We start from the raw sequence: 144,179 nt of genomic DNA, 5'->3' as shown, positions 1-144,179 counted from the left end.
AATGGAGGTGAATGATCAGCCAATACAGAATGGAGGTGATGATGAGAACACGACCAAGGCTTTAAATGCTGAAGTACTACATTCACGATGGTTATTTACTAGAAATTGGTTCATTTTTTATTGAGCTTAAACGCTGGGGGAAACATTTGCTCATTGCTTATGTTTATTTTTTAACGAGCATGAAGTCCGCGTTAAAACTGCTCGATATATCCAGTCGTATAATAAGGATGTCTCATATATAAAAATGACAATTTTTCAAATCTTTGCCCCACATCCTTTCTTTATGCAAGTTAGGAAATGACCAATCCTATGAGTTTAAAGGGTTAGAGGACCTACAAATTTAAAAAAATAAATGGTCGCTCTTCGCTTGCACGCCAAAAGTTTGCATGCCCCCAGGTATAAAATAGAGTTTCAAGGTCACCCTTCAATCTACTGACAAAACATTTGTTTTATCGAGAAAGGTTTACCTCTTTCAGATTACCAAATATTGTTTTATCTGCACTGCAAACAAAACACTTCTTCGACGATGTCTACGGGAATAGACAAAGGCGAGTGGCGTAGACGCCTCCACCCACATAACTTTGACAAGGGAATCTTATTCCAGTCTAACCCCCTTTTCCAATCACAGACGGAAGTGTCAGACTAGTCACATATCTCTCGTGGAAACCTATCCTATACCTGAAGTTTTCCTGCCGAAGCAGACCAGGGTGCATACCCCCTGGGTTTTAGTCATGTCCGCCGAATCACTCGCGCTCAACAGGTGGACGGATTGGGGATTGATGAGACATTCCTTGCGTGAAAATACCATTCAGAGATGGTATATGACTATTTTCTATGCATGAACCGGGGAATGAAAGCTGGTCTCCGAGCTTGACCACTCTTCCTTCACGCGGAAAACACATTACTGTAAAGAGTGAGGAGACAATGGCTCCCATGCAATAAATATAGTCTCGTCCAAGGAGTAGATTATAATCCAGGGGTCCTTGGACTACCATTATGTTCATGTGAACGGTTTTCCCTCTTAATGTTATGGGCACATTGGGAAGGATCCCTAATGGTCGACTGGTTCCTTTGTCAAAGCCTGTTAGATTTCTCATCTCAGGAAAAAGCGATGGCAAACCAAGCGCTTTCCAAGCAGTCGAGGAAAGGATACTCATAGAAGCCCCTTCATCTATGATAGTACCGGCCATAACCATTCTATGTATTTGAGCAATGATTCGGAATGGTACACTAGCCGGTAAACAGGGTCTGGCTTGTTGATTCCAGTCGAAGGAGACAACCAGGTTGCTTGGAGGTGGGAATGAATAGACGACCGCGTACGACTCTGACGAACTTCCTTCCTGCGGTAAAGGAATGGGTAAATTGCCCCCATGTTCATCGGAGTCTGTGTTTATGAAAAGAATTTAGACGGTGTCATCCTTGTTCTCTTCGGTGACTGTATCATTTGAAGATGGAACCTCTGAAGGAAAGATCGGGTCAACTACCGCCTCGACCTTTTGACTTTCGTCTGGTATGGGTTCAGATGGTTTATCTTCAATGATAGACGCTTCGGCCGACCACCTGGGCGAGTCAGCTGGATTCTCAACTAGTGACGGATTCGGCAAGAGTTTCTTATATCCAAGAGGGAGTCGTAACGGTGAAACCGGACGATCGTCCAAAACTCTTTTAGCCTCATCTAAGAAGGGATAACGATGGACGGCATGATCGCCTTCACACAACTTACAAGGAAATTTGCTTTTTCCTTTTTGTCCAGGGGCTTCACTTTCACTAGTCGACGGTGTGTTTTGAACATGATCATCAGAGGTTGACAACATTGGGTTGTGCAAACGAGGAGACCAGTCCCTTAAGATCCGAGGGATGCAAGGACAATCTTTATGAGAGTGGTCTCCTTTGCAAATGACACATGGCGATTTAGGCCTGTTATATACCTAGGGGGGATAATATGGGGTACCAAGGGAGGTACCCAAGGTAATAATGTAATAATGGGATGGGCCATAGTAATAAATAAGGTGGTTAACCCATGTCATGTAAGGGACCATAAGTAGTTAATAATAATGTAATGGGCCCATGGTATTAGTTGATGGTATGAGGGAACCATGGTAATGACCCATGGTATTGTATATATGAGGCCTATATAGAGGCTAGAGACTCCATGTGGAGAGATAGTCAAGGATTATTGTACAAACAGGCATATGGCTTGTGGAGTGTTCTCCTTCCTTGAGTGAATGTATGGTGTTTCCCTATCATAAGGGTTTGATATCAATAGAGAATCATTTCATATTATTTCTGGGTTTCTTTGCATTATCTTATACTTTTATATTAGATCTATAATATTTCCAGGTTAGATCTATAACAATTGGTATCGGAGCACTTTGTTGGGCAAACCGTGGAGATTTTTTTTTTTTTTTTTTTTGCAAGGTTTCAGGGGCGGCGAGTTTGCAGATCAGATCTGTAAGATTTGGTGCAAGATCTGTAAATTCTAATTGCAGATCTGGATTCTATGTGAAAAAATACCCGATTTCAAAAAAAAATCGGTCGAATCGGAGTCCGGATGAAGGAGATATCGGTGATTTAAAATCAGTGGTGTTGTAGACAATTGTTCGGGGCAGCGAATTTGCGGCACAGATCTGGACGTCTTGGTACAAGATCTGCAAAATCTAATTGTAGATTTGGATTATGTGTGAAAAAACACTCAATTTCAAAAAAAAATTAGTTGAATCGGAGTCCGGATGAGGGAGATATCGCTGATTTAAAATCAGCTCTTTTTTGCAGAAATTTTGGTGATGGCGGGAGAGTTGCAGCGCAGATCTGAAATTCTAGTGCCTGTATCAATACTTCTATCACATGGGCAGATGCAGAATGATTGTTCCATTTCTGAAAATAGGTTATAATAGGGATTCTGAGCAATATTGACATAATTGTGACCATTTCAAATTTTCGCCAATTTTTTTGTGATGGCGGGCCTAGATCTGAATTTGAGGGACTTGTATCCATTTGATGGCTCTCATCCAGCCAAATGGCTAGCACAAACGGAGAAATTTTTTATATTGAATTACATCATGGATGATGAGACTCAGCTGAGTGTGGCAACAATGTACTTGGACAATGAAAGATTGCAATGGTGGTAAGGGCATCAACATGGCTATCGAAGGCCCTTGACTTGGGACAAATTCACAAAAGCTCTTATGGAACACTTTAACCGTAAAGCTAATCTTGTGGATAAGCTCACACAGACAGACACACAGCCTAGCAAAGATTTTATTTTTACAGGAAAGAAGGAAACCAAGGAACCTAAAGGGTTATTTCCTACTGGTATATCTTTATTGCAGGTTCATGGATTGATTCAGAAGTAGAAAATTGTTGTGTCTATAAATCCTAGTTGCAAGCAAAATCTTATAAGTATTAATTTGGCAAAAAGATTGCAAGTTCCAGCAAAACACATTGAAACTGCACAGATTGATAATGAGGATGTTCAAGTGTATAAGGATTTGAAGATTTCTATGGATAAGTACGTGTTGCATGGTGATTTTTATGCTTCAGAGACAGATAATATGGATGTTGTTTTGGGATATCCTTAGATGGAATCTGTGGGTACTATCAATATTAATGTGCAGAAGAAATTCCTGAAGCTCTGGTATGAAAAGAAGAAAATTACATTACAGGATATTTCCATCAATAAACAGGTAGAGTCCACAGAGGTTGACACAGAAGATGTTCCAGGGTTTGACATATTAGATGATGAGCCAGTGATGATAGACAATCAAACACAAATAGAGGCTGAAGCAGAAAAGGTTACAGGTGTTGATACATCAGAGGAGGGCTCAGTGGTTGAAGTCATATTGGAAAAGAAGACACCACAACGGGCACCACAGCAGGGTGAATTAAAGAAAAAGACACCGTGGGTTAAAACTTCAACATATCATCACCCACATCACCCCGCAAGACAACAACCAACAAGATGGAAACCAATTAGCCACAAGGACAACAACCCCTGTATGACAGATAGCGAGGAGCGACGATCCACCTACTACACACAAAAGAGCTGCCACGGTCAACTTCCATCTCAAGCGAGCGAGGCACCAGCAAGATCGAGTGTTAACCTTTCTCTTGGATGGCTAGATGCATGTGCATGGTACCAGTGGACTACTCTTTTGAGTAGATCTTATTATTTATGTTCTTCCCATGTTTCGGGGATGAAACATGCTTAAGGGGGTGGAATGTTATATACCTAGGGGGGACAATATGGGGTACCAAGGGAGGTACCCAAGGTAATAATGTAATAATGGGATGGGCCATAGTAATAAATAAGGTGGTTAACCCATGTCATGTAAGGGAACACAAGTAGTTAATAATAATGTAATGGGCCCATGGTATTAATTGATGGTATGAGGGAACCATGGTAATGACCCATGGTATTATATGTATGAGGCCTATATAGAGGCTAGAGACTCCATGTGGAGAGATAGTCAAGGATTATTGTATGAACAGGCATATGGCTTGTGGAGTGTTCTCCTTCTTTAAGGAGTGAATGTATGGTGTTTCCCTACCATAAGGGTTTGATATCAATAGAGAATCATTTCATATTATTTCTGGGTTTCTTTGCATTATCTTATACTTTTATATCAGATCTATAATATTTCCGGGTTAGATCTATAACAAGGCTGGTCGGTGCAGTGTGTGGATTCTTGCTAGACGACGCTTGGTTGCTCTTTTTCACCTTTGGCTCCTTCTTCTTCTTTTCCTTCTTCTTCTCAGGTACTTGATTTTTGGCTTTACCAGCTTCATCAAGTAAAGAGGAAGGAGGAGAGGAAGAATTGGATGAAGTAGAGGGTTGAGGGGTAACTTTGGAATTGTCTAGTTGCTGACTCGATTGTTCGGGAATTGTAGTGTTCTGAACGACAGAGGTTGAGAGAAGCCATACGGGCAAGCCGATTGTCAATCCTGGAAGCGACAATGTGGCCATATGGGGTGCACCAACATCTCCCCAAGAGGAGAAGGGACTAGGATTTCCTCCAAGGGGAACTCCTTGGTTGGTGGACTCCATTTTCTCAACCTAAGACCAACGTAGGAAAGGTGATGATTATTCCATTTAAAATAAATTCTAGACGCTTTGGCACAACTTGTTTTTTCAATTTTTAAGAGTCGAGAAAAAACAAAAGATGACTCTAGTCGCCTTCGATTTTTAATGAGCCTGAAGTGACAAGTGCTTAGATGGACCTTTTCCATTAAGGAGTCTGAAAAGGAATGAAAGGGACTGCTTTGGAAATCTAGACAGAGGGATTACCAAACCAATCGAAAAACTGCAGAATACTTTTTACGGTACGGCAGTCAATCTTCCCGAATGTTGTGTTTAGTGCATTGCGATCGATAGGGAGGCAGAAACGGCTTCCTATGGATAAAGGATTAAGCCTATTGTTGTATCCCAAAATATACTCGATGATACGTGGGAGCACAAGTCCGTACTGGCACTTATCATCTCAAAGTGGAGGAATCACCCAACCAACAGTGAAAACAATAGTTACCAGGCTTTACGACGCCGGAATATGTCTCTAGCCTAGACTTCTAGATGTTGTGCGATAGGTTCCAAAGCGTTGCTAGATTCATTAAATTTATTTTATAGTTGATCTTGCTTAAGAAATTTTCCTTTCAGGTTCACCGCGTGATGTAGATGTACAATTCCTAAAATGCAATCTAAGATGATAAACAGCCGTTTTATCTTCTTTGTGCAATGAAAATCCTAGCTACTAAGGAAAGAGAGACAATATTCCTTCAACAAAGAGCAAAGAGCACACAATATATGCACCATCCTAAATCAAACCAATCAAACAGTCTAAATGCAAATGCACATGCATGTATTTGTTTTCAGCCTTCTTAATATGTGAATGATAAAAGAAAGCTAATGTGCAAATCTAAATTACTTTTCAAAGCGACAATTACTAACAAGTTTCTTTTCAAAATCAAAATGAAGACAATGACAACACTTTGCGATTTGGAAATGAAAACTTGCTTTCGACAATAGAAAAACTACTAATTCAGATCAAATACAATAGTAATAGGGTAATCGACTATCAAGAACAATCAGATTCTCTTCTATGACTGAAAACGACACTTGCGACACTTTCAAATCAAGAAACGACAGTACAATTACGTTACTTCTTTGTAAGGGAGAACTGAAAATGACTCAAAAAATACATAAAAACATTTACAGTTCTTTGCACAATGGAGGCGGAATAACATAAAAGAAAGGGGTTTCAAATAGAGGTGTACTGACTACAGGCAGCAAAACTCTTGAATAGATCTGAAAAGAGTGAACACAGAAACCAAAATTTAGGAACAAGGCCTTGTCTGATCAGCACACTTGTAACACAGTGAATTCGAAATGCATCGCACCTATTACACTCGGGAAGTGCACTGAATTTGAGATTCACAGAACAGACAGTGCGCTGGACTAAGGACGAGACTTTGATTGGGTTCCAGGTCATAGTTTGCAGTTCAGTTCAGGGATTTTGGCCGAGCAAGTGGTAATCAGTAAATCAATCACAGGGGTAGATCTAAGGAGGTTACTAGAGCCACCATAAGGGCAATTAGAGAGTTTGTAAATGAGTTGTTTAATTCATAAACAAAACCCAGAGATTGACTGAAGCGACATTTATCTACTTTGAATTTTCATAGCAAATGAAGTTCGAAGGCTACCTGGTTCAACTTCAGGCTCTGTCTATAAGTTTATAAAGTAAACAAATGTAGATAAACAAACAACCTAGTCGGTCCCCAGCGGAGTCACCATTTTGTTACAGGGAAAGGTGTCTATGCAGAACTACTAATCCCACTAAGGCTGGTAGCTACCTTGGAAACAAACAAAGTAAACCTATTTTTTTTTTCCTTTATGAGAAATAGATGAGAGAAGAATAAAGGAGACCAACCTCTATCTTGCGCTCGGGTTCCTTGCTCGATTCCTCTCTCTTCCGATAGTCCTTTGCTACTTTCTTTCTTATATGCCCAGCTTCACAGAGTACCTGTAGAATCAAAGAAGCATAACACTATACAAGAAAATAGACATATTATCATAAACAATCTAGGATCATATGTAAATTGACCATACCAATGCATAAAACATGAATCACACAAGAGTATGGAGGAAAACTTGAATAGCTTTATTGATAATCAAGAAGGAGCCAAGAGAGTTACAACCAATCGTTCTGACCCAACATCATCCTGTTAACATGTAAGCCCTTCTTCACCTCATGAAAAGCTTAGATCACCCAACACTATGATGTTACCTCAATAAATCAACAGCAATTCCTTCGAAGATGCAAAATTCCAGCCTCCAACCTCCGGATCTCTGGGATGAGAGATCTATATATAGATATTTTCAGAGGTGTGAGTCAGCTCTGGGTTTTTGATTAGTGTCTTCTCTCTGATAGTTCTTGATTCCACTTGGAGATCTCATTGATCTCTTACTCATCCTTGGGCGATTCTGAGAGGCAAGTGTCCCAGGAGAAGTTTCTGGAAGATTCCAAGATCATCCACTTAGCAAACTGCTTCCGCCATTTGTCTACTCTCATCCATCGCACCTCATAGAAGGGATTTTTGAAATGCATCACACTTCCTGTGTGTACAAGGTGAGATGCATCGTACCCTGGCCATGGAGCAAGTGAGATGATCTAGTTTTGACTAGTTCTGAGTAGTTTTTCATGGAGAACTTCTGGGAGATGATGTAATTAGCTGACCTTGTTCCTTTAGGGTATGAAACAACACTTTTAGGGACTTAGGAGCCCTTGGTTTACGGACATGTTTGATTGGCATTGCAGTGCCCAAAAATTTCTATAACACTTATGCCTTGCGATAGTTCACAAGGAACTCACCGCATAGATAGTTTGCCGAGTTGAACTGGACTCCTTCCGCACATTAGGCCGCTAGTGCAACCACAGGCACAGGCACCTCATCTGTGCAGCACTTCCATATCACCTTCCCTACTAGGATTTATGTCACAACCTTGATTGTACAGTTGCTAATGTTGGAGATGGTGTATCCTCACCTCTTCTTCTCCAACTTAAATCCCTTCTTCATTGCTTCCATGAGGGCCAAATCGCCACCTTTTCCTTCGGAAATATTGGCTGGATCCTCCCCTGAGTAAGGAAGCCATGTAATTTGGTGAATCAAATGGTTTATGATGGAAATGGGCTCCTCCAGCCACAAACACCCATCATGCACCAAGAAAAGCAGCTACCTGATTATGAAGACAGTCACTGGGGCACAGTGGTAATGCGACACCTAGAGCAGGTTTAGTAACCCAGCTCTTTCTACACCTTTGAGCCATGTCCGTGGCTCCAATTGAATTGTTCGAGTAGTCACGTCAATCCTCTAGCACATTAGTTTCTCAGTCATTAAATGCAGGAACTTCTCATGGTCTACAAGCTCCCAATCTTCAAACTTCAACACAAGAACTTGATCCAAGTGCGGTCCCTAAAAAAAATGTCATTTGGGAGGAGAAGAGCTTGCGGAGAGTTCCTTCTCTCATCCACATCCTTCGGCACCTTGGCTTTGCTCTTTCATTGAGGAACATATTTAGGTAACTGGGTAATAGGGTCCACACGCTAGATCTCAACTTCCATATCTACATCTTCCTCCTCCACCAGTATTTCTTTAGACTCCTCCTCATCGACCTCCAAATTAATGGCCTTCCACTTTTCCTGCAAGGTGAGCTTGGTCCTCTGTGGATTTCTAGGCGAGACACGTACCAGGATCATGGCCTGCTTATCCTTTCGTGGTGTTCTTGGTGATTTAGGGACCTCAACTATTATTCTAGTGCTCTCTGGGGCTTCCACTACTACAATTTCCTACACGGCTTCTTCAGCTGTCACTACTCTTATGTCCATGGCTTCTATGAGTGCTGACATAGTGTTATTCCATAATTCTTGCAGTGGCTTTGGTAATTGCTCAAACAATGAATTTGCTTTCAGGGTCTTGAATAGGTCTCGGTTCATGTATACTTAAGCGCACAAAAAATCACTTCTCAAAATGGCAAGTGTTGCTCACTAGATAACCACTTGTAATTTATAGGGCCTTCTGAATTTTAATTCGGCCATTCCCCCCCAATCATTCCATTAATGCTAGATTAGCAGCAGATTTCAAGAATCTAGCCCATAAAGTTCACCTTAAATGCCTTCTGCCCCCTCCATTTGGCCTCAAACCAACCATCAAATCGTGAATAGTGACTTTAATAGTCACTTTCCGGCAGACCTGCGTGCTAGCGCAACTTTCTTTGCATTGTCGCAGACCCTGTGACACTTCACTACTTTGCGTAGTCTTGACATCGTGCAGCTCCCGGGAAGTGTAGTTTATAGTCCTACACCTCCTTTCAACTGCCTGGAGTGCTATGACTATGCTTCGATTAGATAGTCAGATGGTCGGACCACCTGTGTATGGATTCAAATGACTACCATTCACTTTTCCTGGGAAGGGATTTCCATTCAACTTAACCAACTAGATCGTGCCACCATCGATAATCTCCTTAATAACATACGGCCCCAACCAATGCATTCTAAGTTTCCCTGGAAATTTATCAAACTTACTGTCATATATAGCACCAAGCCATTCACCTTAAAGGTAAATAGCTTAATATGTTGATCATGCCATGCCTTTTCATGCTGCTTTTGGACCTGCTAGTGAAATCCCACCAAAACCTCTCTTCTTCCAGCTCATCCAACTACTCGAGCCTGTCTTCCAAGGCTCAACGTTCTATCATACCTATGAGCACTACTATGTGTAGGCTAGGCATGATGTATTCCATAGGCATCACTACTTTAACCCCGTATACCAACCTAAAGGGTGTCTGTCCTATTAACTTCTTGCATATTGTTTGAGAAGCCCATAAGACTATAGGTATGCATAGGTCCCAATCACTTCGCTGAGCATTGCATACCTTGTTAAGTGCATTTTCAAGCACTTTGTTAAACGACTCCACTATTATGTTATCCTATAGGTGATAAGGTGTGCTCTTTTGGTGATACACCTGAAATTCCTCGGTTAGTGCGTTGATCGTCTCATTCAAGAAGTGCATACCACAATCACTCATCAAGATCTTTGGATAACCAAATCACATCAGCACATGCTCAAATAGAAACTTCACGACAGTCGCGCCCATGCAATCCTTCACGGGCTACGCTTCTGCCCAACGAGTCAAATACTCTGTTGTAGTGATAATATACCTCGTGCATGTCTTTCCTTGAGGTTGGATGGGTCCTACAAAATCTACTTCCCACTTTTCAAAAGGTTGCAATGTCATTTGTGGATTCAAAGGCATCTCATCCCTCTGCGATGGCCTGCCCATTCTTTGACATACATCGCATGCCTTGCAATATGCTTTTGAATCTTGATCAAGGGTTGGCCACCACAACCCTACGCATAGAATATTCTGTGCAGTTTCTCTTCCTGCATAATTTCCTCCCCCAGTGCCCCCATCAGTGTCCATGAGGATTCTTCTTTGTTAAAATTCAAGTACGTACCTTTGCAGTAGTTCAACATTCCCCATCTTGTATAGATGCCCAACAATGACAGAGAAGTCTTCCACGTGCACCACTAATTCCTTATTTTGCTAGATAGAGTATCCTTCTCGCGTAGTTCCAGTTTTTAGGATGTGTATTATATCATCGAAATGTCCATCCACGATGCACAAAAAAAAGAGTTGTGTGTCAGGTAATCCTTCCTCCAAATTAGAAGGTTCCTCCCCTGTATCAATGCGCGACAGCTGGTCAGGTCCTATGTTTAGCCATCTAGGCTTCACAACAACTTCAAAATCATATTCCTGGAACAATAAGAGCCATCTATAGATGCGCTCCCCCCTGACAGAGGCTTATTGACTAGGTACTTTAGCGCAGAGTATAGGTGCACCTGCCCAGGTTGGGGATTTTCTTCCTAGGCCTACATCCATGTGCGTAGATCATTCTGCCCATCATACTTGTCTGTGAGTTGCATATTAGGCTTCCCAAACTGTGTTCACATCATTTTCCTACATTCACGCCAATCATCAAAACTCCCCTTGTGCGTACCCCACCATCTTGCGAGCATAGCGCACAGTGCTCAGTCCAAGGCCTGAAAGCATTTCTTTTCTTGCACCTCCCTTTCAAATGCATCCAAAAATATATCTACCTCATTCAATCCATCATAAGTAAGCAGACTTCTTACCTCTGACGACACACAGCGTAGCGACTGGGTCATCATGTTGCAATTTAGCGTAGTTACTTTGTGTAACCGATTGTGTCAGTGTTCTATTTCCTTGTCGAAGTCCGAAGTGTAGGAGCTCTCACACTCCCATGTAATCCAGTCATCTGTGGTGGGATTCACCCAGTCTTGGTCTCGTGCTATTATGTTATACATGCAGTCTAGATCATCATCACTCTCATAGTCACGGACTGGTTTCGTATAGTGTGATCCTTCAGCAGGATCATTCGCTTCTTCAGATTGATTACCCCATTCATATTAGTAGCCCAGTCAATTCCCAAGAGCGTGGATTAGGGATTGTTGTCATAAAAAATTTCTATTACTTTAAAATCTACCAACATGCTCACTCCCTCAATATCCACGGTCACTCCTTGTAGCCGCCCCATGGGTATTATTTTCTATTGATTCGCCATCCTTAGCTGAATTGGAGACCATTGTAGTGCAGGTCTCCCCATTTGCTCCCATGTCTATTTCGGTAGAACATTCGCATCTGATCCCAAATCCAAAATGACTTGATCCATTTTGTAGTCTCCAATCTGCACGGTGAGTCTCATTTCATGTCTTGTCCTTGTCTTATGCTTTCCGATCTTATAGACTACATGTGGTTCACCTGGCGTGGTCCCAGCATATCTATTGATAAGTTCCTGTAACCCTTTCATAGCCTTATTGTCACGCAGTAACTTCATACAAGTTTCGAGGAAAGTTGTCAGAATAGAGGGGTCCATCTCTGGCTCTCGTTTATCTTTTCTTCCTAAAGTAGAGGCCTCAACAAAGCTCTTCTTAGCTTCCATGAAGGTTTCTCGAGCGCGCTCCAAATTGAACTCGGCCTCTTTTGTCAAGGCTTTGCAAACCCATGTACTATCTTCTGGTTGTTTTCCCTTGTCATCCCCCATCACAATTCCACTTCGAAGAACTATATTTATGTTCGGATCTTCCTCGTGTGGCTCAGACTTCATCATCTGCAGGTTCTAAGTTGGGGGAGGTGGTAGCACCCCTTTTCACATATCCTAGCTATCAGCGTAAGACAATCTTCTGTTTCATGATCAAACAACGTGCAATACTTGCATGACGAGCCTAGTGCAATAATGGGAATAGTGCCCTAGTGCTCCACAATTGTAGCAAATCAATTGTCTACAACCTCTACCAAGTCCTCCTCTACCTTGGCCTCGTCTGGCCCCTGAAATGCTCTCCATGCCATCCCTGCATTTTGGTCAAGGGGATTCGTTTCAACCTAAACCCTGTAGGTGGGAGTTCTATCCATCATTAATTCATATCTCCTACAACTATGCTTGTCATGTCTTGCCAACCTACAAAAGTTGCAGAACAACTGTTCCAGAGTTTGCGTATACTTCTGTAACAAGCGGCAGTTATCCATGGCATGTTTTCTGGCTATTTGACAGATAGCGCACCACAAATCAGGTGTCGTGCTAGGTCCTGCTTGAGCTTTTGGCCTTAAAGGCAACAATCCTCCTCCTAAAAGGTAATTTGTAAATACTGGGCAGTGTTTTTTGTCATGACCTTGGCTCTTGCATTTCACACACCATACTTCTTCACGTACCTTTGGTCGAACTTTCCTATCCTACTTCAAGATTTGCATCTCAAGGCACAAATTATTCAGTTGTGCATGGATCTGTCGAACTCCTAGATTAGGATCTTGCATCAGAGTCTCATGTAGTCTCATGGAAATCTCCAAGTTATTTGCCTGAGTTGTTATCTTCTGTTGCGATAGTGCACTCCTTAAATGTGGTAGTAGCGAAGCCACAAACCACTTGCGATGTTGTCCATCTGTCAAATTCGTTGGCTTCACAGATCATACATTTTAGCCTCTGATATTGTTACCAAGATGTCTTGCCCAGTAGCATCATGATCTCTTTGAATCCCACAATCGATTGTGCTTCAGATTTAGGCCTGCTAAATTCCCTATTCAATGCTACTTAGATGTCCACTACTCTAGCATTCAGGTTATAGCAAGAGTACTTAATATACTAGGTTAGCGCACGATCTTTCAGAGCACTAACCAGCGTTTCCTTCTTTATGTTATCATTTGTAAGACCTTTAGCTTCCCATACAAGACTCACAACGAACCAGAATTGGTCTAGGTCCTCATTTCCCAAGCCTTTGAACAAAGGCAACTTCACTGTGTTTTCCATACTAAATTGTGGTTGTGGTAGAGGTCGTGTTAGGTTCCTATATCAATAGGAATCATAATTTTGATTCACTAAGATTAAGCCTTGTAATATTGTACATACCTTTTCTTTCTGCAAATGCTTTGCATATTAAAAAAAATAAAAAAAATGTAAAGAGTGTATGTCCTAAAAGAATAATCAAAGGACAAAAAGAATAAAAAGGTCAAAAAAGATGAAAAATATGAACCCCAAGAAAACAAAAAGACCATGAAAGTGAGAAAGTCAAAAGGCCACTCCTATTTAATTTTATGCATAATAGATGATTGTGTGCAGCTTGTAATCCTTGCCACAATCCATGATAGTCAAAATGTTTAAACTTGGCTATTTCATATTTTCAATTTTATGTTTTTAGATAGAGAATTAAGTCTGACCAAACAGTGTAATATTGGTAGATAATTAGGTATGTATATGAAATAAAAGGAGCTCAACTGTTTAATCTGAGCCCTTGGATGATATAAGGTTTGATTTAGATAGTTTTCCATGTAAAGAAAAGAAAATATTGAAAATGGTTTGCTAGCTTAAATGCACCCTAATAAAGTGAAGAAAAAATGGTAGGAGAAGTAGATGGGTAAGTAGAAGGAAGGTTGCAGAAGTATGATGATTGATTAGGCAAAAAGCATATTTATCATCTTTCATCATATGTTCCAAATATGAATGGACAATCAAGCATGCAAATGGATTTCAAAGTCAATTAATTAACTTCCCCCATTCATTTCACCTCTCAACTTAACCAATTTCCCATAATAAAGTTCAAAGTACTTAAAACCTTTAAGTCAAAGAAGCTTAGAGAATTTCTCTGACTTTTGGAGGGACCGAACCCTCGGCTCAATAACTTATGGATATCAGGGACTAGATTCCCCTCATAAAAGTTCATTCCCCTCATTCAATTCATCCATTTTCCTAATAATACTCATTTTCCTAAGGTTAAAACACTTTTTTCTTAGGAAAATAAATTTTCCCCCATATAAAACACTTTTTATACCAAAAATGATCCGGATTTAAACAGGAACACAACAAATTACAGAGATAACCATATACACAAAGATGCAGCAGAAATAATACTTCATTTCATTAATGGAAAATACTGAAATATGCTTACAACCAGAAATGGAAATAAACCAGCTATGGCGATGGTAGCTTATCTCTGAGAAGAGATGTGGTGGCTACATGCCTCTAAACTATGTTACAATGAGGATCAAAGGCCTATTTATTGTTGAGAAACAATGGAAAACCCTTAACATTCCAAAACCTAACCCTAGGAGATGAAACGCCAAATTGTGGGCCCCGTTTGGGTAAATTGGTACCTCAACTTCCCGGGGTCGTAACTTTGGCATACGATCTTCGTTTGACGCGTACAATAGCTCGTTAGAAAGATCTATCTGAGCACTACCACTTTGGGACAGGCAATATCGGTCCATGGACCCATGTTGCCCCCAGATTTCCCAAAAAACGTCGTTTAGGGCCTCAAAACGGCTCCAGAAGTTCAGGACCCGAAAAAATGCTAAAAATAGTAAGTTGTGCTACAATTAAGGAAACTTAAAATGCTGAGAGAAACAATGGTGGGGGTCCAGGTGGACTTGGTAAGTGGCCACCAATATCCACCTGGATCATTCCTCCCCCCTTAGGAAGCAATGGTCCCCATTGCGTTGAGTTCCTCCATGAGATGAGGAAACTTTTGCTGAACTTGTTCCCTGGTGAGCCACTTGCCCTGCTGAAGGAGTTGGCCTACTTTGACAACTCGATACAGTTGGATATTCTGTTGGCGAGTGTTCTTGATCTGTGTGTCCATGATCTGGTCAGTTGCAGCTTGTTCCATGCAATCTGGATTTAATTCTGTGGGTTTAAGCTATTCTGCAATGTCGGATGTGTCTAGCAATGGTGGAAAGTATGGCCGAAGGCGGTCCACATTGAACACTGGGTGCAGGCCAAGGAATGGGGGAATGCTGAGCTCAAATGCATTGTCTCCCATAGCCTTAGTAATGGTGTAAGGACCATATCGGAGTGGTCTCAATTTTCGATAGGCTCCAGTAAGGCGTTCCTTTTGCAAATGCAACCAGACTTTGTCGCCCACCTGAAACTTGTGTGGCACCCGATGTTGATCATGTCGCTGCTTGTACTTGGCATTTGATTTCTCAAGAATTTCATGGACCTGCTGGCGAATATGTTGGATGCGCTCAATGAAGCTGGTGGCCTTATCTGTTTCGGACTGGACATGAGCTGAATTTATGTGAGTAGCTGCAAGTGGCATGGCCACATCAATGGGGCATAGTGGCTGGAATCCCAAACCCACCTGAAAAGGGCTATGGCCAGTGGAGCTGTGAAGAGCTCGGTTGTAGCTATGCTAAACATAGGGGATGCTCTTGTCCCATGTGCGTGGATGCTTTGAGTTATACATGCGCAGAATGTGCACAATCATCCTATTGAAAACCTCTATCTGGCCATCAGTTTGAGGATGGAACGCTGTGGACTTCGTGAGTTTGGTGTCCAACATTGACCAGAGACTGGACCAAAATGTGCTGAGAAACCTACTGTCCCGATCTGAGATGATAGACTGTGGGATCCCAAAGTGCACCCACACTCGTTCAAAGAAGAGTTTAGCAGTGGCTTCTGTTGTGATATTCTTCTTGCAGGCTGCCATAATGGCCATCTTCGAGAACCTGTCGAGGACCACAAAAACACAGTCATTTCCATGCTTAGCGGAAGGAAGGCCTGACATGTAATCCATGGAGATGGATTCCCAAGGTCAACTAGGGGTAGGCAACGGGTATAGAGGCCGTGCTTCTTAATGGTCGGTTTGGCAATGGCACAGGCAGTACATGATCTGATGTACTTCCCAACATCTTGTCGAAGATTCGGCCAATAGAAATAAGTTTGCAGTACTGCCACCGTTTTCTCGACCCCAAAATGCCCAGCAACCCGACTGTAGTGTGCTTCCCAAATCATCTTGGTACGCTCGCTTGAAGGAACACAAAGGTGACCCAGGTGGCATAACAGGGCATCTTGGAGGTGAAAATCTGGAACATGCCGACCCTCCAAGAGTGTCTGGTATGTGTGGCCGAATTCTGGGTCGCTTTTGTAGAGAAGTGGCCAATCAGAAGTCTCGTGCCCACAAGAGTTAAGCACGGTGGTTAACGCCATGATCGGTGGTCATCTGAGGCAATCTACAACATTATTGGTGCTTCCCTTCTTATACTTGATATTCAAGTGGAATTGTTGCAGGTATGTAGACCACTTCTGATGGCGATCATTCTGCAATTTCCCTTGGGTCTGTATGAACTGCAGGGGTCGGTGGTCTGTGTGGATGACCGTTTCGTTCCCCAAAATGTAATGCTTCCATTGTCGGTAGGCCTGTACAATGGAATACATCTCTTTATCATAAGTGGGGTACTTCCAGACTGTGTCTAAAAGTGTTTCAATGTGATATGCCACTGGATGTCCATGTTGAGTAAGGACTGCCCCAATAGCATAGTCAGAGGCATCTGTCTCAACCTCAAATGGTTGTTGTAAATCTGGTAACGCGAGCACTGGTGCCGTGCAGAGGTGATCCTTCATCTCCAGGAATGCCTTCTGTTGAGATTCAGACCAAAAGAATTTTGCTTTCGCCCCTCCCTTGGTGACTTGACTCAAGGGCCAAGTAATATGAGAAAACCCCAACACGAACCTGCGGTAGAAGTTGGCAAGACCTAGAAAGCTGCGGAGCTCTGTTAGAGTGGTTGGAGATGGCCAATCCCGAATGACTTGGATCTTAGCTGGATCGACATGCACCCCCTGTTCATCAATGATATATCCCAGATACTGAACCTGGGTCATGCCAAAAGTGCATTTCTCCAAATTGGCACATAGCTTGTGTTGCCGTAGTGTTTGGAGAACCTGTCGGATGTGGTGGAGGTGCTCTTCCCAACTCTAGCTGAAGATTAGAATGTCATCCAAGTATACTACTACAAAGGAGTTGGTGAATGGCCGCAAGATGTCATACATTAGCCTCATGAAGGTTGCAGGAGCATTCGTCAATCCGAAAGGCATAACCAACCATTCGAAAAGGCCCTCCTTGGATTTGAAGGCAGTCTTCCACACATCAGTGGGTTCGATTGGTACCTGGTGATATTCTGACTTCAGATCGATCTTGCTGAAATATTTCGCCCCCTTTAGTTGGTCCAGGAGGTCATCAATCCGCGGGATCGGGTACCTATTACGGACAGTGATCTTGTTCAGCGCCCGATAGTCAATACAGAGTCTCTAGGTCCCATCCTTCTTCTGTACCAACACGATCGGGCTCCCACAAGGCGATGAACTCGAACAGATGTGACATTTCTACAGGAGCTCCTGAATCTGCCTCTTGATTTCATTGTTCTCCAGAACGGAGCACCGATAAATTGGTCCATTGGGTAGCGGCGCACCTGGGGTCAGATCGATGGAGTGCTTGACCTGACAGTGCAGAGGAACCCCTGCAGGGGAGGTGAAGATGTGCTCGTACTCCTCCACAACCTTGTCCATCTGTAGTTGTCGTGCAGAGGGACCCCGTCTGGAGGCCGTGGCCACCATCTTCTTCTTTCCTTGAGGGCGTATCATCAGGAAAACAAATTTCTTGGTTTTGGAAATGATCTTATTGCATTGTTTTGCAGTAATCAAAGAGATGGCGGTAGGTGGTTCTACCTCTGGTATCCTGTACAACTTATCTCCCAATGTAATAATAACAGCATGGGGCCTTGATTCATACACAGCATGTTGCTTCCACAAGTATGGTTGTCCTAATAATACATCACAAACTTCAAGGGGAGCAATGTCACACAATACCTCATCCGTGAAGGGCTTGATGTTGTATGGAAGGCGACACTACTGGCTCACGCGAAGATCTCGTCCTTGGTGAAGCCACCCAATGGTGTATGGTTGTGGATGTGTTGTGGTCGGTAAGCCCAACCGCTTCACGACCTCTGCCGAAATGAGGTTCTTTTGACTCCCGCTATCAACAATGAACTATATCGGGGAGCCCTTTACCCACATCTGGGAGTGGAAGAGACGCTCCTCCTCCTCTGGATCTTCGGGTTCATTTTTCTAGATCTTGGCGGTCGCAACAGTGGCGTTGGGATCCGCATCAATGATCTGCTTCCCTTTTTCATTCCCCTTATCGGGTTCTGACTCAGAGTCGGAACATGCATATGATTCTGAAACCTTTAGCTCAGCCACCAGTGACTGCTTGGCTCGACACTCACTTGTGTTGTGAGTGGATCTCTTATGGAACTCACACCATTTTCCAGTGTCCTTTTTCGGCTTCGCGGCGTTGTTCTTTGCTTGCAGCTTCGGCGGGTTGTCTTGGGCTGTCGCGCCTTGGCTTTGTCCTTTGTTCTGTGGTTTCGGGGCACCTTTCCCCTGCTTTGGATTCACAGATCCAAAGTCTCGCTTCTTTTGTTTAAACTTCTGCTCGACCTTGACGGCATATCGGTATGCTGCGTCGAGCAAGGAGAAGTTCAGGAATTGTATTTCTTCATGGATGTACTTGTGCAGGTAGCCATGGTATTTGAGTATCAAATGTTGCTCCGAATCCTTGATACCCAACTTTGTGCGAAGGGTATGGAAAAGATTGGTGAACTCTGGCACGTCTTGGTCCCTTCCCTACCGCAGCGTGGTCCACTTTATGTATTCATTCTCATAGCTTCCAACAGGGTAGTACTGCTCCTTGATGGCATCCCGGAATGAATTCCAGGTGGGTGCGGCTGAAAATAGTGAGCCAGTACTTTCATCCTTCTGCTCGCAGTAGGTTTCCCACCAGTCCTTGACGTGGGGGGCTACTTTGAGAAGAGCGAAAACAATCTTTTCCTGACTTGAAAATTCATGAACAGAAAAATAACCCTCTAGCAGATTTAACCATTTATCTATGGCATCTGCATCTATCTGACCCTCGAATATGGGGATTTCAAAATTAACTTGTACCTTAAAGGGCGTGGAGTTTCCAGAGTAGCTGCTGGAAGCCGATGCGTCGCTTCTGGGTAGCCGCTGAAGGATCTGGGCAAAGCTATCCATCATCGCGTTCCATTGTCGTTCAAGGGCTTCTTCGAGCAAGATTTTGATGGGATCTCTTGCCCCCTCATCTTTCTTCTCATCCGCCATGGGAGGTCGTTGGGATTTGCGAGGCTGGTCTTGCAAAGGTTCGACCAGTTCAAGCCCTAACTCCTTATATCCCGACCTTGTTGGGGACATGCAAAGAAAAACAGAGAAAAAGCAGACCGCTCTGATACCACTGATCCGGATTTAAACAGGAACGCAACAAATTACAGAGATAATCATATACAAAAAGATGCAGCGGAAATAATACTTCATTTCATTAATGGAAAATACTGAAATATGCTTACAACCAGAAATGGAAATAAACCAGCTAGGGCGATGGTAGCTTATCTTTGAGAAGAGATGTGGTGGCTACATGCCTATGAACTGTGTTACAATGAGGCTCGAAGGCCTATTTATTGTTGAGAAACAATGGAAAACCCTTAACAATCCAAAACCTAACCCTAGGAGATGAAACGCCAAACTATGGGCCCCGTTTGGGTAAATTGGTACCTCAACTTCCCGGGGCCGTAACTTTGGCATACGATCTCCGTTTGACGCGTACAATAGCTCGTTAGAAAGATCTATCCGAGCACTACCACTTTGGGAAGGGAAACATTGGTCCATGGACTCATGTTGCCCATAGATTTCCCAAAAAACGTCATTTAGGGCCTCAAAACGGCTCCAGAAGTTCAGGACCCGAAAAACTGCTAAAAATAGTAAGTTGTGCTATAATTAACGAAACTAAAAATGCTGAGAGAAACAATGGTGGGGGTCCAGGTGGACTTGGCAGGTGGCCACCAATATCCACCTGGATCAAAAAATCCACAAAAATGATTTACCCTAAGTATTAATGTAAATATGTGAAAAACATGTAATTCACAAAAAATCATTTTTCTTAGTGTTTTTCCCTTTTCCGCTCATTTTTCATATTAATTACTAACTTTATTATAGTAAATCTTGATAAAAACCCAATTTCCCGTATATATTTAACTCCTATGTATAAATTAACAGTACACCCCAGTTTACTTATAAACTATGATTTTCACCTAAAACCTGACCAAAACCTTTAACTAGTCAATCTGTGATCAAGTTAATAAAGCCCCCTTTAATCATCCATTAATTACCTCGATGGCCTAATCTCACTTTAAGTCATTATTAACCCTGATAATGCTGTAATTAAGTGCTTGTCGGACCACCCACTAGCCTCTGCTTAGCTTCTCCACCTAATCATTGTGCGATCGCCCCCTCCCTCATCTGACAGCTCTCATCCATATTGGGCCAACCCGACATTCGTCCTCTACCCACTCGATAAAGTGGTTTTCCCCTTGGCCGCCAATGCTACATGTCATTCGATGAGTGGAATTGGGCGGCCCTTCCCAAATACCAGCGAGTGCCCAAAAGCAGTGCGAAATGAACCACTTATTGCCCTCCCACTACGCGAAAAATTAACCACTATTCACCCAAAAGCCCCAAAATTGTTTGTTTTCACTGAATTGTCATATGCAAGCCTCTGTACACATGCACGACACCTGAAAACATCAAAGCTATCAACCCACATATAATTTCACTCCAAAGATGCCACAGATAACCCGGTTGACCTTGCAGCCTATACAAAGCCCTTCGACCACTTGTAGTTGGAAACCACCCTGCTCAGAGCCAATTCACCCTAGTTCTAGGTATTTAAACCAGAATTCACTAAATACCCTGTCAATTTCAAAGTAACCAGTTGCTGAGTGTTTTTAGTTAAGTTAAAAATTAATTAAAAATACTCAAGAGCTCAAGCCTACTCCTTGTAGAACACTGTTGCCCTGAAAAACATGAAATTAGCCCCATACTCAAATCCACAAGAACTGAGTATGGTTGTCCCAATTGCTATGGATGTGAAACCCATCTGTACACCCCATTTAGACTTGGACCACCTTCCCCTAGCTGATAAATATTTCTAGATAAAAGATACCACTATCATAAAGCTCCTACTCAAAATACATTTCCAAAGTAGGGACAAGTTCCTGAACCATGCTGATGAAATTGGTCTTCGGGAGTCTAATTTTTCCAAGTACTATTTCCCCAAGTCCACGTTTTCCCAAAAATTGTACATTACTATCATCCCAACTATATTCCAAGACAAAGAGCAGTCATGTCCCCTAACCAAACCATACTTTTCACCATTACTGCAGAGTCCATAAATGAAATGTTACAACTCTATCTAGGGAAAAACCTGACTCCTATTTCAATTGGAAACTTATTAGACCAATTCCCCAAGCTTACCACTACAAAATTAGTTGAGATGTTCCACACTTTCATCAAAGAAGAAAAACATATCCCAACGGATCCTCCTCCATATGTAACTACTATTTTTTCCCCATTGGGTCAGAACATTGTAGCCATGATATCTCGTGTCCTAGGTTACACAATCAATGAATATATTGATGAAATTATCCTAGCTTTCATGTCCATCTGCACTCTAAGGCAACCTCCTACTGTCGTCTATGACTATGCCAAATTTATCGCTAATAGGATGCATGACCAGTTTCTTAGAATGAGCAATGAGAGAGTCTTCAAATACTCATCCGTCTTATACTATCTTTTCCTATATTGTCAGCCAGATAAGTTTCCATTCACTCCTCAAAAGCTTGACACAAAAGGTCAGCCTAGATCAGTCATTTTTTGGACCCCATTGGTCCACAAATACCAATCTCCATATTCATATGCTAACTTCATTGATTTATTTGTACACCCAGTCATGGAAATGTTGATAGAAAGCCCTCCTCCAAGAATCAGTGGGTGATTGGTATTTATACCAAAACCACACCGAAATCAGAATTTATGGTTGCATGCTAGCACCATACAAAGTACCAAGATACCTCCCAATGAGGTTGTTTACATTAGAATACTATAGGCGAATTATCAATGCAGATGAGATAAACTTTGTAAATTCCAAGAAGGAGGCCAAATTCAAAATAAAGACCAACTAGACCCCTTCATATACAACTCTATGGAGGCAGGCCATGAAGCAGATTTGATATTACAGAGCATGAAATTCCAAAGAAGTTTTGTTTGGAGATATGACCCTTTGGAATTCATCACCAACAAGAGGCAAAATGTCAAGCTAGGAACTTTTATTCACCATCCCATACCTGAGATTGAAGCATATTCCAACCAATCAGAATGGGTGGAAGGAACCCTAGTTGATCAAGACAACACCAAAATAGACATAGAGAATGCTCTCATTGATCTAGAAAAACAACTTGATGAGGGTTCTTTCCTACATGTGCCAGAACAATCAGAGGTGCCAGAGAAGTCAGAGGTGCCAGAGCAATCAGAGGTGCCAGAGCAATCAGAGGTGCCAAAGAAATCAGATAGATCGGAGACAACCATGATCTCCCCTCCAGTTGTACAAACTCCTCTAAATGAGGATAAAATCCTAAAGACAAATAGGGAGGGGGGAACAACTTCAGCGAGAGAAACTTCACAAGCTTATGCAAATACAAGCCAAGCCAAAAGATAGAGAGTGATTCCTATCTCTGAACAGGAAAACACAGAGGAGATGACAAAGGTCACCAGTACAGAAGGAAATAGGAGCAGGCCTAGCACCCAAACTGAAGGGGTACAACAACCTTCCACATCACAAACTCAGATGTTGGTAAGGCAACATAGTGTTGAAGTATCTTCCTTCAGAATGCCTATTGACAAAGACCAAGACATCAAGGAAAGGTACAAGGAAATAAAAGCAAGGAATGATAAGCTTAAGGTCCAAACTTAAGCCCAGTAGCTGAAGATGACCCCTACCAAACAAACCAGGCTAAAGTCGGCGTTTGATATCAAAGAGGGGAAATGTAGATGACTTTTATCAAGCCTACAACTCAACAGCCAAAAACAACCTCAGATTTCAAGAAAGTAGATTTTGAAGTGCTCACAAGGGATATCCATCCCATAGACCATATTGAGCTACACAAACAAGTAGGGGAGATGATATACTCCACATTGATAGGAAAGGCCATAGTTGCCCACCAGCTATAGAATTCCTTAAACAACATATTTGCACAATTCCAGTTGCAAAAGGCCTTTTCACAGGCCAGGGATACAAGGATCAAGTCCTTAGAGGACTTAGTAATTGAATTGGGACATGATACCAAGGATATAAAAGCCACAGAGGAGTGAATTAAGAAGAAAAATTTTGATATCGTTGCACTCTAGAAGAAGCTAAAGATACCCTAGGTGCATCATCCACAAACACTGGAAGTCCTAGAAGCCCAATGGTGGCATGAAGAACTCATGGACTTAGTCTTGAAATTGAATGACCAACTAAAAGAGACTAAAAAGGAATTGGATACTTTGATCCAATTAAAACAAGAAAATGTGGCCACCTCTTCAACAAATGTTATCCCCACAGTCTCTACAGCAATGCCATCGACATTAGCAGTAGCTTCGGCCCCTACAGTTCCACTTGCAATAGCCTTGCCATCAATAACAAAATCTACATCAGTAGTAGGTACATCAGGAGAGAAAGCAGTAGAACTTGTGAAAGCCATGGAAGAAATGACCATCCAGGCTACAGAGATGAAAAATCTAAAGGAAAAGGTGGCAAAGTTCGAGACTGATTGCAAACTAGCCCAACTCAAGCAAAAAGAAGAAACACAACAGGCACAGAGAATAGGTGAAAGGATCAAAATACTAGATAAGGATTTAACACTAGAAAAGCCACTTGGACAAACCAAGGAAATGCTGTGGACCAATATCGTTGACTTTGTCAATGACATTTGGCCATCAATCCAAGTTATTTTTTAGAAAATAAAGCTAGTAAAGTTAACTACTGAAGCTATCCAGAAAGTAAAGGAGGAGTTGGGAAATAAGCCAGAGGATGCAAATAAACTCATCCACTTTCTCAATAGAAAGAATAAATATGAGCTCCAAGAGCTAAATATAGAAGACAGGACTATTGCCATTTTGGAAATAAGGAAGGTCCTCTCCAAAAGGAACCTTATGCTTAATTTGGAAGAAAAGTGCCACAATATGCAAGTAGCCATTGATAGGTTCATGGCTAAATTTTAGATTTTGAGGGAGAAAGGTCTGCCTAGTCCTATGGTCATCCATGAAAAACTAATGACACAGTTGAACTATGGGGATAGACTTAGAAAATTAACTAAGGAACAAGCCAGTTCTACATCCATTAAAGCACTGCCAACAGGAAAAGTATTATAAGACACATTTTAGAACTTGTTTTTCCTTGAGCATGAGGTAAAAAAAATTTCCCTCACCAAGCCAAATTTTGCTAAATATACCGAGGCTGATGAGATTTACAAGAGGATGATAAATGTGAAATTACCATATGCAGAATGGTGGGAAACTACGACTAACTTACTATGATGAATTGACAGCTAAAGGTTACCACACAGTAAATATGAAGTCAACTTGGTAAACAGATGAAAACAAGGCAGTAGGGTTAAAGAGTAGCAAGGTCAAAAAGTATCAAATGAAAGATCAAAGTAAAGAAGACTCCAACGTAAAAATTCCACAACTATCAGCTAGCATAAAGGGCTACACTTCAACCATAAAGGCCAGCACAACCACAATAAAGGGGACAACAAGAAATAGTTCATTAGCTATCTCTATCTTCTTGATAGAAGATATTTTTTATTTCCTAGAATAAATATCAAGTTGTTTTGACATATTTTGTAATCATTTTTTGTATATATGCTTCATATTTCGATGTATGTGGGGTGGATTCCAAAACATTTCTATAGAATTTTTCTCTCAATTCAGAAATTCTATTGTATCAATGACTAGATTGGCTTCAAGGAATAAATATCAGATATTTTACAGGATTCTTGTGTAAAGCGAAATACAAATAAGCATTCTCTCATGTTCAATGTTGTTTTTCTTCAAGTTTTTTCAATAATCTTTGATGTATCTCTAAAATCTAAATGTTATAACATGCAATGATATTTCAGAAGTTGCTTAAATGACTCTGCCTTGACTGTTATGCCTTATTATATGTTTTCTTCACAAGTCTAAGTTAAGGAATTCTTGATTGCTCCTTAGCTTATGTTAGAAAATTATATATTACGGAGCAATGAAACGCATAAAATATTGCAGAAATATAAACACAGAAAACGCATAAAACAAAAGAGACACAAATATACGTGGTTCACCTAGTTTGGGGTACATCCACGGAGAAACAACCAGTCCTTCTTTTATTATATTATCCAACAAACTAAATAGATACAACCTACAGTAGATCCGCTATAACACCCTCTTCGCTCTCAATCTCGTCTCTCTTCCCCACTCAAAATATATACATATATATATATATATATATATATATATATATATATATATATATATATATATATATATACGATTGCCTCATATATAGTGATGGGTTGCCTTCTAGGGAAAAAAACCCTAAATTAAACAAAACTTCTACTGTCAGATCATCTGCCTAATGAATGGCCCAGATTGACTAAAAATTACTAGACTTTTACAAGGCAATTTTACATCTATTTTTAGCTTCAGGGGCGCTGCCCCCAAAACCCTGTTGGGGGACCGTTGACCCCCGGACCCCTGTGGGGGGGACAAGTCCCCCCCATGTGGAGGGATGTACAGCCTTCCTGGGGTATACATCTGGCTAAAACCTTTGAATATAGAAGATAATCAGGCTCCACACCCAACAATCTCCCACTTGGAGATTGATTATAGCAACACCACCGCTGCTTCATTTGCTAGACAATGACTCCACTTTGGACCTAGTTGTTTCTCATCTTCTTCATCATACTTGAAGACCAATTGAAACTGAGAAAATTCTCAGTTTCTCCCTCACTACAACTTTTGTTAACCTATCTGCAAGATTCTGGCTAGTGTGTATCTTTTCTAGCTTCAATTGTCCATCTTTCAATGCTAACCGTATGAAATGGTACTTGAGCTATATATGTTTAGTCTTGGAATGAAATGCAGAGTTCTTTGAAATATGTATGGCACTCTGGCTATCGCTGTATAACCTACCCAACTCCTGCTTCTTGCCCAATTCATCCAAAATCCTTTGTAACCAAATCATTTCTTTACTAGCCTTTGTAGCAACAACATACTCTGCTTCTGTTGTTGAAAGTGCAACAACACTTTGGATTTTTGAAACCCAACTGACAGCTATTCCACCTACAGTAAATACATATCTTGTAGTGCTCCTCTTGTTATCTCTATCACCTGCCATATCTGCATCAACATATCCCTGTAGAGCAATGTTTGAACCACCAAAGCATAATGCTTGATTTTTGGTACCTCTCAAATACTAGAGAATCCACTTCACTACCATCCAATGTTCTTTTCCTATATTGCTCATGTACCTACTTACAACTCCCATTGCATGTGCAATATCAGGCCTTGTGCAGAACATTGCATACATTAAGCTTCCAACTGCTGATGCATATGGAAATTTAAACATATGAGCCATTTCTTCCTGAGTATTGGGACACGCCTCCTTACTTAATTTGAAATGGCTAGCCAAAGGCATACTAACTAGTTTTGCATTCTGCATATTAAACCTTTTCAACACCTTTTCTATGTAGTCACTTTGAGACAATGTTAATTTGCGATTCTTCCTGTATCTAGTTATTCTCATACCAAGGATTTGTTTTGCAACACCCAAATCCTTCATTGCAAATGAGTTTGCCAATTTTCTTTTGAGCACATTTATTTCCTGCATGTTAGAACCTACAACAACCATGTCATCTACATACAATAACAATGTAATATAGCTGCCATCATTTTTCCTTTTGAGATAAACACAATGATTAGAGTGACATCTAGTATAACCTTGTTCAGACATAAACCTATCAAATTTTAGATACCACTGCCGTGGAGCTTGTTTTAAGCCATACAAGCTCTTCTTCAACCTGCACAATATTTTCTCCTTCCCTTTTACCTCATGTCCTTGTGGCTGCTGCATATATATCTCTTACTCCAAATCCCCACGGAGAAAGGTTGTCTTTACATCTAACTACTCAGGATGCAAATCTTCAATTGCTACTAGACTTAAAATAGTTTTGATTGAAGTCATTTTAACAATAGGAGAAAATATTTCATCAAAATCAATACCTTTCTTCTGTGCAAACCCCTTCACCACAAGTCTAGCTTTGTACCTTTGTTTTCCTCCATCTTCTTCCTTCAGCCTGTATACCCATTTACTCTGCAATGCTGTTTTACCTGTAGTCAACCTGACTAAGTCCCAACTCTGGTTATGTGCTAAGGAGTCCATCTCTTCTTTCATAGCTTGCTCCCACTTCTGCCTAGTTTCTACCTGCAATGATTCTTCATAACATTCTGGTTCACCAGAATCAGTCAACAATACATAATATAATGAAGGAGAGTATCGTTCAGGGGGTCTACTTATCTTAGTAGATCTTCTAACACCACTTTCAGGTGTTTGAAGTGCTTGTTGCTGTTGTGGTTGTTGTTTTGGCTATTGATCATTATGATTTTCAGGCACCATCACTTTTCCTGTGATATCATCAAGCACTGTGTATTCTCTGTTTTCTTTTTCTTATTTATTTTCCTGCAACTGATTCTTATACAAGACCTTTTCATTGAATATTACATCTCTTCTCCTAATGATTTTGTGATTTTCATAATCATATAAGTGATAACCAAAATCATTAACACAATATCCAATAAAGGTACATTTCTTTGATTTTTCCTCAAGCTTTGTTATATTTTCTTTGTTAATGTGGAAAAAAGCTTCACAACCAAAAGACTTTAAAAATGAGAAGTTTACCGTTTTACCTGTCCATGCCTCCTCTAGAATACCACCATGCAAGGAACTTGAAGGCCCTCTATTTATTAGATAAACAATAGTATCTACAACATCTGCCCAAAATTTTAAAGGCAATCTTGCATGCAATCTCATGCACCTTGCATGCTCCATGATTGTCCTGTTAATCCTTTCTGACACACCACTTTCTTGTGGTGTTCTTGCAACTGTCTTCTCTCTTCGAATTCCATTCTCTGAACAATACCTATCAAACTCTCTGCTGTAATATTCACCTCCATTATCTGATCTGAGACACTTCAACCTTTTCCCTGTCTCATTTTCAACCAAAGATTTCCATTTCTTGAAAGTATCAAATACATCATATTTATTTCGAATACAATAAATTTAGGTTTTTCTGGTTGCATCATCAATAAAAGTAACATAATAACAAGAGCCACCAAGAGATAATACCTGAGTAGGTCCCCATACTTTGTATGCACAAGATTTAATTTTTAGCTCTTCTTTTCTTTCCCAACTCTAAGCAATCTGACTCTCTTCTGTTTTCCATAAACACAATTCTCACAGAATTTTAAATCAGCATGCTTCAAACCTGGCAAAATTTCTTGAGTGAAGAATCTTCATCCCCTTCTCACTCATGTGCCCCAGCCTATGGTGCCACAATGTCGTATCTTCTCCTATAGAGGTTAAAGCATTAACAGAATTAGAAATACCATTGCATAAATACAATGTACCAACCTTTTCTCCTTTCACTATTACCAAGGATCCTTTAGTGACCTTCCAAGTTTTATCTGCAAAATTAGTTATGCAACCTTCACCTCCCAACTTTCCTGTTGAAATCAGGTTTTTCTTCAGATCTAGAACATGCCTTACCTTCTTCAATAGCCACTGATTTCCATTTTTTTGTTTTATGAAAAACTGTACCCATTCCAACGATTTTACAGGGTTTATCATCACCCAATCGAACTTGTCTAAAATCTCCCTGAACATAATCATGAAAATGTTTCTTATCAGGTGTGGCATGGAATGAGGCCCCTGAATCTACCACCTAAGAATCAATAATATTTTCTAATGAAAGAATCAAAGCATCTTATAAAATAGCACCTATTACATTCACTTCATGATTAGTTTCTTGCTACACATCTCCTTCTTTTCCCTTCCGAGACTTGCAGTCTTTCTTCCAGTGTCCTTTCTTCCTGCATTTCTAGCACACTCTCCCCGATCTGGACTTGGATTTGCCTTTTCTTGACTTACTGCGATATCCTAGGCTCTTTCCTCTTTCCAGTTTTCTTCCCCTAGTCTCTGCAGTCAAAGCATTACCTGATGTCTCAACAGAGCTTTTCCATCACATTTCCTTACTAAGGATTGCACTGACAACATCATCAAACTTTAAAGTACTAGATCGAGAGACAGAGTTACTAATGGCCATAACTAAACCATTCCAACTTTCTAGCAATGAGCACAGAAATAACAGAGCCCTAAGATCATCATCAAAATTTACCCCTACAGAACTTAACTCACTTGTAACTGTATTAAAATCATTTAAATGATCTGCAACAGATCCACCTGCTAACATCTTCATATTAAATAAACGCTTCACAAGAAATACCTTATTTGAGGCCGAGGGTTTTTCATATAGTTTGGCCAATGCCGACATTAAACCCTGTGTTGTCATTTCCTTTGAAATATTAAATGCTACGACGCCGATAGGCACAACCATATTCTTCCAAGTGCCTTTCTGTCCAGAATATCCCATTCTGTGTCTATCATACTCATCAACTTCTTTGTCTTTCCACTCAATCGTAGGTACAAATCTCTTTGATACAGGTAATCTTCCATCTACATCTTCCATAGCTGGTAGTTTTGGCCATTGAATTTTTCGACCCTAAACCTACCTTCTTCTGCCATTGCTTCCACTCGAACTAGGAACCCTTCTCTCCTATGAGTTTATCATCCAAATAGACCTTCGCCTCTGATAGCAGTTGTTAGAAAATTATATATTACGTTGCAATGGAACACATAAAATATTGCAGAAATATAAACACAAAAAACGCATAAAACAAGAGAGACACAGATATACGTGGTTCACCCAGTTTGGGCTACATCCACAGAGAAACAGCTAGTCCTTATTTTATTATATTTTCCAGCAAACTGAAGAGATACAACCTATAGCAAATCCTCTATAACACCCTCTTTGCTCTCAATATCCTCTCTCTTCCTCACTCAGAATACAGATATATATAGACACAATACAATTCCCTCATATATAGTGACGGGTTTCCTTCTAGGGAAAAAAACCCTAAATTAAACATAACTTCTACCGCCAGATCATCTGCCTAAAGAACAGCTCAAATTAACTGGATATTACTAGACTTTTACATGGCAATTTTATATCTATTTTTAGCTTTAGGGGCACTACCCCTGAACCCCCGCCAGGGGATTGGTGGGGATTTACCCCACCAGACCCCCACGGGGGGGACAAGTCCCCATTCACATGGAGGGGTGTATAGTCTTCCTGGGATATACATCTGGCGGAAACCTTTGAATACATAAGATAATCAGGCTCCACACCCAACAGTTTAGGTGACTTCTTGTGATCTATAACAAAGGATTCTTAATTTCCCTTTGTTCATGATTATCCTCTGTTCTTCATTCTGATCCCGGTCTAAGGATTATTAAGTGTCCTTTCACCCTGGTTATAATTACTTCACCCATTAGGCCTAAATATTTTCATTTTGCTCTGCTAGCCTGCCCTGTGAACATTCCCTTTAATGAATTGGTCCAGTCCTGCTATCCATTTGTTGACTCCATAGCCCAATGGCTTGAAGACCTAGCTCTATCCATCTGCTCTAAGAATTCCACCACCCAACTTTCAAATCAAAATCGAAACCCCAAGGAACACTAAGAAGTAGCCTAAAACCACATAAGAAACAAGGTAAACTATATAGAGAGAGCCCTTTCTGAGTCATAGGTTGGCTAGAGCCTATACATAAAATATTGGTTTGTGGTTACCTTGGTTTCTTCCTTATTCTAATAACTTCTAAGGAAAATTATGAGTGATAACATAGTGGCTACTCCACTGGGGAGAACCATCAGTCCTAATAAATCTTAAGAAATTTTTAATTCTGTATTTAGAACCTCTTAAAGTATTTTGTTAGAAGTTATTTAGAAAATCTCACAAAATGAAAGTAATTAGAAAAAAACTTGAAATTCTAGTTTCAGGGAGAAATCACTATACTAGGGCTAACCCAGATCCAAACCCTCCCCCAGTATTTGATAATCCAAACTTGATTTCAATAAAATCCAAAACAGAAGAAAGTTCAGCCAACCACACACCTTTAGTTAAAGCTAATTCATGCCCTGATGAATGGCTGTTTTTAGAAGATATCCCCTTTAATGAGAAATTTGATTTGTCATTATTTAGATCAAAGTCTAAAAGTGAAATTTGTGACACTGTCATAGATCCAGAGTTTATTGCAGACCTTGAAGTCCAAAAGGCCAAAAAATCAATTGATGAGTACCTTCTAAATTCACCACAATCATCCCTTACTACTACTAGGAACCCTGAGCTTTCTAAACCAATATCCACTACTCTTAGTTCACCATTATTCCCTTCAACCTCTGAATTTCATTCCCCACCTCTATTTATACCTTCACTTCCTTACCAACCTACCATTACTCATCAACCACCTGTTGGTCCTAGTTCATCCCCCACTACTGCATCACCTTCTAGTGCGTCAATCCCACATTTTAGCCCATCCCATCTTAGCCATGGCAAATAATTATATTCCCCTTGTCTTATAGGCTCCACTTGATTCCATGCCAGCAGACTACTAGAGTAAAATCATCCAATTCGATGGCATAGGGCACTACACTACACAGTTCCATGTTAATAAAATGACAGACTAATTTGAACTTCATGAAATTGATATTGTGGATGTCCAAATGAGATTATTTTCTCAGACTTTAGCTGGTGATGATAGAAAATGGTTTAGATCACTTCCTGATAATAGTATTGATAGTTTAGAAGTATTTCAGCAACAATTTTTGAATATATGGGAAAAGAAAAAGAATCCTCTATAGATCCTTTCTGAATATGAAAATATTAGGAGAGGACCCAATGAAACTGTTCAAGGTTACTGCACCATATTTAACAATATATACAATGCAATTCCAGTAAATCTTAGATCGCCACTGGACTTAGCATTAATAAATTTCCCTTATGGTTTTGACACAGACATGGCATTCCAGCGCATGGAAAGAAACCCCCCAACCCTAGAAGATATGCAAGGTGTAGCAGTAAGCGTAGAGGCTAATTTATTAGCTAAAAGAGCTAGAGTTAGGAATGAAAGAAGAGGATCAACTACAAATGAGCCTTCACCCTCTGACATTAAAATAGATAGCTTATAAAAAGGCATGAAAAATTTAATGGATAGAATAGAGAATATAGAGAGGAAACCCTAATGGGATAATCAACAAGCACCTCGAGTTAGAAACCAAAACCAAAATTAAAATCAAAACACTGGAAAAATTGGACCTAATCAGAATATAAGACCTCCTTTCTAGGAAAATTATGCAGAAACATCCCATCCTAAAGACCCAGAGTAAGATACACAGATTAAGCCAATGGGGTTAGATGATGAAGGTGTTGTTTTTCTGACCCAAGATGATCAAGAATTGCATATGCTATAGCAATTGTAAATCCAATCTGGAGAGTCATTTGATAATAAATAAGGTTATGATTCTGCCATCTTTGAAGTACATAAGCAATATAACCTAAGGAGTAAAAATAATTATGATATCTCTGACCAAACCAAGAAAACAGTGCCAAATCAACCAAAGAAAATCAAAGAGGCCTCGGTTTCTAAAATCCTCCAGATTCTCCGCAGAAAAAATTACAATCTTTTTGTTCCTATCATTGAAGATATAGCCCCTAATAAACCTTCTGATGATCAACCCTCTTCTTTAATTCCCCCCAAGAAACCAGTGGACACACCTCAAAATACTAGATTGGAAAATTCACAAAAAGAAGTCCCCAATAAAGGAAAATAAGACCATCCCACTGAAATCCCTACAGTCAAAAGTCCAAACCCTAAAATAGAGAAAGCCTCTTTGCCTTTTAATTTGGGAGCAGAGGTAGCTAAGATAAAGGTTTTAGTCCCTTTGACAGAGTTAATCAAGAATGAAACCTACAAAACACAGATAAACCAGACCCTGAACCTTGCTGAAAATCAGGATTCTGTTAACCTGGTTGATGACCAGCCTGAACTTATATTTGGACCAAATGTCAATGGTAGACCACTAGAAGGAGGAATACCAACTTTCTACATTAGCCTTGGCATCCATGACAAAGTTCTTCATAATTTAATGTTGGATTCTAGAGCCTCCCACAACTTAATGCCCAAGTTAGTAATGGAAAAATTGAACCTAGACATTACAAGACCTTACAAGGACTTATTTTCATTAGACTCAAGTCAAGTAAAGTGTGTGGGGTTGATTAAAGACCTCTGTGTTACCTTAGTTCAATATGCTACCAAGAGCATCCTTATGGATATTGTGGTTGCAAACATCCCATCGAAATATGGCATGCTGTTATCCAAATCATGGGGAGCCAAACTTCAGCGATCTCTACAACTTGATATGTCATATGCAACAATTTCTATTTTTGGACAACCCAAAAAGTTGTACCAAGAAACTTTAATGAAATACATGGTGGGTAGCTAGGATTGGCCTCAAAAATTTCCTATCTAGTCTGTTCATTCAGACATTGATTCTTTTATTTTGTATAACACTGATCAAACACAAGAAGCTCTTTTAGACATTATTGATATAGAACCAAAAGAAATTGCAGTTTCAAAACAGAAGGAAACTGTACAAACTTTAGAACCCTCCACTAAACAAGGTAGTCAAGCTGAGGATAAGTTGGTGGAAATAGATGATAGTAATTATGAACATGAGATTTTGTGGCATCTTGAGTTTGATGGGCCAGTAAATAAGTTTGGAGCAAGATTAGGAGTTTGGATATACAATCTAGAGAATGATTACTCAGAAGGCCATGCATACAGACTAAATTCTAAATGTACTAACAATATGGTTGAGTATGAAGCACTAATTTTAGGTCTTCCATTAGTTAGGAAGCTAGAGGCTATCAGAGTTTCTGTCATGGGAGATTCTAAATTAGTGATAAAACAAATTAATGCTATATATATGACCAAAGATCCTATATTAAGTTGTTATAGAGGAACCATTGTAGAAATACTAAACACTTTCTTAGAAACCAAAGTTGTTGTAATTCCTAGAAAACATAATATGCAAGCTCATTGTTTAGCAATGTTTGGTAGCACCTACAAGTTACCCTTTCAGCCTAACTATCAGTACACTGTTGAAGTAAGTCACAGGCATGCAATTCCAGATAATTTGAAGAACTGACAAATATTTGTTGATGACAAACAAACAAACAACTTTTTGATTTCAGAACAAGAATTTGTAAATAGAAATATAGACACTGACACATCAATAGATCCTAACATTAAAGATAAAATAGAAATAAACGAGATAGAAGGTGAGGATATACATAGATTTCATCCCACTAAATTTACAAAAACAAATGTAGAAAACCTAGAGAAAGTTGAGATTGATGAGATAACTAACGAAGACACTAAAGTAATCAATCTCAAAGACAATTTCTTACCTAAGGGATTAACTCCTTTGGAAGACTTGTTTAATTCAAATGATGTTCCTAGAAAGCCTAAAATGGAACCTTTGAAATCTAATATGGAGGAGTGTAATATTGGCACTGATGAAAATCCAAAATTGATCAAACGTTCTAAATCTTACCTCCCACTGAAAGAGTAAAATACATTGAGTTATTAAAAGAATTTTAGGATGTCTTCGCTTGGAGTTATGAGGACCTCAAATCCTATGACACCGGCATCATACAACACACAATCCCTATAAAAGAAAATCAAAATCCTTTCAGACAAAAAATTAGAAAGATAAATCATGTCCTATTACCTTCAATTGAAAAGGAAATCTAGAGAATGTATGATGCTAAGATAATTGCTCCAATCATATTTTCTGATTGGGTTTCAAACCTGGTGCTAACTAGGAGGAAAACTAGTGAGATAAAACTTTGTGTGGACCTTAGAAACCTCAACAAAGTATCCCCTAAGGACAATTACCCTCTCCCCAAAATGGACCATATTTTGCAAAGGGTAGTTGGAACAACTAGGATCTCTTTATTGGATGGGTATTCTAGTTACAATCAGATTTTAGTTCATTGTGATGACCAAGCCAAGACTACCTTCACTACTCCTTGGGGCACATTCATGTATGTGAAAATGTCTTCTGGACTAATGAATGCAAGAGCCACTTTCCAAAGGGCTATGGATATAGCCTTTGCCAAAGAAATTCATGATTTCCATGTAATATATCTAGATTACATTACTATATTTTCAAAATCGGATTGCCAACATTTGGATCATCTAAGGCAGGCTTTTATTAAATGTAGGAAATATGGAATTTCTTAGAATCCCAAGAAGTCTTTGTTTGGGTTATAAGAAGGAAAGTTACTAGGTCATATAATTTCAAAAGATGGTATTCGAATAGACCCTGCAAGAATAGAAGCCATCTTACAGATACAACATCCAAGGAACATCAGAGAATTACAAGCTTTCTTAGGGAAAATTAACTTTCTTAGGAGATTTATTTCTAACCTAGTAGAATTAATTAGACCACTGAACAATATGTTGAAAAATATTCGACCATCAAATGGATTGTTGAGGCTAAGAAATCCTTTGAAGACATTAAACTAGCATTAACTAGAACACCAGTTTTCATCAGTCCAAAATTTGAAAGAGATTTCATCTTATTTTCCTTTGCTTCTAAGCACACAATTGTTGCATTTTTACTGCAAAAGAATGACCAGGGCTATGAACAACCTATTTATTTTTTAGCAAGGCCCTGAGAGATGCCTCCTTAAAATATAACATAATAGAAAAACAAGCTTTTGCTTTGGTCAAAGCTATCAAGGACTTTAGAGTATACATTTTATATTCTCATATAGTAGCCTATTTTCCCAATTCAGTAATCAAAGACATCCTAACTCAAGGTGGTCCAAAGAGGGGAAAATGGATTGCTACTATTTTAGAATATGACATAGAAATCAAACCAACTAAGATAATCAAGGGACAAGGTTTAGGAAAGCTCATGGTTGAATCAAACTGTCAAGCCCTGGATATAAACTTTATTGCACAAATAGATAATGAAGAGGAGATGGCAACTCCACTAATCAGCCAGGCCTTTATTGAATCACCATGGTATGTTGATATCATTTATGTTCTACAAAATTTACAAGCTCCTCCTGGATTATCTAAGACCAAAAGTAGATTTTTAAAGATGAAGTCCTTAAAATTTTGTATATTAGACAATGCTTTGTTTTGGAGGAATAATGAAGGTATTCTTCTCAACTATTTATTAAAAGATAAATTTGAAAAAGTATTGCAAGAGTTTCATGCAGGTGACTGTGGAGGACACCTTTTCTAGAAAACCACTGCAGATAAAATTCTTAGAGTTGGTTTCTACTAGCCAACTTTTTTTCTGATATCAAGAAACATGTGACCTCCTGTCACAAATGTCAAATTTTTGAGGGAAAGAAAAAGCTTCCACCATTACCCCTCAAGTCAATCTCTGCTAAAACACCTGTTAAAAAATGGGGTCTAGAATTCATTGGTGGAATTCACCCACCCTCCTCTTCCCAACACAAATGGATCCTCACTGCCAGAGGCTATTTCACCAAATGGATAGAGGCCATACCTTCAAGGAAACCCACAGACACTGTTATCATAACCTTCCTTGAAACCAACATTTTTTCACGATTTGGATGTCCAATTAAGCTCATTATTGATAATGCAGTAGCCTTTAAATCCAAAATAATGATATATTTTTGCAACAAGTATCATATAACCCTGGGCCATTCCACAACCTATTATCCTCAAGGAAATGGAATGGAAGAGTCCTCAAACAAAATCATAGTGAAGATCATAAAAACATTGTTGGAGGACAATAAGAAAACATGGAATAAAAATCTAGTCAATGCCTTATGGGCAGATAGACTAACCACTAAAAAATCAATTGGTACTTCTCCCTACCAGCTAGTTTATGGAATGGAAGTTGTTTTTCCATCTTCCTTGGGTACACTAGTGATGAAGTTGCTTCAAGAAATGCAAGTTGAACCAAATAGTATCCAAAGGAGAATCAACCAAACCATTCATCTTGAACAAACCAGGCAAGAAGTATATGTCAGATCTTAGGTTGTGCAGGAAAGGATTAAGAAAATTTTTGACAAGAGAACCAAGGTTGAAGATTTCTACCTGGGTGACAAAGTCCTAAAATGGGATTCAAGGAGGGAAGATAAAGGTAAACATGGGAAATTTGATTTCCTATGGAAAGGCCCATATGTCATTTATGCTTTTAGAGGTAATAATGCTTTCTTCCTCAGAGAAATGGATGGTACAGAAGCAGAAGGTGGACTAGTGAATGGTCGAATTCTCAAACACTATTTTGAACCTAGCTACTGATTTTTACTTTCCATTGTACATATTCCATTTTTCTTCAAAAATTTTAATTTGGATTAGATGGTGCTCATTGAAGTTGAAGCCTGAAGAGAAGGCCCTGAGCTTTAAATATTCACTATCATAAGTATCAACAATGTAGAGGCATAGAGGATAATTTTGCAAGGTAACATCAACAACCATTCAAAGGCTACTGATCAACAAAGTTCTTGACATTTCACCAGGAAATGCCATCCCCAAGTGGAGCCACTGTTAGGTTCCTATACTAATAGGAATCATAATTTTGATTGACTAAGATTAAGCCTTGTAATAGTGTACATACCTTTTCTTTCTGCAAATGTTTTCCATATTAAAAAAAAAAAAATGTAAAGAGGGTATGTCCTAAAAGAATAATCAAAGGAAAAAAAGAATAAAAAGGTCAAAAAAGATGAAAAATATGAACCCTGAGAAAAAAAAGAGTCCATGAAAGCGAGCAAGACAAAATGCCACTCCTATTTAATTTTATGCATAATAAATGATTGTGTGCAGCTTGTCATCCTTGCCACAATCCATGATAGTTAAAATGTTTAAACTTGGCTATTTCATGTTTTCAATTTTATTTTTGTAGATAGAGAATAAGATCTGACCAAACAGTGTAATCTTGGCAGATAATTAGATAGGTAGAGTAAATAGGATCTCAACTGTTTAATCTAAGCCCTTGGATCATATAAGGTTTGATTTAGATAGTTTGCTATGTAAAGAAAAGAAAATATTGATAAGGGTTTGATAGCTAAAATGCACCCTAATAAAGTGACGAAAAAATGGTAGGATAAATAGATAGGTAAGTAGAAGAAAGGTTAAAGAAGTATGATGATTGATTAGACAAAAAGCATATTTATCATCTTTCATCATATGCTCCAAATATGAATGGACAATAAAGCATGCAAATGGATTTCAAAGTCAATTAATTAATTTCCCCATTCATTTCACCTCTCAACTTAACTAATTTCCCATAGTAAAGTTCAAAGTACTTAAAGCCTTTAAGTTAAAGAGGCTCAGAGCATTTCTCTGAATTTTGGAGGGACCGGACCCTTGGCTCAATAACTTATGGATATCAAGTACTAGATTCCCCTCATAAAAGTTCATCCCCCATTCAATTCATTCATTTTCCTGATAATACTCCTTTTCCAAAGGTTAAAACACTTTTTTCCTAGGAAAAGCAATTCCCCCCCATATAAAACACTTTTCATACGAAAAACCCACAAAAATGCTTTACCCTAAGTATTAATGTAAATATGTGAAAAGCATGTAATTCACAAAAAACCATTTTGCTTAGTGTTTTTCCCTCTTCCGCCCATTTTTCATATTAATTACTAACTTTATTATAGTAAATACCGATAAAAACCAAATTTCCCGTATATATTTAACTCCTATGTATAAATTAACATTACACCCCAGTTTAGTTATAAACTATGATTTTCACCTAAAACCTGACCAAAACCTTTAACTAGTCGATCTGCGATGAAGTTAATAAATCCCCCTTTAATCCTCCATTAATTACCTCAATGGCCTAATCTCACTTTAATCCATTATTAACCCTGATACTATCATAATTAAGTGCCCGTCGGGCCACCCACTAGCCTCCTCGCAGCTTCTCCACCTGATCACCATGTGATTGTCCCCCTCCTCATCTGACGACTCCCATCCATATCGGGCCAACCTAACATCCGTCCTTTACCCACCCGATAAAGTGGTTTCCCTCCTGGCCCCTAATGCTAGGTGTCATTCGATGAGTGGAATCGGGCGCCCTTCCCAAATACCACTGAACGTCCAAAAGCGATGTGAAATGAACCACTTACCACCCTCCCGCTACGTGAAAAATTAACCACTATTCACCATGTACCCGCCAAAAAATAACTTTTTGCATATAAAAGCCAAAAGCCCCAAAATTGTTTGTTTTCAGTGAATTGTCATCTGCAACCCTCTATACGCATGCACGGCACCTGCAAACATCAAATCTATCAACTCACATACAATTTCACTCCAAAGACACCACAAACAACCTAGTAGGCCTTGCATCCTATACAAAGCGCGTTCGACCACTTGCAGTCACCATCGACCCTGCTCAGAGCCAATTCACCCCAGTTCTAGGTATTTAAACTAGGGTCCGCAAAATACCCTGCCAATTTCAAAGTAACCAGTTGCCGAGTATTTTTAGTTAAGTTAAAAAAATAATTAAAACTACTCAAGAGCTCAAGCCTACTCCTTGCAGAACACCGTTGCCCTAAAAGACTTGAAACTACCCCCCATACTCAAATCCACAAGAGCTGAGTATGGATGTCCCAATTTCGATGTATGTGAGACCCATCTCTACACCCCATTTAGACTTGGACCACGTTCCCCTAGCTAATAAGATTTCCAGATAAAAGATACCGCTGTCATAAAGCTCCTGCTCAAAATACATTGCTAAAGTAGGGACAAGTTCCTGAACCATGCTGATGAAATTTGTCTTTGGGAGTCCAATTTGCCCAAGTACCAGTTCCCCCAAGTCCACATTTTCCTAGAAATTATACATTATTGTCATGCCAACTATATTCCAAGTCAAAGAGTAGTCATGTCCCCTAACCAAACCATACTTTTCACCATCACTGCAGAGTCCATAAATTAAATGATACAACTCCAACCACGCCAAAACCTAACTCCTCTTTCAATTGGAAGCTTATCAGACCAGTTCCCCAAGATTTCCACTACAAAATTAGTTGAGATGTTCCAAACTTTCATCAGAGAAGAAAAACATATCCCAAGGGATCCTCCTCCATATGTAACTACTATTTTTTCCCATTGGGCTAGAACATTGTAGCCATGATATCCTGTGTCCTGGGTTACACCACCAGTGAATATATTGATGAAATTATCCTAGCTTTCATGTCCATCTACACTCTAGGGCAGCCTCCTGCTGTCATCTATGACTATGCCAAATTTATAGCTAATGCGATTCATGACCAGTTTCTTAGAATGAGCAATGAGAGAGTATTCAAATACTCCTCTGTCTTGTACCATATTTTCCTATATTATCAGTCAGATAAGTTTCCATTCAGTCTTTAGAAGCTTGACACAAAAGGTCAGCCCAGATCAGTCATTTTTTGGACCCCATTGATCCACAAATACCAATCTCCATATTCATATGCTGACTTCATTGATTTATTTGTACACCCAGTCATGACAATGTTGATAGGAAGCCCTCCTCCAAGAATTAGTCCAGACATAAAAAGGATCCTTCAACTATCTAAATAGACCAAAGTGGGTGATTGGTATTTATACCAAAACCACACCGAAATCAGAATTTATGGTTGCATGCTGGCACCATACAAACTACCAAAATACCTCCCAATGAGGTTGTTTGCATTAGAATACTACAGGAAAATTATCAATGCAGATGAGATAAACTTTGTAAATTCCAAGAAGAAGGCCAACTTCAAAATAAAAGACCAACTAGGCCCCTTCATATGCAACTCTAGGGAGGCAGGCCATGAATCAGATTTGATATTGCAGAGCATGAAATTCCAAAGAAGTTTTGTTTGGAGATATGACCCTTTGGAACTCATCACCAACAAGAGGCAAAAGCTCAAGCTAGGACCTCTTATTCACCATCCCATACCTAATATTGAAGCCTATGCCAACCAATTAGAATGGGTGGAAGGAACCCTAGTTGATCAAGACAACACCAGAATAGACATAAAGAATGCTCTCAATTGATTTGGAAAAACAACTTGATGAGGGTTCTTTCCTATATTTGCAAGAGAAATTAGACAGACCGGAGACAACCATGAGAACCCCTCTACTTGTACAGACTCCTCTAAATGAGGAGAAAATCCTAAAGAGATATATGGAGGGGGCCACCACTTTAGCAAGAGAAACTTCACAAGCTTATGTAGAAACAAGTCAAGCCAAAAGACAAAGAGTGAATCCTGTCTCTGAACAGGAGAACATTGAGGAGACAACAGAGGTCACCAGTGCAGAAGGAAATAGGAGCAGGCCTAGCACCCAATCTGAAGGGGTACAAGAGCCTTCCACATCACAAACTCAGATGTTGGTAAGGAAACATAGTGTTGAAGTATCTTCCTTCAGAATGACTGCTAACAAAGACCAAGACATCAAGGAAAGGTGCAGGGAAATAAAAGTAAGGAATGAGAAGCTTAAGGTCCAAACTTATTCCCATTACCTGAAGATGACCCCTACCAATAAAACTAGGCTAATGTTAGCCTTTAATATCAAAGAGGGGAAAATGCAGATGAATTTTATCAAGCCTACAACTCAACAGCCAAAAATAGCCTCAGATTTCAAGAAAGTAGATTTTGAAGTGCTCGCAAGGGATATCCATCCCATAGACCAGATTGAGCTACACAAACAAGCAAGGGAATTGATATACTCCACATTGATAGGAAAGGCCATAGCTGCCCACCAACTACATAATTCCTTAAGCAACATATCTGCACAATTCCAGTTGGGAAAGGCGTCCTCACAGGCCAGGGATACAAGAATCAAGTCCTTAGAGGACTTTGTAATTAAATTGGAATACGACTCCAAGGATATAAAAGCCACAGAGCATATAATCAAGAAGAAAAATGATGATATTGTTGCACTCAAGAAGCAGCTAAAGATACCCCAGCTACATCATCCACAAACACTGGAAGTCCTAGAAGCCTAGTAGGGGCATGAAGAACTCATGGACTTAGTCTTAAAATTGAATGACCAACTGAAAGAGACTAAAAAGGAATTGGATACTTTGATCCAATTAAAACAAGAAGATGTGGCCACCTCTTCAACGAATGTTATCCCCATAGTCTCTACAACAGTGCCATCCACACTAGCAGCATCTTTGGAACCTATAGTTCCACTTGCAACAGCCTTGCTAGCAACAACAGAATCTACATCAGCAGCAGGTACATCAAGAGAGAAAGCAATAGAACTTTTGAAATCCATGGAAGAAATGACCATCTAGGATAAAGAGATGAAAAAGCTAAAGGAAAAGGTGGCAAAGTTTGAAACTGATTGTAAACTAGCCCAACTCAAGAAAAAAGAAGAAACATAAAAGGCACAGAGAATGGATGAAAGAATTAAAATCCTAGAGAAGGATTTAACACTAGAAAAGAAACTTGGAAAAACCAAGGAAATTTTGTGGGCCAATATCATTGACTCATTCAATGATATTTGGCCATCAATCCAAGTTATTTTTTAACAAACAGAGCTAGTAAAGGTAGCTACTGGAGCTATCCAGAAAGTAAAGGAGGAGTTGGGAAATAAGCCAGAGGATGAAAATAGGCTCATCCACTTTCTCAACAGCAAGAATAAATATGAGATCCAAAAGCTAAATATAGAAGATAGGACTACTGCCATTTTGGAATAAGGAAGGTCCTTTCCAAAAGGAACCTTATGCTTAATTTGGAAGAAAAGTGCCACAATATGCAGGTAGCCATTGATAGGTTGATGGCTAAATTTCAGATTTTGAGGGAGAAAGGTCTGCCCAGTTGTTATAGACATATTTGGGCACTGCAAACCAAATCACATATGTCCATAAACTAAGGGCTTCTAAGTCCCTAGAAGTGTTGTTTTATACCCTAAAGGAGCAAGGTCAGCTGATTACATTATCTCCTAGAAGTTCTCCAAGAAAAGCTACTCAGAACTGGTCAAAGCATGACCATAAAGACTGCCCAGTGCTAAAGGTGCGATGCATCTCACCTGCCACATGCAGAAAGTGCGATGCATACTGGAAAGCCCTTCTATAGGGTGCGATGAGCGAGAGAAGACAAATTGCAAAGCAGTTTCCTAGGTGGAAACCCAGAGAATCTTCTAGAAGCTGCTCATTTGACACTTACCTCTCTGAGTTCGCCCAGAGATGAGTAAGAGATCTAAAATCTCCATGTGGAACCAAGAACTATCAGAGAGATGACACTAATCAAAATCCAAGCAGCTGACTCACCCCCCTGCAAATATTTATAAATGGATCCCTCATCCAAGAGATCCAAGGTTGGAATTTGGTAATTTGCAAAGAGGTGTTGTTGGTTTCTCTTTGAGGACATTGTTGGCTCATCTTGCTTTGTGTGAGGTGAAGAGGGCTTTCAAGCTAGGAGGATGGCTCTGGGTCAGACCAAGTGGTTGTAATCCTCTCTTCTACTACTGTTACTAATAAAGCTATTTGAGTTTTCCTCCATATTCTTGTGTATCTCTGAATATTGTGTTGATATATGCATTTGTATGGTCAATATATATCTTATCCTATATTGTTTACAGTGAAAGATCTCTATGCTTTGATGGTATTATGCTGTTGTGAATCTACAGGTGCTCTTTGAAGCAAGAAAAGTAAGGAAGAAGTGGTGAGATTCTGTCAAAGGGGAAAGGAAACAAGCAAGGAGCCAAGCAAAAGACTAAGGTTGGTACTCTCTACTTCTTTCTCATCTCTCTCTCATAAAGGAAAAACAAGTGACTTTAATCTGTTTATTTCTAAGATAACTACCCATCTTAGTGGGACTAGCAGCTCTGAATAGACACTAGATTTGTCGATAACAAAATGACAACTCCGCTGGGGAGTGATTAGTTTGATTGCTTTTCTCTATTTGTTTGATTCATAAGCCACAGAAGGAGCCTTAAGTCAAGTCAGCTAGCCTTCGAACTGCATTTGCTATGCAAGTGCAAAGTAGATCAACGCTGCTTCAGTCAATCTCCGGGTTTGTTTATGAACTGAACAATTGACTTTCAAACATCCTAAATGCCCTAGAGGTAGCTTGAGTAACCTCATTAGATCAGCCCTATACTTTGTAGTTACTGACTATCATTTTCTCGGCCTAAATCCCTAAACTAAACTGAAAACTGTGACCAAAAACCAAGTTAAAGTCTCGTTCCTTGACAATCGCACCCTCTCCTTTAGGAAATCTATATGCATCGCACCTCCCATGTGCAGTAGGTGGGATACATCCCTGTTTCCATGTGTTATAGGTGCGATGATCAGACTAGACTAGATCTGCCTCCATATTTTGGTTTTTTCTTCACTGCCTTTAGTTTTATTCAGGAGTTTTGCTGTCTGTGATCAGTAGACCACTGTTGAAACTCCCTTCTTTGCATCATCCAACCTCTATTGTACAAAGAATTGTGAATGTTTTTATGTATTTTGCACCACTTACAGTTCTCTTTTACAAAATAGTAGCTTAATCGAACTGCTGTCTTTTGATTTGGAAACGTCGCAAGTGTCGTTTTCAGTCAAAGAAAAGAATACTTCTCTTTTTGATAGTCAATTACACTATTACTCTTGTATTTGATTTGAATTTATAAGTATTTCAAGCGTCGAAAGCAATTTTTGATTCAAAATCGCAAAGTGTCGTCTTGCCTTCCTGTCGTTTTTTGAAGATAAAATCGTTAGTACTGTCGCTTTGAAAGAAGAAATAACTTAGATTTGTACTTAGCATTCTTTTTGTCATTCACACATTAAGAAAGCGAAAAACAAATACATGCACATGCATTTTCATTTATGTTGCTTGTTGATTTTTATTTAGGACAATGCATCTAGTGTGTGCTCCCTGCTCTATGTTGAAAGGATTTCATTTCTCTTTCCTTAGTAGCTAGGATTTTCAATGCAAAAAGAAGATTAAACCACTGTTTATAATCTTAGATTGCATTGTAGGAATTGTATATCTACATCACGTGGTGAACCTTAAAGGAAAACTTCTTAAGAAAGATCAACTATAAAATAAATTCAATGAACATAAAAATGCTTTGGAACCTAACACACAACATCTAGAAGTCTAGGCTAGAGACGTATTCCGGCGTCGTAAAGCCTGGTAACTATTGCTTTCATCGTAGGTTGGGTCATTCCTCCTCTTTGAGATGATAAGTGCAAGTACAGACTTGTGCTCCCACGTACTGTCGAGTATATATTGGGAGACCATAATAGGCTATATCCTTTATCCTTAGGAAGCCATGTCTGCTTCCCTATCGATCACAATGCACTGAACACAGCATTCGGGAAGATTGACTACCGTACCATAAAAAGTATTCTGCAATTTTGCGATTGGTTTGGTAATCCCTCTGTCTAGATTTCTAGAGTATTCTCTTTCGTTCCTTCTCAGACTCCTTAAAGGAAAAGTTCCATCCAAGCACTTGTCACTTTAGGCACATTAAAAATCGAAGGTGACTAGAGTCATCTTTAGCTTTTTCTCGACTCTTAAAAAGTGAAAAAGCAAGTTGTGTAAAAGCGTATAAAATTTATTTTAAGCAGAATAACGTCACTGTTCCCTCATTGGTCTTAGGTTGAGAAAATGGAGTCCACCAACCAAGGATGTTCCCTTGGGGGAAGTCCTAGTCCTTTCTCCTCTTGGGGAGATGTTGGTGCACCTCATATGGTCACATTTTCCCTTCTAGGACTGACAATTGGCCTGTCTGTATGGCTTTTCTTGACTTCTGTCGTTCAAAGCACCATAATTCCTGAACAATCGAATCAGTAACCAGATGATACCAGAGTTTCCCCCCAACCTTCTACGTTTTTTTTCTCTCCCTCTCCTTCTTCATCTTCTCTTGGTAAAGATAGTAAAACTAAAAACCAAGTAACTAAGAAGAAGAAGAAGGGGAAGGAGAAGAAGAGGAAGGAGCCAACGGCAAAGAGGGACAACCGTGCATTTTCTAGCAAAAATACACACACTGCACAGTCCAAACCTAAATCTCCATGTGTCATCTGCAAAGGAGACCACTATCACCGAGATTGTCCTTGCATCCCACGGATCCTAAGGAACTGGTCTCCCCGCTTGCACAATCCGGTGTTGTCAACCACTGATGATCATGTTGAAGTTACACCATCAACTAGTGAAAGTGAAGTCACCGGACAAAAAGGAAAATCTAAATTTCCATGCAGATTGTGTGAAGGCGATTATGCCCTCCACCATTGTCCCTTCCTGGAGGAAGCTAAAAGAGTCTTGGATAATCATCTTGTGTCACCACAGCGACTCCCTCCTGGGTACAAGAAACTCTTTCCGAATCCATTGCTTGTTGAAAATCCGACTGACCCACCTTTGGAGTCGGTTGAAGCACCTATCATTGAAGATAAAACCTTTGAGTCCACATCGAACCAACATCAATAGGTTGAGATGGCAGTTGACCCCATCTTGACTTCAAAAGATTTACCTCCAGATGATACAGTCACTGAAGAGAATGAGAACGACACCGTTCAAATTCTTTTCATAAACACAAACTTCGATGAACATGGGGGAAATTTGCCCATTCCTTTACTGCAGGAAGGAAATTCGTCAGAGTCGTATTCGTCTGTTTATTCGGTCCCACCTCCAAGCAACCTAGTCGTTTCCTTCAATTGGAATCTACTAGACGGACCATGTTTACCATCTAATGTACCATTTCGAATCATAGTGAAAACTTACAAAATGGTCATGGTTGGTACCATCATAGATGAAGGGGCTTCTGTGAGTATCCTTTCCTCAACTGCTTGGAAAGTGCTTGGTTCCCCATCACTTTTTCCTGAGATACGATATCTGACAGGCTTCAATAAAGGAACCAGTCGGCCGTTAGGGATCCTTCCAAGTTTGCCTATAACTTTGAGAATGAAAACCATTTATCTAAACGTGATGGTAGTCCAAGGACATTTAGATTAAAATATACTCCTTGGGCGCGACTACATCTATAGCATGGCAGCCATCGTCTCCTCACTCTTTCGAGTAATGTGTTTTCTGCATGACGGCAGAGTGGTCCAGCTTGTAGACCAGCTTTCATTCCCCGGTTCACACATAGCTAATAGTCAAATGCCATCCCTAATAGGCATTTTTGCACAAGGAATGTCTCATAAATCTCCAGTCCGTCCACCGCAAGTGATTCGATGGTCAAGACTGAAACCCAGGGGGCATGCACCTCAGCAGAAAAACTTCAGGTATAGGGTAGGTTTCTGCAGAGGGTATATGACTGGTCTGACACACCCGTCCGTTTATGAAAATGGGATTGGACCAGAATAAGGTACCTCTGTTAGAAGGTAGGCCTTTCCAAATAGAACAAATGTTTTGTCTACAAATTGAGGGGTAACTTGGAGAAGGTAGGCCTTTCCCGATAGAACAAGTGTTTTGTCTACAAATTAAGGGGTAACATGGGAAACTCTACTTCGCTATACCTGGGGGCATGCAAACCCTTTTGTGTGAAAGTGAAAAACAACCATTTATTTTCTTAGTTTGTAGGTTCTTAACCATTTAAAATCGTAGGATTGGTTGTTCCTAGCTTACATAATAAAAGGAGTTGGAGCATAATTTTGAATGGTGCAAGCTGCCTAAAAAATGAACCTATCGATGAGACATCCTTATTATACAACTGGCACGAGCGGTTTTACGCGAAGTTCAAGCTCGTTAAAAATTAAACCTAATAATCATCATATGTTCCACCAAAGTTTAAGCTCATTAAAAAATGAACCCATCTCCAGTAAATAACCATTGTGAATGCATTATCATAAGCTTTTGAGCCTTGGTCGTGTTCTTACCATCACCTCCACTCTATTGTTTCCGAGCATTCGCCTCTATTTGATTGTTTACCCCTTTCGAGGAACAACTACGATGAGTGATCCTATTAGCCACCTTTTTACACTGTCGTGATTGGAAAGTTCCAAACCTTACCTGGAACCAACTACTATCTGAAAACATCACCCGTTCCTCAAAAAATGACACTCCTTTAAGCTCTTTTCATCTGACTCGTAAAATATAAAAAGATTGCTGAGCGATTGGCCTCTCTAGGTTGTTAAAGTGATTGGAAGTGCTATCCATCCTCTAGATTTTAAACTTTTGGACCTAAGGGATTATTACACAAAAAGATCGAGCATTTGTCTTGTTCAGCTCATTAAAACTATCGGAAATTCATCCCTTTCGCATTGTTTTATACTTTTTCGAACTTAAGGGATCATGTTACGAAAAATGAATATTGGAGTCTTCTTTCCGTCTCTTTTTAGACTCTCTAAAATTGAAAAGGATCGAGTTATCCTTGTCGTTAAACTCGTTAAAACAATAGTGACAAACTTGTCCATTCAGACAAGAGTGAGTTTCACTGTTTCTAGGCTCGTTAAAACATAGCGACGGGTTTGCCCGAAGGGAAAATTATAGAACAAGCATATGTTATCCTCCTCAAGCTTGACAAAAATAAAGAGGTACTAGTCAGAAATGGTTGGGTAAAATTGGGAAGAAAAATTGAAGAAACTTTATTAGTAGCAGGTCGCTCTTGAACATGACACTTTCACTCCATCACCATGATTGAGTCAGGTTGGGTTATTCTGTTCACCGGTCATATCACCATTGGTCCACCGTACCATCCACTTTTGGGGTTAACGCTACCAATCCATTTTAGTGTCACCGATATGTTCAAGAGAAGTCGCTCAGAGAATTCACCTACCCAGCTTGTGTCTCATGCGCTACAATACCTTCATGCCTCATTCTTTCATGACTGCCATCCTGAACCTTGTATAATCAAACCATTTTCACCTGTACGAGATCATTTGCTCCGTTCCGTGTCATAGATGTGGGATCCATTAATGCCCTCCTATGACGGGTCACTTCTTGTCGACATCAGCTCATTATCCAAGAAGCCAACTTAGGGACAACCCTTCCAGTACCTTGAAGCTTGCATGCCTCAATGGCAAGTTTCTCACTTCCAGTGACAGGTTTACACTAATGGCCTTTGACCAAAAGATTTTGCGTGGTGTTCAACATCAACTCATGTATTCACACCATGTGAATTGTACTGCAGTACCTTGAGGGTCATCATCATCATCAGTGATTCCTCTCATGCCTGTTAATAGTTTGCATCATTGACTAGTAATCAGGCGATGTATTTCCATGTTCGACATCAGAACATCTTTTCACATGGATCTACTTGTACTTCGGGTGAAGATTGAATGAGTTTTGAAGATCCTGGATCTAGTTTCATCCATCCAGGCTGCGATATAATCAGGAAAATAAAGACATCAAATGTACATCATTGCTGCACAGATAATCATCCAAACTAAGGGATGATGGCTCTACCAGAATCATCAGTCTGCACAAAGACAATTTTCTGTCCTATGTACATGAAAATGAATTTAACAAGCTGAGCATGGGAATGCCCGCCTCAGCTAGATCATGAAAATATTATGAAGATAATTTATTGTATTGTGTCTTATTACAGGTAACCTTCCAGTGCGAAAAACCTCGGATCCTCATTATAAAGCATTTCACCCGACATCAAAAGATTTACGACCTCATGCTTTAGGGGGTAACTGTTATAGACATATTTGGGCACCACAACCCCAATCACATATGTCCATAAAATGAGGGCTTCTAAGTCCCTAAAAGTGATGTTTCATACCCTAAAGGAGCAAGGTTAGCTGATTACATCATCTCCCAAAAGTTCTCCATGAAAAGCTACTCAGAACTGGTCAAAGCAGGACCATATAGACTGCCCGGTGCTAAAGGTGTGATGCATCTCACCTATCACATGAAAAAAGTGCGATTCATACTGGAAAGCCCTTCTATAGGGTGCGATGAGCGAGAGCAGACAAATGGCACAAGCAGTTTGTTAGGTGGAAACCCAAAGAATCTTCTAGAAGCTGCTCATTTGACACTTGCCTCTCTGAGTTTGCCCAGGGATGATTAAGAGATCTAAAATCTCCATGTGGAACCAAGAAATATCAGAGAGATGACACTAATAAAAATCCAAGAAGCTGACTCACCCCCTGCAAATATCTATAAATGGATCCCTCATCCAAGAGATCCAAAGGTTGGAATTTGGTAATTTGCAAAGAGGTGCTACTGGTTTCTATTTGAAGACATTGTTGGGTGATCTTGCTTTGTGTGAGGTGAAGAGGGCTTTCAAGTTGGGAGGATGGCGCTGGGTCAGACCAAGTGGTTGTAATCCTCTCTTCTACTACTGTTACTAATAAAGCTATTTGAGTTTTCCTCCATATTCTTGTGTATCTCTGAATATTGTGTTGATATATGCATTTGTATGGTCAATATATATCTGATCCTATATTGTTTACAGTGAAATATCTCTATGCTTTGATGGTATTATGCTGCTATGAAGCTACAGGTGCTCTTTGAAGTGGGACAAGTAAGGAAGCAGTGGCGAGATTCTGTCAAAGGGGAAAGGAAACAAGTAAGGAGCCAAGCGGGAGACTGAGGTTGGTACTCTCTGCTTCTTTCTCATCTTTCTCTCGTAAAGGAAAAAACAAGTGACTTTAATATATTTGTTTCTAAGATAGCTACCCGTCTTAGTGGGATTAGCGGCTATGAGTAGACACTATATTTCCTGATAACACCAATCCTATGATCATCCATGATAAACTAATGACACAGGTAGACTATGGGGGAAGACTTAGAAAATTGGCTAAGGAACAAGCCAGTTCTTCATCCATTAAAGCCCTGCCAATAGGCAAAGTATTATATGACACATTTGAGAACTTGTTTTTCCTTGAGCATGAGGTAAAACTTTTGTTCCTCACCAAGCCAAATTTTGCTAGATATATTAAGGCTGATGAGATTTACAGGAGGATGATAAATGTGAAATTACTAGATGCAGAATGGTGGGAAACTATGACTAAATTACTGTGATGAATAAACAACTAAAGTTTATTAGACCATAAATATGAAGTCAACTTGGTAAACAGATGAAAACAAGGTAGCAAGGTCAAAGAGTAGCAGGGTCAAAGAGTATTAGATGAAAGATCAAAGTAAAGAAGAATCCAGCGTAAAAATTCCACAACTATCATCCAACATAAAGGGCTACACTTCAACCATAAAGGCCAACACAACCACAATAAAGGGGACAGCAAGAAATAGTTCATTAGCTGTCTCTGTTTTCTTGCTAGAAGATGTTTTGTATTTCCTAGAATAAATCTCAAGTTGTTTTGAGATATTTTGTAATAATGTTTTATATATATACTTCATATGTTGAAGTATGTGGGGTGGATTCCAAAACATTTCTATAGACCTTTTCTCTCAAGTCAGAAATTCTATTGTATCAATAACTGGATTGGCTTGCTGGATCAAGGAATAAAGATCAGATATTTTACAGGATTCTTGTGTAAAGAGAAATACAATTAAGTATCTCTCATGTTCAATGTTGTTTTTCTTCAAGTTTTTTCCATAATATTTGGTGTATATCTAAAATCTAAATGTTATAAAATGTACTGACATTTCAGAAATTGCTTAAATGCACTCTGCCTTGACTGTTATGCATTATTATATGTTTTCTTCACAAATATAAGTTAAGGAGTTCTTGATTGCTTAGTTTAGGTGACTTCTTGTAATCTATAGCAAAGGATTCTTAATTTCCCTTTGTTCATTATTATCCTTTGTTCTTCATTATGATCCTGGTCTAAGTATTCTTAAGTTCCCTTTCACCCTGGTTAGAATTACTTCACCCATTAGGCCTAAAGACTTGCATTTTGCTCTACTAGCCTGCCGTGTGAACATTCCCTTTAATGAATTGGTCCAATCCTGCTATCCATTTTTTGACTCCATAGATAAATGGCTTGAAGACCTAGCTCTATCCATCTACTCTAAGAATTCCACCACCCAACTTTCAAATCAAAACCAAAACCCCAAGGAACACTAAGAACTAGCCTAGAATCCCATAAGAAACAAAGCTAAATTAGATAGAGAGAGCCCTCTCTGAGTCATAGGTTGGCTACAGCCTATACTTAAAAGATAGGTTTGTGGTTAGCTCAGTTTCTTCCTTCTTTTGATAACTTCTAAGGAAAATTCTGAGTGATAACAGGTGGTACGGGTGAACTTAGAGGTGATGGTGGTGAAGATGGAGGTGGTGTGGGTGGAGGTGGTATTCGTGGAAATCCCTATCTTATCAATTGAATATCACTTCGCGGAGAGACCTTTGCTATTCCCTCTTCATCCCTTTATGGTGGTGAAATCAAGGGGCCATACTCTGGACCCTTATTTCCTTCGTTTCTATAACTTTTTCTGCTTCGTGTAGTCCCAAAAATCAAGGTAAATGCATAACCCATTTTTCACACAACAATATTTTAATCCAAGTATTAAGATATTTTACGTACTTACCTCACAGTCCTTTGAAAAAGAATCGGTCTACCTCACTATAGCTGACTGAGGTGTCGACCGTGAACTCAGTAACAAATCCTCCTATAATGCGATCAAGCCAATGATCAACAACGTGCACGATCTTATCATTCGATGCTTGCAACCTTCACACTAGCTCCGGGGTCCACACAATAGGACCATCAATTTTCGACCTTCCTTGGCTATCTGCTAGCTTCGCGATCCACTTGTATAGCTCAGTAGGAAAGGATGAGAAAAATATTTCATGGATCTTCGTATATAGTTATTGGTCCAACCACTATTCTTTTGACAGTTGTGGGTTTTTGTTCTCCTGCGCCGCAAACTCGTGAATCCTTCTATCTAACCTGCCTTTGATTTCTTTCTTAGTTGGATTCCAATGATACAACATCACACATATCTCCTGAATATTCTGGTCCTGGCAACGAAACCATTTGTTGGCTTGTGGGGGCCTGACCTAGGTTCAACATTAGTTAGCCAAACAAATCCCTACACTACTGGCCCTTTCGGCATCAGCCCGTGGAGCATGGACTAAAGTCTCACCCGAAGTAGTATGGGGTGATGCTAGAACCAAATTTCGACACCCTTGAGATGGTTGTGATGTCGATTTATTCCAACTATACCTACCTTCAGGTAGGTTTCTTATCCCTCTGCTCTACCCTTCAGTACCTTAGAAAAATGTTACAATCGGCTTTAGCGCAACCCTAACTAGGGGCTGATATGCTTTCACATTTCTAGGGCAGCAAACTGTGATATTTCCAAAACTACACTAAGTATCTTACTTGATTTATTAACAGATCTTAGTTAACTTCGCATAAACAGATGTTCTTACTTGCATTCACTTAACCGATACAATTATACTCGCATACCATACAAGCATTAGAAGTGAAATTCACGCCCAATATAACAGATGCATAAACAGGAAATAAAGACACAAAAATTATAGAATACTTCTCTTTATTGATAATTCCAGGTGATTATAGACTTGATTTGGCCTGTGCACTCAGCTACAGGGGTCCGCGCACTCAGCTGTGGACTTCTAGGCCTTTGCACACTCAGCTGCAGAGCCTCTACCTACGCTATGACCCAAAACTTAGACTTCAACTTAGAGCTATCTCTCACACATCAGTCCATCATTTATTCCTTCTTCTCCATTGATTATTCCTTAACTACTTAGAGCTTTGCTCTATTTATACAATCGTAGATCTTTTATTACCGACATTACATTATCAAAATAAGGACAAACAACCCTATAACTCTTTAAAAACTACATGCTCCGCGACTAAAAAATGCAGATTCGTTAAATTAGGATTACAAAATTGGACCAAAATATGGGCTTTAAGCCCCAAAACTGTCCTTGGGGGATCCCACACCCAACATCTCCCATGTCTCTTTCCAAGCTCAAAATTGCTTTTTCCAATGTATAGTCACATCTTAAGATTGAAAACTTGTCATCCTTGTCTAAAAATAACAAATTAAAGTCTTTAGAATATATCATTATCAATACTGGATATGATCTCGAGGACTGTAAAGCAATTGAAAAAATACTACAAAAGAAGAATGTAGAGATTACAGTCTTGAAGAAATAGTTGAAGCTACCTTCAACTAAGGATCTAGAGACTAAATAAATGGCATAAAATGAACAACATAGGGAGGAAATGTTAAAGCTCATTATTGAGCAAAACATACAGATCAAGAAAATGGAGGAGCAGATGGAACAACTGCTCAAGGAAAAATAGGCAGTATAGCTTGTTGTGACCTCAGTAACAACAATTCCAATGACAAGTGTAGATTTAAGCTCATCTCCTACTAACATTGCTTCATCTTCAGCAACAAGTGAAACAACAAGGTTATCATAGGAGCTACAAGCACAAAAACAACAAAATGTGAAGCTACTCTAGAAGTTCCAAACCCTAGAGTCATAGAAAGTAAAAAATGATACCTTATATGTAGAAGAAATGCAAAAGTCACATAAGTTAGATGATGCAAGAGCATGAGGCTTGAGGACAAAAGGATTCAAATTTATTCCAAAAATACAAAAAAAATTACAAGCAAAGAAGTGGGATCCTTTAGCTATCAATTTACAAGGTTTTCTAGATAGTATTTGAGCTAGGATCTAGGGATTGAGTGATTTTATAATTAATTCTCGCTGTTTAGATTCAGTTGAGATTATCCTTCGAAGGAGAATATCAACGAGATTAGATATTGTCTAAGATTAGACAGATTCAATCCATGGATTAAGAATCTGATGTTCGAAAGAAATGGTATTTATGTAAGTTCTGAATGATTGTAAACAGATTTTGACTGATTTGGCTTGATTTGGCCGTGTAAGATTAAGTTACAGAAATTGTATCCTTGTGTATTTGTGTATAATTGGTCAATCCTAGAGGCATTGTATTCCTTCGAAATATCTTTGAGTTCTATTAATTTGTAGTTTGGCTTTTGAATTAGAGTGTGAAAAAACCTGTATTATATCGCCAAAATTGTTTTTTCCATGTTTTTAAATAATTTGGTTATGTTCTAAAAACATCGGAGAATAGTTTTGAGACAAATTAAATGTAGCGGGGTTGTCAAGTTCGTAGAACAGAGAAAATAAAACTTAACAAAATCATGTTAACCCAAAGGAGTCTAGGACGTCCGATCTACAGATCCAATATATCTAACGGTCATTACGCATCAATAAGCTCGTGCGTTTAGTCAAGGGAGAAATATATTGGATCTTTAGTAAGCGGTCTTTTGAAATTCCAACCAATTCCATTTATCGACTGACACATAGCACTCAGGTGGAGAGAGAAAACCACCTTATTGGGTGGATAAACATCGCACAATATCTCTGTCCAATATCGTTGTTAACCATTGGATCAAATGGGCTTTGATCAAGAGTGGAGGATGACCGATTAGCTTTTTTGATCGAGTGAACCAAAAACTATCGGATTGAAAGGTAAGATCAATTGTGGATAGTTAGTGCGATAATGTTGTGGGAAAAACAGACGCGATAAGGAATTAACCAAAAGTTTGAATTCCTTTTAATTACGTGGTAATTGAAAGGGTGTCATATTGCGGCTAAATTAACCAGTTATATTAATTTAGCATAATAGCCAAGTTTGGAGGTAGATGACTAATCCTCCAAAGGAAAACCAAGAAGAAGCTCCACCTGAACTTGCATAAATCATTTCTGGATTTGAAGGATTATCCATTAGACCTGCACCCAGGCCACCATTTGTGGTATCAGAGTAGCCTATTGACACTGAACAGGATCTCAAGGATGAGAAAAAGAAATCCAACATGGATTTCAGAGTTGGAGGAAGAGGTGGTGGTCGAAGAAGAGGAAGACCAGTTACAAATGTTGAAGTGTTGGAAGCTATGCAGCAGATGCAAGCTAGATTGGAAGCAATCGAAATGGGAAGAGATGCAAATGCTGGTGATGTTAGTGAACCTGAATTTGGAGCTATAGAAGATGAGGAAACTATAGATGTAACCCCTGAAACAAGATTCTTTAAGTCAATATTGAGATCCACATCCAAGCCTAGACTCGAAGTTTCAATATACACAGGAAGCTTAAGCCCTGAGGAATTGATAGACTGGATAAATGACATGGATAAATTCTTCAATTATGAAGAAACAGAAAAAGGAAAGAAAGTGAAGTTTGCTATCACAAAAATGAAAGGACATGCAGCACTTTGGTGGGATGGAGTGCAGGCAAAATGAAGAAGACTTGGGAAACAACCAATTAAGAATTGGAATAGGATGGTGGAAAAACTAAAAAGTAAGTTTTTGCTAAGTGATTATCAGCAAACATTATTAGACAGATGCAGAATCTTAGGCAGAGGTCTATGACAGTAAAGGAATATATAGAGGAGTTCTACAAAGTGAGCATAAGATTAGGGAAAATCTAAGATACAAATGAGAAGGTCACAAGATATGTGAATGGTCTCAGAATGGAGATCTAAGATGAGATAAGTGTATTGTTTCCTAAAAACGTAGAAGAGACTTATCAGATGGTATTTAAGGCTGAAGAAAAACTCATGAGGAAACAGTTTGCCAGAAATAGAGGTACTTTTTGAGGAAGGGGAATTCAAGGTGGTAGAGGAAGATCTACAGCACCTAGAGATGGAGCTCGTATCAACTCAAGTCATATTGCACCCATAGGAGGTGATTCAAGTGGTAGAGCGAATTTTTCTAGAGGAAGAGGAGGTAGAGGTAGAGGAAGAGAGATCAAATGTTACAGATGTAACAAGATGGGACACAGAGCTTATGAGTGCCCAGAAAATATAGGAATGAATCACAGGAATGCAATTGTTACCAAAACTGAAGAGGAAGCAACAAAAGCAATAGAAGAAGTGAATGTACTAGAGAAAGGGGAATCTTTGGTAGTCAACAAAATTTTGTTAAAACCAGCTAAGGAAATAGTTGAACCAGCACAAAGAAAAACCTTGTTCAGGACTGTGTGCAAGGTTCAAGGGAAGTGTTGTCAGATGATAATAGACAGTGGTAGAATAGATAATTTGGTCTCCACAAAAGTGGTGGAGAAGTTGAAATTGAAAACAAAGAAACATCCAACACCTTACAAGGGGTCATGGCTTCAAAAGGGATATCAGTTGGTAGTGAATGAGGAATGTGAAGTGGAGTTGCAATTGGGAAAGTACAAAGGCAGAATTATGTGCGATGTGATGCCTATGGATGTGTGTCATATATTTTTGGGTAGACCTTGGTAGTATGACAGAGGAGCTATGCATGATGGAAAGAAGAACACATACAAATTTAGCAAAGATGGTGTCAATCATACATTGCTGCCAAAAGAAGAAGAGGATACATCAAAGAGACCTGATCCAAAGACCCTTTTGCTGAGTGGAAAGGAGTACTTGTAGTAGATGGAAGAAGATGAGGTAAGTTTTTTGTTGGTTTGAAAACCCAAGGTAATAATTACTTCCATAAAATTTTCTGATTTACCAATTGAAATTCAAGAGATGTTGGACAGTTTTTGTGATATCATTATAGATGATTTGCCTGATGAGTTACCACCCATTATAAAAATCATTCATCACATAAATTTGATTCCAGGAGAAAATATACCTAATAAAGTAGCTTACAGGATGACTCCCACAGAGAATGAAAAGATCAGGAAACAAGTTTAGGAACTATTAGACAAGGGACTGATTAGAGAGAGTTTGAGTCCTTGTGCAGCGCCAACAGTGTTGAGCCCAAAGAAAGATGGAGGCTAGAGAATGTGCACTGACTCAAGAGCAATCAATAAGATAAAAATCAGGTACAGATTTCCTTTACCTAGAATTGAAGATTTGATGGATTGTTTGAGTGGAGCTAGATATTTTACAAAATTAGATTTAAAAAATGGTTATCATCAAATTAGAATTAGGGAGGGAGATGAGTGGAAAACTATTTTTAAGACCAATGAAGGATTGTATGAATGGATGGTAATGCCTTTTGGATGGTCGAATGCCCCTAGTACATTTATGAGGCTCATGAATGAAGTTTTCAGAGAATTTATTGGTAAATTCGTAATAGTATATCTGGATGACATATTAGTTTACAGTAGATCAAAAGAGGAACATGTGAGACATCTGAATTATGTCTTATAGAGGCTACAACAAGAGAATTTATTGTTAAATTTAAACAAATGTTCATTCATGAAGGAGGATTTGGTGTATTTTGGGCTTTGTTATTTCTGCTGAGGGGTTAAAGATGGATCTAGAGAAGATCAAGGTTATCATGGAGTGGCCTTCAGTAAGAAGTGTCTTTGAGGTAAGAAGTTTTCATGGTCTTCCTAGTTTTTATAGGAAATTCATAAAGATTTTTAGTAAGATCAATGCTTCAATTATTGACACAATAAAGAAGGATAGACAACCATTTAAACAGACTGATGAAGCAAAAAAGAACTTCCATCTGTTAAAGAGAAAGATTACTGAGAAACCTATTTTGATTTTACCTAATTTTAATAAACCTTTTCAAGTGAAGTCTGATGCCAGTGGAGAAGCCATTAGAGATGTTTTGAGTTAGGAGGACAAGCCTGTAGCTTATTTTAGTGAAAATATGAATGAGCCAAAGAAAAAATATTCTTCTTATGACAAGGAGTTTTATGCAGTGGTGCAATCTTTAAAGAAATGGAGACATTACTTGATGTCCAAGGAGTTCATACTGTATTCATATAACCATGCATTACAGTACATTATGCAATAGCCAGAGCTTAACCAGAAGCCTGCAAAATGGGTAGAAAACCTTCAAAGTTCTAATTTTGTGTTAAAACATATAATAGTCAATCAAACAAAGTAGCAAATGCCTTAAGTAGAAAAAGCATTTTTGTTCAAGAAAGTCAAATTCAAGTGTTGGGTTTTGATTTTCTTAAAGAATTATATGAGAAATATCTAGATTATAAAGAGGCATTTGAAGCTTGTAGAAATCATGTTTTGTTAGACAAAAGCAAGTGGCTGGATTATTTCCTACAAGAGGGACTATTGTTTAAAATAAATCAATTGTGCATACCAAGTTGTTTTATGAGGGAGAAGATAATCAATTAGGAGAAACATAATGGAGGACTTGGAGGACATTTTGGTGTAGACAAGACTTATGAAAAATTGAACAAGTTTTATTTCTTGATGAAAATGAAGTTTGAAGTGGAAAAATATGTGAACATTTGTAAAATCTATCAGTATGCAAAGGGAAGGAGCCAAAACACAATTTTTTATGTTCCATTACCTATTCTAGATAGACCTTGGGATATGGTAAGTATGAACTTTGTTTTGGGTTTAACAAAAACTCAAAGGGGACATGATTCAATTTATGGAGTGGTTGACATATTTTCAAAAATGGCACATTTTATTCCATGTTATAAAACCAGTGATGCTAATCACATTGCTAATCTATTTTTAAAGAGATTGTAAGATTACATGGGTTACCTAAGAGCATTGTTTCAGACAGAGACACCAGATTTGTTGGACATTTCTTGAGGACTTTGGGGAACAAGCTTGGAACTAAATTTAGTTTCAGTACTGCTTATCATCCTTAGACTGATGGATAGACTAAAGTGGTAAACAGAAGCTTGTGTAATCTTCTAAGAAGTCTTGCAGGTGAACATCCAAAACAGTGGGATCAAGTATTGGCACGGGAAGAATATGCTTATAATGATTCTCCTAATAGGAGTGCAGGGCAGATTCCATTCTGTATAGTTTATGGGATGCACCCAAGGGTAGTGTTTGAATTGAGAGACTTGGGAAACACTGAAATGAGAAGTGCTAAAGGAGAAGATTTTGCTACAGAAGCTCAAGCAATGCATGAATAGGTAAAACAACAATTACAGGACAACAATATAAAATACAAAAGCAGAGCAAATTTGAGGAAGAGAGAAGTTAATTTTGAATTTGGAGATTTGGTTTTAGCACACCCGAGGAAGTAAAGATTTCCAAAAAGGAAGTATAGCAAGTTAAAGTTTAATAAAATTGGACCATGTAGAGTCTTGAGGAATTTTTCTGCAAATGCATATGAAATTGAATTACCCCCTAATATTAGAATATCTCCAATTTTCAATGTTGTTGATTTGTATAGGTATGAAAGTGGAAATGCAGATGACACAATAGAGGATCAAGAAGAACGAGAGATTGATTGGGTAAAACAGTTACCTATAGCAAAGGAATTGAAGCTAGAGAGGATTTGGACAAGAAATTGTTGAAGAAGACAAGAGGATAGGATTATTTTTATTATTTGATCAAATGGAAGGACCAACCAATTGATGAAGCTACTTGGATGACAGATGCCATGCTAGAGAAGTTGGGTAGTTTTGTAGAAGAGCTCATGGATAGGATCCCATGAAGAGTTTTGTCCTCGAGAGTCTGATGCAGGAGCAGGAGGCTTGAAGACAAAAGGATTCGAATTTATTCCAAAAATACAAAAAAAAAATTATAAGCAAAGGAGTGGGATCCTTTAGCTCTCAATTTACAAAGTTTTCTAGATAGGATTTGAGCTAGGATTTAGGGATTGAGTGATTTTATAATTAATTCAGGTTGTTTGATTTAGTTGAGATTCTCAAGGATAATATCAACCAAATTAGATATTGTCTAAGATTAGGTAGATTCGATCCATGGATTAAGAATTTGATTTTTAGATTGAAATGGTATTTATGTAAGCGCTGAATGATTGTAAAGGGATTTTGACTAATTTGGCTTGATTTGGTCGTGTAAGAATAAGTTACAGAAACTGTATCCCTATGTATTTGTGTATAATTGGTCAATCCCAGAGGCGTTGTATTCCTTCGAAATATCTCTAAGTTCTGTTGATTTGCAGTTTCGATTTTGAATTAGAGTGTGAAAAAACCTGTATTACATCGTCAATCTTGTTTTTTCCATGTTTTGAAATAATTTGGTTATGTTCTAAGAACATCATAGAATAGTTTTGAGACAAGTTAAATGTAGCGGGGGTGTCAAGTTTGGCAAAATGGAGAAAATAAAACCTGACAAAATCGTGTTAACCCAAAGGAGTCTAGAATCATCTGATCTACAGATCCAATAGATCTAATGATCATTGCGCGTCAATAAGCTCGTGCATTTAGTCAAGGGAGGAAGGTGGATTTATCAATGAAGTTGTTTATCAGGTGAAGAAAAAGTGGTAAGCATCTTTTGAAATCCCAAGCGATTCCATTTATCGACCAACACTTAGCACTCGGGTGGAGAGACAAAACCACTTTATCAGGTGGATAAACATTGTGCAAGATCTCCATCCGATATCGTTGTTAGCTATTGGATCAAATGGGCTTTGATCAATGGTGGAGGATCATCGATTAGTTTTGTTGATCGAGTGAACCAACAACCGTCGGATTGAAAGGTAAGATCAACGACAAAGAGTCAGTGCGATAATGTTATGGGAAAAATCAGACGTGATAAGGAATTAACCAAAAGTTTGAATTCCTTTTGATTCCACGGTAATTGAAAGGGTGTCATATTGCAGCTAAATTAAGCAATTCTGCTAATTTAGTAGAATAGCCAAGTTTGGAGGTAGATGACTAGTACTCCAAAGGAAAACTAAGAAGAAGCTCCACCTGAACTTACAGAAATCGTTTTTGGATTTGAATGATTATCCATTACACCTACACCTAGGCCACCATTAGAACTCAAGGTTAAATAGTTAGAAAGAAAGACTCTAATGGCAGAAACTTTGGCCCAAGCCAAATAATACATCTGGTTAGATATTATCCACTCTATAACAGAAGTATGGCCATCCATACAAGTCACTTTGAGCAGCAAGAACTAATTACTAAAAGCAGGGCAGAGATAGAGACCCAGAAGGAAGCATTGGGCACAAAACCCAAAGAAGCATCAAGGATGATTAGGGTACTAAACTATAAAACTAGATAACAGTTACAAGAAATGAACATTCTAGATAGGAGAGCTACTATTTTGGAAATTAAGAAAATCCTAGTGAAGAAGAATCTATTAACTCAGCTGAAAACAAAATGTGAAGCTTTGAACACTACAGTTAGAAGGTTTCATTCTAAATTCAATATGTTATGTAAGAAAGGGTTACCAGAGATAGTGTTTGTTATGAAACCAGCTCAAGAAAAAGATAGAAAAGATAGATCAATGCCTTAAAATCCAGCCTCTTCGAGGGGGAAACCTCCTTTGCATTACATAAATGAACAATTCTTGGATGATACAAATGAAAACACCTCCTTTCTGTATATAGGAGTCTAAGGGGTCATAACATAATTAGAGCCAACATAACACTAATAATGTAAGGGCACAATATTAACAATAGTAGGCTTTTATGGGGCACAATAGTAACAATATGGGCACTACATGGGTACATCAATATAATAAGTGGGTTGTACTAATAACAATAAGGGGTTACACTAGTAGTATAGGGTCCTAACATGCCTCTCTCCTTCAAAAAGCGTTGTCCTCAACGCTTGAGTAGTTCTTGATGCTTCTGTATAAAATTCTTTTCCTCCCATGTGTAATCTTCAACGGGTAAGTTATTCCACTTGATGAGATACTCTGAAATTGATAGATTTCGTAGCTGTCGGGTTCTTTCTTCTGTGACTGCTCGAAGTTCCAATATGATTGTTCCTTCCTCTTCAATTTCTGGCAATATTGTTTGAATTGGGATCTTTTGAAACTTTTGAATAAGTGGCCATACTTCTTCATCCTTCTTCCATTCATCCCTTGCTTTGTTTATCCAAACTGGTTGGATAATAGAAATAGCACAAAACAATGCTTCCACATCCTCATCCTTGAAGAGTCTTCCCATTCAGTAAGGTTGCCATTTTTTTGGTGCATGTAGTATTGCCAACATTTCCTTCTCATAAATAGCTTGCTTGAGATGTATCAGTCAAAATACCCAATCACCTACATCAAAACATTTTTCACTACGATGTTGATCTACCTGTTGTTTCATTTGATTTTGCACCGAAGTGGCATTATCCTTTAAAATTTGGAGAACTTGTTGTTGATGCTTTATGTGATCTTTCACTGCTTGAACCTTTTTTTCTTGATATGTCCTTCTATCTCTAGAGTTTGAGGAGTGGTAATTTCTTCCAATCCTTTACAAGATATGGTCGGATTCATTTCTTGATGCTCGATGTGATCTTTCACTTCTTGAACATTTTTCTTCGTGATATGTCCTTCTATCTTGATAGTTTGAGTGGTAATTTTGACCAATGAATTACAAGATATGGTTGGATTCATTTCTTCTTTCTCGACGTGTTCTTTCACTTCTTGCACCTTTTTCTTCTTGATATGTCCTTTTATCTTGAGAGTTTGAGGAGTGGTAATTCTTGCCAATGCTTTACAAGATATGGTCTGATTCATTTCTTCTTTCTCTGGGGTGGGGTCCTGGCGTATATCTTCTTCTTTTAATGTTTCTTGATCCTTTTTTTTCCTCCTCTTCCTATTCTATGTAAAATAATTTCTTTTCAGCACACTTATGACTTTTAGTGCATTTGCTATCACAATTGTAACAAAGCCTTTTTTCTCTTTTTTCTTCCAATTTTTGTGGTGTAACCCTTGCAGGTTGTGGAAGGCTAGGAGAAACAACACTTCCATCTTTATAGTTGTGAGGGGTATGCTTCCTGGTTTCCATAATTTTTCTTTCCACTATGTCACAAAGCCCTTTTACTCTTTCTAATTGTTGTGGTGTTGCTCTAAAGAAGGTGTTGCTCTTTGTATCCTCATAATGTGCTATCATTTCTTCCATAAAAATTGCCCAAGTGATAAATTGTTTACGAGAGCAAAGCCATTGATACCATACAAACTGATTTGGTTCCAAATATAAAGTTGAAATACGTACCTTTTGTGTGTTTTGCACATTATTGAGATCGAAAAATTGCTCCATTTGTAATATCCATGTTGCGGGATCCTTGCCAACAAACTTACTCATATCGATTTTTGGAATATGGTGCGTCTTTGATCCAACATTAGAGTCTATGAAATCATGATTAACATTTCCTTTGTTTGCATCATGAGTTTCCTTTACTCCCCTTTCACCATTAGTAAGTATTTCTTGTAGAAAATTTGTCAAATCTGCCTTCAAATCTATCTTCAAATCGTCAATCTTGGCTTCCATGCCCTTTATCTTAGATTCCACGCCATTTATCTTAGCTTCTATTAGCTGTTGTGAGAGAGAAATTTGTTGTACTTGGTCTTGTAATTTTGATATATCATGTAGCATTTCTTCCTCTTCTTCATGATTCATGCTAGAGATTTCAGATTGCTTACTAGGTGTTTGCATTTTCTTTCCTCGGGTCATCAGTTACCGATACTAATGCTCTACTATGCCCTTTGAATTCCTTCAAAGTAATTTTTCAAACCAAGCTTAAGCAAAAATTTAAAAAAATCTACACACCTTTTTTCACTTTGTAGGAGCTCAATATTGCCTCTATTGTATCTCTTAATTTCGGATCATCTAGTTCTGAAATTGTGACCTATAGTAGCCCTCTATGTCCTCTTTCCAATGCCACCAGTCTGACCCCAATTGGATTCTCCAATGAAGAGTTATGCCAAATATCCCACAGTGACCTAATTATAGGCTAATTCAGTAGAGCGAACTTGTACGACGTTCCACGAGTCACTGTTTTGACCTTTGGCTCTGAAAAATATGTACAAGAAACTACGGTCCATCCTCTTTCTGTGACTTCTTACAAAATTTCAATCCAGTGCTCAGAGAGAAAGTTATGACAATTTTTCCCAGGTCACCTGTTTGGAATGTAATTCAGGAGTCTGCAAAAAGACCAACTTCCTCAGATCATATCTCCGCAAATATAGCGCGAAAAGCTTTGAAATTTGGACCCAAGGTTTAACATGATTTATTCTCAAATGGTTTTTTTTTAGCTTCTGAAACATCGCAGAAACAAAGTTATAGCGAAAATTCCATGATGACCTGTTTGGAGCAGCAAAACCCTAGAATCCAAAGCTCTGATACCAAATGTTATGAAACCAGCTCAAGAAAAAGATAGAAATGATAGATCAATGCCTTAAAATTCAGCCTCTCTGAGGGGGAAACCTCCTTTACATTACAGAAATGAACAATTCTTGGATGATACAAATGAAAATACCTCCTTTCTATATAGGAGTCTAAGGGTTCATAACATAATCAGAGCCGACATAACAATAATAATGTAAGGGCACAATATTAACAATAGTGGGCTTCTACGGGGCACAATAGTAACAATATGGGCACTACATGGGTACATCAATATAATAAGTGGGTTGTACTAATAACAATAAGGGGTTACACTAGTAGTATAGGGGCCTAACAGTGTCATCGAATGATCAACAAGTAAAATTAGAGGATTAATGTGAGAGACTATATACTATTGCAGCAGACAACAGTTAATTTGCAGGGATAAAAAGACAGATTACTGGAAAATACTTTTTCGAAGCCTTGAGCTCTGACCTCACCATCAAATATGAAGTTGGACACCTTTTTCTCACTAAACCCAATTTTGAGAGATATACCGAAGTTGATGAGATATTTAGAAGCATGGTAAATCTTGAGATACCTAGTGAGAAAAGGTGGGATCAATTGTGTGAAACAATTGATTAACTTTTCATTCCAACAAGAAGATAGCAACAACAGATTTTGAAGGAATAGTCATCAACAACCTCCTATTTAATAGGGACACATCATGCAACATTTTTTCTTTTCCTATCTTCTTTCAAGATATTTTGTAATAAGTTGAGGATATTTTGTTTAAACTATTATAAATAACTCTCTTCTATTAGTTATTAAAGGTGGTACCTTTCCATAAGTAATTTTGTAAAGAATTAATGTACAAGATTTTTCTAGATCATTGATAATAAAGCAAAGGATTCTGAATTTGGTGTCATACAGTCTCTTTTTCTTCTATAATTTTTCATTGTGTTTCAATTCATTATGTTTATTCTACATATCTTTAAGTTTTATAGAGATATCAGGTGAGAATAAATGTGTTACACTTATTCTTAAAATTCCCTCTGAAGTTATTATCATAAAGAGACTAAGATATTGGACTGTCTGTATGAAATGATCCCTCTAAATCATAAAATTGTCAGTATCTTATGTAATTTTAAGCATAGTTTGTTTAACTTTTGAACATTGGACAAAGGTTTTCCCACTTATGATAATTTATCTTTCTGTTTGAAATCTAAATTAATCATATCTCCTTACTATTCTTTCTACACACCATATAAATTCAAATCAATGTGTGAAGTTAAATAATAGCCCTTTGAATATCTATTAGTACAATCTATAAGAGTTAACACATCATTCTTACAGTTTGTTCTATGTATTTGTCCTCCATAAAAAACAAAACCAAAATCACCAAAACAAATATCTTAGATGCTCTGGCATGATAAATTGACCATTATCATCTTAGAGGAACAACACACCATTTAGTGTAGGAGTCCCATCCGGTAGAAAGGCCCAGATTCCAAATACCTTAACATTTTCCTTGGCTCTGGCTGTCAGCACAAGAGAGTGATGCAATGGTATCTTCAAAAATCAAGGTGAATGTGCTCAGTGAGTGTGCAGGGCAAATATGTTTAGGTTCTCTTACTGCAGAAAAAAGGGGAGAAAAGTGAGTCTCTATGTGAGAGGTAATAGTACCACCCAGGAAGAGACACACATGAACCAGAAGGACCTATCCAAAATCTAGTGGAATAGTCCACAACGGATGTGACAGTTGTTACAAATGATGAACAAGGGAAGATATGTCTAACATCCAACGGAATAGTCCACAATGGATGTGACGGTCGTTATAACCGATAATCAAAGAAAGGTCCATCTAGTATCCCATGGAATAGACCATAAGGATGAGACAACAGTGACAACCATTACAGCACATTCCAACAAGATAAGCACTAAATAACCGAAATAGTTGAACTATCTTAATACACGTGAAAGCAAACATGAAATACAAATGTTCACATAATAGTCTTACAAACATTCATAAGTCATGCATGAAGAATGTGCTAGCCCTAAAAGGCTTTTGTAATTAAGCAAAAGTTCTCAGACACATATTTACATTATACATAAGTAGCCCCAGTAATGGGACATTGGAGCCACTCCTTGCTCCTCAAAAAACTAGCTGATCTCTCTAATGCCTTATGGGAGGAGCCAAGGTGAAAATTCATTTGCTCAAATAATGAGGGGGTATATATAACCAAGAGGTGATGCTTACCCCTTGTGACTCTTTGACTACCCTCATGACTTCTCAACTTCCTATGACTTTTCAACTTACATGACTATTCATATTCATGCATGTCCATTGGAATTCCACTTTAGAATACATTTGATTTACAATATACATGGCCCACAATGGTGTTGTGGCATATGAAAACTCATGAAATGACTTGACATGACATTGCTGACAAGGACTGCCTTGATGATGTGGTAATGTCAAGCCGTTATTGCTGTTGGGTGATAGATGTGTTCTTGGATATGATTTCTCTTCTCCTCCAAATAGCTTGATGATGTATGGTCTTCAAAGATATTTAATCTTCGAAGATGTTTATACTTGTGTTCCTTTTGCTTTCTCTTGGTAGGTTCATTCATTCATTCAGCTACAAGGGAGTCTTTAGGCATGCTTCCCTACTTATTCACCTTCCTCATCATCTCTCCATGACTTTACAGCATACTTGTTCCTGCAATTCACTCATGACAAGATGACATCAATCTAAAAATTCCCTAGTCTAAGATGACGCATTATTATCCATGAACTGAGCTTGAGACAAGTGACAGGTTGGGAGAGATGGCCCAGTAAGTACGCATTGTGCAATTCCAAGTGATGGGGAGAGAGGTTTATTACTAAGACTACACATGGCACATCTCAAGCTTGACTAAGGAACCTTTCAGCACAGTTCCCACTAGGGAAAGAAATTGTGTAGTGGCCACTAGGATTCAGGATTCTGTAGTTTAGGAAGACAGTGGCTGATGCATGATGGGACCTTGGGAAACTGATCTATGTAGTTTTTAGAGGTAAGGGGGACTGGCTAGAGAAACATGGAGGACAAATCTACGTAGTTCTTGAGGTCAGTGAGCTCCGGCTAAGGAAGTAGACTAGGGGACATCTCTGCACATTTTTGGAGGTGAAGGGTGGTTGGGTTCTCTACGGATTATGAGGTTCAATATGCAAGGGGAAAATCTTGATAACTAAAAGTGTGAAGTGTGCCATTCAAGTTGGACTTGGAGGAACTACTGCACAATTCTAGGGTTCAAGGAAGGCTAGTGGGATCTGGAATTATGTAGTACAACTGCCTTGGAGGATAGTTATTGTGCACTGTGTAGTTCCAGACAACAAGGTCACAACATTGAGGGCTGAGACTTTGTAGTGTGAAGCTTAGTCAAATTCTATTGCAGCTGAGTTTCCTGGTCGGGAATATTTTCGGAAAAGTGGCTAAGTTTCGGAGGAAGATATACTTTTGATGAACTTGAACTTGTGATCACACAATTAGCATACTTCAATGAGACAACAACATAGACAACTGAAGCAACAATAAATAATTTCCCTCTATGTTCTTGTCTCATAACAGGAAGCAACAAATCCAACACTTGAGCTAGACCTTAGGATGACTGTGACAACACTTGTGCGACAATTCTCAGAACTTTTTGTATGAGTGCGATGGGTGTTTACATTGCTAGGAAAACTCATATACATAAATACCAACCTTCGAAGCCACCATAAAAAGTCCACAAGCATGGAAAAACAATCAAATTGTAGGAATTTACATGGTAACTTCCTCAGACAGAACACCAAAGGACACCGCTCACAAACAGATCACAGATCAATACACCAATATTCTTGACATGGTTAAAACCATCAAAGAGGGAAACAGTCCATGGCTTGAGCCAACGTAGCCACTTTAGGAAATTTATTAATAAAAGAATGAAGATTTACGTAAGCTTCTCTCATTAACGGTCACATTACAAATGACCCTCCATGCTCTTTAAATAGAGATCATGGAACAATCGATTGTTAATCCAATGATCAACTGTCGGTATTACTGAGGAGAGAATGGACCATCAGATCACTTCATGTCTAGAACATATCGTGACCGTCAGATTGTAAGTTACAAAAGTACATAGTAAAGAAACACACTTTACCTAACTCTACACTAGACCAAGTTATACTCAACTATTTCCTATGTGTCGAAATATCCTAACATCCCCCCTTAAGAACAACTTGGGATAGGATTGAAGGATGTACAAATATGGCACAATAGGAGAAGGAATGAGGCATTAGAGCCTATCCCCCCTTAGTGACAACTTCCTGAACTCCAACCATAAATCGAAGTTTAGTAAAGTTCGCCTCTATGAGATCCTTTGTAAAGATGTCTGCAACTTGATCATCTGTTGAACAATATTGCACTACAAAAACATGGTCATGAATGAGCTTTCTGATGAAGTGCATGTGCAGTTCAATGTGTTTTCTACACTAATGTTGGACTGGACCTTTTCATAGTTGAATGGAACTTTGATTATCACACCAAAGTGTAGTCAGATGCTGCTACTGAAAGCCAAACTCTGACAAGATTTGATGAAGCCATAGGGCTTCCTTACTAGCTTCTATGGCACCACGATACTCTGCTTCTATTGAAGAAAGAGAAGTGGCACTTTGTTTCTTGCAAGCCAATGTGATAGGTCCTAAACCAAGAGTGAACACATAACCTGCAATAGACTTTTGATCATCAGGGTCACTAGCCCAATCGGAATTAGTGAAACCAACCAATATAAGAGATTCTTCTGCACTGTAATGAATCCCAAACTGAACTGTACCTCAAACATAACGAATTATTCTTTTAGCTACTTTCCAATGACTTTCATGTGGGTTTTACATAAATAAAGCAATAAGGTCAACAACAAAGGAAAGGTCAAGACGAGTATGGGTCAAATACAATAGTTTTCCAAAAGTTGACGGTAGAAGGTAGCATCAACTTCAAGGGAAGTACAAGTGACTGAAAGTTTGGCTCTAGACTAAAAGGGAGAAGGGGCTAGCTTATAGTCTTCCATGTGAAAATGGTGTAGAAGATCACAGACATACTTGGACTAGGAAAGGGAAATACCTTCCTTGGATTGCAAGACTTAAAGATGAAGAAAATAATGCAAGTGTCTTAAGTCTTTCATTTCAAACTTCTTTTTAAGGCTGGACTTCACATGGTTTATAGGGTTGGGATCACTATTAGTAAGGATAATATCATCAGCATAAAGAACAAGAATGACAAGAGACTTTCCCACTTTCTTGGTGTAGACAGTATTGTCAGAGTGACACCTAGAAAAGCTAGTTTCTAAAAGGAAGTTATCCATTTTGGCTTACCAAGCCCGAGGGGCTTGCTTGAGACCATAAAGGGATTTCTTAAGCTGACATACAAGGCTGGAGTCTATTTTTATAAAGCCAGTAGGTTGTTCCATATATATTTGTTCATGTAGGTCCCCATGCAAGAAGCCAGATTTAACATCCATCTGATGGACTTCCCATTTGAAAGAGGTAGCAAGGGAAAGAACAAGGCAGATAGAGTTCATTTTGGCAGAAGAGGAGAAGGTTTTAGTATAGTCAATGCCTTCAACTTGTTAAAAACCCTTAGCAACAAGACGCGCTTTATGTTTATCAACTTTTCCATCTGGTCCATACTTGGTTCTATAAACCCATTTACATCTAACAAGTTTTTGTTCCTCTGGAAGAGGAACAAGATCCCATGTATCATTTGCCAATAATGAACGATATTCTTCATTCATAGTTGCATCCCAATCTAGATGGTCTGAAGCTTCTGCAAAGGTGTCAGGATCATAATTCGCTAAAGCTTGAGGCAGTAAATACGAGGCTCTATCGAACTAAGAACGTGTACATCATTGATCTATAGGATCACCAATAAGAGCACGTGCTGCATCCTGAGTAGCATGGACCCATTTTGGAAGCTGAGGGGCTGAAGGAGGATCCCGAGAAGGTAGGGCAGGATTGTCATCCTAGCTTTCATCATCTGAAGAAGAAATATTTTGAGAAATAAAAGGGATAGAGAGAGGTGGCACATTTGTCGAACTATGCTCGTAGGCCAATATATTTTCAGCAAACTTTACATCTCTTCTAATGATAACATTTTTGGACTTAAGTGGAATAAGTCTATATCCTTTGAAATATTCTGAATATTCAACAAAAACACATTTTTCACTCTTAGATTCTAAAGCTTTATGTTTCTCATCTAGAATATGGGCCCATGTTTCACTTCCAAAAACAAGAAAGTGACTTACATCTCTTTTAATTGAGCTCCATGCTTCTTCTGGGGTGATATTCTTTAAAACCTTAGTAGGAGTGCAATTTACTATGTGATTTGCACAGTTAATTGCTTCTACCTAAAAATTAAGACTAAGTCTTTTAGACTGAAGCATACAATTAGCCATTTCCTTTAAGGTGCAATTCTTCCTTTCAGCTACACCATTTTTTTGTGGAGTATATGGAACAATATGTTGCATTTGAATTCCATTCTCAATGCAAAAGTTAATGGATTTGCTTTTAACATATTCTCCACCATTATTAGATCTTAGCTTAAGAATTTGATGTCCATATTGTTATTCAACAAAGGTCTTAAAGGCCAAGAACATGTTAAATACTTCACTCTTGAGTTTTAAGAAGTATACCCAAGTGTGTCTGGAGAAATCATCAATGAAAGTTAAGAAATACTTGTAGCTAGAGAATGAAACAACTGGAAGTGGACCACATAAATCACTATGCATAAGCTGTAAAGGGGACGAGGCATTCCAAGAGGCATGTTTTTCAAAACTATCATGATGATGTTTTCCAAGTACACATTCGAAACAAACACCATCTTTGCAAGACACCATTGGAAGACCTGTCACCATATTTTCTTTACATAGATTCTGAAGGGAGTGATAGTTTAAGTGAACAAATCACTCATGCCAAATTTTGCTCACTTCACCATTATCAGCAACAAATACCAAGGAAATATTTGATGATGCAAAGTTGTTAAACTTATACAACCTTGTAGAATCATGAGCAATGCTAGTAGCTAAAATCTATCTAGGATCTCTTAGGTCTTTAATTACAACATCGTGAGGTGAAAATTCAACGACTTTACCTTCACCTGAATGAGTTATTTGATATACATATAGAAGGTTGCAAGATAAGGATGGAACACATAATACATCATTAAATTTACCATTGTCTAAATGAACAGTTCCAGTCCCTACAACACTAAGAGATCTATCATCACCAACATATATATTTTTGGTGTTACAATCATTTAAAGAAGAAAACATAGCTTTGTTTTTGGCCATGTGATAAGAAGCTCTAGAATCAATGAGCCACTCATGAGAATGAGAAGAAGAAGATAAATTTAGTGCATAAGCAAACCAAGATGCTAGAAAACCACATGCAGTAAGTGTTATTCTTGAAGATGAAGTTAAAGTTGAAGAGTGCTCCAAATGGATATTATGCTTCTTAATTCCTGCTTCCAAGGCTTCCATCTTCTTAAAGCATTTTGATTCTAAGTGGCCATATTGATTACAAAAGTGGCAACTTCTATGAATCTTATTCCCTTTGTTTTTATTTGAGTTATCATTTTGTTGAAATGATTTTTAATTTTGAGACTGAAATTGCTTAGGACCCTTGTTTGGTTTAGGAAAAAAAATTTAGGATACTGCTTCTTAGGATTCTTTGAATTTGGTTGCTGCTAGGCGACTAAAGCTTTCTTATAAGAGTTTCCAAGATTAAGAAGTCCAAGATATAAGAGCCTTTCTTGTTCTCTTATTAAGGAATCGCAAAAGGCATCAAAAGTGGGGGACTTGTAGTCTTGTCTTTGAGAAATAAAGGCTTCTCTAGTAGAATGGAAGGTGGAAACAAACACAGAGTAGGCTGGTTCCAACTTAGTAAGAATGGAATAGATAAGGTTGCCATCTTCTGTCTTAACCTTAACACATTCCAAGAGAAGTCTGAGGGTCTTGAACTTGGACAAAAAATCTTCCATGGAAGAAAAATTCTTGGGGTCCAATGTAAGCAACTCATTTTCGAGTTGATGGGCTCTAATTTCATTTTTAATTCTAAAAAATTTAGTGAGTTGTTACATTGCTTCATTAGGAGTAGCAAGTTCCACGATATGGAATCTAAGGTCTGGAGAAATAGACATCCCTATCAACCCACATGCTTGATCTTGCCTATTTTACCATTTGGCTACCTTATCTTCATCTTGAGGTTTGGTTTCTTGGCCTAAGGCTATTCTGTAAACACCTTTACTTCTAAGTAAATCCACAATGTAGGACCACCATTGGAAGTAGTTGGTGCTGTCAAGAATAACTTGGCATGGAATTTCCATTTTAACAGATACTGAAGCTATAGATGTTGAAACCAAGTGTTCTAATGGAAAGATCTTGAAAAATTAGGCTGACTAAAAAAAACGGCTCTGAAAACGGCTTCTGAATGAATAATTTATGGCTTTTTGAAGAAAAGTTGTTGAAGATGCTGATGAAATGTGTGAATGTGTGGAAATGAATGGTAATGTTATATTTAAAGAAACCACCCCCCCTCCAAGCTTAATATAATTAGCTCACTTTAAAAAAACAATTATGCGACTCACTTTTATAAATAAGTGAAAGTCACTTTTACAATGGTACTTTATGTGCTACCCACTAACTTATAACTTAAATAAAAGATAAAGAGACTTTAGAATTATAAGTGACTCACTTTTTATAATGGGTGAGAACAATTTTACATAAAATAACTTTAAAACATAAGTTACATGTAAATTTGAAAAAGTAACTCAACAAAAAGAAATACTTGAACTGAAGACCTCTATTCTCATAAAGTAACTTTGGATCAAGTAAGCTAGTTTAAAAGGTTAGTAATTTTTGGAAAAGAAGAAGGATTTTTTTATTTTTTTTTGGTCGTTGAAGCTTTGGGGTGCGTGCTTACTTGGAATATCTATTTTTCGCCTACCAAACAAAAACCAAAAAACCCAACACGGACATACAAAAAAAAACAAACAAGTCTTAAGGCATGAAGTTAGATTTAGCCAGAAACTAAATATTTTCCTTGATGTTTCTGACTTTTCGAGATCACACTCAGGCATGACAGAAAAGTGCATACACATGAGAAAAAATCCTTCCTTTCTGTTTCTGTTTTGACCAGATCGCACAAAGTCATGGGGCAAAGAGCATACGCAGAAATGAAAGTATATATCCGATAATAAAAAACAAAGAGCTAAATAAACCGAAGTAAACAGAGAGATGAATAGCTAGAATTGCAAAGCCTCCAGGTCTTAAAAATGACGTAGCTAGGGCTACCGGAAACCTTTTTGCATGAAACGAAAGGGGTTCCTCACTGGAACAAATGCTCCTAACACAATAGAGTAGTCCGCTCAACACGAAAGCAGTCAGAAATAGTAGATATAGGAAATGACAGTCGGATGCAGTTGTACCGACTTCAGGTTTGGATCACCAACAAATGCGGCCCTCAAATAGCTCTGATAACATGTAGGAATTTACAAATAGATCACAGATCAATACACTAGTATTCTTGATGTGGTTAAAATGCTCAAAGAGGGAAACAGTCCACAGCCTCAGCCAATGCGACCACTTCATGCAATTTATTAATAAAAGAATGAAAATTTACATAAGCTTCTCTGATGAATAGTTACACTGCAAATGACCCTCCATGCCCTTTAAATAGAGATCATGGATCAATCAGGTGTTAAGTCACGGATTAAGTGTCAGTAATAACGAGGAGAGAATGAACCATCGGATCACTTCATGTCTAGAACATATCGTGACCCTCAAATTGTAAGTTACAAAATTACATAGTAAAAAAACACACTTTACCTAACTCTACACTAGACCAAGTTATACTTAACTATTTCCTATGTGTTGAAATATCCTAACACAAACATGCTAAAAGATGACAGTTGATCCAACAAGCAAAAGTGGTCAAAGCACTTTAGGAAATCTCATGAAATGAGCTTAAGTGTTTGCAACAAGGAAGGCTTCGAAATTCGAGTCCAACCCAAAATTTTGGAGGGTTTTTCGACCACTACAACAGGTTCTCCTCAAGTTTTTATTTGTAAATGAATAGACAATGTATCTATGACCTAATAGATTATAATGCAACTAATGATGTAAGGGAACAATGCTTCTTAGCAATTCTGAGATAAGTATGAGACCCCTATGCTTAAATTCGTTGTTTAGACCAATAGATTGCATTGATGCCAAGTGTTTCACAGAATTTCGTTCCCGATTGGGGATGGTCAGGCCTAGTCCTAAGCTTGTGGGAACATCTAGAGCTCTTTGATGCTAGCAGGCCCATAGCATGGGAGCTTCCAGAGGTTTAATAGTTTGAAAACTCAGTGGAATCCAGGGGCATGATATCTGAATGGTTGGGATGGCTCATGGGAGTGATGTTTCTAATGTCGAAGGTATGGTTGATGTGTTTCCATCGATTCCACTTCCTTAAGGTCACCTAGGAGGTTGAATCATATCATAGTAGCCTCTCATCACATGTTTACCCTGATTGGCCGATTACTTAGGTAGATGTGGGAGGAGAGTGGTTATATGCCTATTTAAAATTCCAATAGTTAAAGATAGGAATTTAGTTTTCTTAAAAGGGGAAATTTATTTTTGAGATATTTTAAATACAGGGAAGATATTGTATATAATTTGAGAAGATTTTAATTAGTATTATTCTAGTTATATTATTAATTTGAATTAAGTGTATTTCTAGACATGTGAGGAGATAACTTATTTACTTTTTGGTTGGAGCACTTTGATAAATTATACATCATCACATGGAAAAATATGAGTACATTTATTCTATGTAAGTTGAATAATAAGGAAGGTAAGTAGTATTACATGATTACTATGGCATGACGCATTTATTTCACATATACAAATTAGTGGGAATAAAACAATGACGAATGAAAGAAAATGGAGACTCGAAGGAGACAATTATCAATGGATTTATTCACATATACCAAGTATTATGTTTAAGATAAGAAAAAAAAAGTGATGAGTTAATGGTGTTTGTCATAGATTTGAATTAAAGTTGGACAAAGGGGAGATACAATACCATCCCACTTTAAACATGGCTCTTTAGAATTTGCATAGGTATGCTTAAAGGGAAATTAAAGGATTAAATTAATGATATTACACATTTCATTAAAAAGAAGAGGGCACTACCCCAAGAAGTTATGCAAAAGAATAGGCTAAAATAGGAAAATTGAAGGGTATCTTATATACAAACATAAAACACATGGGATAAAAGAGAAGAAAAAGAATATTAATGTAAAAATTGAAAGTGACTCAATTGAGGAATATTTAGGTTAGTGATTTTTGGAATCATATAAATATGGTTGAAGTAGTCTTGGGATTTAAGTATTTTGAATATGTTTTTATATATAATAATAAGGACTTAAAAGGCATACCAATGGAATGAAAAATGAATTAAAAATTGTGAATTAGTTAGACATGAAATTGTGAATTAGTTAGACATGAGCGTTATAAAATAGAGAATATATAAGATGAATCCAAATTGTAAATTGAAGGATGTGAGAAAGTAATTGAACAAGTTATTATTTGACCCAATAAAGTTGATGTATTTCCTATATATAGGTGGTATGGAAAAGAAATGTGAATATTCATAATTGTGTGGACTTCCAAAGGTTCAATCAGGTGATGATAATATATCCATTTCTAGGTCCATTCACAAAGGAATTTCTTGAAGAGTATTTAGAGATAAATGTATTTCTTAGTGGATGGTAAGACATAGGCAAGGCAAAGAATAATCAAGTTTTTAATAGAGAAAAATATCAATTTTTCACGAATAATGAGGTGGAGTTGTGGGCCGTTTACCAGGGATTATGTATTGCAATTAGGAATGGTTATTCGAATTTGGAGATTGTGGGAGACTCGAGATTGGTGATTGATATGCTGAGAAAGTTAAGGGATGGTCAGTGTTGGGACCATGTTGCAAAAAGTTGGCGGACTGCAGCCATAGTTAAAGACGTAGAAGAGGTGTTACGGAGGATCGAATATACGACTATCTCCCATGTTTTACGTGAGGGCAATCGGGCGGCTGACCTTATGGCAAATTGGGGCAGCGGCGGAGGGGATAGGCGGATAGACGGTAGTTGGAGATCCGTTAAGGATGATCCCCGGTGGACAATGCTAACAGACATTCTAAACCATGATTTATATGAGGCGACGGCGTTAGTGGGGAATTCATAATTACTTTCCACTTATGGTAAGACGGGACACATGTACTATGGTGTATGATGGTGAGGAGAGCAGGCAGGATCGCGCGGATGGAATGTATATTCAACTCGCTTGGAGTCATAACCATATAAACCAATTGATCATTTCAAGAAGCGGATGGGACTGGTTTCCGAGGATGAGAGGATGCAGCGTCAGGCTGATGGTAAGTGAATCCACTTATGGTAATACATTTGGAGTGAGGATTAATGAGTGTCTTAACTAGCCTTGCAGCCAAAGGAACCTAAGGTGGCGGTCCGAACAAGCTTTAAAGCTTGCATGCATGAGACAGAATAGGTGGTCGGGATCATTTGTGAATTCTCAAGCGGGGAGGAGTAGACAGAGGGTTTTTGTGAGAAAGGGTATAGAGGATATGGCGGAGGGTCAGGACAGGGATGGAGGTCGCTGGTTGCGGAGCATGGAGAGCAAATGGGATACGAAGGGTAAGGGCCAGGTTGAGGAGGCCCTCCGGAAAATCATGTTGAATATTTTAGATGACTCTGAAGAGGAGTTTGACATTCGAGACTACTTGGTGGATGATGAACCCCGGCGTAGACAGGAAGGCGGGGATAAGCGTGGCAAAGCTTAAAGGCCGGAGGTCGAAGCTCGGATGGGCGAACAGGAGTTTGAGGAAGAGGCGGGCAGATATGGGGGTGGCAGACGAGGATGAAGTAGGGGAGGGCATGTGCTGAAGAAGGAAGGGACCAGCCAGCGGGGCAGAGGGTGCGGCAGAGGGAGAGGAGGCAGAGGAGGTAGGACAGCAGCAAATGTTGAGTATGAGGAGGAAATGTGTAGTGAGGCCAGAGAGAAAAAAAGAGGTAAGAGAGATATGAAACAGAAATTACGGGAGGCTGAAGAGGCTTATCATCAGCGTACTCACCCTAATATTCGGAGGATCATTGAACATTTGGAAGAGGAGGCATTGCAGGAACAGTCAGGGTCAGAAATGGAGGATTGGGAGGCCTATCTGCCTGACCCAGGACATACAAGAGGCAAGCTGACCTTATATAAACAATCTTTGCATGTCTATTGGGGCATGAAAAGGCTCTTAGCTAAAGCACTTGAACAGGTAGCCATGGACATGGTTGAATTGGCCCAGGTAGCAATGAAGAAAGAGATGCAGAATCTCCAAGTCACCTTAATGATGCAAGACAGGAAGATGGATGTGATCCTGAAGTATCTTCAAGCCAGGGGTCCGGGGGTCAAAACGGAGAAGGAGGCCAATCTGGAGGCCCATAATTAACAACAGATGGAGCAGCTGAAAAGAGTTTTTTTGGATTTTAGTTTCTCTTTACAGATACTTGTTTTGTATGTTTAAAGTCTTAACCTGTTTTATAGTAAGTAAAGTAGAAGGATATGTAGTATGGGAGAAAAGACTATTGGGTCTATACTTTTGGATAATCGGTTATATAGCATGGGTAGAAAGACTGAAGATATTCTATTTTTGGATGGGAATTGAGAACCTCAGGTGGTCAAGATATCTGGTTTCCCTTCGGGGCGGGTTGAGACCGGCCCATATGTGGTATGTTTTCGATGTATGATCCTTATTTTACAGTAATAGAAATGATGAATCTTGCCTTTGCTTACAACAAAAAAAGAAGTGAGAAGTCTATTAATATAAAAGGATGTTGGTTGGACTCTTGAAAGTGCTAACATGTTTTTTAAGATAATAATAAAAAATTTGTAAGGACTTATTATATTAGTATTTAGTGGTGTATTTGGATTTTTGGAATTTATTTTCATATATAAGCCATGATTTATTAGATTTGAGAATGATTATGAATACGTGCAAGGATACAAGAGTGTTCAAGAAACTAAATAACTTTCAGTTTTTATATTCATTTGAGAAGCTACTGAGACATATTGTTTCAAGGGTTGTAACGTTAGTGCACCTAAGAAAGGTGAAAGGAATCAAGTAATTGGGTACTTTTATGAACCTATTTAATGTAAATTATTTTCTAGGACAAACTATATAATACAAAAGGTTTGTGAAAGGTCACATATGTATACAAAATACATTGGATATGCTTTTGAAAAAGAATATGGAATTCAAGTGCCCAATTAAATATCAAGCAACTTTAAAAAATCAAAGGATAATATTTTCCATATGCCTATACTGATGTTCTATAATTGAAATGAGATTTTTCATTTCCATATGGACTTTTTGGTGATTGTGATTGAAGTTATCTTATGATAGCTAAGAGATATAAGGATGTTACCATCAATTTTTTGTCTCAACATAAAATTAGTTATGGTAGAGAAGAGTTACACCATAATAGAGAAAAAAGTGCTACATAAATTATATGCATCACATAAGTTTTCTCATTGCTTTTTCATAAATAAGTTCCATTTTCTCTAGAACATCAAATTCTGAAATATATCATGAATATGGCGGAATTGCTAGGAAGGCCAAGCATGTGGATGATGTTATTTTAGGAGAACGAATTTGAGAATTCTGTGAAGAGTAAATTCCCTTGTGGAACTAAGCCACATGTCTTTCATAGAAAACTATGATAAACAAAAAGAGGGGATAGGGGATTCTTTGTGTGAACCTATTTTCGATAATGGGATATCCTAGTTGACATATAGAGAATGTGATCCATTTAAAATAAAATTGATAAATCACAAGGGGTTAGATAAACTAGTCATCATAAATGTTTTAAGAATTTCTATATTGTATTCCAACATGCACCTCATTAAAATTCGTTTAGATGAGGTAAACATCTCTTGACTATTAAATTTACAAGGGATTTCATCCATGAATGCAAGAAAGCGTCCCTTGGGTTTTGATGTGAGTTTTTAATCAGAAAAACATATAACGGACAAGAACCAAATGGAATGTTTAAATAACATAAAAGAGAAGTTTAGTTATATGATTTTCATGACTCAATCTTCTTGTAAGTTCATTCTATAGGATTGAAATACATGGAATATTGAAAATAAGTATCCCACTATAAGACATTAATAGTTCAATAATGGAAGCATATTATTGAGTCATGGGAGGAAGCTTCTGTAAGGCAAGGAAAACAAACAATAGTTTATGTTTAGGACTATGGTGGCTAACACATTACAGTGACCATTCCACATTCATGAGGAAATGTGATAAGTGTTAGAAAATGTCTCACAAGTGACAGGAGGGATATTTTCATCCATTTTCCCCATGTTGATGATGTAGCTTTTTGAGAATTAGGGAGTATACTACAATGGTCCATTATTAACCATGAAAATGATTCAATCTAAGTATATCATTTTGAACATCAACATCCATAAGGAGACAACAATGGTGTTAGCCATTTTTCTATTTTAATGTGTGTATTGTGGGTTTATATGTTTAAATCATATCACAGTAAAAATAAAGGCATGCTTTGCAATGAATTTTATCAAGTATTTTATAAGTATTAGAAACATTATGTATCATAGCATCATAATATAAGTTCATATTATATGTGGCGATTTCATAGGAAGCTGAGATTAACATATATTTAAGATTTAAGGAGAAAATATTTAATGATAAAGCTTCATGTTATAATCTTATGGGCTTACTAAATCGTAGGTAAGAGATAATCCTCACTACAATAACCATGCATTTCATGTTGAATCCTAGTCTTATGGCTCATCCTAGAGCGTTGAGATGTACTGGGTAACCTTCCCCCTCTCCTACATTGGAATGATTTTTATTTAAATGGTGTTCTCTCTAAGTGATTGTATCTTCTATTAGATTTGAACTATACTCTAGTTTCTCTAGAACAAAATTGGATCTTGTGTTGTCATTTTCTAAATAGTTTGTGTCTTAATTCTTTTTTGTTCAATGTGACTATCACATATGCTAAAAAATGTGAATATTTATAAGCATGTTTCTTCACTTCCAATTCTAGAACTTGATTCTTTACCACTATTGTAGAACCAATCTTTCGTTAAGTTTATTCCTTTGCTATTGAATTTCTTGATAGTTCTCTTCTCTTAATATGGCATCTCAATTATAAGTACTCATGTGTTCATTTATAAGCCACACATTGTATCACTTGATTCAAACAAGCTCTCTAATATATCAAATCTACACACACATCTTGATTTATTTTATCCATTTTTTTCTTATTTTCCATAGGTTCGTGTATATAGGCCTCACAAAAAAATAATCTCATTTGAGAAATAAATGGATATTTCCAACTTTAAGCTTCATCTAGTGTATTTTCCCCCATGTGTGAACAATGTGAAAATTTTACCAAGTGATAAAATATTGGTGCTATTCTCTAAGGTGTGGAGAGTACTAATGGTCCTTTCAATTACCTCCTAATTACTTAGTAGATAGCTATTTAATTATCAATTCAATTTTCATATGGAACTTCTGAACTATTTTGCACTATACATGTTAATACAATATGTTAATTTCCAATGAGGTTGTAGTACTAATTAAATATGGTAGAGTTGGATGTCCTAACGTTCTTTCACAAGTCATGAAATCACACTTTGTAGGAATTGAAAGGCTTACTTTTGCAAGAATTGAAATATCACACTTTCCACTTGGAGGAAATGAAATATTGCACTTCACACTTGCAAGAATTAAAATATTACACTGCACTCTTGGAGGAATTTAAATGTCACTCCTCACACTTGCAAGAATTGAAATACTAACTACAGCAATCTTACAGGAATGTAAATCACTCTTTGTTGGGAAGTAGTCACAAAAACAAAAAATAAACCACACTGGTAGAAAATAAAACATGAATGTAGGAAATAAATCGCTTTTCGAGAGTGCAAACACATGTAGTACAACAAAATAGATGGTTGACTTGATCAACTGACTACTCATTCACAATCTTTGGAAATGGAATGCTTCCTGAATGGATAAAATATTGTAATACATGAGATTTACTCAACAAAATGAATCAAGAATCCATAAAATATAATGAAAGTCTACTTGAATTGATACACACACACAATGTTAGGATGGAAAGTAAATAACATACCAAGCTGCAACAGAACTATTAATTGGAAAAACAAAGTAAATGTTAGAGATTTGCAGCAAAAATGAGAAAGTTCTTAAACAGTTGCAATGGAATGACAATTAGGAAACATCATAAGTAATCGAGTTAGGTACCAAAATTAACTCAACCGTAATTGACATTATAAAATATCCTAGCTAAAATACATGCAATGCCTGACTAAGGAGGCGGGAGTACCTCCTTATTAGAGGCACTGATTAAACTTGTAATAGCATTCTTATATTATCAATACATCCCATGCACAATAAATAAAATAGGAACCAACAAGATTTTAATTAGCAATAATAAGAATTACTGCGGTATTTCTTCCTTTCCCTCTACAACTTAACCCAAGTTCAAGTAGAGTTGGGTATTTATGCAATACTCAATATCTCAATTTGATCATAAAATCGAGAAATAACCATGGGAATCTTTAATTATCAAGCTATTTTCCTTCATTACAACTATATAACCAAAATATGAAAAACTATGAAATTTGCTGACTCACTTAGCTAATATGATTTGTGGGAAGTTGGGTCAAATCTATTGCTATCAAGCTCTTTATACTAGATGACCAACTACCCTTTGTTTCTTCCTCTATTTGGAAACTAGTAATGACAAGTTATGTGCCCAATAGTTGACTACTATTGTGAAGCACAAATTTCCATAGGGTGTGGTAGGTAAGGTGTTGGGGCCATTTATGGTTGATGTTCCAATGTGTTGCAACATTAGTTGTCAATCATTTTGTAGCATCAATACTCAAATATATTACATTGTCAATACTCCATATGTTATAAGATTGGTGGGGTGTCTACTCAGAACTGCTTATTGTTGGAAATAATACTGAGAGGGGGGGGTGAATCAGTATTATCAAGCAATTTACCAAATCTTCCTTATTTGATCTTTTGAATTATTCTTGCATATCAGTACCATAAAATAATGAGCATGAATAAAGAAAATAGACAGTCACACCAAAGAACACAAGATGTAAGGTGGAAACCCAATGCGGGAGAAAACCACCTGCTGCAATATGTCTCTATCTTCTTTCAAGAAATTCTTTTTACAATGATTTTGTACTGGTGCAGTCCTTTGCCAGCACGCAGGCTGCAACCTGCAGAGAGCTACAACTCTCTCTCGTTTTCCAGTTTCTCCTGGAAGGGAGCTACAACCCCCTACTTCTTTTCATGAAGAATCAAATGATCAACAAGTATACAACAGATACAGTCCACTACAGATATCAGATCAGTAATTACAGAAATAACCCAGAACACCTTATGAACAGAAATATACAGTCAACAGATCATCTTAAGACAGGGACGCATATTTTCTTTCTGTGACCTGCGACTGGACGCAGTCTACCTTCCACTGTTCTGCGTGCCGACGCACTGTTCCTCTATGCCTTGCTGCGACCGGCGCACTCAGAAACACTATCGCGCCGCGTCTTTTGCTTCAGAGACGCACCAAATAACACAGTCGCGCCGCGTCCTTTGCCTCAGAGACGCACCTGCGCCTTTACTGTACTGCGTCCCGGCGCACTTTCCCTTCACTGAACCTGCGTCCCTTCAGATATAAAAGATATGAGGACTTCAGAACCAACCCAAACACACAGATCCACAGATCTGATCATGCGCCATAGAGATCACAATCCATTAGAAGATTCGCCTTCATAGATCTGGACTAGATCTCACCAAAAGATGTTCAACCAAGATGATACAAAATCCAAATGAACTCCTTTGCTTTATATAGGCAAGCTTCTCCCCAAAACATGGAACAAAACCACGAGCCGACACCATAGAAACACAAAACCGTCGGCTAGATACCACACAAGAAACCCCCACGTGCTTTTCTCTGCCTTGAAATGTGTGCACTGGGCGGACGCACCTCCTGAACGGCTGGCCTGCGTCCCTGGACGCGGGTTCTGTATGGTATACCTGCGGGGACGCACTTTCTGAACATATTTCCTGCGTCCTTCTTGATTTATCACCTGAATGGGTTTGCCATCAAGGACAACACCTGAATCATAATGCCAACAATCTCCCCCTTTGGACTTGATGGCAACCACATAATCTTCAGCTTCATTCTCCCCCTTTGACATCAAGGGCAAAGGGTATGCTCCCCCTATGCTCATGCATCTCCAGATCTGTAACCAGAAATCCATCATGAAGGAGATAGAGACATATTGCAGCTATTTCCAAGATCTCCTTCTCCATAATGCCAACAATGCATTATGTGCTCCCCCTGAGCCTATACCACCAATAGGAAGATGATCAACAGTAAGATGATGCATCAACAACCCCCAGCTTTTGCCTGAGGTATTCAAAAGTGTCCCTGGGCAACGGTTTGGTGAAAATATCAGCAACTTGTTCCTTAGAAGGAACATACTCCAACTTGACCTTCTGTTCAAGTACTTGTTCCCGGAGAAAATGGTACTTGATTGGTATGTGCTTGGTTTTTGAATGCATAACCGGATTCTTTGAGATGCTGATTGCACTTGTGTTGTCACATAAGATAGGGATTGGAGGAGTACAAGTGATTTGATAATCCTGCAAATTCTGCATCATCCAAAGGAGTTGGGTGCAACAAGATGCAGCAGCAACATATTCTGCTTCAGTTGTAGACAAGGCAATTGAACTCTGTTTCTTGCTGAACCAAGAGACCAGTCTGGGACCCATAAAGAACGCACCACCACTTGTGCTTTTCCTGTCATCCACGCTTCCGACCCAATCTGCATCTGTATAGGCATGAAGAGTAAGATCTGTATCTCTAGGATACCATAAGCCATAATTTTGAGTCCCTTGAAGATATTTGAAAATTCTCTTCACTGCTTGAAGATGAGTCTCCTTCGGATTTGCCTGAAATCTTCCAACTATTCCAACTGCATGCATGATGTCTGGTCGGGTACCTGTCAAATATAGTAAACTTCCAATCATAGATCTGTAGGTTGGTTGATGTACTGCTGCAGATTCATCATTTGCACTGAGACTACATCCTGTGACCATGGGTGTACATACTGGTTTTGCATCTTCCATGCCATATTTCTTCAAAATCTGCTTGAGATACTTGGTTTGAGATAAAAAGATTCCTCCTTCCTTCTGTTGGATTTGCAAACCAAGGAAATATGTCAGTTCTCCTAGCAAGGACATTTCAAATTCTTTCTGCATGACTGAGGCAAAGCTTTGACTCATAGCTTCTTCATTGCTGCCAAAAATAATGTCATCTACATACACAACAAGTATTAGTAATTTGTCATTTTCAACTTTTATATACAGATTACTATCTGCTGAACCTTTTAAGAAACCTTGTTGATGAAGATATTTGTCCAACCGGTAGTACCAAGCCCTTGGAGCTTGTTTGAGACCATAGAGAGCCTTTTTCAATCGGCATACAAGATTTGGATCATTTCCAAGAATGAACCCATCTGGCTGTTCAATGTACACTTCTTCTTCCAAGTCTCCATTCAAAAAGGCTGATTTCACATCCATTTGAAATACTTTGAAGTTCTGAAAACTTGAGAGAGCAAGGAACATTCGGATGGCCTCAAGTCTTGCAACAGGAGCAAAAGTTTCTTCAAAGTCTATTCCTTCTTGCTGCGCATACCCTTTACAGACGAGTCTGGCTTTGTTTCTAATTACTTCTCCATTTTCATTCAATTTATTTTTGAAGACCCATTTTGTTCCAATAACATTCTTATCTTTTGGTCTAGGAACCAGCTCCCAAGTGTTGTTCTTTTCGATTTGCTCAAGTTCTTCATCCATTGCTTTCACCCAACATTCATCTTTGCATGCCTCTTTCACATTTTGTGGTTCAGTAGAGGAGAGTAATGCCAAATAACTTGAAGCTTCTGCAACTGTTCTTCTAGTTTGTATACCTGCTTCTTTTTGTCCCATGATCTGAGATTCTGGATGGTTCTTTTGAACATATCTGGATGGAGTCTTTTCTTCTATTCTTGTTCTTTCTTCTGCTTCTTCGTGAGGTCCTTCTTGAGATTGTTCTTGCGGTTCTTCTTCTTCATCATTCTGTCTTTGAGGGTAGCTTTCATCTTCTTCAATGTCTTCACGATGTATTTGCCTAGGAATGTATCCCTTCTCATCAACCACTACATCAATGCTGTCAACAATTCTGCCAAGTCTTTTATTGTAGCATTTGTATGCTTTGCTATGTGGAGAGTAGCCAAGAAGAATTCCTTCATCTGCTCTAGGATCAAGTTTGCCAAGCTGCTCCTCAGTATTCTTGATATAGCATTTGCTCCCAAAGATTTTGAAGTGCTTTACCGAAGGAGTTTTACCACTCCAGAGCTCATGAGGAGTTTGAGTGCTGTTCACTCGGACATTTGTCTTGTTGAGAATAATAACTGCCGCATGCGCAGCTTCACCCCAGAAGGTTGCAGGAGTTCCTGATTCATCAAGCATAGCACGAGCCATTTGCTGGATTGTTCTGTTCATTCTTTCCACTACTCCATTTTGCTGAGGAGTTCTAGCTGTAGAAAATTCTCTCCTTATCCCATGTTCATCACAGAAATCGAAAAATTCATTTGAAGTAAATTCCCCACCTCTGTCAGATCTGAGGCACTTAATTTTGTGACCTGATTCATTTTCAGCCAAGGCTTTGAAGGTTTTGAATTTTTCGAATGCTTCATCTTTGTGCTTCATAAGACCTAACCAAACAAACCTGGAGAAATCGTCAATAAATAATATCAAGTATTCCTCTCCTCTAGGTGTTCTTTTTCTGAATGGTCCACATACATCTGTATGTACTAGCTCAAGAGGCATGCTGGCTGATCCTTCTTTCTCTGGAAAGTTAGTTCTGGTTTGTTTTCCAAACTGACATGATCTGCATATGGTGTTGTCAGGAATTTTGATATCTGGAAGATCGCGAACTGCCTGATATTTGCAAGCTTTCCTTATTTGTGAGAAGCTTAGATGTCCCAACCTTCGATGCCATAACCAGTGCTCTTCATCCTTGCTTAGATAGCATTGTTGTTGTCCTTCATCAAATATGTATAGATTATTTGGAGTTCTTTTACCTTTGAGAACTGTTTTACCTGTATCAAGATCACGAACAAGACACCCATTTGATCTGAATATAACCTCGGTTCTTTGATCACACATCTGGCTTACACTTAGAAGATTATGCTTTAGTCCATCAACAAACAAAACATTTCCAGCCTTAACATCTTCTTTTAAAGGAGCAATACCTTTTCCTTTTATAGTTGCAGGAGTATCATTTCCAAAAGAGACTTTCTTTCCCTTTTCTAAATTAGAATAAGATTCAAGTTTTTCTTTATCACCTGTCATATGCTTTGAACATCCACTGTCAATGTACCATAGATTTTCTTGTCCTTCTGCATAGAATGCTATCCCACATCTTTCTGTTTGAGGTTCCTTTATTTTCCATGTTTTGGTGCCTGAGGTTTGTTCCCTTTTTTGTTCTTGTACCTTTCTTTCCGGAAACCTGCTTCTGCATTCAAAATCTTCATGTCCAAAATTATTGCAAATAGAGCATTCAACTTCATTTTCAAGAGCTGAAAAATTGTTATAGGTCCTTTTTGTAATCCCTGTCATACTTCTTTGCTTTTGAGCTTCCCTAGTCATGATTGTTTTATACGCAACACATTGAGCTGCTTTGTGACCAAAGTTATGGCAAGAAAAGCATTGTCCATTGAAGAAGTTTCTGCGATTATTGAATCTACCAGCCAACTGATTGTAATTTCTATTTTCATCTATTCTTGAACCAAATTGGGAAGATTTTACCTGTGGCTGGTTGTGGCTTTTGTTCACCTTTAAGCTGGATTGCCCCTGATAGTTTCTGTTTGACGTTTGTCCCTGCTTTACCTGATGATCTTCCTTGTGCTCTTGCTCATTTCTTCTTGCTGCATCAAGATAACTTTTTGAAGTGGATGCTTGAGAAGTTTCTCCATTATAGCCCAGACCTGTCTTATTTAGTGGAGACCGCTGCACACTGATAATCTCATTCAACGTTTCAGATCCTTTGACAAACTTGAGATTAATAGTTTTTGTTTTCTCAATTTCTTTTCTAAGACCAACAATTTCACCTTCTAATTTTTCAAGATGTTTTTCCTTTTCATCAATCTGAAATTGTAGAGTATCAATAATCATGTTCTTTTCTTCTATACATCTCTTGAGTCTAGTAATTTCATCATAAAGGTTATCCACATCTACAGCATCCTCATAATCATCATCTTCAAATGCCATTAACAATCTATATTTGTTACCTTGTTCATCTTCATCACTGTTTGATAAGCCATCACTATCTTCATGGGTGTAGTAGCTTTTCTTATTTGCACTTTGTTTCTTGTTCCATCTAACTGGTTCCTTTCCTTTATCCTTATAAGAGCATTTTGCAGCATAATGACCTACTCTTCCACAAGCAAAACATTTGAAAGGTAGCTTACCTCTGAACCTTCCAGAACCTCTTTGAAGATTTCTGACAAAATTTGATTCTTCTTCCTCTTCTTCTGGAACATGACTTGCTTCATAGTGATCTTCTTTGCCTGATGCTTTAAAAGCAGCTTCCCTTCTGTCTGATGGACCTCCCTTTCTCATTTCATAAGCAGTTAGAATTCCATGCAGCTGAGACATAGTGAGAACACGGAGATTTTCCTTTTCTTCTACTGCAGATACTTTAGATTCAAACTTGGGGGATAAAGATCTTAGAATCTTTTGAACTACTATAGTCTCTTTTATTTCTTCACCCAAATTTTTCATACAATTAACAATCTCATCTACCCGAAGAAAATAATTAGCCACACTTTCATCATTATACATCTTGAGAGTCTCATATTGAATCCTGAGAGTTTGAAGTTTAGCTTCTTTTACCTGTTCATCTCCTTCATAGCTAGTGATCATTTTGTCCCATATCTCTTTTGCTGATTTGAAGTGCATGACCTTCATGAACTCTGTTTGAGATATACTTCCTAATAGAGTACTGACTGCTTTTGCATTTGTTTCATACTGCTTTTTCTTAGCTGGATCTGTAGGAGTAGCTGAAGGAAAGGCATAGCCTGATTCTACAATGTTCCAAACTTCTGTACCAAGAGATTGAAGATATGCAGTAACTCTTACCTTCCAATAATTGAAGTTTGTCCCATCAAAAACTGGTGGCCTGATTGATGCTTCTCTCTCGTAGTTGCTCATGATGAACGATCTACCTTCAAGCGATCAAGCTTTTCTGAAGGACCTGGCTCTGATACCAATTGTTGGAAATAATACTGAGAGGGGGGGGTGAATCAGTATTATCAAGCAATTTACCAAATCTTCCTTATTTGATCTTTTGAATTATTCTTGCATATCAGTACCATAAAATAATGAGCATGAATAAAGAAAATAGACAGTCACACCAAAGAACACAAGATGTAAGGTGGAAACCCAATGCGGGAGAAAACCACCTGCTGCAATATGTCTCTATCTTCTTTCAAGAAATTCTTTTTACAATGATTTTGTACTGGTGCAGTCCTTTGCCAGCATGCAGGCTGCAACCTGCAGAGAGCTACAACTCTCTCTCGTTTTCCAGTCTCTCCTGGAAGGGAGCTACAACCCCCTACTTCTTTTCATGAAGAATCAAATGATCAACAAGTATACAACAGATACAGTCCACTACAGATATCAGATCAGTAATTACAGAAATAACCCAGAACACCTTATGAACAGAAATATACAGTCAACAGATCATCTTAAGACAGGGACGCATATTTTCTTTCTGTGACCTGCGACTGGACGCAGTCTACCTTCCACTGTTCTGCGTGCCGACGCACTATTCCTCTATGCCTTGCTGCGACCGGCGCACTCAGAAACACTATCGCGCCGCGTCTTTTGCTTCAGAGACGCACCAAATAACACAGTCGCGTCGCGTCCTTTGCCTCAGAGACGCACCTGCGCCTTTACTGTACTGCGTCCCGGCGCACTTTCCCTTCACTGAACCTGCGTCCCTTCAGATATAAAAGATATGAGTACTTCAGAACCAACCCAAACACACAGATCCACAGATCTGATCATGCGCCATAGAGATCACAGTCCATTAGAAGATTCGCCTTCATAGATCTGGACTAGATCTCACCAAAAGATGTTCAACCAAGATGATACAAAATCCAAATGAACTCCTTTGCTTTATATAGGAAAGCTTCTCCCCAAAACATGGAACAAAACCACGAGCCGACACCATAGAAACACAAAACCGTCGGCTAGATACCACACAAGAAACCCCCACGTGCTTTTCTCTGCCTTGAAATGTGTGCACTGGGCGGACGCACCTCCTGAACGGCTGGCCTGCGTCCCTGGACGCGGGTTCTGTATGGTATACCTGCGGGGACGCACTTTCTGAACATATTTCCTGCGTCCTTCTTGATTTATCACCTGAATGGGTTTGCCATCAAGGACAACACCTGAATCATAATGCCAACACTTATCCCACTAAGGTGTGATAGCTGCCTTAGAAACAAACAAAGTAAAGCTACTTTCGTATTTCTTTTATGAAGTATAGATAGAGAAGAACAAAGAAGACCAACCTCTGTCTTGCGCTAATCTCCTGGTTCGATTCCTCTCCTTCTTGATAGTCTTTCGCTACTTGTTCCCTTACACGCCCAACTTCACAGAGTACCTGTAAGATCACAATAGCATAGCACTATACAAGAACATGGATCTATAATCATAAACAATCTAGGATCATATGTAAATTGACCATACAAATGCAGCAAACATAAATTACACAAGAGTATGGAGCAAAAATTGAATAGCTTTTATTGATAAACAAGAAAGAGCCAAGGGGAGTTACAACCAGTTGTCCTGACCCAGCATCATCCTCTCAACAAGGAAGCCCCACTTCACCTCATACAAAGCTTAGATCACCCAACAATCTGATGTTTTATCTCAAGAAACCAACAACAATTCCTTACAATATGAAAAATTCCAGCCTCTGGATCTCTGGGATGAGGGATGCATATATAGATATCTGTAAGGGAGATGAGTCAGCTTGTGATTTGATTAGTGTCTTCCCTCTGATAGTTCTTGCTTCCACTTGGAGATTGATGATATCTTACTCATCCTTGGTCTAATTCAGAGAGGCAAGTGTCACAGGAAAATTTTCTGGAAATTTTGAAATGCAACGCACCCACACAGTGTATTTAGGTGAGATGCAACACACTTTGCCTGTGAAGCAGCTGAAATGATCCTGTTTTGACCAATTCTGAGCAGTTTTTCATGGAGAACTTCTGGGAGAAGCTGTAATCAGTTTACCTTGTTCCTTTAAGGGTTAGAACAACACTTTTAGGGACTTAGGAGCCCTTGGTTTATGGACATTTCATGCTTGGGGTTGTAGTGCCCAAAAATGTCTATAACAGTTGCCCCCTAAAGCATGAGGTCGTTAATCTTTTGATGTCGGGTGAAATGCTTTATTATGAGGATCCGAAGTTCTTTCAAGCTTGGAGGAGACCTGTAATAAGATACAATACAATACATTATGTTCATAATATTTTCATGATCTAGCTGAGGCGGGCATTCCCATGCTCAGCTTTATAAATTCATTTTCATGTACATAGGACAGACAATCGTCTGATTGTAGACTGATGATTTTGGTAGAGCCATCATCCCTTTGATTGGATGATTATCTGTGCAGCAATGATGTACATTTGATGTCTTTATTTCCCTGAATATATATCGCAGCCCGGATGGATGAAACTAGATCTGGGGTATTCAATCTCGTTCGATCTTCACTCGAAGTACAAGTCGATCCATGTGAGAGATGTTCTAGAGTCGAACACGGAAAGACATTGCCTGATTACCAGCCAATGATGTAAGCTGTTAACAGGCGCGAGAGGAATCACCGATAATGACAATGATTGTCAAGGTACTGTAGTACAATTCACGTGGTGTGAATAAAGGACTTGGTGTCGAACACCATGCAAAATCTTTCAGTCGAAGGTCATTGATGTAAACCTATCGTCGGAAGTGAGAAACTTGCCATTGAGGCATGCAAGCTTCAAAGTATTGAATGGGGTGTTCCTAGATCAACTTCTTGGATAATGAGCTGATTTCGACAAGAAGAGATCCGTCACAGGAGGGCCTTAATGAATCCCACATCAGTGACACAGAACGGAGCAAATGATTTTAATGGAGGTGAAAACAATCTGATGACATACGGTTCAGGGTGGCGGTCATGAAAGAATGGAGTATGAATGTATTGTAGCGGGTGAGACACAAGTGAAATCTCTGAATGATTTCTCTTGAACATATCAGTGACACTGACATGATGGATTGGTAGCATTACCCCAAATGTGGATGGTGTGATGGGACCATGGCGATGTGACCGGTGAATGAAACAACCCAACCCAACTTGGATGCGGAGTGAAAGTGTCATGTTCAAGAGTGACTTGCTACCAACAAAGTTTCTTCAAGTTTTCTTCCCAATTTTTCCCCAGTCATTGCTGACCAATACCTCTTTATTTTTTTCAAGCTTGAGGAGGATAACATATGCTTGTTCTATAATTTTCCCTTCGGGAAAACCCATCGCTATGTTTTAACGAGCCTAGCGATAGTGAAACTTGTTCTCGTCTATAGACAAGTTTGTCGCTATTAAGTTTTAACGAGTTTAACGACAAAGATAACTCGGTCCTTTTCAATTTTAGAGAGTCTGAAAAGGAACGTAAAGGCAACTCCAAAATTCCTTTTTCGTCATCTAATCCCTTAAGTCCGAAAAAGTATAAAATAATACAGAAGGGATGAATTTTCGATCCTTTTAATGAGCCGAACAAAACAAGCGCTCGATCTTTTTGTGTAATAATCCCTCAGGTCCAAAAAGATTAAAATTTAGAGGAGGGATAGCACTTCCGGTCCCTTTAACGAGCTGGAGAGGCCAATGGCTCAGCAATCTTTTCATATTTTACGAGTCAATTGAAAAGAGCTTAAAGGAGGCTCGTCTTTTGAGGAAAGAGTGATAAAATGGGTAGCAGCTGATTCCAGGTAAGGTTTGGAATTTTCCAATCACGGCAATGTTACAAGGATGGCTAGTGAGATAACTCTTCGTAGCTGTTCTTCAAAAGGGGTAGACAATCAAATGGAGGTGAATGATCGGCCAATACAGAGTGGAGGTGATGGTGAGAACACGACCAAGGCTTTTAAAGGCTGAAGTATTACATCACGATGATGATTTACTGGGAAATAGTTCATTTTTTAATGAGCTTAAACGCGGGAGGGAACATTTTCTCATGGCTTATGTTTATTTTTTAACGATCTTGAACTATGTGCTAAAACTGCTCGATTAATCCAGTCGTATAATAAGAATGTCTCATATATAAAAACGGCAACTTTTAGAGTTTTGCCCCACATCCTTTTTTTATGCAAGTTAGGAAACGACCAATCCTACGAGTTTAAAGGGTTAGAGGACCTACAAATTTAAAAAATAAATAGTCGCTCTTCGCTTGCACGCCAAAAGGTTTGCATGCCCCCAGGTATAAAATAGAATTTCAAGGTTACCCCTTCTTCTTTCCGTTAAAACATTTGTTTTACCGAGAGAGGTCTACCTCTTACAGGTTACCAAAGATTGTTCTATTCACGGTGCAAACAAAACACTTCTTCGGTGATGTTTATTGAAATAAACAAAGGTGAGTGGCAATGCCTGCCAACCAACATAACTTTGACAAGAGAATCTTATTCCAGAATAACCCCCTCTTCCAGTCATGGACGGGAGTACAGACTAGTCATATTCTCTCGCGGAAACCTACCCTATACCCGAAGTTTTCCTGCCGAAGTAGACTAGGGTGCATGCCCCTGGGTTTCAGTCATGTCCCCCGAATCACTCGCGCTCATCAGGCGGGTGGACTGGAGATTGATGAGACATTCCTTGTGTGAAAAGAGCATTCAGGGATGGCATATGACTATTTTCTCTGTGTGATCCGAGAAATGAAAGCTGGTCTACGAGCTTGACCACTCTTCCTTCGTGCGGAAAACACATTACTCTAAAGAGTGAGGAGACAATCGCTCCCATGCAATAAATATTGTCTCGTCAAGGAGTAGATTATAATCCAGGGGTCCTTGAACTACCATTACGCTCATTTGAACGGTTTTCCCTCTCAATGTTATGGGCACATTGGGAAGGATCCCTAATGGTCGACTGGTTCCTTTGTCAAAGCCTGTTAGATTTCTCATTTCAGGCAAAAGCGATGGCGAACTAAGCGCTTTCCAAGCAGTCGAGGAAAGGATACTCACAGAAGCCACTTCATTTATGATGGTACCAGCCATAACCATCCTATATATTTGAACAATGATGCGGAATGGTACACTAGCTGGTAAATGGGATCTGCCTAGTTGATTCCAATCCAAGGAGACAACTAGGTTGCTTGGAGGTGGGACCAAATAGACAGCCAGGTATGACTCTGATGAACTTCCTTCCTGCAGTAAAGGAACGGGTAAATTGCCCCCATGTTCATCGGAGTCTGTGCTTACGAAAAGAATTTGGACGGTGCCATCCTTATTCTCTTCTGTGATTGCATCATCTGAAGACGGAACCTATGAAGGCAAGACTGGGTCAACTGCCGCCTTGACCTTTTGAATTTCGTCTGGTATGGGCTTAGATGGTTTGTCTTCAATGGTAGATGCTTCAGCCGACCACCTGGGCGGGTCAGCCGGTTTTTCAACTAGTGACGGACTCGGCAAGAGTTTTTTATATCGAGGAGGAAGTCGTAACGGTGAAACCGGACGATCGTCCAAAACTCTTTTCACCTCGTCTAAGAAGGGACAACCGTGGACGGCATGGTCGCCTTCGCACAATTTACAAGGAAATCTATATTTTCCTTTTTGTCCTGGGGCTTCACTTTCACTAGTTGACGGTGTGTTTTCAACATGATCATCAGAGGTTGACGACACCGGGTTGTGCAAACGAAGAGACCAGTCCCTTAAGATCCGAGGGATGCAAGGACAATCTCTATGATAGTGGTCTCCTTTGCAAATGACACATGGCGATTTAGGCCTGGTCGGTTCAGTGTGTGGATTTTCGTTAGACGATGCTTGGTTGCCCCCTTTCGCTTTTGGCTCCTTCTTCTTCTTCTCTTTCTTCTTCTTTTCTTTCTTCTTCTCAGGTACTTGATTTTTGCCTTTACCAGCCCCATCAAGCAAAGAGGAAGGAGGAGAGGAAGAATTGGAGGAAGTAGAAGGTTGGTGGGTAACTCTGGACTCGTCTAGTTGCTGACTCGATTGTTCAGGAATTGCGGTGTTCTAAACGACAGAGGTTGAGAAGAGCCATACGGGCAAGCCGATTATTAGTCCTAGAAGCGACAATGTGGCCATATGGGGTGCACCAACATCTCCTCAAGAGGAGAAGGGACTAGGATTTCCTCGAAGGGGAACTCCTTGGTTGGTGGACTCCATTTTCTTCAACCTAAGATCAACGTAGGAAAGGGTGATGATTATTCCGTTTAAAATAAATTTTAGACGCTTTGACACAACTTGTTTTTTCAATTTTTAAGAGTCGAGAAAAAACAAAAGATGACTCTAGTCGCCTTCGATTTTTAATGAGCCTAAAGTGACAAGTGCTCAAATGGACCTTTTCCGTTAAGGAGTCTGAAAAGGAACGAAAGGGACTGCTCTGGAAATCTAGGTAGAGGGATTACCAAACCAATCGCAAAACTACAGAATACTTTTTACAGTACGGCAGTCAATCTTCCCGAATGCTGTGTTCAGTGCATTGTGATCGATAGGGCGGCAGACACGGCTTCCTATGGATAAAGGATTAAGCCTATTGGGGTCTTCCAAAATATACTCAACGGTACGTGGGAGCACAAGTCCGTACTGGCACTTATCGTCTCAAAGTGGAGGAATCACCCAACCATCAGTGAGAACAACAGTTACCAGGCTTTACGATGCCGAAATACGTCTCTAGCCTAGACTTCTAGATGTTGTGCGTTAGGTTCCAAAGCGTTGTTAGATTCATTGAATTCATTTTATAGTTGATCTTGTTTATGAAGTTTGCCTTTCAGGTTCACCGCGAGATGTAGATGTAATTCCTAAAATGAAATCTAAGATGATAAACAATCTTTTTATCTTCTTTGTGCAATGAAAATCCTAGCTACTAAGGAAAGAAAGACAGAATTCTTTCACAAAGAGCAAAGAGCACACTCTAAATGCACTTTCCTAAATCAAACCAATCAGACTGTCTAAATGAAAATGCACATGCATGTATTTGTTTTTGAGTTTCTTAGTATGTAGATAATAAAAAGAAAGTTGATGCACAAATCTGAATTACTTTTCAAGCGACAGTTATCAACAAGCTTCTTTTCGAAATAAAAAATGGAGACAATCACAACACCTTACGATTTGGAAATGAATACTTGTTTTCGACACTAGAAAAATTACAAATTCAGACCAAAAACAATAGTAACAGGATAATCGAATATCTACAGCAATCAAACTCTTTCCTATGCCTGAAAACGACACTTGCGACACTTTCAAATCAAAGGACGACATTGCGATTATGTTACTTTTTGCAAAGGAGAACTAAAAATGACTCAACAAACACACAAAAACATTTACAGTTCTTTTGTACAAAGGAGGCGAAATAACAGCAAGGAAAAGGATTTCAAACAGAGATATACTGATCACAGGCAGCAAAATTCATGAATAGAACTGGAAAGAATGAATCTCAGAAACCAAAACTGAACAATGCCTAGTCTGATCAGCGCACTTGTAACACAAGGAATTTGAAATGTAGTGCACCTTCTACACTCGGGAAGTGCGCTGAATTTCAGATTCTCAGAATAGTACCTGCGCTGGGCCAGAGATGAGACTTTGCTTAGGTTCCGGGTCACAGTTTGCAGTTCAGTTCATGGGTTTTGGCCGAGCAAATGGTAATCAGTAATGCAACAATCAGGGGTAGATCTAAGGAGGATCTAAGAGCTACCACAAGGGGCAATCAGAGAGTTTGTGAATCAGTTGTTTAAATCATACACAGATCCTGAAGATTGATTGAAGCAGCATTTATCTACTTTGCATTTGCATAGCAAATGTAGTTCGAAAGCTACCTGGCACGACTTCAAGCTCCGTCTGTAAGTTTATGAAATAGGCAACAAGGAAGATAAACAAACAATCTGATTTGTCCCCAGCGGAGTTGCCATTTTGTTACAGGGAAAAGTGTCTACTCAGAACTGCTTATCCCACTAAGGTGTGATAGCTGCCTTAGAAACAAACAAAGTAAAGCTACTTTCGTATTTCCTTTATGAAGTATAGATAGAGAAGAACAAAGAAGACCAACCTCTGTCTTGCGCTAATCTCCTGGTTCGATTCCTCTCCTTCTTGATAGTCTTTCGCTACTTGTTCCCTTGCACGCCCAGCTTCACAGAGTACCTGTAAGATCATAGTAGAATAGCACTATACAAGAACATGGATCTATAATCATAAACAATCTAGGATCAGATGTAAATTGACCATACAAATGCAACAAACATAAATTACACAAGAGTATGGAGGAAAACTTGAATAGCTTTTATTGATAAACAAGAAAGAGCCAAGGGGAGTTATAACTAGTTGTTCTGTCCCAGCATCATCCTCTCAGCAAGGAAGCCCCTCTTGACCTCATACAAAGCTTAGATCACCCAACAATCTGATGTTTTATCTCAAGAAACCAACAGCAATTCCTTACAATATGAAAAATTCCAGCCTCTGGATCTCTGGGATGAGGGATCCATATATAGATATCTGTGAGGGAGATGAGTCAGCTTGTGATTTGATTAGTGTCTTCCCTTTGATAGTTCTTGCTTCCACTTGGAGATTGATGATCTCTTACTCATCCTTGGTCGAATTCAGAGAGGCAAGTGTCACAGGAGAAGTTTCTGGAAGCTTCCATTGCCTCTCCACCTCGCGGAATGACACTGCCATTTGTCATTTCTCGCCCATCGCACCTCATAGAAGGGCTTTTTGAAATGCAATGCACCCACACAGTGTATTTAGGTGAGATGCAACGCACTTTGCCTGTGGAGCAGCTGAAATGATCCTGTTTTGACCAATTCTGAGCAGTTTTTCATGGAGAACTTCTGGGAGAAGCTGTAATCAGTTGACTTTGTTCCTTTAGGGGTTACAACAACACTTTTAGGGACTTAGGAGCCCTTGTTTTATGGAGATTTCATGCTTGGGGTTGTAGTGCCCAAAAATGTCTATAACAGTAGGACGATTTTAGCTCTAGATAATCTTAACTTCTCGAATTCTACTGCGTTGTCCATCATGTCCCTTCCATGGTAGGACTTGATGTTGTTGAATAATAAATTTTTAGAAGATGACCTGTTAATGAGTTTTGTGAACCCAACCTTTCGAACTACCATGTGAGTCCATCATTAGGGGATGCAACAATAGATATTCTTAAATGTTAATGATATATCCATGAACTATTCCTTATTAGGCAAGTTATAATCAATTTGATACTTTTCGATTAGAAATGAAATCATGGGGTAGTTAAACTTGAGACCTATACATTCACTCCCATAACTTTCCATGAATTTAATATACCTATGTGCCCTTTCCAAATCCATTTCAATGTTGTTGGTATCGAATGGATCTTTTCTACGCATATCTTTTCTGGCCTATTTCACGGAATTGAGTACATCCACTATAGTTGTTTTTCAAAACACCTTTATTTGTATCTTGCAATGATCACTAGCTTCTTGTCTGTTTCAATCCATGAAATTTGTATGTCGATGGGAGGTTACCCATATAAACTGTGTGGCGAGGACACTATTAAGTCTAGAGTAATCTCCTATGACACCAGATTATGACTATAATTATTCTAAAATTATTTGTGAGCAATTACCTAATCAACATGACTTTTCAAATATGACAGAAAGGCTTGCATTTGGAAATACCTCACAAAGTGACTAATATTCCATTCAGGATTGTGATGCAAAAAATTGCTATGATGGTATAATTCACACAGAAAATTATTTTCTTCATCGGTAGCTCTATAGTAAGCATCTAAGAAGGTATCTAGAGAAGTTATCTCATAAGGTTTCTCAATTATGAAGGCTTTCCTTTCAAACATGAGATAATTTTCTTATAGGTACATGTTGTAGACAAGAGATGGTGCCCTACAAATGAGTGTAGAACCTACTAGTAAGCCAAGATGTACTTTCTCAGTTTCTAGGTTGTCCATCTTTCTCTACAATTTGGAGGTTTTATCTACTTATTTCATCTCTTTCTTCCACTGGTGTCACTTAATCCTGTGGGATTCTAGTTGTTCCACCCACTTTTCTCTAAGGATTTTGATAACTTAGTCATTCTTTCATATTGGTAGCATCCCTTCTTCATATATTTCCATTAACGTTTCCACTTATCATCCTTGGCCTTTCCCCATCGATTTGGGACATCTATTTCAAAATATTTCTCATTTGTTATCTTGACCTCTTTGAGTGGCCATTTCTTGTAACTCGTGTTTGTATTCTTCTGTTTAGACAACCATTTCTTGAATAGAGGCTCTCTTTATATGTATTTCTCCTTGGATTGGCTCTCCTACTTTAAGAGTTGGATCATTTTCATCAAGGAGCTCTACCTCCTAGGAAAGGAAATATAACCACTAAAAAGATTGTTTATCCTTCAATCTGGCTTCTAGGACCATAAACTTGTGTTGCAGATCCATGTTTTTCCTTTCCAACAACTTATATCTTCTAGTGATAAATGAGTGTAAATGTGTAAAGGAAAGTCTACCTACAATTATCTACTTCCTCTTATCCTTTTGTATGTTCCTCAAGGCTCTCTCCTCCCTATTTCTACATCTTCTGATAACCTTCTTATGCAACAAATCCTTCGTTTAAAACTCACCTTATTGATTATGGTGTTTCGATAGTGGTTTTAATCTCTTCTTTTTCTATTCCTATTGGTTCTTGTGTCTTAATAGGGCCTTTATTTCTTCCTTCATTACCTCTGCTATTTCTAGTGTGTCAATATGGGTTCCTACTTCTTCCTCTACCCTTATTGGTTCTTACGTTGTCAAATAAGGATTCAAATTCTTATTCTGCTATCCCTATTGGTTCTTATGTGTCAGAAAGTGTTTCTACCTTTCCTTCCATCATCCTTGTTGGTTTTTGTGTATTAGTAGGGATTTTTATTGATTCTTCTTATATATGTCCCTTCATTGTCCCTACCGGTTCTTGTGTGTCAATATGGATTTCTATTTCATCATTTTTCTCTATTTCCTCTATTTGAGTTGTAATAGGTTAGGATAATTCTTCCTTTTTTCGAATACACTTTCCTCCTCCTTTTTAGTATGGCCACATGTGAAGGATTCTTAGCCTTGTGTGAAAGTATTTTGGTGGGAAGAAGACTCTTAGTGATGTCAAGGTCATCATCATGGATGCCCCTAGCCTCTTATTCTAGTTGTTGCAACTCTATTAGCACCTCACATGTTGCAACAACTACCCCTGCTACAGATGTCTCAGGTGTTGGAATAGCTAACCCCCACTATAGCTTCTTCAAGTGTCATAATCGAATATGCTTATGATGTTACAACACCCTCTTGAGCTTCTTCCTTTGGTGTCCTAGTTGGTGCTTCTAGCAAGGGTGGCTTAAGTTCCAATTTTCTCACTATGTCATCCTAGGGGCAACCTGCCTACTAAAGCACATACACCTATAGCAGTTTGATGAGATAATGGTGTATGAGGAATTCCTTTTTCTAATGGTCTTTCTAAATGCTAGTGTCCATCAACTACATGTATTCCATAGGGAATGGGGCATATTTATCCTTCTCGAATGCCTGAAATGATCCAATAACTTCAAATGGTTCCAACACATAATTCGATGGTGTCCCTCACAAGTAAAGTACCTTTGTATGAAAAATTTTACATTCTCCCAAGGTGTTGGTAGGGATTTTCTGTTGAAACCATTTATTTTCTTTATTATCACTTCAACCTACGTCAAGGAATTCCTTCATCAATTCTAGTTGTGGCTTCTTTGAGAAGTACCATCACTCCCCCATTCACGACAACCCTGATACGATTGTTATAGTTTCCTTTTCTACCATCATTGGTGTTCCTCCCACCAATTTTTTTGTTATTCTACAAAGTTAGATCTAATTCAAGTATAATATCATCATCACATCCTTGTAGTTTTTGTGCCTACTCAATCCACCCTATCACTTGGAATATAACCCAAATATGGGCATAATCATATAGCATGAGTGTCTCAGAGGATTTTATGTGATTCAATGAGCCACCCATTTCTCTCTCTCAAGTTTAGATAGGTTATCCATCACAATTTTGAATGAACAGTTTGTTGGCAGTATTTCCCGTTAAGGTAATGTAATTAGGGTTTAATGGAATGGGTTGTTTCATTGAGTGTGGAAACAACAAAGTGTTATGGTAATTGATGGAAATTGATGAATACAAATTATTCCAAGGCGACTATGATCATACCAAATTAATCTTAGTCATTATGTAAGGAATGTTGTACATTTCAATGCTTACCAAATGCTGGTGAATTTTTCTAACTTAATGTTCAAACTCATGTCACATCCCATCCCTTTTTGTGATGTTATTATTGGAATCAATAATAGATATAATTGTTATTTGGGTAAGGTGTTGCAGTAACTAACTTGTATTGGTGTTGCAACAATTATCTTGAATTGGTGTTGTAAAAAAATCCTCTATTTTGGCTCACTTTAAAGGTGTCACAACACAATCGCCAACTAAGCTTCAGCCTAAAGGATTTTTAGCACTATGTTGATTTCATCCACAAGAAGTGTTGTAGAAGCAGTGTTGCAACAATGTTATTACAACCACATGATGCCAATGTTGTAGGAACAATGTTGCAGCCACACAAGATTGGCGTTGCAGCAATAAGGATGTCCCCTTATTTATCATGAGTAATTATGGAGATTATTTTATTAATATAGATAGAAAAAATATCAAGAACTTGCAAAACACATAGATACGTGAATTTCTACATAATTTATTTCTTCTTCTTTTATTCCCTCTCTCTCTCTCTATGATATCAATTAGCTCCTAATTATTTATTAGATAATTGAGAATTTGTACATCTAATTATCAATTGAGCGTACATACAAAATTTGTGAACAGTTATGCATTGTAAAATTGCTAATACAATCTATTTAGTGCTAATGAGGTTGTAGTACTAAATAAATTTGACAGAGTTGGATGTGTTAAGTTCTTTCACAAGTTATCAAATCACACTTTACAAGAACTGAAAGGATCACTCTTGTAGGAATTGAATTTTCTCACTTCATGCATGGAGGAATTGAAATATCACACTTCACACTTTGTTAGAAAGTAATCACAAAAAAAAAAAAAAATATCTACTAGAAAAGTAAACACACAGACAAGAAATAAATCACTTTGCTAGAAAGTAAACACACAAGAAGGAAAATGGATGGGTGACTTGATCAAGTTGATTTCTCATTCATAAACTATGAAAATCGAATTATTTATAAATTGGTAATATATTATAATATGGGATAGGATGAATCAATAATATGGAAAATAGAACGAATCTCTACTTGAATTCATCTACACAAACAATGTTAGTATTAAGCCTCATTTTTGTTGAGTTTTATACATCCTTTTTATCCATGATCCCTTATGTCTTCAACTAATTTATATTATTGTTATCATGATTTTGCATACTTATGGACTATTATCATAAATATAAACATGAAGAGCTAAATTATTTATTAATTAATAAAAATCTTTTGTTTTCAGTCATTTAAGAATATTTATGTCACTCATTTTGGGCATTTTACTTGTGCCTATGTTCTGAAATGATCAACAATTGATTGCCAAAATGCACTCAATTAAATTCCTCCACCAACATTCCTACACCATGTTGTGAAGGAAAATACCCTCTGCTTGACATAGGCGATCCCTCTAGCCCAATGAGTGGGTCTAGCAACAAACCAAACAATATAATACTCACTTTCCTAGTTTATTCTTTACAAATGCAATAAGAAAGAGGAACCTACCTTGTTCTGATGTTAATTTCTCATTCTTCAAAGATTTCTTTGAATCTTTTGCTCCAAGCCTTGCTCCTAAGTCGTTCTACACATCCAGAAACCTACAGGGAAGATAAAATTACTATACAAGACACAAGGGCATTGATGATGATCATGAATAGGTAAATTATATGGACCTTAATGCAACTCTCCAGTTTACTAAAATCAACTTTTCTCATAATCCTTTACATGTTTTTTTATATTTTTCTTAACGAGAAGGGTAAAGATGAGATGTCATGTCTTGTGGTGTAATGTGCATTCATGGTAGGTTTTGGAGAAAATTTTGGTTAATTAAAGTCCAGGAACTTGAAGGAGACAAGCAAGAGGGATTTTAGGAGATGGTATCTCCCTCCTTAACTCCTCACTCACTCAAATATTCCTCCAACAAATCTCATCATCTCAAAGCTGCAAGTAGTCGAGCCATTAAGATAATTGGCAGCCAAGCCAGTGATAGTTGAAGACCAATTGATCTCGAGTTTGGGAGCCAAGCCTCCCTAAATTTAAGGAAGTTGTTCGTAACTTCAATTGTATAAATAAGAATGCCTAGAGCCTCATTAGGATTCGGCTTTTTTTATTGTAGCCAAGAGGCATTTTCGAGTTAAGACATTGTGACTGATCACTCTTGTGTATTTTTGATATTTTAATGAAAATTATAAGCATTCCCTTGATCCAACACTGAGTTGACTCAGAGGCCTAAAGCTCTTGGGTTAGGTCCCAACCCTAGCAACTTAGGTTCCTTTTTTTTATATGTCTTCTTAGATTACATTCATAGTTAGCTCTTGAACTGATCTTGCTGTTGTTAATTTGCAAGTATTATGATGCTTAATTATTTTTCTTCCATTTATGGATAGTTAGAATAGTGGTATCATAGTGGCAGAAGGCATTTCCTAAAAACTAGTGGTAGTGGTTTTCACCTCATCTCTCTTTTGGGATCATGACTTGTGGGACACTTTCATACAATCCAAAAACAAATTTCTTGCTTTGTTGCATAATCTAGGGCTTTTGGATGAGTAGCTCATTGTCTTTAAGTTTCTTAGGATGAGTTACAATTGTCATTTTTTGATCTCTTAAATTTCGCATTGGTCTCAAAGCACTTCCATTCATGAACTTAGCCATTAGATGGTATAACTTTGTTTTCTTCCATTTAATAAATCTTCCCATGAATAGATGAATTTGTGCATAGATGTAAACAAGAATGTATGTTGTTGCTGGAGCTTCTACATTACAGGGATACCTCATCTCATTTTATGCATCCAATCCTTATCCACCCATGATGCCAAAATCCACTAAAACCTCAATCCAAATTCTTGTTTTATAAGAAAAAATTGCCATTTCCATTGAGCAATTCCAACCATCTTGAAGCACTTGATTGAGCCCTGGATAGTGTTCACCCCCTCCATGCCTTATTCTCCCATTATCTACCTTTCCCATGCTTCATTCCACCTTCTGTACCACTTCCTAAGCTTTCGGCCTATTTCCTGTAGTAAAACAGGGGATCCTGTAGTAGAACTAGGACATCCTATAGTTTTCTTGTAGGAAATCCTATAGTAGCCTATTTTGAGCCCGAATTGAGAAAAATCATCACTTAAGCTAGGATTATGCCTCCACTTGACCTCCATACCCTTAAGATCATTATAACCATCTTCCTCCATACCTGTCTTCCCTGCTAAAGAACAAGTGAATATTAGCATTTTCTTTCATAAAATGGAAACATAAAGAAAAATAGTTTTTTCATTTCTTAATCAACACATGCATGTAGCAGTTATAATACTCCCTAAATCAGATTCCATGCTCAGTTAGTTTAGCTCATCACATGTGATAAATAAGGTTAAGCTATGTTTCTTTTGCAAGAAAAATGTGTCAATGAGTAGCTAAAGGATTTCATGTCACTTTACAGGAATCTTCCAATTTAGTCTTTCATTCCTTAAAATAGGAAGCTTTACTTTTCTTTGGTTAAGGATAATTTTCCCTCCTCCAGTTGGTAGTTAGACTTCTAGTAAATAGAAGATTGGTTTCAGTAACCCTAGTTGTCTATCGCCCCAGTTGAGCAGTGACAAGAGTAGACCATTACATCTATTTGTGTATACAGCACTATCACCTCCAAGTTTGTACAAATCTCGGGTTGATGAAGTATAGTTGGCAACCTAGGAGTTGCAACATTCTTATTGCAATATTGGTGCACATCAAGCATATATGACATGTATCAAGCATTAAATACTTAACAGATCAAGGAACATTAAGATAATCACATAAATATTTATACAATTATGGAAAGTGAACATCATATCTATATATTAAGAAACTGAAAAGGGAAGCATACAACCTATGCCTTCATGTTGACACCTTCCTTTGGGTAGATGTCCAAGTCCAAGGAAAGACTATTAAAGCACTCCTTATCCAAGCTAGAATTGGAAGCATGTAAGCATAATCTTAGCATAGGGATGAAGAAATCAATGACCAGTCGTTTAGGAATGGAAGGGGGTGAATTTATAGGAAGGGAGAGGGAGTTAGGGATCCACAAAAGAGGGAGGAAGTTCCATATCTCAAGGGGATATCCCATGATGATAATATCAAGAGGCCCAAATGAGAGAGATCGATCATATCAACAACAACCAATATCGATCTCACTGTTCCCAAAGGTTCTAGTGGGTGAAGCTTCTCCTCCAGTTTGGGAAAACCTCCAAGAAGGAGGCTAGTGTTAGTTTTCCTATGAAAACCTACACTGGCAGTGTGAGTATGTAGCTGAGTAGCTTGCCATCAGCACGGGCAGGCAGTGGAGAAAAACACATTGATGCCAGAAATTAGGTTTTAAGGCAACTTTCTCCATAATGATTTCAAGGAAGATTTCCTTTGATTCTTCAGGGATGTTTTGGTCTATATATCATGATGGATATTCTGCACAGTATTCAATGTTTTGGCACTTCAGGATATGGCATAGGAAGTGGAAAGGGGACATGAAAAAAATATTTTGTAACAAATGCCCGCTAAAGCATGAAGCTACAACAGAGGGTGATGGTTGAGGTGCTTTACAGGTTAATGAAAGGATGATAAAAACACTGTCAGGAGACCTCCAAATCTAGCATATACATATACATATCTGACATCTCTAATGATCATGCCTAATAATACAGGAATATGAATCTAATGATACATGAATCTGTGGTATGGACACAACCATCCAAATAAGAGGGATCATGTTTAGGGATCCTTTATATGGTTGCAACCGTCTGAATGGACCCACGGTATGGTCCCAACCATCTAAATAGGAAGGATCATGAATACAGACTCACAGTATCGCCGCAACCATTCATCTGGCAGAAACGTGTATACAATCATGAATGACTCATACCTCTGTGCAACCTGGATTCTATTAGACAAGATTGAGGGTCTTATGCTCCATCTTGACCCAATCAATGTATGAATTATAACATGTGAATAGATGTCTCGAAGTCTAACATGATAGAAAACCACCTGATTATCGATCAATGATGTGAACATTAATAGGCACGAGAGAAACCACCAATAATTATAATGGATCTCAAGGTACAATCAACACAATCCACGAATTTGAATAATGGAACTGAATTCAAACACCCATGAATTCATTTGATCGAAGGTCCATGATGTAAACCTCTCATCAAATGCGAAGAAATCTACATTGAGGCATGAAAGCTCTAAGGTACTGGAAGAGACTTTCTATATCATCTTCCCAGATAATGAGGTGAAGTCAATGGGAAGTGATCCGTCGAAGGAGGGCCATAATGAATACCACATCATCGACATGAAACAAAGGATGTAGTAGAGTAAATAAGTAAGATTCAGGACTATAACATAAATTCATATAGTGTATAGATGATAAAAAACTATAGATAGGACTTCTCTTGAACATATCAGTGACACGACTCTAGAGTTTGGCAGCATTGGACTCAACATAGGATCAAAAGTCACAATGACAGAATAGTATGATCAGATGAGAGATAAAATGGATTTCCCAAACCCAGGAAAGCAAGTGACGGAGCAAGGATATCCCAAACCCGACACGAATAAAAGATGAGTGTCATGTTCAAGATCAACATGTTCCCTTTATAAGATACAAAATATGGACACTTTCACTTTTTCCCCCACCATTTTTGGCGATTACCCCATATATTTTTTGTTGCAAGCTTGAAGGAGATAGCATATGCTTGCCATATAAGTTCACCCTTCGAATGAATCCATCCTAGTAAGTTTTACAAGCCCTAGGAAGGAAGAACTTGGTCTCGTCATAGTGACAAGTCCTACGTAGTTTAATTTTTACTAGTCCAACGGAGGTGAAACTCGACATCTTTTTCATGTTTAGAGAGTTTGAGAAAGAAGCAGAAAAGAAAACTCCAAAGGTCCCTTTTCGTAAATCATCTTTTGAACCCAAAAAGGTAGAAAACAGTATCCAAGAGAACCTCCTAGCCATGCTCGACTAAGGTGTTCCTTTTTCGTACAATAGTCTATCTCATTCCAGGAAAGGGCTAAACTGATACTAAGTAGACATCATTTCATTTACTTTTACGAGTTCAAAATGACAAGTATTCAGCAATATTTTCATTTTTCGAAAGTCAGAAAAGAGCTTAAAGATGACTCTAGGGGGTCACTTTTTCATTTATTTTTTATGAGCCCGAAAAAGTGATAAAAGAAACTCATTGAATCAGTCAAATTAAATCACTATCATCTAGAAGATATGACCTGTCGCTGCATAGGGAAATACACATTATCGGTTTCGAGGAAAAATATCAAAAAATGAGTGAAATATGCCCTAATTTGGTAAAAATATTATTTAAAAACTATAAATAAGGCAAAAAGTAAATCATTTTTACCATTTTACCAATTTTCACTTGTGGGAGCATTTTTACCTCATTTTACCTCGAATTTCAGGCAAGGAGCACAAGCAATCTAGGACACCATTTGTTGAGCCGCTTGTTATAGGTAATAGATATGTCCTTCCTATTAATTTGTGGAGTCATTTTAAGAACTTTCATACATAGGGTAGGCTGTGAGGAGGATTTTTAAAAAATTTACATCATGGGTGAGCAGCGCGGGTTTTACCCATCAGGGTCCAGGTGCTCACCCTGAGGCCATTTAGGAACTCACGTTAGCAACTTGAAAAAATACCGAAACAGACACGCTGGAACCAAAGTAAAATTTTTTAAATGAAATCCCCCATGAGAAATAGTTAATCTTGATTTTTCTCTCCATGGATGCTCTTACAATGTTGGTTTGTTGATGTTTTGTAGAAAAACCATTCCAAAATGGTGATCGAGTGGAAAGAGACAGGTCATGAATTTGAAGACTATTAGGTAATGCAGGATGATGACTCTATCGATGCCCTTTGAGCATGTGGAATGCTCAAATTCTTCATGATTCCCGCAATCAAAGCACAACCCGAATTATTGCAGCATTTAATCAGTTGCCTTGAAATAGGGTTTCCCAGAAAGGGACAATGAGTACAACTATCTAGGTCATGACTTGGAGGAGAGAGCACGAATGTGCTCATTGAAAGACATTGTTTGAGAGCCAAAAAGGGTAACAACCAAAATATTAACACAGCAACCATCGTCAATTTTCCATTATGAACCATCCTACACACTATGACCCAAATAGCAGGGGTGCAAGAATTGTGTGAGGCATCAAAGTCTCACTTCGAGTATGCAATTGAATTCCTAAATCCCACGATATTCAATTGGTGTGAAGGTTTATTGGCATGCATGAAACGTCAATTGACCAAGTGCAAGAGGGGAAATATGAAACGATTTGGTTTCAGATCTATTCTTGTGACGTTCATCCTAGAACATGTGCCATTATTCCATTACCATTGGCTGGAAGTGGATCCACTACAACTGAGAGATCCACATTTGCTCATATGGGGAGAGTTGATGTCGCGACATGGGGGCGGTCAACAAATGTCTTTCCCTCCAACATTCTTCAGATGGTTGTGTCAGTGGCTAATCATGGTCGACGATTGGGCATAAGCAAGGATGGATTTCTGAGGAGATCCAAATCTTCCACTTCCTCAAGGTGAACAATGGACTGATTAAGGTAAAAAAATATTTTCTAAAGTTTTCTCAGTTTATATCAATTTTCTACGTTTACTGAGATTCAATTTGTAATGTTGTGTAGATATGGTAACATAGATACCTCTAGGGGTTTCTCCAATAGCTTGGTGAGTGGCATGCCAAATCGAGGATTCTCTTGTTGGGTTGTGTTATATTCTTTCCACGACTATCCCACGTAGTTAACTTGGGGGTTTGAGGGGTGTAGGTAACCTCACTTTATGGGGTCCGGGGCAGCACCCCGGAAAATTTTGGTTTTGGACACTATGTTAGGTTGGGCGGACCCACCTATAGTTTTGTGCATGATTTTTGCATATGTTCTTGGACGCGATGGTTTTCGTTCCATGGTTTTGGATGTGATGGACTTTCAATCCATGGTATTGGATGCTTCAACATGTATAAATATGTATTATAACAATGAAAGGAACATAATGAAAAATCAAACTGGTATTCCCGGTTTTGGGATCTAGGGGAAAATCTTCGTGTATATGTGTTTTATGTGTTATGCTCTTGCATTGTTTATTTTATGTGTTTTAGAATTTGTATGCAGGTAATTTTTGTACGGGGTTAAAACCTACATCTCCCCCATATGTAGAAGGAGTGGATCCCATAAGTTGAGTGGAACCTGGAAACCTTAACCAAGGGAATTCCAGAGTATGCCTCAATCAACGAGGTGACATTGCACTATCAGAGGCACATAATAAGAGTATCCGCCAGACTGCTTTGGTTGTTGGGCCGAGTGATTATGGTTTTCTCGTGCTATCATGAGAACCATGTGGGAAAATAGGCAACTTCTAGTTTAGTTTCTGCACTATGTAGGATTGTAAATCCTTATGTATCAGAACACATATTTTGTTATTTTAATGTAGAAAACTCTTTTGCAAGCACTTTATATATATATATATATATATATATATATATACTTGTTTTATTGTTTACCATATTTGATGTGTGATGTTCTATGATTTACAAGTTTTGCAAATGTCTATCTAACACATAGGTAGCTAATGCATCTGTTAATGTGTTCATGCGTCTTGGAATGTGATGATAAGTAATAAAATCAAATTATCATTCCAATAAATGAACTCGCAAATACATTCTCAAAATTTGAGGGTTTCTGACTGAATATTTTCCATTAAGCTATAGTGAAATGAGTTGTGAATCAAGTTTTATGATTAACTCCCTAATTCCAAGAGAGATGGCTTCTGAAAAATTTTCGGTGACGACACTATATTCAACAATTTTATTAGTCATTCGACATAAACACATACCTTTCAAATTCCTAACTCACCATTAGGGTCATAGATTTCCCATGCAGTGAAAGGTAGATTTTGTGTACTATGACAAGCACCATCAGTCAAACCAATGTAATGGTTGGATGAAATCTGCAAACCAAGTAGAGCATGAGGAAAGCAGAGGAAAAGGTTTTCAAAATAAAACTAACACACCAATTCACACTGCACACTAATGAAAACACACACTAATGTACATGAGTATTTAGACAGATGATCACGCATAATTCTTTTTCAGGTAAATCCTGTTTCAGGGCTCACCCAAAGAATTTCCTTCATAATCCACTAACTAATAGCCGCCTTTTTGTAGAACTAGCTTGACAATGTAAGGCCCATGCCACATTGGTTTGAATTTCCTAGCTTCCAATTTGTCATTGGCTTGATCATAAAGCAAGACCATGTCACCTTCAGCAAAAACACGAGGAGAAATAGTTTTATCATATTGAGCCTTAACTCATTTTTTCTGGGCTTCAATTACTAATGTTGCGAAGTGGCAAGTTTCATCGATCCTTTTGAGATAAAGTAAACGTTCCTCTTTAGGTGAGGTATATGGGATTAATTTGATGACTAGTTTTAATGAAGAAATTTCACACTTAATTGGAAGAGTTGCCTCCATACCATACACCAAGTGAAATGGTTTTAATCCAGTGATAGTCTTAGCCATAGTTCAGTAAGCCCAAAGAGTTGAAAATAACAGAAGATGCCAATTCGATTTATGCATCCCAATGGTGCGTTGAAGCACAGTGACCAGGACTTTTTTCACTAACTCAACTTGGCCATTGGCCTGTGGATAACAAGGGGTTGAGTTGTCGTGACCCAAACCCAACCAAGGAGTAAGCTCTTCCATCATGTGGTTTCAAAAATGAGATCCATGATCAGTAACAATGGCTTGAGGGACACCAAATTGAGCTATGACATGGTTAAAAAGTAATTTACAACATTTTTACCATTAGCTTCATGTGTGGGCATCACCTCAGCCCATTTAGTAAAATAATCAATGGCGATGATGATATAACCATGCCCCCCAGCCGAGTGAGGGGTACATGTCATGAAATCAATTCCCCATTTAGAAAAGGGGTCAATGGTAATAAATGGGTAGAGGGGTGTGGGTCAGGCGCATTGTTTACGATTGTAAATCTGGAAAGCATGACATTTTTGGACTGCTAAGATGCAATATTTAAATATATATGGCCAAAAATAATGAACATGAAGGATTTTCTGAGTAGTAGCATACCCATATATGTGACCACCACAAGCCCCAGAGTGGAAGTCATTGAGAACTCTCTCATCTTCTTCGAGTGTCAAACATCGATCAAGGATAGAATCAACAACAACATAGTACAAAGTATCGCCAATGATTCGATAAGGTTGGGACTGATGTCGAATGTGACGACGTTCAAAATTGGACAACTCCAATGGAAACTTTTAGGTCTACAGATATACAATAATATCCCCATACCATGGCTCAAGAGTGCTAATGAGAAAGAGAGTCTTGTCAGGAATGTACTCATCAAAAGTAGTAGACATGGTTGTAGAGGGAAGGTCACAAATCAATTCAACGAAAACCAACGATTTCTTTGATTTGGCTATAGAAAACTCCAAATCAAACTCTTGAAGGATAACAATCCACCTAGAGTATTTTCCCCACAACAAATGATGAGTCAGAATGTAGGTCATGGGGTTGAAATAATAAATGACTGTGGTTTTTCGTAAAAGAGTATAGTGGCAAAAACACCGCACAATGTGAACGACATCTAAAGAAAGCTTCTCGACATGGGCATATCGAGTCTTCGTATCAATGATATTTTGACTTAAGTAGTAGATCACATGTCCATTTCCATCATCATCATCTTGCACTAGTACCATGGCAATAGTACTATTGGTTGTCGCCAAGTACAAGAAGTAATCGCAATGATAGTTGGGGGGATGTAGCAAAGGAGCACTAATGAGAGTGTTCTTTAATGCACCAAAAGATTGTTGATCAATTTCATCCCAAATAAATGAGATCCCCTTTTTCAATAAATGCGTAAATCCCTTAGCAAGCTTAGCATAGTTAGGTACAAAATGACGAATGAAATTAGCTTTCCCTTGCAAACTCTACAAATGATGCAAACAAGATGGAGGGGGTAAGTTTACAATGGCCTCAACATCGAGGGGATAAATCAGGATGCCTTCCTTTGATACTACAAACCATAGGAGATGACTAGATTCAATGCAGAAGACACACTTATGCGGATTCAAAGGGATATTGTAATGTCTGCAACGTAGCACAATCTCTTGTAGGTGGTCAGGATGATCTTGATGCTTTGCAGAATGAGTTGGAAATTCACGAAGATATGGTTGAATGATGTGTTTGATGTCATGAAAAGCATAATACATTGCTCATTGGAAGGTAGCACCAACATTTTTTAGAGCAAAAGGGATTTTGTTATAGGCAAAGGTCCCACATGGATAGATAAAAGCAGCTTTATGTTGATCAGCAGGAATAATGTTGATTTGGTTGTAGCTAGAAAAACCGTCCATAAAAGCAAAAAGGTCACTCCAAGCACATTCATCAATGATTTTATTGATAAAAGGAGTTGGATAATTGTCTTTGGGACACACCCTATTGATATCATGGTAATCAGCACAAACATGGATAGTCCCTTATTTTCTAGTCACTGAGCCAATGTTTGAAACCTAATCTGTCAATGGAATGGGGTATATGAAACAATCCTTTAAAAGGGTTTCAACCTCTCCCTTATTAGTGGCTTCCTTCCTAGGGTGCACTACACAAAGTATTTGACGAACAGGCTTCACATCTGAATAAGTAGGAATTTCATGCATAACTATACTCAGATCAATGCCATGTATTTCTTCATGTGATCAGGCAAAGAAATCGCAGAATTCCTTAAAAAGGGTAGTGTAAATATTGATCTCATCAAGAGAACAAGTAAACACGACATGAATGTTCTTGACAATTCTTGGTTTAACATAAATGTCGATAGGAATGGTAGTGGTGATGTTTCCCATGTTTCCTTCAGACAAAACTTCATGCACCAAAATGGGTTTTTGAAGTGGATAGGTAAATATATGGGAAACAAAATTATCTAGACACAATGAAATCTCACCAAGACTGGGAAGAAATGAGGAACTATGATGAGCATCATTCTAGGGCGTTTCCTTAAGATACACAACCTCAGTGATACTCTCGTCAGTAGGAAATGTCTCGTTCAAAGGACCCAAAGAATACCAAGAACCAAGACATGGAGACCGTGAATACATATCTAGGTACATACTAAGAGTAGTATGAATTTTAGAAGTAGTTGTTGAAGCCAAAGCAATAGCTTTATAATCTTGTTCTATACGACTGAGTGGCATAACATTGTTGAAAGAATCAACCTAATCAAAAGATGGAATGATCTAAGGATCATAAATAATAGAGATCATGTTAATAGAAGAAACATGAGGAGGTGGGAGGGAGAAATTTCCCATAAGAGAAAAATCTTTAAAAAGATCTATCCCATGCTCTCATAAGGAATGTCAATATTTCCCACGTACAACAAGTTTCCATTCGAAGAACTAGAAGAGAAAAAAGTTAATTGATCAATGGTAAATATTTTCCCTTCATGGGGAAAACGAAGCACATGGAACAAAGAAGAAGCCACTTAAAACATAGCATGAGTCCAAGTTCGTCCAAGCATAATGTTATAATTCAAATTCGCATTCACGACTTCTACTTCCAATTCGACTGTTTTCCTTTCTAACTTGATGGGAAAACTCCTAAGAATACCATAAGGATGAGATCCTCTGCCATCAAAGGCTTCTAAGGTATTTAGAGATTGGTTGAGGGGTGGAGAACCTATGGATTTCCATCATGAAACAAACATGATGCACATGGAGGCACCCTCATGAATTACAGTTCGATGAATCATCTTCCCTTTAATAATAACTTGGATTAAAAACGTAATTTGATGGGGAAGATAAGGAACATGGTTATATAGGTCAAAATTGATAAAATTTCAATCTATAGGGTCAATCCCTCCTATAGCAGATAGTAATGCTTTCCGATGCATTGGACAAGTTTAGAGAAATTCCAAGGAAGACATCTTCGAAGGTGCTTGAGCCAAGTCTTTGGCAATATCGTAATGCTAGGAAGCTTGTGAATTTGGATTATAGGATGATTTCCAAAGAACACCTTTGGGAAGTGGCTCGATAATGGATTCATTAGTGGCTCTCTTAATATGAAGAGGACTACAACTAGGTGGAGTAGAAGCAGAAGGTGTATCAGTGGCTTCTTTCTCCATCATTTTCTTTTGAGGAGTTTGATAATCTTTTGACCGGGTGGCAACAGAAATAGGCATTGTTCTACTCATGTAAACCTGAGAACATGAAGAGGCAAAAGATTGTGGTTTTTCTACCAATTGGGTTTGTTGTGAAAGAAAAGGCTCCTTCTGATCTAGGTAGCTCCAAAGACACACAGGACAAAGAGGGTTTATGAATGCTCGAAAATCAAAGTGTTCAGAATGACGTCAATCCAAGACTAGAGCATAGATCTCATCGTCCTGATCGCAGAGGTGTGAATGGTTCGTCAATCCGAACTCGTATGAGGGAGAACAAGCCAGTCAAAGTTTTGGTCAAAGTTGGACTATGGGATAGGTTTAAGTGTCATACAATTTGATCGACCTCGACGCATGATACCTAGCTCCTAAAATCAGTTGAAATTGTGGCCTTGTTAATTTGCCTAATACCCCTTATTTTCTAAAGATTTAAAACTGCTCTATGTGTTATAAAAATCAATATATATATATATATATATATATTTGTGTGTGTGTGTGTGTTATGGTGGTGGGCCACGAACCCTGCCACCCCCAAATCTATCACGTAGCAAAATCAAAATTTTTGGGCTGATGGTCCATCACCTCTGCTGGCCCTCCCGCAACCTTACACCATAAAAATCAGTTTAAAAAAAAAAGTGGCTCAGTGGCCATCACCCCTCCAAGCACTCCAAACCCTCCACACCATATATTTCATAATACTATTATGGGGTGGGCACGGGCCACCTCTAGTGGACCCGGCCCACACCTTGAACTTCATGCAAAAACATAATATGAGACCAGCGGGGGTTGAACCCGCCCAGCCCATGTGGTCAGCGCCAAAGCGGGCAGCCCCAAAATCCAAACACTCCCCATTAATACGTAACCACACTAAAATTTAATGCGCCTCCAATGCACCATTAATAACATGCATCATTCAAATGTTAGATGGATTATGGGGGTTGACCGCACAATGCAGACCTGACCCCATTCACACATATTTTGGGTTTTCAAACTATAATGTGGAAAAAATTAGGAGGGGCAGGATTTGACCACCTGACCCCTCCTCAACTAATGCCTCAATTTACCACAATGCCAAAACCAATTTCTTGTTTAATCCACCCTCCAAACTTTAAAAGAACCAAATTTTATCGGTGCACGGGCAAATGGAGGAACCATGAGTGGGCACAGATTTCGAGATAAAGGAGGCAGAATCTTGGCACGCAGTTCGACGCAACATTTTGTAGGAGGGGTGAAATTTCACTTTGTCGGATTTCGACAAATTTTATATGGTTCCAACACTTCTCGATGCCACAAACACAATGGTTCTATCCATGTCTCCATCATAGTTCTACATTTTTCGACCATTTTCAGTATGAGGGTGGAACCATGATTGCTGCAAAAATAAGGAGTGGAACCATGATCCTTGCAATTTTCCCGAGGAGGAAATTTTTCTCCATGTCAGAATATAGTCAAGTTTATAGTCATTTTTCATGGTTTTCTATATGGATCGCAATGGCAAGGTCAAATTCACCTTTGGAGTTGCAGATTTCCAGTCCACCTATGTAGCAGAATCTTTGAGGAATCTAGGGGGAATCTAAAAGATTCCTTGAGCCCCAGATTCTCAACTTCTTAGAATTAAAAAATTGGATAGTCGATTTTTCACTATTTGACATCATAAATCAGATGGTGCATTCAGATTTCTCATTCTCTCATTCTATTCTTCAGCCACTTTTCTAAGTGGAATGCAAGTGCCAACATCCACGTGCGAGCAGTCATGCGATTAATGCCGTGAGATCAATGGTCCAAATAGCTTCAACAGTTTGACATCCGCTTCTTCAGATGGCCCTTGGTTGTAAGGTATATGCAGTGTTCAAGTACTTATTTTGCTTGTGCTACACAGGTCCTTGATTGATGTTTGATGTGGGATCCTATTTCTTACTCATTTTTATGATTCCTACTTGATGTGATGCAGAATCACCTATGTGATGTATCCATTGTCATGATTCATCATGTTGTGTTTTGAGATCCCTTTGTTGTATGTTGATGGGATACTCATGTGTCACCATGCATGTTTGTTTTGAGATCCCTTTTATGCCATGTTAGCTGGATGCTCATCATGCATGAGTTTTATGTCATACTGATAGGAGTATTTTGACTGAGAGTTCCTGTAGTGCAACATCTCTTGGAGCCACTCCTACGTGAGGGCATTTTCCTTGTATGATAGTGACATCATCTCTTATGTACATCATCACTATTGACAACACCTAATGCAGCGGCTTACACCATCTTGACACCGGGGCCCGGAGACGTAGTCCCTCCTGGACGTACTTCATTATCAACAGCTTATGTTTTCATGTGCTAATGATTGTCGTGTTCCTCTTATTTACAACATGTAGATGCATTCATTAATGTTCTTTTGAAAATGCAATTTAACACATCATGAAAGTAAAAGGTCTTGGAATAGTCCTTCTTGGCACCGAGACCCAGATCAAGTGGTATCAGAGCGGTCTTTGCGTTGATGTGAATTGCAGTGTGAACAATGGAACGTGCAGTGACTCGAGATGAAAAGGATATGTACGAGACCATGCTCAACATTTCCAAAAGGGTAGAGATAGTGTCTGAAACTCTACAAAAAGAGACATAGGAAAAGGAGCGATTTTAGCTTTAGTTGCAAGCCACGGAAGAGGCCCTGGAAGAAATGAAGTGGAATAAACAAATTCTTCAAACAAAAGAACGTTGAATTCAAGACGCTTCTACATGAAGAGAAAGAGGAGAAGCATAGGTTGCTATGACATTTGTAAGCAAAGGACAAGGCCTTCAAAAAGCTGCACCGTGACCCATATGAGGTAAAAAGTAGTTCTCCATATTCATTTATATTTCCTGATGATGATTTCACTGTTTTTGAAAATCACACCACAGGAATTGGCTCCAAAATGTTGAAGAAAATGGGGCATGAAGGGAAAGGCTTGGGCGTCAACGGCCAAGGAATTATCAACCCCGTCAAAGTAGAGGAATTACCGTGTTGAACAGGACTTGGGTATGTCGGAGAGGAAGTTGGGGAATGCGTCGAGACAACGCGCAAACCTCCAACAACAGATGATGAGAAGCCTCATCAGTTCTTTCCAAATCGACAGACGAGGTAAAAGATGTTGATTTCCTTTCAATTTCATCATCACATAATATGATTTATGTTAGAGATATGGAGATCCCAATTATAGGGACAAACATGAGGCTCCTTACAAGGATGAGGCATGAGAAGGAGGAAGAACTTGGTGTTAATCACCAAGGCATAACTCAACCTTTGGAGGTTGTGCATAAACATCAATTTGCAGGCTCAAGATACACTAAAGGAGAATTCTCGAAGGAATCATGTGCTTCTGAGACATCGTCAAAATCGTCGAGGAAAGACAATGATGGGAACACATCCCCATCATCCCATGGAAGTTTCCATGGCAAGGAAAGAGCTGAGGCAAGCTCTCATTGCCATAATTACACCAGAGACAACAAGGAAAGGTATAACCACTCTCGACATTCGAATGTTCATGTCGATTATAATCATGTTTTTAATGATGAATGTAAGACATGGAATCGAAAAACATGTACCTTTTGTGGATTACATAATCATACATTTTCTAAGTGTTGGAAAAGAATGGCAACAAACAAAAGGAAGAGGCGTGAAAGACCCTCTCAACAACAGGTAAAGAAACATGTTAAACAGATCTGGAGGAAGAAGATGTATTGTAGTGATGACGACAAAAATGGCCATCAAAGAGCCACTTGTTGGAGGCTCCATCCAAAGCAGTGATTTAAAGATAAATCGTCGGTGCGTGAACCGGGTGAAGCAGTTGTTCGACAAGCAAAACTGCCATAAGGAGGCGACCCATTCACATTCCTAAGTGAAAAATGGTTTCTAAATATGTTGCCTTGTCATGGTCATGCTTTTGTAAATCATTTGTTGCATTTTAAAATGTAAAAGTGATGATGTGTTTCCATCACTTGTTCTGCAACAATGATGTCTGGTCTTATTTTGTGTCACATGTTGAACTGTGAAAGTGATGTCGTGTTTCCATAACTTGTCAAAACAAAATAGTGTTTGGCCTTATTGTTGTAAATCATGTGTTGCAGTGATGATGTGTTTTCCATCACTTGTTGAAGCAAAAACGATATGTTGGTCTTGTTTTCATAGCTGGGGTCTTGCATCCATCTTGTTGTAAACTTGACCACCGAGTATGTGTTATAAACTCGTGGCAAGTGTGCGGCGTTTGGGTCATTATTTGGTCATGTAAGTCAAGCATGTAGTTTTTAAAACAATGTCCTACAGGTTGCAGAGGTAGCAGGTGTCGACTTGTCTCTTAAGGCTTCGAAAAACAAGGGTGAAGGAGATGGAAGTGAGACCTTTTCAAAACTCTTGTGATGCAGACAAGGTATAGAGAAGTTGCAGATTATTTTTCATGCTTTTGGAGGACCAAAAGCTCCTAAGTGGGGAGGATTGATCCAGGTGGCTCCAGAGACACACAAGACAAAGATGGTTTATGAACACTCTAAAATCAAAGTGTTCAGAATGATGTTGACCTAGGACCAAAGCATAGATCTCGTTGTCCTGATCATGGAGGTGCGAATGGTTTGTCAATCCAAGCTCATATGAGGGAGAACAAGCGAGTCAAATTTTTGGTCAAAGTTGGACTGTGGGCTAGGTTTAAGTGTCCTACAATTTGATCGACCCCAAGGCATGAAACCTAGCTCCAAAAATCATTCGAAATTGTGGTCTCGTTAATTTTCCCTATATATATATCTATATATATATATATATATATATATATATATATATATATGTGTGTGTGTGTGTGTGTGTGTGTGTGTGTGTTATGGTGGCGGGCCACCACCCCCGCCAGCCCCAAATCTATCACATAGAAAAATCAAAATTTTTGGGCTGACGAGCCATCACCCCCGCCGGCCTTCCCACAACCTTACATCATAAAATCAATTTTAAAAAAAAGTGTCTTCACGGCCATCACCCCGCTGAGCCCTCCAAACCCTCCGCACCATATATTTCATAATACTATTATGGGTTGGGCACGGGCCACCTCCGGTGGACCCGGTCTACACCCGAAATTCATGCAAAATCATAATATGGGACCGTGAGGGTCAAACCTGCCCGGCCCACGCAGTCAACCCCAAAAACCAAACACTCCCTATTAATACATAACCAAACTGAAACTTAATGTGCCTCCAATGCACCATTAATAACGTTCGCCATTCAAATGTTACGGGGATTATGGGGGCGGGCCACCATTGTGGACTCGATCGCCCATTCACACATATTTTGGGTTTTGAAACTATAATGTGGAAAAAAATAGGAGGGGCGAGGTTTGACCACCCGACCCCTCCTCAACTAATGCCTAAATTTACCACAATGCCAAAACCAATTTCTTGTTTAATCTACCCTCCAAAATTTAAAAGAACCCAATTTTCTTAATGCACAGGCAGATGGAGGAACCAGGCGCTGGCACAGATTTCAAGACAGAGGACGCAGAATCTTGGCATGCAGTTCGAGGCAACATTTTGCAGGAGGGGTGAAATTTTACTTTTTAAAATTTGGAAAATTTTTATATGGTTTCAACACTTCTCGACGCCATGAATGAAATGGCATTGTTCGTGTCTCCATCAGAGTTCTACATTTTTCAGCCATTTTCAGTATGAGGGTGGAACCATGATTGCTGCAAAAACAGGGAGTAGAACCATGATCCTTGCAATTTCCCCGAGGAGGTAATTTTTCTCCATGTCGGAATATAGTCATGTTTATAGTCATATTTCATGGTTTTCCACAGGGATCACAATGGAAAGGTCAGATTCACCTTTGGAGTAGCAGATTTCTAGTCGACCTATGGATCAGAATCTTTGAGGAATCTAGGGGGAATCTAAAAGATTCCTTGAGCCCCAGATTCTCAACTTCTTAGAATTAAAAAATTGGACATTCGATTTTGCACTATTCGACATCATAAATCTGATGTTGCATTCATATTTCTCATTCTCTCATTATATTCTTCAGCCACTTTTCTAAGTGGAATGCAAGTGTCAACATCCATGTGCGAGAAGTCATGCGATTGATGTCGTGAGATCAATGGTTTGAATAGCTTCAGCAATTTGACATCTACTTCTTCAGATGGCCCTGGGTTGTGAGGTATATGCATTGTTCATGTATTTCTTTTGCTATGCATTGTGCTGCATAGATCTTTGATTGATGTTTGATGTGGGATCCTGTTTCTTACTCATTTTTATGATTCTTGCTTAATGTGACACGAAATCGCCTATGTGATGTACTTGTTGTCATGATTCATCATGTTGTGTTTTGAGATCCCTTTGTTGTATTTTGATGGGATACTCATGTGTCGCCATGCATGTTTGTTTTGAGATCCCTTTTATGCCATGTTGGCGAGATGCTCATCATGCATGAGTTTTATGTCATACTGGTAGGAGTCTTTTGACTAAGAGTTCTTGTAGTGGAACATCTCTTGGAACCACTCCTGTGTGAGGGAATTTTCCTTGTATGATAGAGACATCATCTCTTATGTACATCATCACTATTGACAACACCTAATGCAGCAGCCTACACCATCTTGACACTGGGGCCCAGAGACATAGTCCCTCCTAAACGAACTTCGTTATCAATGGGTTATGTTTTCATGTGCTGATGATTGTCTTATTCCTCTTCTTTACAACATGTAGATGTATACATTAACATTCTTTTAAAAATGAAATTTAACACATCACGAAAGTAAAAGGTCTTGGAAGGGTCCTTCTTGACACCCGGACTTGGATTACCTTCAATACAACCAGTGTCCCTTGAGTGCCTTTTAAGAAGTGACTAACTTCCACACGACGGGGACAATCCTTGGGTTAATGATCTTCCTCGCAGATGAGGCAAGGATATTTAGGCTTAAGTTTGGAGGCATCATCAGCAAATGAATTTGTAGGATCCTGTTTTGGGGTATCATTTTTTTCTGTTCCTTTACCCCTCTTTTTACCTTTTGAGGATTTTTCTACCACGGTAAATAGAATGACATTAAGCTCAGAGATTTTGCCAAGATTGGAAGAGGGTTTCGAAGGAGGATTGGATGTAGTATTCGAAACAAATTTTTGCTTCGAACAATCATTATTGGAATTTTGATACACTGATCCAATAATACCATCGATAGGTGGTATGTTTAGATATTTAGAAGATATTGGATACATAGATGGCCTCAGAGCATCAGGAAAGAGATCATATAATGTGCCAGATTGGGAATACACCAAATCTAAATTTTGGGCAAGGGAAATGGCTTTATCTTCAGTAACACAACCTCCCATTGCTATGTCTACAACAATTTTGTTGACAAATGATTTGGCAAACCATGCAGTTAACAACTCATCAGGTATATCAAACTCGGTAAGGTGACATCGACATCTCCATTCATCGATATGATCGGAGATATGGGTAGCAATATTTTGTTTTAGAGACGTAAGTACATGGGTACCAGTTTCATAAAGAACTAGAAATTTTGAGTGAGTAAGGAAGGCTATTTCCAAATAATTGAAATCTTGATAGGCACCTCGAGGTAACTTGATGTACCATTTTGCGGCAGTTCCTGTTAAGGTTCACTGAAAAAGACGTAGACGAACAAAGTCTTCAAGCTAGGAATTGGATGAACACCATAAGTGGAAGTCATAATGTGTGCCTAGGGGTCTTCTCTAGACTTTCCTTCGAACTTTGGGAAATCACCATGAATCTTAGTGGGAATTGGAGGCCAATAAGGAAAATTAAGTATTGGATCATTAGTGAGCTTCGACATATCCAGAAGTTCCAACATTGCTAGAAATGGAAATTGCAGATTGAAAGGCATGGAACGCCTTTGATAAGTCCCAGTTCGCGGATTGCATCCTTGCTCGTATGGATCTTTTCCCCAAAGTGGCCGATTTTGACCAGAAGGATCTTGATATTTCCCCCACTAAGGGGTACCCAAACCATAAGGTGGATACTGCCCCCACAAAGGTGGGTTTCGACCAAGGGAAGGTTGTTACTCACCTGCCAAAGGCCATTAAGAATGATAAGGTGGATAAACAATTTTTTGGCATATGGATTATAAGGTTATTGTTGCATCTGTTGGCCCTCGTGATAAAACTATTGGCCCTGTTGTTGTAAGGGTTGACCTTGTGGCTATAAGGATTGACCTTGTTGATATAAAGGTTGGTTTTGTTGCTACAAGGGTTGTCCTTGTTGTTGCAATGGTTGTTGGTAAGGCCCCTGCTCTAAATAAGGTCCTTGTTGAATGAAAGGTTGATGTTGTACATAATGTTGTTGTTTTTGTAAGTTCCTTGTAGAATCTGTTGAGTTCTAGTTTGGTACTAATAATTTCTAGCTTGACCAACTACCCCAAATGAGGGATTTGAACTATCCTGCATATGGGGGCATGCATGTTGAGTAAAGGGTGGGTTTTGAGGCTGCTGCTAGGAGCCATATGAAGGGTACGGTTTCTAGTAGGGTATCTGAGCCAAAAAGGGTTGTTGATATAGGATCTGACCTGATCTAGATGGAATTGATGAGCCACTAGGATAAAGTACACTACCAACATTTTGACTAGCTCTAGTAGCATTAGTTTGAGGTCCACTCACATAAGGTCAACCTGAAATAGGAGGTACATAAGGCAGAGTTGGTTGTTTCCCCCATGTGGTGGAATAGGTTGTGGCAAATATTGTCCACTTAACAGAGGACCTTAAGAGATTATAGGGACATTGATTGCCCCAATCATGACTGTCAGTTGTACAGGAATTGACAAAACTGTAGTTGGTACAAGAATTTTTGAGCCCACATTTGAAACAAATAAACCTAAAGTAGGCATGGTGCCTGATGACCAAATGGGATTGTGATATAGTGAAGATGCACTTAGAGTACCTTCAACCAATTGAGCCAATGACGTATAATCAGGTGGAAATATAGGCCCACTACTTTCAGGGGGTGGTGGAGGTGCAACAATTCCCACAAATGGATAACCTTAAATTGAAAGTCATATTCAGAATCATTATCAACACGAGGAGTATGAGTAGCTGAGACTTCTTGAGGACCTTGAGAAGAGGCTAGAAACTCACCTTCTAAAGCCATGGGTGGAAATAGCTGGCGAGGAGGAACTTGAAATGGACGTGGAGATAACTCCAAAGGAATGCAAGGTTGGTCGTATGGACTATAAGGTTGTTGCAGAGATATAACCCACTAATCAAAAATCAGATTCATAGAGAATAAAACAAACCTCTGTGGACTCTAAGGAGTTTTTCGATTAGATTCCTGAGATGATGATGAGTCTTGAGGTGGAGGATGAGCAGCAAGGGGTTGGATTCTTGGGATAATTCCAAGTTCAAGGCATTTTCCTTCAAGTGACTATGAGAACTCACGATGAACTCCTTGTGATGACCCTTCAATATCAGATGATGATGTGGAAATGTAAGGTGAGCTCGTGGTTCAGCCACGATGATCTTTTCTCAAAAACAATAAAAGGGGTGGTTTATTTGAGCCTAAAATTTAAAATTTACTATTAATTAGACAATATGAGGCTAGGGATAACTGCATGGGTAAGTCATGTTATTGTTTGTAGTACAATTTTAGAACTTAAAACAAAAAACAAATCAAAAAGGGTGTACTAGGCAAGAGGGTTTACCAAGTATCTATGAACCATTATATACACCTTAGCTGAAACCAAAGACATAACGTATGACAACTAATCTCCCTGAATGTTGTGTTCATTGTATCAAGTTTACAAGGCGACTGACTCAGTTACCTATGGCTAAAGTATAGAAACCTAATGGGGTCTCCCAATATATACTCAATGGTAAAGGGAACACAAGTCCATGTTAGCATTGTCTAATGCATAACTCTTTGGTGAGATCTTTCCCATATACTTTCCATACAAGAGTGCCTCCAATATACCCTAGAGTAATGGAGAACCTCCAATATACTTTTGTACTAGAATAGGATTTCACCCCTAGGATACAATGCAGGCAGTTAACGACATATGTTAGGTTTATAGACGTCAAAACACGTATTGAGACTAAACCTCTAATTGTCTGCGTTAAGTTCCAAATGCTCCTTAGGTTAATTCAATAAATTTTAAAGTTTTTTTTTGAATTAGGTTTCAATTTTGGGCTCAAACGATGTCACCTTAATCCTAGTATGCAACTATATGAGAAAGAGGAAACCTTTCATTTCAATTAATTCCATGCTAACGAGGGAAGAGAGTACAAACAATTAATGCATCAAATAATATGCCTTCACTAACTTTTCCAAATGAAAATTTCAATAGAAAACCTACACTTCACTTTCATTAATGAAAATGCAATCTATTGAAAGAAAAAATGATATTCACTTCACTAAAATGAACTTTACTTATATGATGCTCTTGGTTTTTAGATGTTTATATGCAACTAAGCTTCAACCTAAAGCAACAATGAATATTTTATTCCAAAATTCTCCTAAATGCAACAAGACATTAATCAAAATAACACAAAATCAAAGAACTTCAATGAAATGTCTTTCACTTTCTCTTTCAAATAGACAATCAAATATGTTCATTCCAATTTGCAAACCGAACAATGTAATCTATGTTTGATAAGTGACAAATATGAATTTCAAATACTTGATGACCTAATACACATGAAAAACAACTTTGCACAAGACAAACCAAAATCAATGCAAGTCAATGTTTCAAGTGATTTTACCAAATGAACAGACCCAATCACCAGCAAACCAAAGACTCAAATACACTTACAAGAGACAAGAAACAACCAATCAACGTACAAAACCTAAAATTAATTAAATTGCACTCATATAATTGAGATTTCAAAGAAGCAAAGATTCACTAATAAAACAAGGTAATCAATCAAAAAACCAACTAAGAGAAATTATACAGGACATAACAAGATCTCAGGGGCTTAGACACACTGGTGTTTGATAGAGAAGCCCAATTTTTTTCCTATCTCATGCATCAACATAGTTGTCAAGGCAAAATAGGTGCTGAACAAGGGATAAGCGTGATTGTTTTAATAAAAATAACGCTAGCAACATGACTGTCAGATCAGAAAACATGTTGGTCGAGGAAACAAGCAAAAGTTAAATATAATTTCACAAACTTGGCCATACTGAGCACTCCAAGACAGTAACCAGTGATTGTGTAAACCTAAATCAACCCAAACTAAATGAAAACATGATGATGGGTCAAACTGATCAAGAGATCAATGGAGAAAGGGGGATGAATAGGCTATAGCTTCCCCAGTGGCATTGCCATTTTGTTGTGAAGGCAAATCCTCTCTGCAAACATAGGAAATCCCTCTATCCCAATGAGTGGATCTAGCAACAAACCAAACAACATAATACTCACTTTCCTAGTTTATGCTTGACAAATGCAATAAGAAAGAGGAACCTACCTCGTTCTGATGCTAATCGCTCATTCTTCAGAGATGGATTTGAATCTTTTGCTCCAGGCCTCGTTCCTAAGTTGTTCTCCACGTTCGAATACCTATAAGGAATATCAAAGTACTATACAAGACACGATGGCATAGATAACATGTATCAAGCATTAACTACTTAACAGATCAAGGAACATTAAGCTAATCACATAAATATTTATACAATTATGGAAAGTGAACATCAGATGTATATATTAAGAAACTAAAAAGGGAATCATACAACCTATGCCTTGATGTTGAGGCCTTCCTTTGAGTAGATGTCCAAGTCCAAGAAAATACTCTTCAAGGACTCCTTATCTAAGCTAGAATGGGAAGCATGTAAGCATAATCTTAGCATAGGGATGAAAAAATCAATGGCCAACCATTTGGGAATGGAAGGGGGCTGAATTTATAGGAAGGGAGAAGGAGTTATGGATCCACAAAAGAGGCAAAAAGGTCCACATATCAAGGGGAAATCCCATGATGATAATATCAAGAGGCCCAAATTAGAGAGCTTGACCATACACTACAAGAAAAAAGGTCATTGGTGAGGGTCATCCCTGTGGCAGACCTTTAAGGTCCGTCACTAATGTTTCATATGGTGACGGTCTTTAAGAAAGTGTTGTTGTAAGTGTATATAGTGATGGTCCTTTAAGGTTTGTCACCGAAGCCATTTTCAATGACACTTTTGGTGAGGGTCGTTAAATCCCTGTCACTAATTCTCTCTTTCGTGACACTTTTGGTGAGGGTCGTTAAAGGCCCATCACTAATTCTCTATTTGGTGACACTTTTAGTGATCATCTTTTATTGACCTTCACCGATGCTCTTTTTGGTTACTTTTGGTGATGGTCAAAGAATGTTCGTCATCATTAATCATTCCAATGAGTTTTTGATGACTCTTCATGCTTGTGACATACCTTTAATGTCTGTCACAAATGTCTCAAATGGCGATGGTCTTTAAAAAAACGTTGTTGTAAGTGTATATAGTGATGGTCCTTTAAGATTTGTCACCAAAGACATTTTAAATGACACTTTTGGAGAGTGTCATTAAAGGCCCATCACTAATTCTCTCTTTTCTGACACTTCTAGTGACGATCTTTTATTGACCCTCACCAATGCTCGTTTTCTTTAATTTTGGTGACGATCAAAAAATGTTCGTCATCATTTATCATTCCAATGAGTTTTTGATGACGTTATGTACCTGTTACTATATTTTTTGTTAAAAGATAATGATTTAAGACCATTGTTGTGGAGTCTTTTTCATTATGTTTCCAAGGTCATAATGGTTATAGTCAGTCAATTTGTTAAGAAGTAATTAGTGTTTATCATTTCCCTCATGTCATAAGAATATGGTTTTCCTATCAGTCAACACATGAACTAGGAAAAATAGTGTTAGGCAAAGCAGAGAATAAAAATAACACCAAAAAATTAAATAAACCATCAAACCACAAAACTATTTGGCATGTGTTAGCACGCCTTTTCATTCCTTAGCATGCCTTGGCACTCCTTAGCTATCATGCCCTCACAACTACCCTTACATTTTTTGCAAAATGGGAACCCAAAAAAATCCTACCTCAACTATAACAACAACTTAACTATATCAACAACTTGACCAAGTTACAATTCCTACAACTAGACTATGCCTTGTTCACCTAGGAACTTCCTATAACTCATCTTAGGCTACTCATGTATAATCTCAACTTATTCAACTTAACAAGTTATGAAGACAATGCTCACATCCAACCGTGGTTGTAAAATTAAACAACTAAGCAACAAACTTTACATCTTGACATGCCATAACATTTGCCACGCCTAATAATCCCTTGGTACTATGTATCATGTGTTAGCATCCCCTACATTTATTGGCATGCTTTGACGCTCCCTATCACTCCCTGACACTTAGCACACCTCGTACTCACTAGCTAACACTCCCTGTCACACTCTTATTCATTCATTACCGTGCATTTGAAACTACTACTCCCTTGTGTTTCCCTGGAACTTGGCCTTAACACTCCCTAGAATGTGTTGGCACCACAACCTAGCACCTGGAACTTCTTGGCTTGCCTTATCACTTCACATGTCTTGGCATGCCTAAAATGCCTTCGAACTATCTATCATGTGTTAGTACTTCCTGACATTCCTTGGAACACATTGGCACTCCCTAGATGTCATGCCCTCATAGATATCCTTACTTTTTTACGACTTGGGAACCCAACCAAGTCAATAACAAAACAATTTTGTGCCCAACCCAAATTCTTCCTTTGTCTAAAACTACTTTGCACACACCTTATCACAACCATAGGCTTTCCTCCTTCAGCTACTATTCTGAGCTTATCCTAACAAATTTCGTCCTTGGGACACCTGGAATTCGATGACACTCCTTGGCACAGTGGACTCTTATTTGTTCATTTCCAAGCATTTTGACCTAATTCTCCCTTGTGATGCCTTGGCACTGTCTACTATACCTTTTCACTCCCTCCTTAGCATACCTGGAACTCGCTGACAATTAATTTTCATGAATTTGAAGTGCTCCCTTATGTTTCCCTGGCACTTGGCCCTCACACTCCCTACCATGCATGTACAAAATATTTGCAAAATTTTCCCATATCCTACTATCTAGGGTTTGGTTATTAACTAACTAAAAATGTGATAATTGAATATCTAATCATAGGATATAATAGAAAAATCCTTAAACTTCATTATCCAAATATATTTGAGGTCAACCATGCCAATTTGGAGGTCCACCAAGTTGAATTTCAAAAAGTTCTAGAACCCTGTAGCAATTCTAGCCTCACGAAATTGTGAAAAATCGGTCTCAAAGTGCCACTTGTAACTCCACGACAATAAATTCTATGTAAAAAATGAGAGAGTAATTTTTTTTGGTATTTTATGAACAAAAACCTCCTCCTATTTTCAAAAATACTTTCCCATTTGTTCAGAATCCAATCTTGAAGTTGGTCACACAGAAACGCAACAAATCCTGGCAGAAGCGCAACAATAGTTGACTTGAAACTATGATGACTTAAATGAGGTGTTGAGTGTTGTTGAAGACCTATGAAGAAACTTGGATATGTCCACTACACCCTTGAGCCTTTAAACCATGCAAATACATCATTTTAGCCTCTTCAAACTTAATTCTGAAACTGACCATCTAGAAGTGCAACGAAAAGAGCAACAAGGGAGACAAACTCATATCTCTTTAACCATAACAACTATTCAAAAACTGTAGGAGGTTATTGTGCTTGGTACCATGCTTAAATAAAAACTCCTTTTTTTTCCAAAATTCATGTCCATTTGGTCATAATTATATTTTTAAAATGATGATAAAAACAGAGTCAAAAGCGCAGTAACTCTCCTGTAGGAATTGTATTTTGGGAATATCTCCAAAACGGTAAATCCAAATGGCCTAATTTTTTTAGAGAAAGTTAATATCATCATAATTAACCTCCGAAAATAAATTCAGCCCACTTAGATTCACAAATATCTAGAAAATGCAAAAATGGTTGTAGATGACAACGGCTCATTGCTCGAAAATCATGCAGAATTTTGACATGAAAATGAGTGGGTGTTATCATTTCATCCCCATGCATCCCCTGTAGAAATTTCATGTAAAATGAGTGTAAGGTTTAGAGATATGATGAGAACATGGTGACTAGGTAAAAGTGCAGCACAGAAGATCAACAACTTAGGGGAGGGGAATGAGAAGGAAGGGAGGTAGGAAAAATTATGGGAAAAATATGGGTTATAGGTATGGGTGTTATGAAAATAATAGAAGTGTAATTTCTCAAAAATAGTGAGAAAAAGGGGGGGTGAGGTCAAAACACAGACCTAGTGTAAAAGCGCAACAAATTTCTAGGGTTTTTGGTAAAATAAGAAAATGAAAAGATTTTGATGAGGGGAATGATGGAGAATGGTCAGTGAAGGATGATGAAGGAGGTATAATATTAAAACGAATGCATTTGACTCCTAAATGAAGCTATGAACCATGGAAAAGGGAAAGTGCAACAAAAACCCTAGTAGCAGAATTTTGGCTCGATCTCTGAGGAAAGAAGGTGCAAGTATGATTGATAGGGTTTGACTGACCATGATTAATAAAAAGACTCCTGAAATATGGAGATGACCTACCATGATGAAATGATTTTCATTTTTGGAGTGGGAGTAGCAATGAAGCCTATATAGTGATTCTTACTCTTTGCTTTATAACTTGGCAAATTTTCTAGTATATACCAAAATTTGACTTTTGACCTTGATTGACTTGAAAGATAAATCTTGATTACTATGGAACATAGGAACCTAACAGAGACCATATCAGATGTTGATCAATATCACCAGGTTTTATGCACAACCGTCATGCTTCTATACATCGAGTACCCATATGGAAGAGTCCTTATTTCATCTAGTATTTAAACAAGACATACCATGCACATGATTCCAAATATATTTCTGCATCTAACTCTTCCTACAATATCTCTAAATACATGAATTCTACTTTCTAAAGAAGAACTCTTATCTAAATATGCGCATACCTCTTTCCTTAATTTTGTCATCTAGTCAACTTCTTTCATGAACTACCTCTTTTTTTGAAGAAAATGTCTATGATGAGGTTCCTTTCTCAAGATGATAAAATACTTCAATTATGCCTTCATGCTCCAACTAAATTAATAAACATCTTTGATGCTTGCTTCCATAATATGCCAGACTTCATCCACAAGGTTCTAGTGGAATATACTCTTTCCAAGATTCTCCCATATAGTGAATAACCTTCTCATCAAGGATCCTTGTGATCCTTTCCTGCTAAAAGAATATTTATATAACATGACATGCCTACAAGAGGACATCTATGATGTAAAAAACATTTGTCAATGTATCATTAGTGAGCAATTTGGCTTGTTTTAAACAAGGCAACTTCCTTGTCACTGCTACAATGATATGAAACATAAATAAGGATCCTTTAAAATGGAAAAATGGTGGTCGTTACCATCTCCCATGGATATGCACAAATTTGCTTATCAAGGAACTTGGATCATTGCTTTACAACTTGGCATCAATGGGATTTTTTATTCCTGAATCCTTAAGCTTCAAACAGAAGACACATGCCTAGTCAGGACTTAAGAGTCAGGACCTAAGAATGCTAACCATTCATCACATGTTCTGGGCATTAAGCACACTCATTCCTGCAAGCAAATAAATTCTATGCATATTCTGTCTCAAAACCCTCTACCATATAAGGACCTTACACTCTCGAAGAACAAGAGAACCAATATCCCTGTGACATTAGTAATTCTAGAAATTTGTCCCAAAACTTGATTTGAATGCAGTCAATGTGCACATCAAATAAGCCAAGATCTTCAGATTCTTTGCACCAACATATACAAAGACCGAACCCTTAGATCGAATCATAATCACTAAACTAGCTGACTCATACCCACTTAGTTATACACTTAGGTCAACCAAACTTGTTTTATATGTCTCTATATAATGGATCCGGCCTGTTGTATTAATTTAGGAATACACCATAGATTTGTACACAATTCATATACTGGACCGAACTATTTCTTACATTTGATTCCACATAGTTAAGCTTGTGTCTAGATCCTCAAGGTCTATTTTCAACATAACACTTTTCAACACTTTGTCAAATATGTCAATTCCATAAAAATTCCTCAAATAGTGTTGGCCTCAGAAATTTATATCAGAAGTGAAGCATTAAAACACTTCAGCGAAACATTTTCATGACAGAGGACTTCACAAGAATGAAACTAGTGTGCCCAAGATCGTTCAAAAGTATATGAGTTCTGGAACATAGATTGAATACATATGTTAGCACTCAGGTCTACAAATTAGTGTGTATGCCAATCAATTGTCAGATTTAGAAGTATTAGCGTACAAGTATGTAAATTAGTGTTGCATTATATATAGGCCAACTTCCATAAATTAAGCTATCTTTGCACAATAGACTTCCCTGGTGTTACACTAAAATATCGTCACCATGATTATTTACAGTCAGTATGGGTCTATCATCACTTGTACTGTCCTCCTAAGCAAGTCTAAGACCTCAGCTCTTCAAATCAAGCTTTGGAAGTGGGAGAAAGACATTAAAAATCAATGTAACTCTGGTTCCACACTTTCTCTCATGGTCACCTGCAGTCCCGCACCTTCTGTATACAAAAGATGCGTACCTACTCGCTCTGTCCCTAACGGTGTAGGTTCGGACCCCTGTGAAAGTCAAAAGGCGCAAGTTTTATCTTAAAAAACTCACTTTGGGTTAATTCTAGAGTTTTCTAGAAGGAACTTTGACGTGGATTGTTCGCTCTGAGGTGGTTCATGCATCCCAAAAGAGAAGGAGCTAATCCCTTGACTAAAGGAGCTATCCCTTTGAAGGAGGGCTTTATCCCTTTGAAGGAGGACCTAGTAACTTCCCTCCATTGCACTATAAACACAGGCATTGGGGTGAGGACTACAGAGGTTAGAAGCTGAACATTTTGAGGGTAAATGCTGGTGAAATTGAGACTCTTTGGTTGAGCTTGAGAGGAGAGATCACATACCTCTTGGTTCCATTGGAGAGTGAGTGAAACTTGTCAAAGTAGAGGAGACATCTTGTTGGACCCTGGGAGGAGCTTGTACAGCGTCAAGGCAAAGGTTGTAAAGTTCTTCTTCTTTTGAATTAATACAATCAAACTCATTTTTCTCAACAAGTATCTTATGTTATTTGTTTCATGGACTCCTTGACTTTCATGTTAAATATGTTTTATGCAATTGGCTTTTAAGGTGCTATTTAATTTGTTTGCCTTGTTTGTGTTTGCAGATTCGTGAAAAGGAGCTCATTTGGATCAAAGGAGCGAGGGCATCCAAAAGCTTGCGTTGGACCAAAGGTAGGCCCTAAAAACACTTGTTTGCTATTGTTTATTAAAGCATATTTAGAGAAAGATTGTGTCGAGTCGCCATATTTAGAGAAAGATAACTTCCCTCCATGTACCTCGATTTGCATCATTATGCTGGGGGCATGAGAACTTATAACAAGCATAGTTTTTCATTTCAAGCTTGCGTAAACATGAAACTGAATCTGAGCATAGTTCTTTTCCTGTGTCAAGCTCGTTAAAAAATGAAACAAATCCTCCTCTAGTTGAGTCGAGAGTTTGACTAGATCTCACAAATGTTAAGTTGTATATTTAGGTTAGTTATTTCAGTTTTTTCCATAATTTTCTTACAGTTTTAGGTCAAGTCTTTCAAATGATCTTGTAACTGAACCTTCATTCCATCCACCTGGTTGAATGCAATGAAGCTTGGGGGGCATGTAACTCGCTTTGCATCATTATGCTGGGGGCATGCGAACTTATGGAGCATAGTTCCTTGTCTTGTGTTAAGCTCGTTTAAAAATGAAACAAGGAGTCTTGAGCATAGTTCCTTGTCTTGTGTCAAGCTCTTTAAAAAATGAAACAAGGGTAGGTTATATAGGTAGATTGTAGAGAGTAGTTATGAGCATAGTTCCTTGTCTTGTGTCAAGCTCGTTAAAAAATGAATCAAGGATTTTATGAGTATAGTTCCTTGTCTTGTGTCAAGCTCGTTAGAAAATGAATCAAGGTTTTTTAGAGTATAGTTCCTTGTTAGGTAGATTGTAGAGAGTAGTTATGAGCATAATTCCTTATCTTGTGTCAAGCTTGTTTAAAAAATGAAACAAGGGTTTTGAGGATAGTTCTTTTCCTATGTAAACCTCACTAAAAAATGAAACAACTCCCACGAGTCTTTCCAAGATTTCGAAAGTAAACCTTCATTTCATCCACTTGGTTGAATGCACTGAAGCTTGGGGGGCATGTACCTCGATTTGCATCATTATGCTAGGGGCATGCGAACTTATAACAAGCATAGTTTTTCATTTCAAGCTTGCATAAACATGAAACCGAATCCGAGCATAGTTCTTTTCCTATGTCAAGCTCGTTAAAAAATGAAACAAATCCTCCTCTAATTGAGTCGAGAGTTTGACTAGATCTTACAAATGTTAAGTTGTATATTTAGGTTAGTTATTTCAATTTTTTCCATAATTTTCTTACAATTTTAGGTCAAGTCTTTCAAATGATCTCGTAATTGAACCTTCATTCCATCCATCTTGTACTTAGTTGAATGAAATGAAGCTGGGGGGGCATGCGCTCTAGCAGTTACACTTAGGGGGCATCAAGCACAGTTTTCTCTCTGTTTCAAGCTTGTGTAAAAATGAAACTACTTTGAAGCATAGTTTTTCTCTGTTTCAAGCTTTTGTAAAAATGAAACCTATCTCGAGTCAATTTCAGTTATTTTCAAGACTTGTTAAACTCATGAAAATCCCGAGATTATTTTGCTATCTTTCATTCTCGTAAAACAAATGAAAATGTCGAGTTCTTTCCGTCTTTTCCTGCTCGTAAATTAAATTGAAAGTCAGCCATATGAGTACATTTTTATCATTTTTTCGAACTCATTAAAACTTACGAAAAAGTGAAAACCATGAGTACATTTTTATCATTTTTTTGAACTCGTTAAAACTTATGAAAAAGTGAAACCTTAGAGTCACCATTAAGCTCTTTTCTGACTCCTAAAACATGAAAAGATCGCCGAGGTTTTCTTTTTAAACTCGTTAAAACAGAACTAAAAATACGGTCCACTTACAGCTCTTTTTCTGACCGTAAAAACATGAAAAGATTGCCGGATTTTTGTTGTTTCAAATTTGATATTGGTTATAAAACGACGTGTCATTGATCGGTTTTTTACTTTTTCGGATCAGGGACACTAATTACGAAAAGTACTCCTTGGTCGTAAAGATCAAGCGGTTCTCTCAAGTATTATTTTATACTTTTTCGGGCTTGGGAGACACAAAGTTACGAAAAAGGTCAACCCTGGAGTCTTCTTAAGTTTTTCAGACTCTCTAAAATTGAAAAACGCCGAGTTTCTCCTATACTGGACTCGTTAAAATTTCACAGTAAAGGACCTGTTCAATTACAAACAGGAACGAACCACTCCTTCTTAGGGTTCGAATTTAAACTAAGTTGGACTCATCTGAAGGATGAGCTTATAATCAAGCAAATGTTATCCTCCTCAAGCTTGTCAAAAATAAAGAGGTACTTGCCAGAAATGGTGGGGGAAAAGAGAGGAAAATGAGTCTGTTTGTCATACTTTGTAACCACTCTTGAACACGACACTTTTATTCACCTGGGTTGGGAAATCCTTCACCTAACAGTTGATCAAACCACATTGAAAGTCTTCAGCTAGTTTCTGGGTATTAACTTTGGGTCAATTGTCACCAAGCCATCTGTCGTGTCGTTATGTGTTCAAGAGGTCATTTCCAATAAGCCATTCATCTGCAAAATATCTGTCATCCATCTTGACCATCCCTGAGTCAGTCCTTGCAACTAAATTTCTTCAACTTGATCTATGATTTCGTGTTGTGGGCTTGCCTATGATGGATCGCTTTCTATCAACATCAGCACATTATCTAGAAAGATGATCTAGAAATCGTCAGTACCTTGAGATCTGCATGCCTCAGTGGCAGGTTTCTCGCCTTTGAAGAAAGTTTACATCATTGACTTTCGATCAAAGGATTCCGTGACATGTTCGACATCAACACATTTATTCGCATCTCATGGATTGTACTGGGTACTTTGAGAGCCATTGACATCACTGGTGGTTTCTCTCACACTTGTTAACGGTTTACATCATTGACTGGTAATCAAGTGGTTTCTACCATGTTCGACTTCAACACATTTATTCGCATGGATAGAATCGTACTCTTTCGGGATATAGAAATGAAGACCCTAGACCTAGTTTCCACCATCCAGGCTGCGAGGAATTTTGTATTCATTATGTTGTGGACTATTTATAAACAGATGGCTGCATCCATACTGTGTTCACACGAGTCTATACTAGTGATGTTTTACAAGATCATTCCTATATCAGAGAAGTAGATAGTTTTCTAGTTAGTTTTGATCTGAGTATGGGAATGCCTACCTCAGCGATGATATGATATCATATATATATCTTGCATTGAATGTTTTTACAGGTTCCGACCGGGCTCTCCACAAGATGATCCTCGAAATGATAAAGTACTTCACTCTTCCTATATGATAAATGAAATCCTCATCTACTACAGACTTCGCACTTTAGGGGGCAATTTGTTACACTAAAATATCGTCACCATGATTATTTACAGTCAGTATGGGTCTATCATCACTTGTACTGTCCTCCTAAGCAAGTCTAAGACCTCAGCTCTTCAAATAAAGCTTTGGAAGTGGGTAAAAGACATTAAAAATCAATGTAACTCTGGTTCCGCACTTTCTCTCATGGTCACCTGTGGTCCCGCACCTTCTGTGTACAAAAGCTGCGTACCTACCCGCTCTGTCCATAACGGTGTAGGTGCGGACCCCTGTGAAAGTCAAAAGGAGCAAGTTTTATCTTAAAAAACTCACTTTGGGTTAATTCTAGAGTTTTCTAGAAGGAACTTTGACGTGGATTGTTCGCTCTGAGGTGGTTCATGCATCCCAAAAGAGAAGGAGCTAATCCCTTGACTAAAGGAGCTATCCCTTTGAAGGAGGACCTAGTAACTTCCCTCCATTGCACTATAAAGACAGGCATTGGGGTGAGGACTACAGAGGTTAGAAGCTGAACATTTTGAGGGTAAATGCTGGTGAAATTGAGACTCTTTGGTTGAGCTTGAGAGGAGAGATCACATACCTCTTGGTTCCATTGGAGAGTGAGTGAAACTTGTCAAAGTAGAGGAGACATCTTGTTGGACCCTGGGAGGAGCTTGTACAACGTCAAGGCAAAGGTTGTAAATTTCTTCTTCTTTTGAATTAATACAATCAAACTCATTTTTCTCAACAACTATATTATGTTATTTGTTTCATGGACTCCTTGACTTTCATGTTAAATATGTTTTATGCAATTGGCTTTTAAGGTGCTATTTAATTTGTTTGCCTTGTTTGTGTTTGCAGATTCGCGAAAAGGAACTCATTTGGATCAAAGGAGTGAGGGCATCCACAAGCTTGCGTTGGACCAAAGGTAGGCCCTAAAAACTCTTGTTTGCTATTGTTTATTAAAGCATATTTAGAGAAAGATAGTGTCTAGTTGGTTTGCTTGTTGTTAGGTCTTCTTTAGATTCTAGGAAGGTCTATCTTGTCCGCAAGATCGACACTTTCCGTGCGACACCTGGATAAGGGGTTGAACCATACCACAAAGAACATATAAGTGTGTGTCCAGAAGTCTGAAATAGCCCATCGAGTAAACGAGATCGAACCAAAGAAAAAAATAAACCCAAAACAATCATTAACACTTCGTCCTATCCACTTCAGAATTGCAATGAAATTTCAGAACAAGTGAATATCTATGTCAACAAGGCCGTAGAGATTGAATTTTGGATAGAGATGATTCACATTTGGTGTAGTCTTTCAGGGGGGGAAACAACTCTATCTCCAGGATGACTACTTGGCTGCAGAGACTTGTGATAATTTCGTTCACTGCTGCTTGGCCTTGTCCTCAACTTGTCTCTAATACCATGTTAAATTTAGGATCATGTGTTCTTTGTTGAAGACAGAAGCTTCAATATCTCATTAGCCCAATTATTAAATTATTAGATGAGAGATACCTGTAACTTCTTTATAGAGTATAAGCTTTCAAAGGATGACAATCAAGATTTCCAAAGTTCATATATGTCTTGTTCACAACTTCGATTGTGAATAAGATTGGAAATATGTCATCAATTTATAGGTATTGTAACGTATCACCATTGCTACTGAGTAGTACCGATGTCATAATTAATGATGGACCGTAAATAATGGTGATCTTGAGAGGACATACATAGAATAGTACCACATACATATAACTGTGAGGGAACCAAGAAAGATCACTGCTCAGGATTCTATTTTTTTTACTTTTATTATAGCTTCAGGACTTGCAAACTTCCAGGAGGACTACTTCTTCTTGAGAGATGACTTCAACAGAATTCCTATTTTGCTACTTGATGCTAGGTATAGAATATTTCAGGGAGAATAATTATCCTTAAACTAAGAGAGGATTGTATTTGCAAAATAAAATGCTTCCACTGCTTGTGACCAAACATTCATTGAGGTATATTTATGGGATCACAATGAACCTATTGTAAATCAACATCTCCATAGGTTGACTCACCTAATATAAGTAGTTTGAATTGTGAATATTTATATGTGTGTTTTTCAGGTCACTGTAGGAAGTGCAAGATTCATACTATCAACACATATTCTTATCACTGCATTAGTCTCCACATATGTTACTGCCCTCATCTAGGAAAGTCACTGACATTAGAATTTATGAGGTTTAAATAGATTATTGTCTAGAATTTAAGTCAGAGTTATGAGTTTCGTTGAGTGTTACTATCATCGGTAATACCTTATTCACTGTGTCATGGCTAATATAGGATGATAGAGAATTCTCATTAACAGAGTATAGAGTGCAGGTCTGGAGGATACATACAAGACTTAGATAAGCCATACCTTAGAAAAATACGAGCCTTAAAGAATCACATCTGGGTTTGAACATACTTCTTGAGAAGGTGCATATAGAGGCAATATGTAGTCATAGTGAGTTAATTCCACACCATTATAGATCCATTTTGATGAGCCATAGACCATAGAAGAATGAATATGCTGAAGATATCGTGGATAGAGATATAACTAGGCATTGCTAATACAATGATTCCAAATATAGCGATACATGTAGCTTTATTTGAGGAAATAAAATACTGCTCAAGTGAACCCATAATTTCTGAGGTTAAGTGTGAATGCCAATTCCTCTCTCGGGTCCATTACCAAAATTAAACAATACCTTTTTAATGTTCAACTTCAATCAAATTCTTACATACTTTTACCTCAAGACTACACATTCGGGGAGCTATCCATTTACTTTTATAGGCAAATCTGTGCAAAATCAGTTTCAGTAGAGAGTCTTGACAAGTTGGAAAATAATATTGTGGAGACATTGTGCTTTCTTGAAAAGTATTTAACTCCTTCATTCTTCAATATAATGTTGCATTTGAATGTACATTTCGTACATGAGCTTCGATATTGTGGCCCGGTTGCATATAGATGCATGTACCCCTTTGAGAGGTACGTGAAACTTTACTTTTTATCAAGCACAACAACAATATGATTTTTTTTTAATCTTTTTAAATTACTTAATTCCATTTTTTTCATTTTGTAGGAACATAAGAGTCTATAAGAGTTATGCTAAGAAGAAAAATAGCCCTGAAGGATGCATTGCTAAAAGCTATAGTATGGAGGAATCAATAAAGTTTTGTGGAGGATACTTGAAAGGTATGGAAGCTATTGGATCCACACATGATCGAAATGAAGTGTGGCATGAGGAAGTTGAAGAAGTTATCCTTGATGGAAAGCCATTATTTTCTCCAATTCCTTCAGAACTGGATGAAATTAATTGGGAACAATCCCATTGGTGGGTTCTATTTCACACAAACGAAGTTGATCCATGGATGGAGTAAGTAACATATTTGGCTTGCAATTATTTTTTGTTTGTTTACGGTTTAACAAAACATAGATCCATGGATAGATTAACATATTTTACCTTTAAAAATAATTTATTCATATTTTATCAAAGCACATTAACCACCTTATCTATTGTCCATAATTATTGAATTAGGATGCGCATAATGGAGATTGCCAACTCAATTGATGAGTGCCAGTATTGCAGCAAAGACACTGCAACTCCTAGGCTACCAGCTTTACTTATCTTATTCATGCTTTGTGTGAGGCATCAGCATGAATATGAAAGGGGATGGCCTAGTTTGGTCCTCAGACAATTGGTGCAATGGTTAACTTACCCTTTAGAATGTCTAAGGCCTCTTGACAACTTTTTGACCATATAAACTCATAATATTTGGCCAACAACCCAAATAAAGGAGAAGCCAATTTGTTGAAGTCATTTATGTACCTTCGGTAGTATCCAGTTATCCCTAAAAAACTCCTGACATATCTCTTATTTTGAGGAGGTGGGACCCTTTGGATGATGGCTATTTTTTTTGGGTCCACCTGCAATCCTCGCTGAGATATTGAATGACCTAGCACAGTCCCTTCAGTGATTAAGAATTCACATTTTTCAAGACTGAGAGATAGGTTCATTTCAATGCATTTGTGCATTACTTTTCCTAGGTTAGTCAAGGCTTCTTGAAAATCACATCCATAAGGTGTAAAATCATCCATATAAATTTCCACCGCATCATGGACTAATTCGGCGAAAATACTCAAGACTCCTCTCTAGAAAGTGGCAAGTGCATTACATAGGAAAAAAGGAAGGACCCTATAGGAAAACGTACCCCAAGGATAGGTGAATGTGGTCTTATCCTGGTCTTGTGGGCAGATTTGGATTTGGTTGTACCCACTAAATCCATCTAGGAAAGAAAAAAACTTTTTCCCTGCCAGGCCGTCTAGCACTTGGTTAATGAAGGGTAGAGGAAAATGATCCTTCTTTGTGGCTTTGTTCAACTCGATATAATCGACACAAATCCTCCACTTACCACTTTTATTGGAAACTAACACTAAAGGGGAGACCCACTCACTATCAGAGATAGGGTAAATGGATCCTGAATCTAACATTTTTTTCATTTCTTCTTTGACTATATCTTTAAGAGCTGGATTCATCCTCCTTTGTGGTTTTTGGACTAGCTTGCAACCTTGTTTGATGTATATATGGTGAGTACACACTGAGGGGTGTACTCCCTTAATTTCCTTGTAACTCCAAGTGAAGGCTTCTAGGTTTTCCTTTAACATGTTGCATAGCTTCTCCTCTTTGAGAGAAGAAAGAGATGGATTAATTTTCAATGTTTTCTTTCGGCTGAATTATATGGTTTTAACACAGAGTGGGTTGGAATCAGCCAAGCATAAGTCAATTGGATGATTTTTCTAGGTTTCCCTTACTTCTTCTTCTAATGGTAATGAACCAAGAGTTGGACTTTGGAGGAGGTGTTCAATCAAGTCATCCTCATCTTGTTGTTATCCTCCCATGGTTGCTTCCAAAGCATAAAGTTGGGTGGAATAAACTTCATCTTCTTCCTCCTCCTCCAACCATAAATGTAAGTCATTCTCTAGAGATGGTTGAGCAGGAGGGTATAGGACTAACTTCTTGGACATATGCCCATTCTTGATGGTCATATTCCTAGCTCTGCAGCTAATTTAAGCATCGACTGTGGCCAACCATGGCCTCTCAAGGATGAGAGGATAACCAGTAAGCCTAGCCTTAGGCTGGAGAACTAGAAAATCTGCAGGGTACTCCTAGGACTCAATGGAGACCATCACATCCTCCACAATTGCCTTAGGGGTTACTATGGAATGGTCTGCAAGTTGTAGAACTGTTGTGGTCTTCCTCAATGACCCTTGGAGGTTGAGCTTGAGTATGGTGTCCTTAGTCATCACATTAATAGCAGTCCCAAGATCGATTAGAGTGTGTGGGACAATGGTGCCATTGATGTGCACATCTACTACAGGGCTTCCAGGGTCCAAATATTTTGGACATATTACCTACCCCAGCATTAATTTGGATAGCTGCCCAATGACATTAATGGTATCAGCATCCGTTTTTCACCTCCCTCGATGCTTGAAGCATTTCTCCTTAATCAACTTATTGTAAATGGGAACATCTTTTATTGCGTGGAGAAGGGGGATCTTTACACATAGATTTTTCAATTCTCCCAGAAGTTTAGTTTCTTCTGGGGTAGGCTGGAGTGGTTGGGCTAATATTTCAGGAAAGGGTGGACTTACTTTAAGGTTGCTTTCCTCTCTTTCTTCCTTAACCTCCCAAGGTATGGGGGGGGGGTTAGTTATCCAGGAGAAATCTCCCATATCTCAGGTTAATCTCCTGGATTTCCACAGCATAAGTTGGATATGATGTCTCTCCACTGTAAAATTGTTGAACTTGCCTATTGTTTGGGTTCAGATTTGGCTAGGTAGGCATCTGGGGTTGCTTGGGTGGAGCAGAGTGTAGGATTGGTGGTTGGGTAGGTGGCAGAGGCAATAGAGATGGGGAATTGTTGTATTGGGGCCTCCAACCCTGGAGTGGTGTATTCCACTGAGGTTGTGGCAAAGCGTAAGGTTGAAATTACTGGCTGGCTTGCTAGGAATGATACTGAGATGCATAGGACCAAGGAGGGGGTGTAGACCAGGAAGGACGATCAGGGGGTCCCCAAGAAGGTATAGTTGTAGTTTGGTTGGGGTTGTAATATGCAGGAGATGACCCTTGCATGCCCTGCTAGTATGGTCTAGGCCCAGGAGGTCTCCTTTGGTTAATGTAGCAAAGCTACTCAGTGACCCCTTTAGCTCCTTGATATACAGCTTTGAGTCCAGGTAAATAAGGGAACTTACCTATGGAGTCGTTTTCTTCACAGACCGAGCAAATTTCAATATAGTCCAATGGACATTCATTCCTAGGATGCCTCCTGGTGCATCTCGGACAAAATATGGCCAAGGATGTCTCTGCTTCCTCTTACTTCCTTTTAATGTTCATGGTGTCCATTTGCAAGGCAAGGGTTTGCAACATCTCACTTTTGAAATCTTCTAGCATATTTCCAATTTCACCCTTGATGGATGACTTGGAAGATGATGTACTGGCCATAGGTTGACTACCCCTACCCTTTTTCCTGGTTGCCCTAGAATGGTTTCTAAAGGCAGTCTTGATATCCTCATAGGATAATTGGTAGATATCTCCTCATGCTAACAAATGTAAGGTATCTAGAAGATCTTCTCTTACTCCCTTGACCAGGACCATCTTTAGTGACTCAGGGTCAAGTGTGCACCTAGCCCTTTTGTAACTGAGCTGGAATCTTTCTTCATAGTCTTCTAAGGATTCATCCGGGCTTATGATCATCTGGAAAATTTATTCTTTAGTATCCTTTGACCTACAGTAGTCCAGATATTTATTGTTAAAGGCCTGCTACATCTGAGCCCAAGTTCTGATGCTATCTCCAAGTAAGCCCATGAACCAGTGCAATTTTGCATCCTTGACGGTAGATGGAAATAGTTTTAACTTTTTCTCATCATCTATATAGTCATAGGTTCGGAATATAACAACAAACTCAAATAGGAAAGTGTCAGGGTCCTTTGTGGTCATGGCATGGAAATGAGGTAGGATAGATGGACTTATATTTTTCATCTTAGTGTCCCCGTTGGTTTCCTTAATGGGGAAGGCACCCTCAACTCTCTCTATTCCCTTTGTCATTTCGGTTTTCAGCCATTGGTTGATTACGAATGGGTTCCTCTTCTTCTTCTTCCCCTGTAGGTGCTTCAAATATGTTAGGTTTCTCACCTAAAGGTTCCTCCAGTTCACAGCCATCAAAGAAGAGAGAAGGTTCGCTGTTGGATGCAGTGGGGGTAATTGGAAAAAATTTCCCTAAGTTGTCCCTATTCCTACAAGGCATGAAAGGAAATATTTTTGGGTTGGTTTGTATTTTTTTTAAACTGGAAAGTACTTGTAGAAATGAAATTGTTGATTGAATGAAAATCACT

The sequence above is a fragment of the Pinus tabuliformis genome, chromosome 4_2 (genome assembly GCF_031772625.1).
Source record: "Pinus tabuliformis cultivar Carrire ecotype Pingquan chromosome 4_2, CPIR1, whole genome shotgun sequence".
In the NCBI taxonomy this organism is placed as follows: Eukaryota; Viridiplantae; Streptophyta; class Pinopsida; order Pinales; family Pinaceae; genus Pinus; species Pinus tabuliformis.
The sequence above is the reverse complement of the archived record's forward strand: the minus strand, read 5'-3'. Positions refer to the sequence as shown.